This window comes from Urocitellus parryii, chromosome 8 (genome assembly GCF_045843805.1).
Source record: "Urocitellus parryii isolate mUroPar1 chromosome 8, mUroPar1.hap1, whole genome shotgun sequence".
Classification (NCBI taxonomy): Eukaryota; Metazoa; Chordata; class Mammalia; order Rodentia; family Sciuridae; genus Urocitellus; species Urocitellus parryii.
Window position 1 is genome coordinate 98,726,215 of NC_135538.1, and position 144,179 is coordinate 98,870,393.

The 144,179-nt window shown below is 39.3% G+C and overlaps 5 protein-coding genes across 5 annotated transcripts; all 5 read left to right on the forward strand.

Annotated features, from left to right (window-relative positions):
- The first annotated feature begins 2,456 nt into the window (after positions 1 to 2,456).
- Positions 2,457 to 21,889, forward strand: LOC144256649 (uncharacterized). Its single transcript, XM_077802013.1, has 2 exons — positions 2,457 to 2,649; positions 21,747 to 21,889. Exon 2 carries the CDS (start codon positions 21,770 to 21,772, stop codon positions 21,887 to 21,889), a length of 120 nt encoding a protein of 39 aa, XP_077658139.1. The 5' UTR covers positions 2,457 to 2,649; positions 21,747 to 21,769.
- Positions 21,890 to 21,918: 29 nt separating this feature from the next.
- Cilk1 (ciliogenesis associated kinase 1) lies at positions 21,919 to 59,616 on the forward strand. The gene is made up of 13 exons (XM_026411256.2): positions 21,919 to 22,019; positions 25,057 to 25,111; positions 30,778 to 30,899; positions 31,834 to 31,913; positions 40,258 to 40,390; positions 41,187 to 41,358; positions 42,904 to 43,071; positions 47,229 to 47,549; positions 49,225 to 49,415; positions 49,615 to 49,763; positions 52,438 to 52,566; positions 54,935 to 55,057; positions 56,007 to 59,616. The coding sequence occupies exons 1-13, from the start codon at positions 21,919 to 21,921 to the stop codon at positions 56,159 to 56,161; spliced, it is 1,899 nt and encodes a 632-aa protein (XP_026267041.1). The 3' UTR covers positions 56,162 to 59,616.
- A 3,761-nt stretch (positions 59,617 to 63,377) lies between these two features.
- Positions 63,378 to 78,081, forward strand: Gsta4 (glutathione S-transferase alpha 4). The gene is made up of 7 exons (XM_077801847.1): positions 63,378 to 63,465; positions 64,390 to 64,493; positions 70,059 to 70,110; positions 71,828 to 71,960; positions 73,727 to 73,868; positions 75,488 to 75,619; positions 77,496 to 78,081. The coding sequence occupies exons 2-7, from the start codon at positions 64,407 to 64,409 to the stop codon at positions 77,616 to 77,618; spliced, it is 669 nt and encodes a 222-aa protein (XP_077657973.1). The 5' UTR covers positions 63,378 to 63,465; positions 64,390 to 64,406; the 3' UTR covers positions 77,619 to 78,081.
- Positions 78,082 to 101,604: 23,523 nt separating this feature from the next.
- Positions 101,605 to 113,502, forward strand: LOC113186100 (glutathione S-transferase A4). The gene is made up of 6 exons (XM_026393475.2): positions 101,605 to 101,691; positions 102,437 to 102,488; positions 105,416 to 105,548; positions 108,084 to 108,225; positions 111,074 to 111,205; positions 113,380 to 113,502. Exons 1-6 carry the CDS (start codon positions 101,605 to 101,607, stop codon positions 113,500 to 113,502), a joined length of 669 nt encoding a protein of 222 aa, XP_026249260.2.
- Positions 113,503 to 131,140: 17,638 nt separating this feature from the next.
- Positions 131,141 to 144,020, forward strand: LOC144256581 (glutathione S-transferase A1). The gene is made up of 7 exons (XM_077801844.1): positions 131,141 to 131,201; positions 135,238 to 135,346; positions 137,624 to 137,675; positions 138,528 to 138,660; positions 140,543 to 140,684; positions 142,501 to 142,632; positions 143,751 to 144,020. The coding sequence occupies exons 2-7, from the start codon at positions 135,260 to 135,262 to the stop codon at positions 143,871 to 143,873; spliced, it is 669 nt and encodes a 222-aa protein (XP_077657970.1). The 5' UTR covers positions 131,141 to 131,201; positions 135,238 to 135,259; the 3' UTR covers positions 143,874 to 144,020.
- Positions 144,021 to 144,179: the final 159 nt, after the last annotated feature.

The window sequence follows — 144,179 nt, forward strand, 5'->3', positions numbered from 1 at the left end:
GCGACACCGCCCTGGGTACTCTGTGTGTGCGCGCGCCAGAAATGCAGCCGCATTCATAGGCTGTTATGAAAATTAATCTTAAGAGCACAGACTCTTAAGACTGAGGAAAGGATGCGCTTATGTGCGCTGCAGGAGGGTAGGAAAACGGCCAAAGTGAGGAGCATCCCCCTACAGATCCCACAATGCAATGGGGGAGGCGTGCAGCTCTGGCGGAGCTGGAGTCCTGCCGAGTCGGGCTGGCGGTGCACTCTGGGATTTATAGTCCGCTACTGCACGCTGCGCGCCAGGATTTACTCACCGGCTTGCTCCACCTCTTAAAGCTCAAACACCTAATTTCACTTGAAGGGGAGGCCCACTGGTTTAGCACTACAAATCTTTATGGGTGTATGTTTTAAGAAAACATATAGGCGACATAGCCTCTTACCTTCATTTAGCAAATAAGAGTTTCTAAAGTTTCTGTAAGTGCCAGCGATTAATGGTCACCAGGATTCCAAGAACCCATATTTAGCAAGCTCACAGAATTTAAATTTCATTATTTTATTCTGAAGCACCTAGAAATGCATCTACTGCAGAGAACTGGATGCCAAAAAAACAAACAAAAAACGGGCAGGGTTTGATGAGCTACAAATAAGAAAACCCAAATGCTATATTTTAATTTTAGGATACATCTTTTGGTTGGGTGTGCTTTTATTTATACCCCAAACTAACTACCTATAAAAAAAAGTACCCCCATATTTAACAGAGGCCAACAATTTAATAGTTTTAAAAGGAGACTATAAGATTTTAAGTCTTTTAAGGAAAAATTTCCTCCCAATGACCTCTTTAAAATTGAATTTTGAAATTTAAATTGAGGAAAAAGTTTAGGATTTATAGCAGAAGAAAATGATTAAAGGGACTCTTGAATTCTAAATATCAATTTTGCAAATGAAGAATGGGATTTCAAATAGTTTGAGAACTATTGAAAAGTGTTGCATGTTTAAGGTGGTCTGGTCAATTAGCACAGATGGTTTTTGTTATTCTAGCAAGTAATTAAATAATAAAAATAAATATTTATAAAGATAAGTTGAATACCCGTTTTATTAAAATACTGTTATACTTCACAGCTATTAGTTTTCTCATTTAGATCAGTTCCACTGTATCAAATAGCCCTCATTACAGGATTGTATTTTGTCATATTGTATTTACAGGGCTGTAATTTTTCCAGAAAGTTTATTCCATTTGTGAGGTAGATTTGCCTGGACAATTAGACTAAAAACTAATCATTTTAGTTATTTTAAAAATTGTTTTTCATAGGAGTAGTATATGATTCATTAGACTCCTTGTCTCCCTATGTTTTCACTGATGATGATTTGCAATTTTCATTTGCCATATGGTTTGGCAATTGCTAAGTAAACAAAAAGGTAGATAAATGTTATACGTTTGCCCAGTAGGATGACCCTTTACCTCTTGGAAGAGGAAACCTTAGGATTCTTAACCAACTAGTAGGTTTCTTCAACAGGAGAAAGAGGAGGGATATAGTGATGAACTGGGAAATTTAAACTCAGAGAAAATCTTCAATGTGTTGAAGAGTTACTGATTTGTTAGTTAAAATTGTGTTGTTTAAGGAAGTGTGATTCCCCTGACCAGCAACATCAACACTAGAAAGCCAAGTGTAGGTCCCTCAAATTTGTTTTAAATAGCCCTCCAGGTGATTCTGGTTGCTCCTGAAAATGATTGAGAGGCTTGCAACAGTTAGGTAAATTTAAACGAGGGATCTGGAAGCAATTTCTTTTTATAAAGTGCTTCACAGCCAAGCCTTATGATTTAAGGTAAAGTCTATAATATAATTGTGAAAAAGATAATATGTTTAAAAGGCGTATGTGTTAGATGAAACATAACTAGCACAGAAAGAACGAATATTATGTAGAGGACGTGTATTAAGCCTCCCAACCTGGATAAGGAATTCAGTCTTTTAAATTAAAGGTGCTAGTATTGTAGACACTCTTAAAGATTCAAGGGAATGCTACAGTGAATTGGTTGAGTTTTTATTTTAAACATTTTTCTATTATAAAATATATATAACAAAATTTGCTGTTTTAAACATTTGGGAGGGTACAATTCAATGGCACTGGTTGCCCTCACAATGTCGTGTAACCTCAGCTTATGTATTTTAAAACCAGGAACATGTTTCAGCCGGATTACCTTTAATTAGTGGTGCTCAGAGCATGCAGCGACAGTCTCCATTTCTAAATCTTGACAGCCGATCTGTCGGTGGACTTCGGGTTCTGGGCAATCGGTCCCCGAGCTCTCAGCCTCCTCGGCGGGGCCCAGGGCGAACTGGCCGCGCTGCAGGGACGCGCAGGGCCAGCGAGGGGAGCTGCAGGGTAACTTTTCCCAGGGAAAGCGGCCGGTCGTCCTCACTAGCAGCCACCCTGCCTTTTGTTTGTTTTCCTGAAGGAGGCTGGAGAGCAGCCGGGTTCCAGCTGCACTGCCATGCGCCCCGCGGCCCGGGCGACTCGCCGGACCTGCCGGGCGTCCCTGCGCGGAGCCTGCGGCCCATCCTAGCAGGCATCGCCCCGCTTTCCAGTTCCCGGGCCGGCGGCGGCGCCCCACTCGCCGACGAGCTGCGCTCTCCGCAGGGGCGGGCCCCCGCCTGAGTCCGCGGCACCAGTAAGTGGGGCTCGTGGATGGAGGGGCTGCACCCCGCGCCCTGCCAGGCGGGGTGGGGGGTGGGCTGGGGCAGCCGAGGTCCCCTGTCGATGGCCCCGCGAAGCCTGGGGGGCAGGAAGAAGCTAAGCCGCTGTGGTTCCTCGGAAACCGCGGTTGTATGGGTGTCTCTCTCCTGGCATGAAAACTCCCGAGTCTGGAAGATTTTGATGGGTGTGTTTACCTTTACCTCTGAGAGAGGGGGGAAGATCTTGGCCCCCTTGAAGCCTCTCCGGGGATGTTGAGGACTTGGTCTTGCAATTTTCTTAACTAGGCCCTTGGCTGTCCCGCAAGGGGTCTGTCTGAGCAAGAACCCCCACATACTTATTTGCAACCATTTTTCACTGAATTTCTTTCTGCTCTGATTTCTGTTTTACTAACCTGAGTAGATGTTTTGAGAAGGAGACTGAAGGATTTGACTGAATAACTGTTTCTTTTGTAACGTTGGCCTTTTAAACTTTGACAACAACAGTAAGAGCTTGTGTAGAACGCAGTTTAATGCATCATTCTGCTGAGAAGAACATTCATTCCCACTTATAACTAAGTAAAATTTTGCGTTTGCTATAAAGCTGGGCTAGGCTGAGGGAATACCACCCTGAATTTTGCCAGCGGACTGGATTTTTCTAAGGTATTGATGTTCATTATTTATTTATTTATTTTTGGCCTTCAGCACTAGAAGTTTGATAGTTACAGTTTTCATTTCCTAGTGAGTAAGGTTTCAGGGTGTGCCTCAATAGTGAATGGTGCCAATGCTGAATATAAAATTTAAATGAGTTTTAAATTTGTATCAACATATGAATTATTAAGAAGAATTTGTGCCTCAGCCATATGCCTAACTGTGCAAGGAGTTAATATATGCATAAATATGCACATTTGAAATAGTTTCGGAACAAAGCTCTACAATTTGGTAAAGAATCTTTACCAAAAAAAAAAAACCAAAAAACCTCTTCCTATCTATTTGAGGACAAGAATTATAAAACCCTAGGAAGTGGGTGTAGAAATGAGAGAAGTGCTGGGATTTTTTATTTTAAATGACATTCTGTACCATTTCCATCCCAATCCCTAAGGTCTAACCCTACAGTGACCCTGCACATTTTTGGTTTCTCCCTTTCCACTTTGTTTTGTCCACTCTGCCAAGTCAAAATGGTGGCTGGGTGGGAAGGGGACAGCCATGGTTCAGATGGTGGAAGGCCGTGTTGGAGGCTTGATAGAGCTTCCTGGGTAAGCACAACCTGTCTTCCTTGCCAAGGCAAGAACATTTACAGCAGTCACAAAGAAGTGTTTTTCCTCACTGAAGTTTCTTCCCTACAACGTGTACAGGCACTACCAGGATAATGAACAGGCCATTTGGAGTTTTATTTATTGACTTTTCAACATCATCAAAGCCCTTTTCATACTTTCCCTGTTTGCTGTTTGTTTTTATCCTCTTTGCCTTTTGAGGTTCCTAGTAAAGGTGGAAATTATGTCAATCTTGAAACTTTGGAATTTCTTTATGATCTTCTCCTTCATTTCTGACATCCTTTGTATTATCAAGTCATCAAGACCTTTGAAATATGTTTTCTACAGATCATTCCCTCTGTACTCTACTTCTGCCCTCTCACTTCCTCTCCTACAGCACTGGATCCACCTTTTATTCAGCCTCCCAAGACTGACTCTTAGTGAGCCTTCAATAAATGTTTGCCCAATGAATGAATGAACAAATGAACGAGAAGCTTCCTTCTCTGGGCTCTTCAGCCTTCTGTTGCCCATCTAATTTTCTTAAATTATCCTTTTATCATGTCTCTTCTGGCCTTGCAAACTTTAGTTCCTCTCCATGATCTATTATCTCAAGTCAATTCTAGTATGTCTGATTTTTTCAAGATTTTTCATAATGGGCCTCACCCTTCTTTGTGCAAAGGATTCTTTGGTTTTCTTTCTGTCCTGAGAGGCCCAGTCTTGTTTCTACTGAAGTGTCATTTATATTGCTTTCTCTAGAAATTCCTTTCCTCCTCTCCACTCTTCTGTACAACTCCATCCTTTGGGGAGGAGCCCAAGTCCTACTTTTTTATCATATTTTCTCTAAGTATTCATTTCTCTTTCTTTAAAGTCTTGAGATACTTGTTTGTTAGCCCTTCATTACATTGCCTGTATTGATCTCTAATTCGCTTAGGTTATTTTAAGCCTCTTTAGGTCAGGAGCCTTATTTTATGCATGGTAATGTGGTATTGTGGGCTTTGGAGTCAGGCAGAATTGTGGTCAGGGCTTGACTACTCTTTTTTAGTCACGTGGCCATGTGGAATTTTTCTAGCATTACGATTCTCGAGTGTAAAATAGAGGAATGTTTTCCCCAGCCAATTGTGGTGTGAAGGTGGTCTACAGTGCCTACTCAGTAACTGCCATCCACCTGACAAAGTTCTGTTCCTCCCTTGACAATGACTAGTTCTGAATATGTGGCGTATATTTAGTAAATGTTTATGGTCAGATTTGTAATAAATCATAAGTCATGGGTCAGCCAAGAGGCCCAGAGGATCAGGGTAACTATGCTGTGAATCCTTAGTAAGTATTATTCTGCCCTTACTGAATATGACTTGAGCTTAAGTTATTCCTGGCTACAGCTCTGCTTCTGGGATCTGTTGCTATTTTTCCATCTGAACCTTGCCAGGAACACTTCTGCCTTTGGAAAAAAAAAAAAAAAGAAAAAAAAATTTTTTTTTTTTTAACTTCTGCTCTTGCAGGAAGCTCTTCCATTTTCTTTTATAGGATCTTACTGAGTTAAAGATGTACCTAACCCTTCTATTGATGTCTGCCCTTATAAAAGCATTTTTCTGCTTGTGGAGTATATGAGTATGTGATTTATGCAGGACTACTTACCTGTGGTTTTTGGGCAGTTTCTGCGTATTGTGACCTTTATATGTAAGTATATGAATAGTATCTCACTTACTGTTGATTCTTTTATCAACATTCTTTAGCCATGGCATTCTGAGAAGGCCTTATGACTAGAATATCAGCAATCTACTTCCTGTGACCCTCGGTATTTATGGGTGATGTGGGTGACTAGGAGAATATACAGAGGTGTGTCCTGAATGACTTATGTTATCTTGAGGTCAACTGTATGCTAGTGTGTAGCTGTGCTTACCTTTGGATCATAGCCTTAACTTTCTTATAAAAATGCATATGTTCTAGAAAATTACATTGTAAAAAGAATTTGGTGAATCAAGTAATTTTCCAGAACAAATAGCATTAAAATTCTAAGGAAATATTGTGGCAGGGAGAAAATCAGAGATGTTTTTACTGCAGCCAGAGAAGAAAAGTAAAAGAAGCCACTCAGAGTCACCTGAAAATGATAACTGAGGTTGTGTGTGCATTCATGCTCAGACTCTGCTCCTCTTGATCTTCTGACTGATGTTAGGAAATTACCACTGTTCAACAAATTTTTGGGAAATATTTAATACAAGCAGAAGGCTGCCTTCATTCCCGATTTCCTTGCAAGGAAATTGAAGTGTCCTTGTACGTCAAGTGTCTCACTTGCTGTGCCTTGAACATTGAAATCTTCATTGACAAATGCAGATAGTCTCCCTCTCATGAAGAAATTCCTCTCTCGTAGTGGGACTCGCTGTGCAGGCTACAGTCATAGCCTATGTAGATTGACTTATGAAGTTTAGGCTCAGGATTAGCAAAATATTCACATACATTTACCAAAGAAATGAAGAGGCATTGTGATACATCTTTTGTAGAATAAAACATGATATACTCACACATTTAAAAAATATGCTATTTCTGAAGATAACAAAGATTCTTTTGTTATTTGTTGAGTCTCTGAACCTCATCTTTCAAAGTGAGAATGTTGGATGATCATTAAGTTCCCTTACAGGAAGAAAAAAAAAAAGAGTTCTTATTTTATGATCTGAGGGTTTCCTTAACATTATGCTTTGAACTTAGATCATACTGAACTTAGCTTTCAAATCTACCCTAATTAGCATTCAGTTATTTATTATCATACTTTAAAAATTTTCCTAGACTTTAAGTTTGTCATCCTAACTCAATTTTTGAAATGAAATGACCACCGTAGAACCTCACATTTCACTTGGTACTTTCTCCACCATGATAGAGTTCTGTACTGGGCCCTTGATAAAATCTATGACATGATAACTGAGAATTGGGAGAACCACACTTTTTTGAGGAAAGCTCAAAGTCGATTTTTAACCATTCTGTGGGTACAGAATGACCTGTGACGAAGTGCTGTTGATATGTGACTGCCCTTGTGACTGCTTTGAAAGATAAATGCCCCAGAACCACAAGGATAAAGTATTATGGTGTAATGTAATGTCTAACTACTAATTGGACAAGACCATAAATGTTACTAAAGATTGAGCACTCTTAACCCAGAAATTCAAAATCTGAAATTTTTTAAGCACCGACCTAATACTACAGGTGGAAGATTCCACACCTGACTTTATGTGATAAATGGCAGCCAAAATACAGGTGTACTCAAAATATTGTATAAAATTACCTTCAGACTCTGTATATGCAATATATATGAAACATAGAAAAAATTTCATGTTCAGACTTGGGTCCCATCCCCAAGCTATCTCATTTAATATGCACATATTCCAAAATCTGGGAAAAAAATTCCAAACCTGAAACACCTCCGATGGCAAGCATTTTGGATAGGGATATTCAGCCTTAATCTGCATAAACTTGAAGTTCCCAGAATATACCAGTTAATGGTTTTGTCTTTTTGCATATTAACTTTGTTTTAAAAGTGAATTTATCAGAATGATTTAACTAAAACAAAGTTGAATGAGAGGAAAGCAAGATATAAATGTCTTTCTGTTATTTTAACTGTTGAAAAGCCAATGTTTTCCAAATTAATGTTACGTTTTTAGAAGTACTCATGTTTTGGTACCTTAGTCTCACTATCATTATTCAATTTTGAAAAGAAAAAAGAAAAAGGAGGACATTATGGATGGCAATGGGGTGAATTTCATGGTACAGGAAAATCAGCAATAATCAGAATTACTTTCAGAGGGCTATAGTTGCTCATTCATTCATTCACTCATTCATTCAATACATCTTTCTTATGAGAACCTATAAGTACCAACAGTATGCTAGATACTCTTTTAGATATCAGGAATACAGTTGTGAACATAACAAAATTTCTGTTCCCATAGAGCTTATGTTCTGGTGATAAACACACTTTTGTGTAGGTGATCCTGTAACCTGGAAGTAAATAAGCTATATATGAAAAGTGCTGAAGTAAGCAAAAATGTTTTTGCTTATATGTGGGATTCCTATTTCACGGGTTGACAAGCTATGGCCTGTGGACTGTATCCTTCCTGCTGCCTGTTTTTTGTAAATAAAATTGTCTTGGAACACGGTGAAGGCATTTATTGATATATGGTCTATGGCTGCTTCTGCACTACAACAAGAGAGTTCAGTAATTGTGACAGACATGTAGTCTTCAAAGCCCAAAATAGTCACTGGCCCTTCAAAGATAAGTTTGCTGACCCCTGCTCTGTTTTATTCTTATATTAAGTCCCTGTTTCTTCCTTAATAGATTTGTTGATTTATTTGTTATATATGGCAGTGAAGTGCCTTATAATGAGGTCCACTCGTTAGTTAAATGTGTAACATTATGAATGTATGATGTTTTTATTTGTCCCTTCCCCCATCTTTATCTCACCCACCCTGCCCACCTCTAAAATATGGGGAGGCAAACAGTTGGAGTGAGATTATTGCCTCCCTCGCTGCTCTTTGTTAAGCTGGGGAGCTCTCATCCCAGTTTATCCAGTTACAACTCTGGATGAGGTTATTTTTCTCTAACCCTTGAGCATTTTGCTCTTCCTTTAGTTCTTCACATTCCACAAAAGCCACCTATGTCATAGTTGAAAATCATCTGCAGGTGATCGAAGACTTTTCCTTCAGGCGTGGGGCATGAGCACCCTTGGTGGTACAGGAGAAATGATGGGGAGCCATAGGCCCTTCTTAGGAGATTAGGACCTGGCACGTGAGGAATTCTTTTCTCAGAAGCTGGGGTTAGAAGAGTGTGTGTGTGTGGGGGGGAGTATGAAGCAGTTTCTTGGGCATAGAAAGCACACTAGAATAACTGATTGTCTTCTCTTAGCATCTAGTTGAGGCAATAACTGAAAACATCTTGAGTGAAGTCCTCTGTCAAGGTTAAGATAAAGCAAGTTCCACAGAAATAGGTTCATTTGGCCTTGTAGCTAGCTGTTGTTCTCAATGAAGAAAAAAGCACTCCTCCAGGGGGCAAAATGCATAAAAGACTTGTTTGCCAAAATGTGTATGGACAGAAGAATTAGGCCCTACAGTCATAAACAAGCTATACTTACTATTTTTAGTACCCCTTTAAAATAATTTATTCACTCTTATGAAGTTATGGCACACTTGAATCTAGAATGTGAAATGTAGTTATAAGCCTGTAAAGGTAGAATGAATTCAAAAGTATCATGAGAAGGGTCATTTATGAGTTTTGCACATAATCCAGGTTTCTTATTAGGACAGATGAACATAACAGAATCTTTTCAGTGTACAGTGATTAAGACTAGGGAGGCAAACTTCTTCTAAGGGTCTGAAGAGTGTAAATGTGCTTGGTAAATCACAACTCCCAGAGAATCCCAAGTTTGCACATAATTTTATGTCTGTGATCTTTAAAAAAAAAAGTATAATTGTGACATTTATCCCATGACTATTAGGATTTCAAAATAAAAAACAAAATACATTTGTCCTGGCTCCCAGCTTGTTTTCTGGGCTATGAATGATCAGGGCCCCTGATATTAGTCAACTGGTGGTCATGAACAGATGTTCTTTGCCTCCACTGAGGATTGAAGCTGAGGGGAGGGAATTAGGGCAGAGGACGACAGGAAGACTTCCCCAATGTCGCCTAGCAAGGAAAGTCATAACGTGTACTTCAAATTTGCTAGAATCCTTTCTCTGTTTGTGGGATACAGCCTTACCCAAAGGCCAAAGACCTGATCTGGTAGCATGGAGAGGCCTCTCTGTGATTGAGGGCCCCCAGCATTCTATGGTATTTACTATTTTTCCACTTCAGAACTTCAAAACATTTCTGTTCAAGTCAAACAATTTTCTGATCTTTACTTTGGACATGAGGAAATAGAAGCACTGAGAGTTTTGAAGTACTTACATAAGGAGGTACAGAAAATAAATTGCTAAGTTTAAACTTCAAATTTGGGCCAAACAGTCTTTGAGGACCTGCTGTATGCAAACACAAAGCCAAAGGTGGTACAGGTTGCCTTCTGGTGGACATGCAGAGGACTAGCTTGAGAGTCACTCACCACAGGGGCAGGAGTCACTCACCTTCAGTGAGGTGAAGGGTGAGGTTTTGTCATGGGTGAGGACCTTAGCTATTTCTGTCTGTGTGGGTTGAGCAGGAGGCTCTGGAAACTCTATGCGTTAGCTAGACTGATGGAAGAAAAGGAAGCGATTCTTAACTTTGGGGCCTGGCTGAGGCACTGGGGTACCTGTTCCTCTCTTGACTGAGAGACATTGCATAGCATAGAGAGCCCTGTCTTCTTCATTAGCCTTTGTGCATGGGATGAGAAAAGTGGAAATGTTTATCCATCTTAGACAAACTCTAGCTTCCCAAAATCAAAGAACATTCAAGGAGGTAATCACCTCGCATCATTGAGTCCAATGCCTGATTTCACTGAAAAAGTAAACCTGGAGACCAAGAAGTGCCCTAAGAAGTTATAGTTGGCCAGTACTGAGTGAAAACTGGGACCCAGTCCCTCTTCATCTGCATTCACTTTGCATCTACTGAGGCTGGTTAGTGCTACTAGTGAATTTGCTACTTGCAGATTTACTGATTATTATCATTGCATTTTTGGCTTATTTGATGTATGAAGACACTCTGTGTGTATTAGTTATAATGAGTGATTCATTCAGGTTAACTCTGTGACTCAGTGGTATTTAGGAGTATGCTGGTTCTGACATGCTAATTCCCAAGATAATGAATGGGCCCCTGCATTCCATTTTCTTCCTGGCAATGTTAGCTGTCTATACCAGGAGCTGAACTAAACACACTCGGTGGTAGGGAGGAAATAGAAGAGACTCAAGACTCAAGGAAGCTGCGTGTGTGCTTGTCAAATGGTCAGAAATAGTGCTTCTTTTCTGAAAAAGAATTTTTTTCTTCTCTTTCAATTTTTCTTTAAACAAAAACTTTTTTTTGAGTTTTTTTTCTTCATACTTTTACTTTGTCACTTTGGATAGGGGCATAGGAACAGGAATTTATTTATTTATTTTTTTCTAGTAAAACAAGTGGCTGTGAAGACACACACAAGGACAATTGAAAAACAAACAAACAGACAAAAAACAATGGCACCTGACAACAGGGAAGATAGGGTCCTGAAGAACTGCAGAGCATACCCAGCCACAAAGCTAGTAGCATTTCTCTAGCTTTCTATTGCTATGGAGGGCTAAAGACCCTGTGTTGTTAGCTTTTTGGTTTTCCAGGGAAACCCCAAATTTGGATTTATATATGAACTTTGTTATTTTTAAACTCAAAACACACTTCTGGATTCACCACCCAGGCTGCCCATTTGTGGCCCATGTAACACAGTGTGAAAACTCCATATGCTAATGTCACGTATTTGGAGATTTCAGGCTAGAGGTGTGAAGTTGAGTCCACTGTGCAAAGTTAAATAGAAATCCTCTATACTTCAAAAACGAAAGCACTTGTGTTCATTGGGTAAGCATAGATTTCTGATTTCTCTTCTTTCTTTTTCTTTTTTTGTACAGGGATTGTACTAGGGTTCTTAACCCTTTTTATTTTTTATTTTGAGAGAGATTCTCACTAAGTTGCTTAGGCCCTTATTAAGTTGCTAAGGCTGGCTTTGAACTTGTAATCCTCTTACCTCAACCTCCCAATTTTCTAATGTACTCAATTTTGAATGAATGAATATCAGTGCTGTATAATTTAGATAATTGTGTGAAAGTCTTTGGGATGTTGTATTGAAGAATAATAAATAATAGCCCACAAAAACACCAGGTCCTTATCCCTGGAATCTATGAATGTTACCTTATATAATTAAGTACACTTCATAGATATAATTAAATTAAGGAGTTTGAAATGTGAAAATTATTTTGGATTACCTGGGTAGACCTTAACGCAAACACAAGTCCTTTAAAAGGGAGATAGGAAGGGAGAAGAGAGATTTGAAGACAGAAGAGAAGACAACGTGATCATGGAGACAGAGATTAGAGTGATGTGGTCACAAGCCAAGAAGTGCTGGCAGCCCTCAGAAACTGGAAGGGACATTAAATGGATTCCCCTAGAGGCCCTGGAAGAAGTGCTGGTATCTTGATTTTAGCCCAATGATAACTGATTTCAGACTTCTGGCTCCTAGAAATATGAGAGAATAAATTTCTGTTATTTTGAGCTACAAAGATTATGGAAATTTGATAACAGTAGCTGTGGGAAACTAATAGAGTTAGTAAGAAAAACTTTTTAATATTTTTTAAAGTTTATTTTTTGTCAGTGATACATGATTCAGAATATGGACAAGCAACATGTCCTTAAAGAAAGAAATCAGCCATTATTTAGAGACTAGTATTTAGAAACTTCTCCAAGACTCCTTTGTCAGTGATCTCCAAGGTGACTTTTTCCTTACTTGTGCATTGTAGCACTCTTGTCTCTACTCTTCTCAGGAACTCACCCCAAGTGCTACATTTACTAATCACTTGTATGTGTTCTACCTATCAGCTAGATGGGAAGTTCCCAGAAGTCTGATCTACTCCCACAGTTCTTTGGATCTGATATCTCAGTACTGAGCGCAGTTCCTTATGCTTAATTTTTCAGTTCTGCGGTACTTTATTGATACTTTAACTTCTTAAACCTATTTCAGCTATTCCTGTATATGTTAAATAAATAAATAAGTGTATTTGTTTTTTTCCTTTTCTTTTTTTGTTTTCTTGGAATTTAGCCCAGGGTACTTTACCACTAAGACAGGGTTTCTGCTGAGGCTGGCTTCAAACTTGCAATCCTCCTGTCTTAGCTTCCCCAAGTTGCTGGAATTACAGTCATGTGCCACTGTGCTTGGCTTGAAATACATATTCTATAAAAATAAATATTTCACATATGTTTATATCATACAACACAAATGTGGGTAGACCTCACAATCATAGAAAAGATATGTGTTAGTCTTTTAACCAAGTTGTTAAGAACCCAATGGTAGAAACTGCCTTCTACTTTTGGACTGAGGGGTAAGTGGAATGACTTATGGGTAGATGTAGAGAGGAGTAGACAAGATATGCTTGAGTGGAACCAGAGTAGCATGGCGGTGCTTTGTTTCTATACTGAATTGAAACTTGAGTTAGATATAATTGAAGACACAGGTTATATTTGTGGTCATTGTTTTAAAAGAGCACTCCAAACTTTGGAGTTTTTAAGTTGTATTCCTATCCAGGAATACAACTTAAAAAAATAGCTGTTTCACATATGCATTTTACATCTTTGGTATTTTTTTCTTCTTTAAAGAACAGACTCTAGATTTAGATGTCTCCCATTAAATACCAAAGAAGAATTACAATAAAAAATAGTTGTTAATGTGCTAAAGCCTTTTTTTCCTGCTTAAACCTGAGAGTTGTTTTCTCTTGCTGCTTTTGACATAAGCTCTGCTGGTAACTGTGGTAAATTTCATCAGTGACATGCAGAGTGAACCCCACTGGACTCTACTTGTCATGCAAGGTATGATCCATTCATGATTGCCACCTGCCATGTTACAGGGCTAGGGCAGATTCTAGAAGCTCATGCAGCATGGATTGAGGAAGAGGTTCTACTGGAGAAACTTTCAAATCAAGATTAGCAAGAAAGAATGGAGGTTGCAGTTTCTTATCATTTTCATGGAGAGCCATACTGGTCCACCTTCTTTGTTGAACATGCCATGTGGGCATGAGAACAGTCTTGTCTGAGGGGGAATAATCAGAGAATTTGCAGTCTGAGTTTAGATGCCAGCTGTGGATAGCAGTTTTCTGGGAGAGCATCTGCTCATCCTGTGGGGAACTTAAAGTTCCAAAGGAAGTTTGGTTTAGAAACAACCCAGGTAAAAGACAGAAGCCTCAGTTCCAGCTAGCTAGTTGTCCAGGTAACCCTGAATGATACCCAGGGCCTTTTTTTTTTTTTTTAACATTCTTTATTTCATCATAGTATGTTTATGTCATTTTTATATTAGATATTCTTCCAAAATGGAAGCACATAATGGTGGGTTAAAAATGAACCTTAGGCTAATAGAGAATTACTTTTAATTTGTCTCCAGCTACATACCTTTAAAACTATGTTAACTATCAAGGTCTATCACCCCCTGTGTAGAATTTTGTATTGCATTTCCTTTGTGAGTGAAGCCTTAGCTTGCTGTATCTGGAATGCAATCAGCTGTACTTGATAGACTAATAGTGACTGTGGCAACAAAGACCTTTAATTAGGTCATCTAGCAAGAAATCAAAGGCAGTTTTTTTTTTTTTTTCAGAGATCATGCAGCAGCCCACTGATGTCACGGAGGACTATGCCTCTTTGTTCATCCTCAGTGGACAGAATTCTTATCTTTAGTGTTGATTTCTTATAGTCACCAGGCTTTCTAAGCCCTATATAATACAGTTTTACACAACCATACTCATGGTGGAAATGAGGGGCAGCTTCTTTGTCAACTGTCTTTATCAGGGAGTGGATTCCTTCTTAGAAGCCTTCCTCTCCCTCACCAGCACACTTCCTTTTATCCCCATAAGTGAGAGCCATAGTTGTAGTCCTAAACAGTTTTTAGTAGTAAGTACAATTGCTTTGCTTGGCTTAGATTTATCTAGTTCATACCCTGGGGCGGGAGTAGGGGTCTCCTGAGCCTACTACGTTGAATTCTGAATAAAATCAGTTCTATAAACTAAGCAATAAGGGTAATGTGGCTGTTGGGTAGACAAGCAATGGCATCTACCAGAGCTCCCTTCTTTTCCCTAGGGCATTGTCCAATTTCCCTGTTGTTTTCCCAGAGCAACAATGAGTTTTTTTTTTTTTTCCTTTACTTTCTGATTCTGACATGAGTCAACATATTTGGGCCACCACAAAAATGATGAATAACTGAAAAATAGGGATCTCCCATAAACATAACCACTTCTTGCTAGGATATGCTTAGAACCAATTGTGAGCTCATTAGTGCTTCTTGTCTGAAACTAATTTGGCTAATACCATTTCATTTTTTTTTCTTTGTATGAAAACTAATTCACCAGTGAGGATAGAAAACTGTGACAGCGATCATGGTTCTATTTTATGAGTTCATACATAAATGCAGCTAATCTTTCTCTATGTTTTCCCTTTGTATACTTGAAATAATTATTTTGACTCCCCAATTCTCCTTTGCCTCTAGCATCCTGTAGTTTCTTCATCCACTCTTCTTGTGTTTTCATTTAGGCCCTCACTATGTACTTTACTCTCTCTCTTGCAGTTGGCATCTGAAATTGAACAGGAATTCAGTGATGTGATGGGACTATTGCATCCCTAGGTCTGAGCCCAGGGGCTGCCCTGTTGTTTAACTCTGCTGGGAACATTTACATTGTGTTCTGTATGAATGCAGTACTCCACAGTTGTGCAGTCCATTAGCCTTGTCTGAATGCTGTGTTCCTAGTAAGAACTAAATAGAACAGCCTTAGACCTGTTTGCAGTCGCCTTGTGAGAATTTCTGGTGAGAGCTTTTATACATACCTCGAATTCAATACCCCAGAAATCAGAACACACATCTCTTCACATTGCCAAAAACACATGCCCACACATTCCCTATCCCAAAGTGAATGTCCCTAGGTATCTCAGATTCACCCAGTCTAGTGCCTTTGTTCATGTATCACCTGGCCTATTACAGTAGCCCTCTAACTACTCTCTCTGCCTGAATTCTAACATCTATTAATCTCCATAGGGATCCTTCTCTTGCTGTTTCTGTGCTTAAAGACTCTGGAGAACTTTCCTCTGCAAAATAAAGACCAAACTCCTACATGATGCACATATCCTTCATAATTAGTCCCTGCCCTGAGTTTCTAGCTAGTTCCTGCTATTTCTCCACTGTCTTCCATTGATTTGGTGCCCTAACCCCACCTGGAGAGCTTTCAAAGCTACCAAAGTTCTGTGCCCACTCTTGACCTGCCTCTTGGGTAGAAGTGGGCATCAGTAGATGTTAAAAGTTCCCCAGGTGATTCTAATGTTCAGTGAGGGTAAGAACCATTAGGCTTTTGCCCTCCTGTGAGCATGTGAAGCTCTTTTACCTGCCAATCGTTTGCACAGTTTTTTTCCACCTTTCTCTCTTCTAGTGATGAACATTGCTTATTCTTCAGTATCACAGCACTGTCTTTTCTCTAAAGGATTGTCTGATCTCTCCCATCCTTTCAAGAGTTGGTTCCTCTCTCTCATCACTTTCTATTATGTGTCAGATGTGAATTATTTAAAGGAAAGACTCTTATCTTATATCCTTAATGTGTCCCCAAAGCCTTGTATAATGTTTAGCATCTCAGTAAAATTTGACTAGAATTTTATACTGTCAACTTGGCATATAAAGAGACACTAATCTGTTGTACAATTGTTATGTAATTACCTGAAATAACATATTAGAAAGCAACTACTGTGCTGTGATAAGAGTAAGATCTTGCCAGAATAACTAAATTTTGTTCCTTGATAATATGACAAACTGTAGCAAGGAGGAATATTAGGGTAACTGTGTGTTGAATGAATCTCTCTCTCTCTCTCTCTCTCTCTCTGTCTCTCTTTCTCTCTCTCTCTCTCTCTCTCTCTCTCTCTCTCTCTCTCTCTCTCTCTCTTTGGCAATACTGGATATAAAACCCAGGGGTGCTCTACCACTGAGCTACATCCCCAGCCCTTTTTTATTTTGAGACAAGATCTTGCTAAGTTGCCCAAGCTAACCTCAAACTTGGGATCCTCCTGCCTCATCCTCCTGAGTAGCTGGTGTTTTACAGGTGTTTGCCATTGTGTTGGGGGACCCAATCTATCTCCATTTCAGTAAAGTTTTCAAATCATTCAGTTTTCTCCATGATAATCTAGGAAAGTCTTGATCTAATTCTACATCTTAAGTGAGGCATTAGCTGTCACAGAAAGATTTCTATTATTATTTATTAATAATTGGTAGATTATTATTTATTAATAATTGGTAATACCAATGCAAAAAAAGAACTATCACTCTAACATAGATCATTATTATTATTTCTTAAATCTTTATGTGTTTATTTATTTTTGTGGTGCTGGGACTGAACTCAGGGCCTTGTACTTGGTAGGCCAGCGCTGTACCACTGAGCCACATCCTCAGCCCAACATAGATCATTATTAAGTTTTGGTCGCCAGAATTCATCAAGGAAATGGAGAAGTATGTGAGGATTCAGAGATGAATGCCAAAGATAATTAAAGGAGTGGAAAATAGGTCCTATGAGAAAAGGTTGTGCAATTAGGGTAGAAGAAGGCTGAAAGGCACACACTTGATTACTAATTTCACGTGCATACAATTATGATATGGTTTCATTATATACACAAAAAACTAAACATGAAGAAATTAATTTAAATTAGCTTTGCTTGAACATGAATTAAAATTGTCTAACTGAATTATAAAGTGCAATCCTGATTATGTTATACCCTGGTTAAAATACGACAAACAAACTAACAACAACAACAAAATAAAACCTTAATTGACCATGTTATCTCTAGGACAACGGTGCCTTTTTTTTTTTTAAATAAAAGACATAGTTTATTAGATGATTTTTGACAAATCAAATTTCTAGTGATTTATTTTTTAAAGGGAGATGACATGCAATGATGGGTTGGAAGTTTTAATTTGTTAGAGAAACAAATTATTATAAATAAATATGCTACAGAAAACATATGTGCTATGTCAAAAAATAGATGAAGATAAATATAAGAAAAAGAGTAGTAAACAATGCATAGCCATGGTTGCTGATGCTGTGACCCAGATGCCCTTTTTATGTTATGTTGAAGTGTACCTTGAATCTAAAATACTCCACCGTATAGTGACCATAGGCAGAGGAACGCTCTTACAGTGTTGTCTTCTGAACAAGTCAACATTAAATAAGTCTACACTTTTTTTAATATTTATTTTTTAGTTGGACACAATACCTTTATTTTATTTTATTTTTTTTATGTGGTGCTGAGGATTGAACCCAAGGCCTCACCGCTGAGCCACAACCCCAGCCCCTACACTTTTGTTTTTTGAGCTAAAATAAAATGTTTAGTAAGATGTACCTATTATTTTAAAGATTTAATTCCTGAACCATTTTGAGGAGAATTTTTAACACTTTTAATCATTAATAATTTGAAATTTGCAGGAAAGTTACAAGAGCAGCACAAACAGCTTCATATATCCTTGGTTGGCTCAGGCCACCAAAACAAGGTATCATAGATTGGGTGTCTTAAACAACAGAAATTTATTTCCTCATTGTTCCAGAGACTCTGAAGTCTAAGACCAAGGTACTCATAGGATTGCACTTCTGCAGGCAAGGGTTTTCTTCTAGCTTTTAGGTATATGGCTTGCAGAAGGCCCTCATGGCAGGGACTGTGCAACACTCATCCTATCTTATCAGGGTCCTGCCTTTATGACCTATGACCTCATTTAACCTAATTATCTTTTTAGGCTCATTCTCCAAATACAGTCACATTGGGAGTTTGAGCTTTAAATTACAAATTCAAGGGAGGGAGATACAATTCAGAACATAATTTATCCTTTACCAAGATTTACCTACTGTTAACATTTTACCCTGTTTGTTCCCTGAAGCTTTGTGCAGGTGAGCACACACACACAATTTTGTTCCACTCGAGAGGATAAATGATCCTTGACTTTACAATCTTTCGACTTCAGAGTTTTTCAACTTTATGTTAGTGTGAAAGTGACATGTATTATTGCCGCAGGCCTGCTGGCTGCGCAAAATAACCAACTTGTGTACATTGATACAGCAGGAGTGGGAGCCATTTATTGTAGGACAGGAGGGGTATATATACATTCCACACAGCTTATCTTAATTAACATAAACTAGATACAGCAGTCAACCAATAAGGAATCTCCACACTTAATGGCTCGCTGGCGCTGGCGTTACTTCACAAACCACTCCCTCTAGCAAAATGCCAGGCGCCATCCTGATTTGTTTACAGACCTTAACATATTATGTGGAGACCATACTTTGAATTTTGGGTTTTGATCTTTTCTAACCTAGCAATATTTATTACTGTACTCTCTCTCATTGTTGAGAAGCATCAGTGAGCCCCAGGTCCCAGTCGGGCGCACCATCAGAGGAGAAGCAGCTGATAATCTATAGCACTTTTTAGATCTTGTATTTTGTGTTTTCACATCCCATCATGTCTATAACTCCTATCTCTCTGTGTACATAAGGTATGCATAAATTTATCATAAAATAGGCTTTGTAAGTTTCGATGATTTTCCCCAGCTGTAAGCTAATGTAAATGTTTTGAGCACTTTGGAGACAGTTAAGTCAAGCTATGATGTTTGGGATGTTAGGTGTATTAAATGCATTTTCAATTTACAGTGGCTTTTTCAAGAAATAACCACATGGTAAGTCAGGAGACTCTGTCAATTCCTTTACAGATAAATTCCTCTGTTTGTAAATTCTTTAGGGTACGTTTTCCAAAAATAAGGCTGTGTTCTGATGGCACACAGGCATCATCTTCAGTAAATTTAACAGATTCTAGCCTTTTCTAATCTATTGTCCATATTCCAGTTGTTCCCATTGACCAAATAATGTCCTCAATAGCATTTTTTAAAAAATTTTCTAGTACAGAATTCAGTTGAAGTCTCTTTTTGGGGGGAGGGGGATACTAGGAATTAAATCAGGGGTGCTTTACCACTGAGCTGCATCCCTAGACCTTTTTATTTTTTTCTTTTGAGACAGGGTCTTACTAAGTTGTTTAAAGGTCTTTCTAAGTTGCTGAGGTTGGCCTTGAACTTGGGATCCTTCCCCCTCAGCTTTCAGAATCTTTGGGATTGTAAGCATATGCCACCACACCTGCTTTTAAAATGCCATCCGAAGTCCTCCAAAACAAAACTCAGAGATTGTTTCCTTGAAGTTTCATGTTCCCCACCTTCTCCCCAGTTCCAGGTTAAGCCCCTATGCCTTCATTTCTATTCCTTGGAGTATTAGAACCCCTATCTGCCACACACAAAAAAACTACTTTTTCTTTTATGACTTAATTTGGTTTTGACATGGTTTTCTTACTGCCTCCTGAGCTCACATGGGATTTACCCAGTTGGAAGCCAAGGGGACTTTCTCCTTCCCCCTCCCACAGCTGACACCCTAAGCAAACTTGGAATACCTTAATTTGTATTCATAAGGAGTATATGGCCTCCCACTTTTATTTCCTGCTTTGAGATTCTAAGTTCTTTGAAAGAGGGGACCATATTTTTATTGTTCTTTGTATCCCCAGAACTTAAATATAGGATCTGTCACATAGGAGGTGCTTAATAGGTATGTATTAATCAGCAGCAGAGTACACCACTGTAAAGAGCTGCCTAAGGAAATTGTAGAGTCTGATCCTAAAGGGTTTTAAGAGGAAACCTGTAACCACTGGTCTTAAAATGGTTCCAGGGGAAAGAGGAATGAGTAGGTCCTCGCTAGATCTCCAGAGTCCCTTTCAGTTATATGTAGAGTATGGTGAAATCAGTCATGACCTTGTTTTTCTTTAGGCTTCTCAATCTCACACATACCCTTCAGGAGAACATAGTCTAGATTTTTATTTTTTTAAAAAATTTTTAACTAATTTTAAACAGAAAGTTTGCAAAAATAGTACTGCAAGTTCTAGAAACCCTTCAGTCAGCTTCTAATATTAAAATCTTAGATAACCATAGAATGATGATTGAAAACAGGAAATTAATGATGGTCTTGAACTTAATCACTTGAGTGAAGGTTTCTGCTGAATTTCTTCTTGTGAAATTACCATCTTTCTCCTTGAAGTTAATAATTTATCTTAGAGATTCTCCAAGACTATGCAGATATCCTGTTAATCCCATCAATTGGTATTCGTACCCATCAATGCTCCTTGCCTGAAACAAATCTTATTTTATTTATCTAATAGTGAATTTCTTTCCTTCTACATTTATTGATGGGAGCTTGTCTCAAATAAGAAGCTGCATGGACTGTATTTGATGATACAGAATGTCACATCCTTCCAATCATTTCCTATCTTTTCATTCTTCAGATTATTAGTTCGACAGTCATATATATATTTTAAAATATACCTTTATCATTCTTATTTAAGCATTTGCATGTTGTTAATATTGCATAAAGTCAATGAAATTATTTCAGTTTTTTTTAATTACAGGCAGACTGATTGACTATCAATTATATAAGTAAAAAAAATCAGTGACTTATTATTAAAAAAACACAAAACTGAGTTATATTAAAAGGGGCATACTCTATAGATCTTGAATTGTTAGTTCTTTGTTTAGCTTCTAAATGTCTAGTTGTAAAAAAAATACTGTTGATGCTTAGCCACAAAGAGTTTATGGAGCACATGCTGATTCTCTTTTTGGACAACTTAATGTTATCCTTCTGTGGTTTTTTACATGTGTACATGTTAATTGTAGATGAAATGAACCTAACAGTACATGTAGGACTGATTCTCATAAGTCAGCAATTTTCACCAACCATAGTTATTGGGAAGAGTTTGCTCAGAATGGTCAGCAGAAAAGCATTGAATTGGAGCTGATTCATTTCATTGCTTTCTAAGCATGGTATCTCTAGTTTTATAAAGTGTTGGAAAAGAACATTATTTAGACCATGGGTTGACAGTTTTTTTTCTGTAAAGAGACAGACAGTAAATACTTGAGACTTTGGAAGCCATACAGTGTCACAAACATCAACTTTACTGTTGTAGCCACAGACAGTCTGCAAGTGTGTGGGTATGACTCTGTCCCAGTGAAACTTTATTCACAAGACTGGGTGGTGGACTGGGAGTTACAGTTCACTGACCCCTGATTTAGATTATCAAAATATAAAAACTCAAAATGTATATTAGCATTTGTCCTTGTCTCATTTTTTTTTCTCTATAGGCAGAAGACTGATCTTTGAAAATATGTATTTGGGAGATAGTCACGTTCTATTGAATACCTTGTGCTGTTGCTGCCATCGAAAAATCTGGTTACACTCTGGGGAGGCCTGCTACCACTGCAGGACTGAACCGCCTCGGCCCTGAGATGAGTGTCCGGCCTGTCCAGGCACACCATGAATAGATACACAACGATCAAGCAGCTTGGGGATGGAACCTATGGTTCCGTCCTGCTAGGAAGAAGCATCGAGTCTGGGGAACTGATTGCCATTAAGAAGTAAGTTGTATCCTTCACTTTTCTGATGTCATCTTTAGCTACTCGTTGTCAAGATAGTTTCCACTCCACCTTCTCCAGTCCTGGTCTTAGGAACAATCCTAAAGGGGAATGGGGGGAGGGTGTGCAGAAGAACCTTAGCTGATGACTACTATGGATTATACTATGGATTAGATGAGTATATTAATGCTGTAGTACTCTTGTTAGAAGCCTTCAAAATCTCCACTTTAGACTTACTTACCACTTACTGGTTACTACTTACCACTTGGAAAAAGTACTAGTGAAGTACTAGTACTGTCTATATGCACTAGTACTTTTCCACAGTATTTTCTCATCTTGTAAACAGATGAATAAACATCATTTTACAGGAGAGGATACAATTTCTGAGCTTGTGTATTTACATGTGTGGTGGTCTGATGACTTCTGTCTTGTTCCCTTTACCTTCCTGATCTTTGCAGCCAGTGTCCAGACATATTATGTAGTTATCTGTTGCTGTATAATAAGCTACTCCAATACCTAGCAGTTTAAAACAACACATTTATCATCTTTTGGTTTCTGTGGATCAGCACATCTTAGCTGAGTTCTCTAGTGTAGGGATAGTGTTTTAAGAGGGTGCAGTCAAGGTACTAGCCAGGACCAGGGTTTCAATGAAGGCTGGACTGGAGAAGAACCCACTCCCAAACTCACTCATATGATTGCAGGAGCATTGAGTACATAGTGTGTTGGACTGAGGGCCTCAGTTCCCTGTTGGCTGTTGGCTGGAGGCTGGTCTTCAGTTCCTTGACCTGGGGGGGGGCTCTTTAAGAGCAACTCAAAGGATGATAGCTTGCTTTAGAGTCTTCTAAGGTAGTAGTGTTATCTTTTCCTTTTATAAACTAATCACAGAAATGACATCCTCTGAAATTGCTATATTGGTTAGAAGCAAGTCATTGAAGGAGAAGGGGGTCACATGAGGCTCTAATACTGGGAGTGGGAGGTCTTTGAGATCCACATTAGAGTCTGCCTGCTGTACTCATCTGTGGCCAGTTGCCTTCCTGCCAGCTGTGTTTGGATGTCCTGCAGACATTGCAAATGCATCAGACTGAACTCATATTCAACCTACTCTTCCTCTCTCACCCCAGACTTTTTCTCTATCAGTATTCCTCATGTTCATAAATGATACTACCATCTCTTCAAAACCTGAGAATCCTCCTGACTTCCCTCCCCTTATGCCTCACCTTTGGTCACCTAGTCCTGTCAATTCTACCAAACCCTTGTCTGATCCTCCTACTTCTCTATATTCCCACTGAAGGCCTCATTAACCCCTTCACCAACTGACCATTAGATCCTCTGCAGGGCTGCAGGTTTCCATTCATTCCCCTCTTCCTACCAGACTGAAGAGATTATCCTAAGCACATGAATCTAATTGACTAAAACCATTTGCAGCAAGCCTTTTTTGAGTCCTGCTGCCCCATCACAGCCCCTGATCCCTCTTGACTTTCAGTGTCCCCAATAGGCCTGAGCCCCACCTGCCCACCTTGGTACCAGCTCAGTCATGTGCTGCTTATTGAGCTTCCCCTCTCTTCACGGATTCTCTGCTCTTTGCTTTGACTTTCTGGAATCATCTCCCAAATAAACTATCTGTACCCGAGTCCTTGCCTCTGCTTTTGGGGGAGCATACAAACTAGATTGCTTTCAATGTCTTCCTGTCAGTTTTAAGACTAAGAACTACATTTTAAATGTGACCTACAAATTGCTGCATCATTTGACCGCTGCCTATTTGCTTCAGCCTTGTCTCTTGTCACTGATCCCTTGCCTATTTTTTGCTTCGGTCTCTGCTTCTTGAACTCCTCAAATACCTTTCTGCTCAGATCCTTTATTTCAGATGTCCACTTCATTTCTCCTACTAAATTCTTCTCATCCTTCAGGTCTGAGTTGAAATATATTTTCATTAGAGAAGTGTTCCATGATACCTAAGACTAGATTCAAACCCTCTGAGATCCATTCTCATATGCCCTGTGTTTTTTCTTCATAGCACTTAGTACAGAAAATTTTGTTTACCTCCTACTACAACCATTAGTTCCAGGAGAGACATCTTTCTCATCACTTTACCCCTAGTGCCTACAAAGTCCCTACCACATAGAGGGGATAAATAATATTTACCATGAATAAAGGAATTGACCACTCAACCAGGAAACACTGTGACAAGGGAAAATGTGTTGGAGTGAGCTGGAGAGATGGAGGTTGGTCTGTTAGTAACCAGCAGTGGGAAAGCTGTGTACCTTCTCTGTATCTTGCTCTCCTCATTTAGTCCATCTGTTTCACAGGGCAGCATAAAAACAAATGAGTGAGTATGACTGTGTTCCCATAAACTTTCATTTATGGAAACTAAATTTTGATTGCATATAATTTTCACATATTATAAAATATTATTCATCTTTTGAGTTGTTTTCCCCAATTAAATTTAAAATGCAAATACCATTCTTAGCTCATCGACTACATAAAACAAATGTTGGGGTGGATATGTCCTGTGAGTTATCATTTGCCCACCCTGCACTAGAGGGTCTAGAACTGTGCTGTCCAATATATTAGTGAGCTACCATATACAACATTTAAATTTAAATTTAATTGAAATTAAAATTCAGTTCCTACATTGCACTAGCCACATTCCAAGGGTTCAGTAGTCACAGACCTAGTGGCTACTATACCAGACAGCAGAGAACATTTTTATCAACACAGAAAGCTCTGCTGGACAGCTCTGATCCAGACAGAAGCAGCCCGAGAGATTTCCCTCCAGGACAAGTTAGCGCATTAGTAGTAGAGAAAGTCCAGGTTCTTTGCACTGTACCATATCACCACTGCTGGGCAATTTTGTGACTTAGGCTTGATTGTAATGTCAACATTTAACAACACTTTTTAAAATGTTGTTTTGGATGCTATATTATTTGGTAGAAATTGAAACCAACTTCAAGCAGTATTGACTAGGTTCAGAATGAAAATGCTTTTTTTAAAAAAAGTTTATTTTGGGAAATAAGTATGCTATTTCTTTCTTCTCTTCTAGAATGAAAAGAAAGTTTTATTCCTGGGAAGAATGCATGAACCTTCGGGAGGTTAAGGTATTTATTAACATATCAGAAATAATTTTTGTTTGGCCAATTAAAATAGATTTATATTATCATTAGGTTTATAGTTGATATAGTCAGTCTGTTTGTATTTTTTTCACTAATGCTAACAATGTGGGCAAATGATACAGAGTATTTTAGTCAGCTTTTATATTGCTGTGACCAAAATACCCAACAAAAACAACTTAGAAGAGGAAAGTTTATTTGGGGCTCATGATTTCAGAGGTTATTAGTCCAGAGATGGCTGAATCCATTGCTCTGGGCCCAAGGTGAGGGCCCAGCAGAGGAAAACTGCTCAGTTCCTAGTGAGGTCAAAAAATAGAAAGAGAGGAGGGGGAGGGGCTGCAGGACAGATGCACCCTTCCAAGGCACACCCCTATGACCCACCTGCCTGCAGTTACCACCCAGTCAGTCCATTCACTAGGAAGGACTGATTAGGTTACAGCTCTCACAATCCAGTCATTTCATCTCTGAACATTCCTGCATTAACACAGAAGTTTGGGGGGGAACCCTATATCCAAAGCATAATATACAGCTATTAGCTCAACACAGAAGATTACTAGGTTATTGTATTAGTGAATGTACTGTTAATACAAAGTTTTACCTTTACTGGAATACTTATGTCAATATATTTCAATATAAATAAGTTGAGAATATTGATTTAGTGAATTATTGTTGCCTCTAAAGATGATCATTGCTGGGACCTTACCTTGTTTGTGTAGTTTTCTTCCTGGATATAACAGCAATACCAATTTTAGTTTCTTGCTCTAATGATGTGTACTCTATTGTCTGTGGTGGAATTCTTGGATCAAGATGTGAGTTGTGTCAGCATTGTGTAGCATATTTCTTCACATTTACTCAGCCTTCCTGCTGAGGTAATCACTCTTTTCCTTCTTCCTATTCCTTTTTATTTCTATTCTAATTCTCTTCTTTCTATCCAAGTAGATTGACCACTTTGGTTTAGCATGTGTAGTTCTCTTTCTTGTGCACCGGAGTGGTGTTTCATCCACTTAATCTTCTCATTCAGCTCTATTAGAGATGCTAGTAGAGCATTGGAACCAGTTCTGCCTATTCTTCCAGGGGACTCCTGTACATTGAGGAGGTTTCAGGTTTAGAGCAAAGATCTGCCGTCTCTTCCTATAAAGGGTCAGACAGTAGGTCTTTTAGACATCATGGACCAAAAGGTCACATAGGGGATATTATATAAGGATATATGTAACAGGATTAAAAATTTTCACAAAATCTTCATTTATGAAATATAAAGAATAATAATAATAGACATCATTTTCTTATCTCATGATATCATTTTTTGTTTTCATCCAATGAGATGAATAATATTCTTTTGTGAGGAGACATCATATGGAACTTAATTAGGTTCAAAGTTAGTGTTTTCTGCTGTCAAATTCTTAGCTCATGGACCATACAAAAACAGGTGGTGAGCTGGATTTTCCCCATGGTTCAGAGTGTGCCAGCCTCTTGCCTACAGAGTATAAACTCTGGTAGATCCAAAAACATGAGACAGGAAAAAAAGGATGATCCAAGGACATTTTCTCAGTGACATGAAGCTCTGAGAGATATCCTTGGCTTAGAGGCTAAACCTTTCCTTTTTTGTACAACTAACAGTGTGTTAGTTTTCACGGAAGAAGATCACTCACACAAACAGCTTAGAAAACACAGCATCTTGGGAAGCAAGTGACTGCTTGTCAAGATAGTTGAGGGCACTGCTCCTTATCTGGTGACCACCATCATTCCCTACTCTTATCTTGCCTGCACAGATGCTGCATCTCCTGCAAGCACAGTCTTCCTCCCCCCATCTGCCCCTGTTGATCCTCACACAGACTTACCAGCATTGGGCTAGAGCCAGCCATGGAATATGGAGGGGAGGGAAGGGAAGGAAGAAGGAGTAGAAAGGAGGTACCTTTCTTCATGTTCTTCATCCCTTCCTCCTTGCTGAAGTCCTTCTCTTCTGCTTGCTGATGCAGAAGGGGATTGGAAAGGAGTCACTAGAGGACCTTGTTTCCATTTGTCCTGCTTAATTCCAGCAGCAAGAGGAAATGAAGAAAATTCTGCACTTTGGTACTCATTATACAATGGTTCCTTCTTCATCTCTTTTCTTTTGCATTTTCATCTGCCATCTATCCCCACGTGTACCTGTCAAGATTCTGTAGCTGATGACCTAATACGAGGACAGGAATCCTGGCTCTGTGATATCCCAGTGACATTTTTCTTTGAGCATTGTCTTACGAGGTGCTGTGGTGTTCCAGCTGCCATCCTGAGGTAGCAGGGAGCCTGCAGCCTGCCTACTGTGTTCCAGTGCTGTTTGTTTGTTTAACCATCTTAACATCTGATGTGTTAGATCCTTGATCCACCAGTGTTCCCTCCCCATATCTTTAAGTTCTTCTTTTCCAATGACTTCTTCCCTCCAGTCTATAAGTATGCCCACCATTCTCCCCATTCCAAACAAATCTCAACTTTCTTCCTCCTTGGTCTTCCACGTCTTTCCTTTCTTTATCTTACGTTTTAAACTTCTCCCTTCAGTGAGCTTTGTGTACCATTTACTTTTCAACCAAATTAAATCAGTCACCTTCCTCTGCAACTTTACCAAAGCTTCAAGATTCACCAGAACAACTCAACGTTTTTATATCTGGAACAGATATTATATTATAGAACAGTTTGACCCCTGCTCACTTCTCTAACCAGATTCTTCCAGATAAGCCTCCTTCAGAGTCAAAATGGATGAATCTTATCCTTCAAGTCTGCAGCATAGAGCCTACTCCATTCCCATGCCTTACACAGAATAAGCTTTCCTTATGAGGACTCCTTCCCTCCCTATACACTTGTCTGGATGTAACTCTTATTTCAGTCACATCCTGGAGATGCTCTCAATGGCCACCCAGTTTTTGCTAATTACTCCTGTTTGAAATACTTCTAATGTTTCTATCATTCCTGTGATATGATAATTAATATGACTTTCCTTATTCTGTTACGTGGATTTTGAATTTATGCGCTGTCTTCCCAATTACATTGTTTGCCTCTTACGAGCAGACACTGTGTCTTATTTATGCCTAAGAATATTATGGGGTCCAGTACGTTGTAATTTTATTTTATTTTTGGTACCAGGGATTGAACCAATGAACCACATCCCCACTCCTTTTTATTTTTTTATTTTGAGCCAGGATCTCATTAAGTTGCTTAGGACCTTTTCTCAGTTCCTGAGGCTCGCTTTGAACTTGTAATCCTCCTGCTTCAGCCTCCCAGGTACATTATAGTTTTAGATCCATCCCTGTGGATTCATCCCTGAGGAGGACAGATTGATTATATCCAACTGGAATTTTCATCCATGGGGACTGTCCCTACATGGACCACTTACTAGGTTTGCTTTGCTATGTATACTTCTCTGCTCTGATACAGGTGACCTGCCTCTACTGCTTCTTTGAAATCCTTTCATAAGCCAAATAAGGTGCTTCGTTCTAGAAATACATCTGTGTAAAGTTAATCATGTGAAGTCCTCCACACAAAGTTTATTCTTTTTATATTAGACTACTATAGACTTTAACTTGTTCGTAAGCCTCACTTAGAGACAAGAACTCTTGCCAGACACAGTGGTACACATCTATAGTTTCAGCTATTCAGGGAACTGAGGCAAGAGGATTGCAAGTTCTAGACCAGCCTTAGAAAATTAGCAAGACCATATCTCAAAACAAAAAAAATAAGGGCTGCAGATGTAGCTCAATGGTAAAACACCCCTGAATTTAATCCTAGTACCACCAAAAAAAAAAAAAAAAGAAGAAGAAAGAAAGAAAAAGAAAAAAAGAAAAAACAAGCAAGCAAGGAAAAAAAAGAGAGAGAGAGAGCTGTGAGCCACCCTTAGACTTGGACCAGTAATTTGTGCTCAAAACAGACTTCAGGCTGAGAGCTAAAGGTACTGCACTACTTACACAGAAATCTCTTCTAGAAAAGCTCTAAAATTAACTTTGTTTTCTCTAGATGAATTTGCCCTGAGGCTGCTTATCCAAGGACTATCTCCCCTACTGTTTGTGATGCATTTTAAGCAAACAGTCAGAAAAGAAGACTATAGTCAGGAGAGTTAGTGAATGCTTAAAAGTTAAGCAATATTTATGTTTGTTACTCATGGAGAACCAGGAATCCAGCCCAACTAAAAGAAATAATCATCCTAGTTGGGTCATTCTGGAAGGATCTGGCCAAGACAGCTGAGAATCTGTGCCAGATCAATGTCTTGGCATGAACTTGTCTTTGGGGAGAAAGTTCCAGAATAGTCTTATTGTGTCCTCATTCACTGACCATATTCCATCTCTCTTCCCAGCTGCTTGAAGTAACTTGATCATATTACACATTCCCAAACTCTGATCCCTTGAGTACCTTGTTACTGAATGTCCTTCCAGATTTGGATATTCATTTTTTAACATTTCCATCTTTAAACATTTTTTTTCATTTTATAAAAGGGATGTTCTTTTAAATGAAATTCAGAGATAAAGAGGGCGTTATAATTTGTTATTAATGGACTCACTGCTCTATGAGGAAAGGGCTGTTTGAACTAAAAGGTTCATTTTACTGACCAGAGTGAACCTTGGAATCTTCCTTGAAGGAGTCAGACTATCAAATTCTGATCATCCCAGGAGCAAACTGACAGTTGGGTGTCTCTGGATGTTGTGTTTGAACAAGATTGCTGCTCACCAATACAGGTTTATTCACCACTAACAGAACTGATGATGCAAACAGAAAGAAGTGTACACCTGGCTATGCTCACATGAACTCACAAAACGACACACGTGTGAGCATGAGTGACCATGTTGTGCACCATTTTCTGTAACCCCCTCTTAGTCCTCATCTACCGCCTGACTTTTTTATCTTTGCTCTTGGAAGCAGAGGAATTTCTCTCATCTTACTGCAGGTCCTTTCCCATAAGGTATCTCTTTCCTCCTCTGTAATTAAAACTCACATTATAAGAAGGAGCCTTCTAGGTCTCATGGACACACGTGTCAGACAGAAGTCAAGAGAATCAGGCTGTCAGCCTCAGTCTGTTTGAGCAATATCCTATTTAAAGTCTCTGTACACTGTTAGCTGGTGATCTCAGCCCAAAGCAGCTGCATTCTCCAGTGCTAGAAAATTCAAAGCCTCAGCTTTCTTTATTGGTTCCCTTCTGGCTATTTCCACAGCCTGAATGAATTCCATGGTCTGAAGGGGGTGAGCCTAAAATAGCCCTGGCTTATTGCCGGGTGCTGGGTGCAGCCAGGAATACCAGTTACTGATGGAATGGAGACTTATCTTCTAGTCGGTTCATCAAAATAGTTTTTCTGGGGGCTGGGGTTGGGGCTATGGCTCAGTGGCAGAGCACTTGCCTAGCACATGTGAGGTCCTGGGTTTGATCCTCAGCACCACATAAAAATAAACAAATAAAAATAAAGGCATGTTCTCCATTTACAACTACAAAAAATTTTTTAAATATTTTTTCTAGGTAAAGTTACTATTGATTTCAGAGAAAAACTGGTAATTACATTAAGAATAAAATATAACTTATGGCATGTGTGTCTGTGGTTCTAAAATTAGGCGTTTCTTCCTGAGCACACATAGGATTAATTTTCTTTTTCAACAACAGATTTTCTCTAAATTTTTTCATGTTTTTCTTCTTTATGTTTTAGTCACTGAAGAAGCTTAATCATGCCAATGTAGTAAAATTAAAAGAAGTTATCAGGGAAAATGATCATCTTTATTTTATCTTCGAGTACATGAAGGAAAATCTTTATCAGCTCATTAAAGAAAGGTAAAACCCTTTGTCATCATGATCTTAGAAACAAATATTGCAAAGTGGATGTGCTTTCTTTCTCCTTTTGATTATCTCAGTCTCCCAGTTATTTGTCTGGTCATTTAAAGGTCAAGCTACTGGGCCTCTGGGAAGTTGCTCTCAGGGCAACAGTTTTCAGATTTTAAAGATTTAATCCCCCAAAGAAGCTCACAGAGCTTACAGACTGTCTGCAGTTCTGCTTTCCCACAAGGATGTATGGGCAGAGCAACTACAAGTTGGGGTGGACACAGCTTCATTTATTTTGAGACCTCTGTTGAAAGTTCTAGGTTTATTTTGGCTCCTGAGTTGCTACAGTGCTTAGGTGCTTGCATGGTGGGAAAGGGAGTCTAGTAAAAAACTTACCTGCTATGATAATTTTGAACTTTGAAAGTAGACCGTATAGAACCTCTTGGGCACACTTTCTTGGTGGCAAAGTGAATGCCATCCAGAGCATCCCTTTGGGGGCTTTGAGTGAACAAATATCAGCTCGATTGTCAACAACAGCATGGGGGCTGTGAGGTTTGCCTACCAGAGAAAAATGTTAGCATCCATTACAGCTCATAAGGGCTTTATCTAAAAGACCTCAAACTGTTCCCACTAAAATTTTTTAAAGTTTTAATTTATTGCACGAGAAACTTTGGGGTTTTTATATGTTACATTGGAGGGATTTCTGGTATTGTAAGTTTCTTCATAATATAACTGAATATATTTGATGTTTATAAGGTATCTCCCTTGTATGGACAAATGATTGTTTTTCTTTGGTATTTATTATCAAACATTCTGACCAAAAATTAGTATACCAGCAATTTTTTAAAAAATTTCTTACTATGTAATCAAAAGGTTATGAATGCAGGAGTTTCTTTTTAATACATAAATCCAGATTTATAACTTCGTATTCCTCTATCCCATACAGAAACAAGTTGTTTCCTGAGTCTGCTATAAGGAATATCATGTATCAGATATTGCAGGGACTTGCATTTATTCACAAGCACGGTAGGTGATGGATGTGGAGCATTGTGCGTTAAAATAGCAGTGAAATATCATCAAGTAGAAGATGTAGGAAGCACTAGTGTCTTTTGTAACTAACCCCCAGAAAAGGCTGAAGAGTCAAGAGGCTGATAATGAATTTTGAAATATATTATCTTTTGGAACTTTATTTCTGAGTTTTCTTCAATTGTCATGTCCTTGTGTTTTTACTCTTTTTTTTAAAAAATTTATTACTGCATTTTAGTTATAGGTGATAGTGGAATTCATTTTGACATACTCATCTATGCATGTCATGTTTTTGTTCTTCAAGTTTTAACATTATGATTGTTAGTTTAGACCTAAGAATTATCCTGACCAGGTGTATTAATAAGAAACTTCGAATTAGAATTCTGAGACATTTCAGGTGTTATGTTCAACCCACTAACATCCCTCCCTCGTCGCTTCTCATTTTTCTAAGCTATTTGTATTTCAGTTTGTTTTGAAAGGGTTTAAAAGTGAAAGTGGCCTAACATACCATTTGTGTGATACAAGAAAATAAAATAAATTAAAAATTAGCAAAATGAAGAAAGAAGCAAAATCAAAAGAGGGCATAGATAGCCAGGCGTGAGTTTAATCCTTAAGATGCATATTAGCAACTTTTATTCCAGTAGAAGCAGGCCACAGATTTGGTTCTGAGCTTCATTTCATATCAAGCAAAATGTGAAACTTGACCAATTAAAACATATATTATTTCCCTGAGGTAAGAACAGATCAGTTGCACAAGAGAAGCAGAACTACTCTTTTTTTTTTTCTCCTGGGTGCTAGAGATTGAACTCAGGGGCACTCAACCACTGAGCCACATCCCCAACCATATTTTGTATTTTATTTAGAGACAGGCTCTCACTAAGTTGTTTAGCGCCTTGCCCCTGCTAAGGCTGGCTTTGAACTTGCCATCCTTCTGCCCCAGCCTTAGGAGGAGGTGCTGGGATTATAGGCGAGAACTATTCTTGATATCAAGACCAGAGAGAAACTTGACCCTTTAGAGGGATAGTATGTTACATGACTTTGTAAAAAACATAGTGATGGCTGTGTAGGGCAGCTTTGTGTCATATTCCTCAATGTAAGATTAGATCACCTGATTAGAGACAACAGGGATGATCCATTAGTATGGGGAGAGATTTAGACTATTTAGAGGAAAAGACAACTCTGTATGCTTCAGGAAATCTTCTATTTTGATTTTTCTTCTTAGCTGAACTTTTGAAAGTTTTTAAGCAGCAATGAGTTTGAGGCTGTAGTATCTAGCACCTACCTAGGACTTGGCTGGTCTTTGTTACTAACTGAATGCAGAACCCACATGGGGTTAGATCAATAACCATGTGAGCACAGAGCTGCCAGATGGACGTATCTATGGATGGAGCCAGAAGTCCTCTGAGAAGGTCATCTGAGGTCATTTAAACATACAGACAGATGGGCAAGTGACTGATTTTGCACAGGCCGAATACATTCACTGTTAGTCTGAACATGTTGTTGGTGTTGCAAAAACTGCACCAACAAATGAGTTTTGTTACTCAATAAGGTGACTTGAATTGAAACCCTTTGACAACACCATCAGTTTAGGTTTGATGTAAATTGGCAGTGAGGAGAAAAGTCTTGTGTTGCACAGGTGGCACAGTGCATCTGGGATCATTACCAGCTTTCTCTTCACCCCCTAAGTAGCCCCTCACAGAGATTAAATGGAACACAAATGGCTAAACACAGGCTATCCACGCAAATCCCTGTCAGCCTCAGGCAAGTGCAGAGTGGTCAGCATGACCCAAGCAGGACTGAGTTAAATCATGAACCGGTTCTAGTAAAAAGCATCTAGTACAATTCACCTGTGATTCATTCCACTGATATTCATGCACATTCACTTTGGCCTTTGTCCACAAGCAATCAAAGGGGATAGTATGAATTTGCAAAACACTAAAAACTTTTGACATGTTGTCTTAGAGACAAATAGAAGGGTACTTACTAAATTTAAGAGCTCAAGGAAAAGAAATGATGAGACGTCAAAGGGGTTTTTCAAAAGACAAAGGTCAACCAGCTTGCTTTCAGGTGGGTTAATCACAGTGTTTTAGCTCTTCAGACTGTTTGCTCAGTACTAGAAACCAAGTGGACCTAAAAGAAAGTAAATATTCTTCAGCTTTCTTTTCTTTTTTGCTACTTGTCACGAGACTCAGATATTTGTTGCCAAGAAGAACTTGCAGGCTTTCATTCAGGTCTTTACCTAATCAAATGGATATCTATATGTCTGTATACATATATAGAGAGATTGATTCCCCACCCCCCATTTGGGCGATTGAATCTAGGGATGGTCTACCACTGAGCTATATCCCCATTAGTGAGATGGAGTCTCAGTAATTTATTGAAGCTAGCCTGGAACATGTGATCCTCCTGCCTCTGCCTCCTGAGTTGTTGGGATTATAGGTATATGACACCACTACTGGTTAAAATCCGTATCTATAAACAAACACATACACACCACACATATCCCCCCAAATACATGTGTTTGCATATATATATATGCATCCCATCCATATGACCACATAGTTATATGTATCTACATATATACTCATCCCATATATACAAATATACACGCATATACAAACATATATATATTTAAAATAAAATTTAACACCATTTATCAAAACAATCCTTTGGAACTCTGTCCTTGCATGCCTTAGACACTTGCACTGTGTAGAAATGGTTCAAGGGAAGGCTCAGCTATGGAGAAGATCAGACCTCTGCTTTTATAACCTTAGTACCTTTGCCATTACCAAAGATTCTTTTGGACACTTTTCCCTGGCAGTCATGTATACAGTTCTACTTTGTGCTTAATAAAGCTTCATCTGTTACCTTATTTATTTCCTCCCAACTTCTCAGGTAAAGAGAACAGATGGTGTCTTTTCCTATCAAAGAAGTGGAAACTGAAGTTCAGAGAGGCTTAAAAACCAGAGGTTCCATGCAATAGAGTGTTAGAGTTCAGATCATCTGTGCCCATCTGCCATGCCTCACTAGAAAAACCTGTCTGTTCTCAAAGAGAACAAGAGAGTCTGAGATGAAGAAAATAATGATTTTAAGTGGGATTAATACTGATTGTACAGGTCCTGTTTTATGGTCATTGATAAATGATTTTTAGAAATTCATATGGCTTTCAAATGGTATTGACTTGACTTTATCTAAGTTTGCATGTATTTCTGTATTATTTCTTTCCTCCAGTGATGGGAAAAATATCTAAAGCACTTCACAGAGTTGTCTTGTGAGTCTCAGACTCTTCCCTGGTAGCTCGTTCTCACTGTAGGAAGGTACATTCTGTCCCTGGAGAATAGACTCCTCTGAGAGGGAAGAACAGCACTGCAGGTAGTTGCTATGGCCATATTTCATGTCACGGAGTATTCCCCCCGCCCAGTGGGAATGAATACACAGCTCTACTTGGTACTGATTGAACAATGTCAAAGCATACATACTTTAAAGAAATTAAATAACTAAAGCAAACTGGCCATTTCATCCTTGACCTGCCCTTATAAATATCCAGGTCATACTTCCCCATGCAGGTAATAGAAATGCACTAGGTGGTTTGGAGGACAAAGTTTTGCCTCAAGAGGTGGCTCTCTGCTTCTTTGTCTTACTACTATCTGGCTGAGCATGACCTACACACAGTTCTTTACATTTCTGTGCTTGCAGCTCTTATGGTCTTCTAGGGAAAACATTTATTGGCGTAAATTCAGTATTTATCTAAAATTAAAACATCTACAGCAGGAAGGTGGGCTACATAAATTCATAGAGTATAAATATTCTCTGGTCATTTCCGTATGTTTATATCAGATTCATTAATGAATTAGAATCCCTTAATGAATTATAACAGTGTGGTACAGGGAAAAGCCTTGAGTTTTCCTTGCCCATTTGTTATCAACAAAAAAAGTCAGCACAACAGATTTTCTGCCAAGATGAAAGGGAAAATCCCTTTGTTGTTCAACTGACATGTAGCCTCCTGAACTTAAATTGTAGGTCTGTTCCCAGTTTTGAACAAGAAGGCTCTTATAAAAACAGCACTCTGCTGTGGTGTGATCTCTGAATTACCCAGCTATAAGGATTTCCATTGTCAATTAGGAATCCAGAGGAAAAAATGGGCCCATTGTTATGGCCATATTATGCTCATCAGCAGAACACATATCCTGCTAGGAATCAGATCAGAGTTGTACTGCTACCGTACCAATGTTAAGTGGGATGGATACTAATTGTGCAGGGCCTGTCCCATGTTCATTGATAAATGATTTTTTAAAACTTTTATGGATTTTGTTGATTGACTTTGGTTAAGTGCATATGTACCTGCTTATTATTTCTTTCCTTCAGTAATGGAAACAAAATACCTAAAGCCCTTCACAGTTGGAGCACATTAGTAGCCTACAAGCCTTAATTCTTAACTGCAAAAAAAGATGGTTGTATGCTTGTGCATTCTGACAGATTGTTCGGCGGGTAAAATGAAAGAATTTTCTAATGCTAATACTAATAATGACTAGTTCTTCCAAGGTGCTGATGTGCCAAGCACCACACTAAAAGCTTTATAAATATATTTAATACTGTAAAACAACCCCATGATGTATGTGCTATTTTCTGTCCAGGTAGGGAAACTGAGACAAAGTTAAGTGATTTTTTTAGTCAGTTAGTAACAGCATTGGGATTTGAAATGAGGTAACCTGGTAGGTCTGTACACTTAACTCCTAAGCTGTTTTGCTTTTGACATGAAAATAGAAATGTTTTGTTAAAACAGAAAAAAAAATCACTCTGTATGACATAAGGGTCTTATACTTTTAATTCTAAGAGAACTCAGGGGCATAAGGCTAGTAAAAACTAATTGTGATCTTATTCAGTAATTAAGAGGGTTAGATATTCTACAGACATATCCATGAATGTATCATAAAGGCTTATACCTGAAGACTGTATAACAGGTATAACATATGTCAACTGACAGTTTTCAACAGTCTCTTTTAAGAGTCTTTTGCAATTAATGTTTTTCCTTGCCATTTTCCCTCTGATTGTTTTAGAGGGAAACAATTAGGAGTGCAAAAGGGAAGCTGCTTAGAAGGATGTGTGGGGACTTGGGATCCTCATTCTCCTCATTTCACTGGTGCACATGTTCTCTGAGGAAGGAGGATGAGAGGACTCAGTGGGGACAGAGGATAGAGCCTGTCTGTGGGAGGAAGAGGCTGATATTTACAGGAGCACACTCAGGTGGATACAGAGTACCCGGTCAGGAGCATGAGGATGATGCTCCTCCAAGTACAAATCAACGTGATAGGATGAACTGAGCAGAGAGAAGACATGGGTTTGTTGAGGTGGGTGTTATAGATGGAGTTGCCTTGGGGTGGGAGAGGCTGGAGGATAGTGAGTCATTATAAGAGAAATACCACATTATTTTGTAAATAATAATTGCCCCAATTAGAGGAAAACAAAGAAGAAAAAACAGCATTAATCTGGTCTTGAGAGTACCAAAACCATGGACCATGATTTAGCTGTATGGAAAGAGTGGAGCTTGACACTGATAGAGCTGTGACACATTTCTTGGTCAGACTGTGAATAATTCATCTACCCCACCCCCTCCATGACTCAGTTTTCCCATCTGTTCAGTAAGAAAATGGTTTCTGCCATTTCTTTTTCACTGGAATGTTTTTAATGCTCTGAGTTTCTATAAACCCTGACCTCACGGTTCATATCTTTTCAAGGGTCACTGGAATCCTCCTAGGTGTATTCACAAAGGTCATTCTTGAATAACTATTCTTTACACATTCTTCAGCCATGTCTAGGATGGGAGCATCTAGCCAGGCCTTCTGGGAGCTGGAGGGTGCTCTGAAGAACAGAGGGTCCAAACACAATGACTCAGTTAGTTATACTGAAGCTTAGAACAGACATCGCCCACTCTGGGGGATGGGGATAAACTTTATTTAATTAGGCTGATAATAAGTCATTCAAATTTGTCCTTATCAGAAATTCTTTTCTTTCATTTTAAAGGCCATTCCTGACTAATATTGAATTACTCTTTGTACTTGACAAGTTGACAGCCTCAAATTTGGTTCTTAATGTAATTTAGGTTTGATTTGCTATTAATTTGATTAGGATACTTCAAGGAATTGGTATATGGAAGGCTATTAGGTATATTATCAGATGTCAAGATGAAGAGTAAAGCAGTGACCTGTACATATAATTTTATGGTATACATACAAACACACATACACACATACACACACACATACACACCTATGCTATAACAATCACCAACTTTTTGTACCTGTCTCTGTGTAGCCCAGGGCTGTCTCCTTTGATCTCATCAGTGCCTTGGGTTATGAAAAAGCAGCAGCTCTGTGGTGAAAGAAAGAACTTTCACCTCTCATTTGAGTCCATCTTGAATGTATTTGATAAATTCTGTATCTCCATCCTCTTATGTGTGAGCTAGATTATAGGCTCCATAACCATATTCATCTGTCCATTTAAGCTAGCTTTTGCCCTGCAGATCCCTCACTATGCCATAATATTGTCCATGTGGAACTCGACCCAATACTAAGCCCTGTTTTCTTCAGAATGATAAACAGAGAGGAATGTCTTTTCACTATAACACTGTTGCTTCCCATGGTACATTACACATAGTGCATTTTCACATGTGACCACTTCACTATTGCCCTTTCCCTAGGGCTGAGACAGTTTTTGGAAAATGACCTTGACTAACAGATTTAGTCCTGCTGGAACTCCCTCTGTGGCATGCAAATTCAGCTCTGCGCCCTCACTATCTCCACACTGCTTCAGAGCCACTGCTCTTCTTTCTCAGTCATCGGTTCCTGTCTTGTGAGCCTTCTTCCTTGCACTCTGCCCCCAGCTCTGCTCTGCTGTCTATTGACCCTGCCTTCTTGGCCCAAGTAGATATATTCAGCTCCTTCATGTTCCCTACAAGCCCACACAAATCCTTTGTTTAATCAACAAGAATTTATTATGAGACCACCATGCTCCTGACCTTGTGTTAGGCATTCAGTAGAAATATAAATGTGGCCTCTAATGTGATTCTAATTTAAGAATAATGGTTAGCATATCTAAAAATGACAGAGCTCTAAAGAAGTTCAGAGGGAAGGCCTATTGTATGCACAGAGGCATAAAGAGAACTAAGAACCACAGGCATTTGGATTGCTTCTGAATCCACACAGCTGATCTGTGGATTGCCTGGCACAGCCCCTCTGAATATTTCTTGCTAGAATAAAGGAATGAAGAAGGCTAGCATGTTAGAAGGGCTTTGTGGAAGCAAGGAAATTCAAAATAAGTCTTGAAGAATGGCAAAGTTGGGATTGTTGTAGACAAAAAAGGAACAAGAGTACAATAATATAAGGGGTATCAGCTTGCTATGTTATTAGAGAGGAGTAGAGATGGCATATTAGAGATGTAAATTATCAGCACAGAGGAGGTCTAGGAGTAGTGTAGGTCTTCAGTGATGGCTATTAATTTCTCTCATAATGTGCTGGTTAGTCCAGCTCTCACAACATTGCTAATGGTGACATATAATAGTGCATCAATTGAGCTGTATTTCCAGTTTGGGCATCCTGTTGAGATTTAGCATCACACCGAATGCGGTCCATGTTGGTAAGACAGTCAGATAGTGGGTAAAAATTGCTGATCACTAGGTGTTTGAGAAAACCTAGAAGGCTGTCATGGTGAATATCTCCTGCCTGTGCCATCAGAGCACCACTGCAGCTGACATGGCTTTTCATTTGATGAGATTCCTTTGCCTTTCACAATGTGAGCTACAGATACACCTCTGTACTTCATTAGGCAAAGTAATAAGCACTTAACATTTAAGCATGTGTCACAACATGCATTGGAATCTCAGGCATAAGTAGATCATATTCATAAATCCTTTGTCTTTTAGAAAAAAATTATAACTGTGATATAAACTCAATACCCATTAAGACTGTTTTCTTTTGAAATTGTTTTAATCTCAATTTTTTTTTCCTGACTGATTTGGGCAGAGTAGCAATGGTATTTTTCCCTTGAGTGACAGTTTGTTTTACAAAGTTATCTCAGTTCATGGGTTTTGGTATTTTAAGTGAAGTTTTCTCTTATAAAAGAAAAATCTTTTACAAGAAGATGATCAACTTTTAGGTGATTTTGCAAAGGTAAATTATTGAAGTCCTGTGAGAAGACCAAAACTGTGTGTGTTATTGTGGGATGGATGCATAGTCTTTGGTATCCTATCAGAGTGCTAACCCTAAGTTGTAGCTGTTATAGGAAGAGCAGTACGGCTGCAAAGAGTAATGCAGCAGACTTGCATTTGGATTCTTCTTTGTTCCTCTAGGCTTTTTCCATCGGGACTTAAAGCCTGAGAACCTCCTCTGCATGGGACCAGAACTTGTGAAAATCGCAGACTTTGGATTGGCCCGAGAAATCCGATCAAGACCTCCATACACAGACTACGTATCTACCAGATGGTGAATACTGTTTTTTTTTTTTCTCAGAATTACTTAAGAGCACTTATTTTAAAAGATACCGTTCTAGGGAGGGTTGATTGTCAATCAGAAGCAGTAACTTTTCACATGAGGAGGAGTGCAGTCTGAACACTGGTTTGTAGGTGTGTTGTCATTGGACACAGTTAAAAATTTGGATGTAAATAATTTTCAAGGAAACCCATCATGCTCCTCCATAGTATGAATAAGATGCTATATATAGACCTTCCTGAAGACAGTTTCATAAAGGAGTCATAAAAGATTCTCCAGGGGCTGGGGCTGTAGCTCCATGGTTGAGCGCTTGCCTCGCATGTGTGAGGCACTGGGTTCGATCCTTAGCACCACATAAAAATAAATAAGTAAATAAAATAAAGATAAAAAATAAATTTTTTTAGAAAAGAAGATTCTCCAAAGACATATCTGAAAGACCATTTCATTGCTATTACTAAAACTTTCAGACCCTAGGAACTGATACACAGCTTGCCGTGATCAAGAAGTAGCCCCCACATGCTTTATTTTCTCTTTTTCTTTCTCTCCTGTCTCTCTTCCTCTCAAAGATGCTAAAGAGAAGAGTCTTATAGAGAAATGCTCAATAGAAAATAATGTCAACAGAGAAGCACTACTTTTGGACAGCAGCCATGGCAGAAGCCTAGTCCTCTAAAAGTTCATGTACCATACTGAACTAGAAAGAAAGCAAATATATAAATTTTGCTGAGAACTGCTTGCTATTTAATTTCTGGCCAGTGGAAGTGATAGCTATCAGTTAACTTTGTCCCTCCAGGTACAGGGCTCCAGAAGTTCTCCTGAGGTCTACCAACTACAGCTCCCCCATTGACATCTGGGCTGTGGGCTGCATCATGGCAGAGGTGTACACCCTCAGGCCACTCTTCCCTGGGGCCAGTGAAATTGACACGATATTCAAAATTTGCCAACTGTTGGGGACACCAAAAAAGGTAATGATATGAAACAAAGGCCTGTGGGCCAAAGCCAATGACTTCTCATCCCTTCCCATCTTCTCCACTTTGGACTTCCTGGCAATTTTCCCTGAAATTTCTCTATTTCTGTGCCTTGCACATGTACTTTGTCTGAGTGACTGTCTCTGTGTGACCAACTCCCACTTTTCTTCCAAGGCTCCCCATCTCCTTCCCCCCACCACTGTTTCTCCAGTCTCATCTTCATCTTTTGCTGTGTTCTGCATTATTAGTGTAATTATCTGTTTATAGATCTCTCTTGGACCATAAGCTCATTCAGAGCAAAGATTTGTCTTGTGTTTATTTATGTTCCAGCACCATTTCTGGTATGAGCTAGACCCTCAAAATTTTTTTAATCATTTACATGAATCATTATTGCCACTTCTTCAGGAAGGTTTCCAAAGTCCCCTGCTAGCATTTGTCCTTCCTCTGCCCATCTGTAGCTATACCTTTCTTGTGTCTTTTTTTACTCTGTATTATTGTGTTTTTAAATAAATGACCTATTTTCTCTATTAAGAATAGTGATATTCTTCTTCTTTTTTTTTTATTGATCCCAAGGTCACTTAACCAAGGGACAGTGATATTCTTAAGTGTAGGATTTATATTAAATTATTTTTTTTTGATATTCAGTAACATTAAATGTTTACTCAGAAACCATCTAAGTGAATGGATGTTTTAAGATATACATAGTGCCACTTGGCTTTAGGAAAAAAAGGAGTAGGGGGGGGCAATGATATATCAGGATGTGTCTTACAGAACAGTAGTGTTAGAACTAGAAGGAACTTTAAAGACCAGTTTCTCAGCACTTTCTGTTATTTGTTCTAGCATTCAGTGTCCCATAAGTTTGATACATGAAAAAGTGGGGAGCCAGAGATGGGGTGGAGTAGCTCTCTTTACCACTTGTTTCCTCAGCATGTGTATTTCAAATCATCAAGTTGAGATATAATAATATGAAGGGTTTCAAACATTTAACTAGGAGACTGAGGCAGGAGGTTTGCAAGTTCAAAGCCAGCCTCAGCAAAATCGAGGCACTAAGCAACTCAGTGAGACCCTGTCTATAAATAAAATACAAAATAGGGCTAGGGATGTGGCTCAGTGGTCAAGGGCCCCTGAGTTCAATTCCTTGTACCAAAAACAAGAACAAAACAAAACAAAAAGACATTTAACCAGGACAAGGTGTTTTGTTTTATTTTGTCTTTTCCCCACAAATATCTCATTAGCAATTTCTAAAACCTTTGTCTCCTGGCACACAGTTGGGGAAATACTAATTTGGTACAAACCCCAAATTTCAAGAGATGGGTTATCTTACGTAAAGGTCATAAAACAATCTGGTGTGTCTCTTCTGCAATTCCCCAGAATTCGTGTTCTTCAGAGTCTCTTCAATGTGACTGTGTGTCTCATCATATACCCTGCTGCCTGCTGCTTCAATCACTGTGGCAGGGCAGTGGCATGATTGCCTGTCCAGATGGGCACACTTGAGGCACAGCGATTAGGTGAGAAAGACTTTCTGTTTTTTTCTTTTTTCAGACGGACTGGCCTGAAGGCTACCAACTTTCAAATGCTATGAACTTCCACTGGCCCCAGTGCATACCCAATAACCTGAAGACCCTGATTCCGAATGCTAGCAGTGAAGCAATTCAGCTCCTGAGAGACATGCTTCAGTGGGATCCCAAGAAACGGCCAACAGCTAGTCAGGTTTTTCCTCCATTTTCTGCCTTCTGATGCATTTCTTATGAAGTTCATATCTAACTCTGATTTCACATGGGAAATATTTAATATTATGGGTGAAAAATTGTATTGAATACCACTAGTGGTACACACATAAGAACTTTAAATAGCTTGAAAGTTACAGTGTATAATTAAAGAGGTTAAGGTTAAACAATCTAGTTGCTTTGAAAAATGTCATATATTCACAGGATACATCACCATATATGTACAAATTAAAATAAACAGATATACGTATCTGTCTTTGGAAAATGTTTTTAAACATATTCTCTATGAGTCAAGATTAGAGAGTAGTTTAATGGTAACCAGCCAGCACTGGGTGTTGAAAGGTAACCTGATACCTTGAGAGAATGACAGATGGGATGAAGTCAGGCTGAATATCTATAATTCCTATTTTGTAGCACCTTATGGTTTACAAACTCCTGAATATGTTTTATGTGACTTTAACCTGATTAGGACTCCATGAGATAGGCATTTTTATTTTCACCTCTATAAGTGAGAAAACTGAATCTCAGAAAGTTTAAGTGATTTGCCCTGATTGCTCATCCAGTAACTAGTATGGAGAGTGCGGCCAGCTGCAGTCCTGTCGTGCAGATGGCAGGTCTCTGAATGACTTCATGCCTCCTGGCTTCTCACCCACCCTCCCCTAAGCCACTGTGAATTAAATTATGAAGAGCAGCCAAAAGAGATGTGATGCTGTGAGCTCTGACCCCTCACCTGCCTACTGCAAGTCTCCTGTTGACTTAGTTGTACCTGACCTTTTCTCAACTGGTCTCATGACAATTAACGCTGCTCAGAGAATCTAATGAATAACAGATTCTTTTTTTTTTTATTTTGTATTTTTCAATATACATGACAGTAGGGTATATTTTGACATGCTATGCATACGTGGAGGATAACTTTCCATTTTGGACCAGGGATTGAACTCAGAGGCACTTGACCACTAAACCACACCCCTAACCCTATTGTGTATTATATTTAGAGACAGGGTCTCACTGAGTTTCTTAGCGCCTCACTTTTGCTGAGTCTGGCTTTGAACTCACTATCCTCCTGTATCAGCCTCCCAAGCCACAGAAATTACAGGCATGCACCACTGTGCCCAGCAACTTCCCATTCTTGTGGTTGTGCATGATATAGAATTTTACTTGTCATGTATTCATATATGAACATAGGAAAGTTATGTCGGATTTATTTTACTGTCTTTCCTAATCCCATGCTCCCTCCCTTCCTTTCATTCTCCTTTGACTACTCCATTGAATTTCTGTTCTCCTCTCCCCTCATGACTTTAGTCTGTGTTAGCATCCACATATCAGAGAACATTTGGCATTTGGTTTTGGGGGGACTGGCTTATTTCACTTCACATGATAGTCTCCAGTTTCATCCATTTACCAGCATTTCACCCATTTACCATGATTTTATTCTTCTTTAGGGCTAAGTAATACTCCTTTGCGTATGTGTACCACATTTTATTTATCCATTCATCTGTTGAAGGGCACTTAGGTTGGTTCTATAGCTTAGGTATTGTGAATTGAGCTGTGACAAACATTGATGTGGCTGATTTTAAGTCCTTTGGGTATATACCGAGGAGTGGGCTACTGGGTCAAATGGTGGTTCTATTCCTGGTTTTCTGAGAAATCTCCATACTGCTTTTCAGAGTGGTTGCACCAATTTGCAGTCCCACCAGCAATGTATGAGTGTACCTTTGTCTCCATTTCCTCACCAACATTTATTGTTACTTAATAATTGCCATTCTGACTCAAGTGAGATGAACTCTTCAGTGTAGTTTTAAAACATCCCTAGAGATGTTGAACATATTTTCCTATATTTGTTGACCATTCGTATTTCTTCTTCTGTGAAATGTCTGTCCAGTTTCTTAGCCCATTTATTGATTAGGTTATTTGGATTTGGGGTGTTGTTTTCAGTTTTCTTTGCCCATTTATTGATTAGGTTATTTGGGTTTTGGGTGTTGTTTTATCCTGGAGATTAATGTTCTACCTGAGGTGCAGGAAACAAAGATTTTTTCCAATTCTGTGGACTGTCTCTCACATTCTTGATAATTTCCTTTGCTGTGAAGAAGCTTTTTAGTTTGATATGATCCCACTTATTGATTCTTGATTTTACTTCTTACACTTTATAAAGGAATCTTATTGAAAAAGTTGGTTCCTAAGCTGATGTGATGGAGAGTTGGGCCCACATTTTCTTCTAGTAGGCTCAGGGTCTCTGGTAATGCTAGGTCCTTGAGCTACTTTGAGTTGAGTTTTATGCAGGGTGAGAGACAGGGGTTCAATTTCATTCTGCTACATATGGATTTCCAGTTTTCCCATCATCATTTGTTGAAGAGTCTATGTTTTCTTCAATGTATGTGAATGCGCCTCTGTCTAGTTAGAGATAACTATGTTTATGTGGGTTTGTCTCTGTGTCTTCTGTTCTGTTCCATTGGTCTTCAAGTCTGTTTTTGTGCCAATACCATGCTGTTTTTGTTACTATAGCTCTGTAGTACAATTTAAGGTCTGGTATTGTGATGCCTCCTGCTTCATAAGTGAACAATTCTAATCAGAAATGGTTTGGTGGGGATATATAAAGAAAATGATAATGTGATGTTAGAATTGGTGGTAGTTGGAGAGATGATAGTTGTGAGAAAAATGAAGGAGTGTAGAAAAACACTTTCCCAAGGACTCAATGAAGAAATTGCTATAATCTGGTGCCCCAGGACTCTGACTCACTCAAGAGAGTTGGAAAGCTTTCTGAAATGTCCCTCTTGTGGTGACATTCACAAACAGCTTTAGGGCAGAAAGGAAGATTGCTGATGAACCACTTTTAAAATATATATATATATATATATATATATACACACACACACACACACATATGTATACATATATATACACACACACACACCCCAGGGATTGAACCCAGGGGTATTTTATCACTGAGCCACATCCCTAGTCCTTTTTACTTTTAATTTTGAGACAGGATTTCAAGAAGTTGCTTAGAGCCTCACTAAGTTGCTGTGGGTGGCTTTGAACTTGTGATCCTCTTGCCTCAGCTTCCTGAGCCACTGGACTTATAGGCATGCGCCACCATGCCCCGCTGAGCCATTATTTTAAATGATGCAAGAGATGGAAAGAAAAAGATTCTATAACAGGGAATCAAGAGAGGAATGTGTGCTCTTAAGAATAGTGTCAGAAAAGCTAAAAATATCTCGGATCAATCCAGACTTGTTTGAATGCCTAGCACTACAGAGAAGACTTTCCAAGTTAAAAGCCAGAAGAATTCAAGACCTCTATAAGGGTACCCGTATTTTTTTCCTCTGTATCTACATTTATGTATGATTGTTCCTGATGTTTACAACTATGTCCCAGAGTGATGAAGAAATACTGTTGTTTTCAACAACATCTAGACAACCAAAGAAGGGAATACAGGTCATTTTTCAAAAAGATTTATAAGCCCCAGAAATTCAAGATTTATCCCTTGGCTATCCTGAAAACTTGATAATCCAGAACAACTGGCAACTAAACCTTGTCTTGCTGGGGAAGGTTTAATTATGTCATGTGTTATACTATTGGCACTCCTGAGAGAAAAGCAGATGTACATGCTTATTTTGAACCCGATTTTTCAGAGTCCTCCAGGATCATTATATTTGGCTCTTTCTGTTTTAAGTTATTTTTTCTCTTTCTGAAGAATGAAAAAAAATGGGTTTAGAAGCATAACATACCATATTTAACACACATAGCAAGTAAGTTATAAAATCAGGATCTACGTTGAACCAGGATGCTCTTCAAAAATAACAGCGTAGGGCCAGGATTGTGGCTCAGTGGCAGAGTGCTTGCCTTACATGTATGAGGCACTGGGTTCAATCCTCAACATCACATAAATATAAATAAATAATGTATCAGTATAATTGGCTACTTTTTCCAAATAATTTTAAGTGTTGCAAATAGTACATAAATTTTATAGTATCTTAGATAAAGAAAGTCATAAGAGGTTTTACTAATTCAGGATGCTCTTAGAATTGGTTTGAGCTGGAAACCTGTAGTTAACTGATCACATGTGTATTGCCCAGTGACTAAGATGGTGTTTACCCTCCTGACTAGATTTTTTTCCTAATACCTCATTTGTCATTCCAGGCACTTCGATATCCTTACTTTCAGGTTGGACATCCACTAGGCAGCACCACACAAAGCCTTCAGGATTCAGGAAAGTCACAGAAAGATGTCCTGGAAAAGAAAGGCCCACCTCCTCTCATCAAACCAGTCCCTCCAGCCCAGCCTCCAACCAAGCCACATACCAGAATTTCTTCCCGACAGCATCAAGCTGGCCAGCCCCCTCAGCATCTCATCTACCCCTACAAAGCAGAAGCCTCCAGGACAGATCACCCAAGTCATCTTCAGGAGGACAAGCCAACCCCGCTGCTCTTCCCATCCCTCCATAGCAAGAATCCTCAGTCGGTAAGCAGCAAGAGTTTGCTGGGGAGCTTTGTGTCTCCTTTTTCCTCCTTATTTCTCTTCTGACTTACATATTATGTGAAGTATTTTCTTTTTTACTACATAAGGCCCAAATATAATTCATTTATCTTTGCAGTAGCACTTGTGAAGAGAATTTGGTTCAAGGTCTAAATAGGAATTTTGAAGAGACCTTTGGTTCAAGGTCTAAATTCAAGTTCAGGCTCTGCCTCTTGATAGTGGTGCCATTCCTGGAATCAGTTGAGGTAATGGCTGAGAACTGGATTCTGCAGCCAGATCACTAGAATTTCAAATCTTGGCCCTGGTATTTAATATCTCAGTGACTCTGAGCAAGTTACCTAGCTTTTCCACTCTTCATCATCTCATCTGTAAAATATAAATAATAATAGCCTCTTTTGATATAATTGTTGTAAGGACTAAATAAGTTAATACTTGAGAAGAATTTAGAATAGCACCTGGCACATAGTTAGAACTCAGTAAGTTTTAGTAGTCATTGTTATTATTAATCCCTATTTTCTCACCTATAAAAAGAAGATCATAACACATATCTTGTCCTCCAGGCAGTGTGGTTCATGAGGATCAAAGGTCATGAAGCTTGTAAAGATGTTTCAAAAATCACAGCGAGACACAGTGGTGCATGCCTGCAATCTCAGCAACTCAGGAGGCTGAAGCAGTAGTATCACAAGTTCAAGGCCAGCCTAAGCAACTTAATGAGACCCTGTCTCAAAATAAAAAATAAAAAGGATTGAGGATGTAGCTCAGTGACAAAGTGCCCATGGGTTTAATCCCCAATACCAAAACAAAAACAAAAACAAAAACCCATAAGATACCTCCTGGTTGCTATTCGTATTAATGGTATAAATGGATACTGTTAATGCTGAGCTATTAATTGAGCCCAGATCTTTCTTTTCTTGGGCTGGTTTTCAAAAGGAAACAATGAGTGTTAGATTCAGTAGAATGATAACCTGACAAGGGATTGTACTTATCATTAGCTTTGTAATACTATCTGAAGAGTCTAAAACTTTCATGCAAAAGAGGCACCTTTCTGTCAACTAGTAGTCACTGGGTGTGGGCTCCCAACCAGCAAAATGTGGATGCTGCCAGAGGTGGCAGGGTTGGTATGTTGCTCGCTTTACTCCAGCCCATGATTTGGTAGTGGTGCTTATTTGGAAATTTGTTGTGGTAGCTATTTTGTAGTCAAAGATAGTGTCCAGATCTACTGAGAAGGCAAAGCAGGCATTGTTGGCACTATTTTCTATAAAAGAGCAGGATGGCTGACACCTTAGCTATAATCTCTTACGTCTCTATGGTAACAGCAGAAATCATAGTAACTCTCAGGCATGAGGCCCAAATGAGAATCCAGCCATCTTCCAAGTGTGTAAGAAGAATTCTAAGATTCCTTTTTTAAAACCTTGTGTTACATAGCTTAGTGCACTCAATGGATGGCAACCAATGAAATCTGTCAGAGTAGGTGAGAGACAGGAGGTCTGGGAATGTATATTCCACAAGTGTCCTTTCAAATAAGCAGTGAATATTGAAGAATGCTGTGCCTCAGGATCCTGCTTTTCATTACAAAGGAAGTTCACGGTAGGAATTATTCCTGGTTGAACTCCATTAATGCCAGTATTGCTTTTTTCCTCCCCCATCCTTGTATGCACAGAAAATCCTGGCTGGCTTGGATCACAAAAATGGTGAGATCAAGCCAAAGAGTAGGAGAAGATGGGGTCTCATATCCAGGTCAACAAAGGATTCTGATGACTGGGCTGAGTTGGACGACTTGGATTTCAGTCCATCCTTCACCAGGATTGACCTGAAAAACAAGAAAAGACAGAGTGATGATGCTCTTTGCAGGCAAGTGTGCTGCTTATACCTGTGAACAGAGTGAATCTGGGATTTGTGATTCTCTGTACCTGTCAGATGATGTTCTCTCTCTCTCTCTCTCTCTCTCTCTCTCTCTCTCTCTCTCTCACACACACACACACACACACACACACACACACACACACATTCTCTCTATGATTTAAAGCATGTTTTTTTTTTTTTTATTCAGATTTGAGAGTGTTTTGGACCTGAAGCCCTCTGAGCCTGTGGGTACAGGAAATAGTGCCCCCATCCAGACTTCTTATCAGAGGCGAGACACACCAACTCTGAAATCTGCAGCCAAACAGCACTACTTGAAGCACTCTCGATACTTGCCTGGTAACATAAGTGACTTTCCTTTACTTTGATCAGTGACAAGAAATCTTGTCCTTGGAATCACATATTCAGAAAGATTCTGTTTTGGGAAGCAAGTTCTTCCAAATCGGTTCTTGTACCAACTCAGTACACGAATATAAATAATAATATCTTGTTACTTCTCTATTTAAAACCCTTCAACAGCTTCCCATTGCTCATGAAAACTGAAATCCAGTTTTTTTTACCAGGTCAAAAGATGCCTCATGGTACCAACTATAGCCTCATTTTTTGCTATGCCCTGGGCACACTGACCTCTGCCAGAATTGGTAGTAAAATCATAGAAATATTTGCTGAGTCCTGGTTCTCACATTTTTACCTTGTATAGGTAAAAATCTTACCTGAGGTAAGAAATTTGGAAATATTTGGAAGAAATATAGGAAACTAGGTCCAGCCTCAGAGGAGGGAGGAATTGCCAAGAACTAAGAAACACATCTGAAGCTTTCTATCAGGTCAGGTTTAGGAGAAATTGCCAGTCAGGAAGCCGTGAGAGGAGCTTAGTAACACCCTTTGGCAGAGGGCTTAGGTTTGGTGGGTACCTGAACCTCTCTCTAGATTCTTCATGTTCTAAACTAACAAATCATTAAATTAGTAACTATGTATTGAACATCTACTGTATGCTAAGCACTGGGAATATTACCATGAACAAAACAGCCAAGCAGGGCCCCTAGGATGCACAACCCCATGGAGCTCCTTCTCATCAGAGTCTCCACAGTAGCTTCACACAGCAGCCTGCAGACAAAGCCCTCAGGCATGTGCAGCTTGGATCCTAGTGGAGAAGAGAGACTTTGGTGCAGAGACAAGCAATAATCAGATAGTAATAAAGTGGTCAGGAAAGGCCTCTCCGAGCAAGTGGCTCTTAGCTGGGCCCCCAAAGAAGGAGAAAGAACCAAATATACAGAAAGAAAATGCAAGAAAATGTGGGGCAGCAGAAATAGCAGCACAAGGCCTTGATGTGAGAGAAATAGCAGAGGCCAGTGTGCCTGAGCATGGCAAGAGAGGAGGCCATGTAGTGTAGAGTGTGAGACATTTTCAGGGGCCTTGGAAGAAATTTGGGTTCATTTCATCAGCAATGGGAAAGCTTGAAGGGTGTTAACTGGAAGAGTGAATTGGGTTTTTATACATCTGTGCACTGAGTGGGTGAGGGCCTGCAAGCCACAGCTATTATCTAGACAAGGGAAGTGGTAGCCTGAGCTGGAGGTACAGTCATCGGGGAAGAGATGGGGTGGGTACATTGGGTCCCCCTGTACATTCAAGTTTTCACTGTTGGATTAAGAAAAAGGCAAATACTATCAGACTTCATAGGTATTGACATTGTGTTCTAGAGCACTGGCCTGATAGTTCCCAGGATGACCTGGGAGAAGAGATCAGTTGATGGGTGTAGAGGGGTCCAGGCATGAGGGAACCGCAGTAACCACAGGCAAAAAGATCAAGGAGTGAATTGGAGAGTTGTTTATTTTTGGCTGTGGGGCAGCAGGAGAAGGATAAAAGAGGTATTTAGACTTTCAGTTTTGAAATAGTTGCAGTGTATGACATAAGTGGGACCACCTCTAAACTTAGAGGGAGAGGAATGAGTCTTAAGATCAAATTGATCAAGGTCAAAGTCAAGTCAGCTTGTTTTGGGAGGCTTTGGATGTGAGGGACCAGAGTTTATGAGAGTTGGTGGTGCAAACCAACATCATTAGCATGTGACAGTGAGAATGGTCCAGGGCAGGTAAGAAGATGAAACCTCAGAGGACAAAGAAAGAGGAGAGCAGAAGGTTGCAGAGCTGGGGTTTGGGGGTGGGGAAGAGGAAGGAAGAGAACCTGGACAGGTGACAAAAATGAAGTTGTCTGGAAAGGGGGAAGATTAGACTGCCCAGGACCACTGAAGCCAGGACAGTGCCAGAAGGTCAAGACAAGGGACAAGAGATCTTTTTCAGGCTACCCAAAAATCAGACACATACTAACCTCCTTTGCCCTCTGTTAGATGATATCATCAGTCAGATTTTGCTTTGATTTTTGCACCATAGGTAGTTTTTGATCAGTTGGGTTCAGTTTTATTTGTGATGTCCAGTACAAGATTAAATGTGTATTTTGCATTTTAAATAAACTGCCTTGTGTATAAATAAGGCATGTGACATGATATTACGGATAACATGTATCTAGTAAGAAGTGGCAAATTAACACCCAGCATCTCATGTCATTAGCTTTTTTCCCCTAGTGGCAAGAGAAACTAGATTCTACTCATTAGTACAAATCCCGTGTGCTGTACAATTTTATTACCTATGGTCCTCGTGTTGCACGTTAAATCTTTAGACTTGTTCATCCTACATATCTGCTGTATATGACCTACATCATCTCCCTATTTTTTCTCCTTATTCCACCCCTGGAAGCTACCACCCCTGGGAACCACTATGTGTGGTCTCTGCATATTTTTTTTTTTGGTAGATCCCACATATAAGTGAGATCATGCATTATTTTTCTTTCTGGCTTATTGCATTTAGCATAATGTCCTCCAGGCTCATCCATGTTGTGGCAAATGGTAAAATCTCATTCTTTTTTAGGGATGAATAATAGTCCATAGTATAAATGTATTATAGTTACTTTATCCATTTGTCTGTTGTATTTTGCTTTATAAAAACCATTTCTTCTCTATTAGGAATAAATATAAGAAATGGCATGCTCCCAAATCCAGGCAAAGAGTTTATTCCATCTAACCCATGGTCCAGTTCTGGTTTGTCTGGAAAGTCTTCAGGGACAGTATCAGTAATCAGCAAAATAAATTCAGGTGAGTACCGGTTCCTAACCCCTAAATGATAAAAAGCAGATTCTCCGTATGTGGCTAAGTGGGTATAGAGAGAGATGGGACAAGGCCTCTTTTGTATAAGGACATGGACCTTTTTTCCAACCCTTCCCTCTTCTCCCTTTCTTGGCAGCATACCATGGGGCTCAGCCAGTCCCCATGAGGGTCTGCCCTCGAGGATAGCTAGGGAGTAAGGTCTGGTGTACTGTGGGCAGCGGCCTTCTGAGGTAGATGTGGAGCATGGGGCCATTTTCCTTGTTCCCAATGGTACTTTGTTGATGACCCAGCCTTAGGCCTAGGACATCAGCATCCCTGCTGGTTGGAAGGTGGACTGTTTGGAAAGCCGTCCCCATTTTTTTCTGTTAAATGAGTCTTTCAAATTGACTGACCCCATTCTCAGTAGACCTGTTTGCCATGTTGTGTTTCCCCTGCCACGTGCTGTTTCCCCTGCGTATGGCCAAGTAAACATCTGGAGTTCACTTTCCCCACTTTTACCCGTTAGGGTTCCTTTATTTTTAAGGAGCACACACAAAAAAGTAGAAGATAATATATCAATACCCATGTACCCACCACCTGGTTAAAGAAGTCAAATTTTGCATATACATGAAGCTCAGTGGCTAGGTCTTTCCCTCCCCCATTCAGACTGCCTCACACCAGCCTGATTAGGTGTTTATTATTCCTGTACATTAAAAAAAAAAAGTGTGAGATTCATGTTTCACGTGTTTTCAAGTTTAAATGAACACAATCCTGGATCACCACTTCAATCCTTTTAATAAATGTGTGTGTAGCAATTATATATGTACATATATGTGTATATCATTGTAGATTATATGACTGTATAATACTATAACTTATTATACTAGATCATTATTTATTCTTTCTCTTCTTGACAAACATGTAAGTTGTTTACGGTTTTTACTATTAGAAGGAGTGCTGAAATGAACAGTATTGTATCCTATTTTGTGCACGTATGCAAGGGTTTCTCTGCTGGAATAAACTCTTTAGGTTAAAAGGTATACTTATCTTTGGCTTTACAGATATTGCCAAATTGCTCTCCAGCAGGGTAATGGAGTTGCACTTCATCCTTGATGCTACTTGGTACAGTCAAATCTAAAATTTGTGCTAAATCTGATGAATGTGAAATGGTATCTTACTGTGGTTTAAACTTGCATGTCTTGTTTACTGATGGGGTTCATCATCTTTTTTGTGTGTTGATTCTACTTTTTTCCCCTTTTGTTATTTCTTCAAATTCTCTTCTTGGTTTTCTTCATATCTTTCTTATTCACCAGAACCACAAAATATGCTCCAGCTGACAGCATAGTTCCTCACACATGCACTCCAGGCCATTTTCCCACTCTGCCCTAGGCAATGGCTGAGAGCCTTCCATGTTATACAGACAGAGCAACTGCACCACTTATTAACTCCTCCCCAGGGATGGAACTTCTGTTTATGTAATGGCCAGGAATAACATTTTTTATCATTCTTTGTGTACCTTTAAGCCCTAATAATAAACATTATAGATATTCACCCACCCAATAGTAATTGATTACTGCTATATACAAGTTATATCATTAACCTACTGGAACACAGAAATGAGAAGCACACAGTCCCTGCCCTTCACACATTTACATGGAAATGACATCAACGACAAATGTAGTTCATATTTTTATTAAGGAGTAATTTCCTGATTATCAATAAGAGTATTTAGTGTTTAATTATTTATAATACCTAAATAATTAAGATAATCTTTGTGTTGCTCAGGAAGCAAATGGTTAACTTAGTTATGTTAAGCTATAATTTTGAATTTATATACTGACATGGAAAGATACTATATGAGTAGAAAAAGCAAATTTCAGAACAGGCTAAGCTTACTTTTAGAAAAAACAAAGGAATATGTTACGTATCATTTCTTTTTTCTTTTTCTGATACAGGGGATTCAACCCACTTACCACTTAACTACATCCCCAGTCCTTTTTATTTTTTATTCTGAGACAGAGTCTCACTAAGTTACTCATGCTGGCTTCAAACTTTCTATCCCCCTGCCTCAGCCTCCCAAGTATCTGGGATTATAGGTGTGTGTGCCTGGCTTCAAATAATCCTTTTTCATTTAACAAGCAACCCCCAGCTTGGTTGCCAGCTATGGGAGCAGCACTGTCTTTGCCCCTCCTTACCTTCCTGACAGTGTGGCATGGTGGATTGCTCAACTCCAAATTCACTGTTTTCATCATGATTTTTTTTTAACCCCTAAAAGTAAAATTTTAATTCTTTATTGTTCTGCACAGCTGTCCTTTAACTCTATTGGTGTCATGTGAATATGCCTTTGTAGTAACAAGCTTTTGCTTTTGTAAATTAGTTGGTTCCAGCTCTACAAGTTCTAGTGGACTGACTGGAAATTATATCCCTTCCTTCCTGAAAAAAGAAATCGGTTCTGCTATGCAGAGGGTACACCTAGCATCTATTCCAGATCCTTCCCCAGGTAGGTTCTACTTTGAATTATTCATAAATTGATTCAATAATTAACTGAACAATTGCTTTGTACTAGTCCTGTTGTAACCCTGAAATGAACTAGAATGTGCTAGAACTCCTGGCCCTGGGAGAACTTGCAGACAATGAGTGAGTTGAATAAGTACAACATGTAGTAAGTCAGATGCTCATAAGTACTAAGGAAAAAATAAAACAGGCAGGAAGTGTAGGGATGGTGGAGGTGGGAGTGTGGGGTGCAGATTGCAGTTTTAAGCAAAGAAGAGCTTGCTGCAAAGGAGTTATTGAGTAAAGATCTGAAGGAAGCATGAACAAGCATGCAAAATGGGTAAGACTGTTGCAGACATGGAATTCTTGAGTGCACAGGCTTTGAAGCAGAACGTGCCTGGAAAACTCAAGGACTAGCAAGGAGGTCAGAGTGCGAGAGGATCATGAGTGAAAAAGTAGCAAGAGGAGGACAAGGGTGACTGAGAGGCCCAAGGGATGAGGCCCTGGGGCATGCCACTCACTCTCTGTAAGCATGTTTTCACTGACTGAAGGACAAGGGAGCCACCTGAGGCTTTTGAGCAGAGTAACATCTGACCACCATCTTCACAGTCTTGCTCAGGCTTCTGGTTGTCATTTGAATAAGTAAGAGGAGGGTTGGGAACAGGAGTCTTTTCTAGTTATCCAGGCAGGAAATGATGCTAGTTTAGGCCATTGTATCAATAGTTGGTTTGGTAAAAGTGGTAAGTGGGATCTGAGAAAAAGAAAGGAGTCAAGATTGACATCTGTACTTTTGGCTTGACAACTCTACTTAACTGAGAAAGGGAAGACTAGAGAAAAAGACAAATGCTCTTTTTGAATTTCTCATTTTCTGACATTTTTGTTACTGTGAGACATTTATCTGTGCTTTGATTGTTTGTGTCTCTTATCATCAGACCAGCCTTTCTCTTCCATTGCAGGTTATTCTTCCCTGAAGGCTATGAGACCTCATCCTGGGCGACCTTTTTTCCACACCCAGCCTAGAAGCAATCCGGGGTTGATCCCACGGCCTCCAGCCGCCCAACCAGTGCATGGCCGGACAGACTGGGCTTCCAAGTACCCATCTCGGCGATGACTGTCTCAGCAACCAGGCCCTTGGTCAGGGAGAGCAGGACACTTTCCCTTGACTGACTGTGTTCCACCCAACAAGAGACATGTTGATGATACAAAGGCAAACCAACACTTTATGGTTATTCTTCTGAACTAAGACATTTCAATATTCTTTTTTAAAGTTTTTTTTAACATTGATTTGAATGCAGTACCTTTTTTGTATAAAATTATTTTATTCTAAAACTGGGTCCCATTATTTTCTTAAACAACAGCATTTTGTACATATGGGTTATGTTTTAGCATTTTATACAGTTCAACTTTGTAATGACCTTTTTAAAGATTAAGTGTTTTTCCTTTGGGGTTCCAGGTAATATTTTATACAGATTTTGAAAAATGTAATACTATTGATGCAGTATTGCAATAGGGGTGCAATTTTAAGGCTATGACTTAAGGGTTATCTACTCCATACGTGCGAGTATTGTGAAGTGATTACATTTAAATATGGCTTGTTAGGTGCTTCAGGCTTTCTTGGACTGACCTTAGGAAAGTGATCCTCTGCTTTTCTTAATATCCTGTCATCGGTTTGATTTTTTTTTTCATACCACGGTTATAATTCATTTTGTTTTATTTTTGTTCCCCAGAACAAAGAACTCTACATAAATTTTTTTGGAAATTTTTACAACACCCTTAAATGTGATTGCAGATATCCAAATGAATCATACTAAGCCGTCACATTCTATTTTCTTCCATTTTTGAAATCAAATTGTATATATGTATACACACATACACAAATTGTAGATATATAAAAGGGTAGCTTTTGGGGTCAAATGGTTTTCAACATGAAGGGATTCACACAGCACAGTCAATTAAACTTATATGCCCTTGCCAAGATGCATGATCAAAAATACCAAGTTTCAAAGCAACAGAAAAATTTTTATTGTAATAACTGAGATGGAATCTTGCATTCAGCTCAGTTCTCTAGACATGGTTAGGAGCAGCTCATAAATAATCTATCCTAGCCAAATTCTCAGGACAATTTGGGGAAGAGAAAAGATATAGAGCAGGGGTCCCACTGACCTAGGAAACCACGGTTATCCTAATGTTAGTGTCCATAGTGTGCCACATTTGAACTCCTAACCTGCGTAGTTTCTTTCGAGAGTGAGAACTCTATTTGTTGGACAGAGGCTATTCCATTGAGAGGAATGTTTACAGCAGTTTTGCAAATGACAAAGCTAGTTTGGAGACAGAAAAAGACAGAAGATCCACTCCCATCCATCTCTGTATAGTGTAAGTACTTCTGCCTCCCCTCGCAGTTACCTCGGAGGCAAGAGGGAAAGTCATCACCAGTGAATGCGATAGTGACTTCAACAGCATTATCGTTTCACATTCTCCCAGGGCTCAAAGTACTCTTTTGGTTCCAGATTCTAGGATACAGCAAGCTGAACCATATGAAGTGATCTAATTGGTAGGTTAAAATGATTGGTAGGTTAAGTGAATGTAGATACTTTCATATGGTTCAAACTAGTAAGTTGGCAAATGACTGCTTGGTGTATTAGTGATATGTGGCAGCCTGAACACATTATCATGACTTCCAAAGGGCTCTAACCTAAAATCAGGGAGTAATTTATGCTTTGGAGAATCTGACTCAGAAATGTACTTGACCAAGCACTATGATGTTGAAGGCCATGAGAGAAGCACATAATGGATGTGAATTTGACAGATAATATTTTCCTGTTAACAAGCTGGCGGCAAAGCTTCAGAAAATGTATATGCAAGCACAACTTGAAGCTGAATTAATTTCTGTATTATATTAACTTGTTATCTAAAGCAACAGAAAATGTGTTTTCAGAGATGAGTCCTTTACTGTGAGGTTAATATTTATTTTTCTCTTTGTATTATATATAAAAGGTAAATTAATCTGAAACCTTGCCCAGCTTGCTGGAAAGCTGGTTTTAAATTGTAAATACCTACCCCTTAGAAAAACTAATGGATTGTCAATGCCATATTCTCTGTATTCTAGCTTGTGTTAAGGTCAGTACTTTATTTTAAATTGAAAAACCTAGTTACCTGGTTATTACACATTGTAAAATTGTTTTCCTAATACTTTTATAAGGTCCACCTTCAGAGAATACTTCATTTTCTTCCTTTTATCTTTTCCTTCGTTTGCCAGCAAACACCTTCCCCTGGGAAGCTAAACATGTTTAGCAAGTCAAAAACCTGATGTGCAGTTGAGAAAACTAGATTATTGAAAAAATAAACTTTAAAGAGCTAGCAAAATCCCATATAGTATTCTTTGCTATCCCCCAAATAGGTAAAGGACAAATTGTATATACAGGCTATATAGTATAAAAGGAAATAGGGACCATTTTTTGTTAAGTGAAAATAAAATGTTACCTGTTGCATATATTTTTATTTGCTATAGAATTATAAAAAGAAAGCAAGACATCAACAGGAGTGATGAGTTCTTATGTACCTATCCAATGACTATACCTCATTTACAGTCAGAAAGCTTTCGGGATGTCAGATATGGTACAGGGTGGCTCTCGTTCCATGTCCAAAGGTTTGGTGACAGTGGTGTGCTGAGGGGCACAGCAAGCACAACAGGGAAACTGCATTTCCATAAAAGCTACTCTACTCTTGGCATGATTATTCATTTTATATTAAAATTCCTTTCATTACCAAGCCCTCACCCAGCTCAAGTATGGTAGGATTTACATAGGCAGAAAATTGAGCTTGAAACAATTCTTTTGGACACATTGCTTGCCTAAAAGACCACATAGATCTAAAAAAGTGACACTGTGTCATCTTCTGAAATTATATGAAATTGAATACAATCAAGGCAACGTGAGGTCAAACAAAATCATTGTTTCATTTTTAAGTGCAAATACAGGTACTGTTGAAATTAATGTGTACCTGGTTTTCGTATGAAGTAGCACTTTCTTTCATCATCAAGCCATTCAGTTGTGCCATGTAGAAGAGGGAGAGGAAAGAAAGGCAGACTGTGCTTCAGCTCGGTGTATGGCCAAAAGCAATATGTTTATAATAAAATGTTTGACATACTAATTGTTTTATATCATTTTAAGCATACTGTAGCAACTTGTTTGTTTACTATATGTGCTTAGTTTTTAGAATTATTTTTACAATTTCCAACCAAATGTACTGTACATTTATATAATTTATTGTGAGGACCTTCTCATGGAAACCATCAAGGAGACAAACTGGGGGCAAATATCACATTAATCGGTATTATCGATTTCTTAAAGACACTGTGCTAATGTGAATTTAAAATGACCTGAATAAATATATCTGTTATCTCAATACAGATAGCAGTTTGGTCACCTGAGTTGATTACAATGGAGTAACTGAGAATATATTTATTTATAAAGCAAACATTCATAATAATGAGAAGATTGGAGGGCAGAAACCACTGAAGCAAGATCATTCTGAAATAAAATGTCATTTTTTGAATAGTTTGTCCTAAGGTGTTTAATAATGTTAACTTTATGTAAGGAAAATTCTCCTGCTCCAAATAAAGTTACAGTTTAACAAAAAACTGATTTGAGTATTTTGTTCCTGTTCTTATATTCTTCATCAAAAAAACTTTGAGGATGAGGCTGGTATAGTGCTTACTTAGCATATGCAAGGCAATGGGTTTTATTCTCAGGGCTACGATAAATAAATAAATAAGAATAAAAATGTAACTGTAGTAGTTCCTAATTTTCATATTTTAGTTAGTTCATTTGGAACTTTGATATTTATAACTTCTTAATCCTAGTATAGTGTTACTGCTGTGAAGTTGAAAGCATACACTTGGAGTAGCAATATGAATATTTATTTTGCAATTAAAGGATTTTTCAAAATTTTGATTCATTATATATAATAGTGGAATGCATTATAATATTACACATAGAGCACAATTTTTCATATCTCTGGTTGTGTTCATACCATTCGTGTCTTCATACATGTACTTAGGGTAATGATGTCCATCTCATTCCACAGTCTTTCCTACCAACATTCTCCCTTCCTTCCCCTCCCACACCTTTGCCCTATCTAGAGTTCATCTCATCCTCCCATGCCCTCCCCCCCATTATGAATCAGCATCCTTAAATCAGGGAAAACATTCAGCATTTGTTTTTTGGGGGGATTAGCTAACTTCACTTAGCATTATATTCTTCAACTCTATCCATTTACCTGCAAAGGGATTTTTTTTTTTTTTTTTTTTTTTTTTAGGCTTTAGCTAGTTAGGTGAATGGGGACATTTTTTAAAAAGTTGATCAAAGCAATTTTTGTTGCTGATTTCATCATGCTTGTTTTTTTTTTCACCTTTTCACTGCAAATTTATATATAACTGAAACCTTCAAAAGAAATTCATAATTCATGAACCATATACAGAATGCTACAGGAAATTCATTTTCTAAACATTCTTTGAATCCTTGAGAGATTTTGTAGGAACATAATCTACCAATTAAACATAATGATGAAGCCCTAAATGTGTCCCTCACATTGGAACGTGGCTGATCCCTACGGTACCTCAATGAGCATTTGTCTAAACTTTTGGCAATCCTGACCCTTCAAAAGTCTGGCACCTTTCAGGATCTCAGGCATCCTTTCATTCAGGATGAAAACCTACTATTAGAATGGGTCTGATATCAGGCAGTTATAGCTAAGGTTGAATTTAAGCCAATAATTTCCCTCTTCCTGGTATATTTACCTAGAAAGCTTCCCTCAAACAAATTTAAATCTCTCAATTTTTGTTGAAGCCATTTTATATGCTACTGAGTGAGCAGGTGAAGGATTAAGGCTGAGAAGACTTGCCAAAAGTACATCAGATAAGCGGGTAGAGACTCAGATTGTCTCAGATCCAGAGCAACTCCCAAGGTCTCCAAAAATAGTATGAATTCATGGGCTTCCATGAATAAAAGACAATGGTAGAATTATTATAACAGGATTTTTCATTTCTCTATACATCTGTATAATTATAGGGGCTTATGGTACTGCCTTACGTAATGGTGAGAAGATTGGTAGGATGATGTTACCCATATTTTATGAGATTAGACATATGGAATTAGCATTTTTTTTAAGATTAAGAACAATAGTCAAATATCAGCAATTTGATAAGATTAAAACAGGTAGAACTAAGCAAAGTCGAATAATGACACTGTGCATCTAGCTCAATTAAGTAAATCCCTGTATAAAGATTCATTGGAAAAAATTAATAAAGAATGATCACTTTCAGTAGGGTGGAAAATGCAATTTCTTACCCATGTTAACCTGAATAATCTCTGTATCAGGTAAGAATTTGGAAGACGAAATTGGACACATGCTGTCAGTGTTATTTTAAAGTGACTCTTCAGACTCCTGGGGTACATAATTGTCCTAGAAGTGCTTTATCTTTTACTGACCTGTCCTGCTGCCAGTTTGATCCATCATTAATCCTCTCTTCCAAGTCATAACTGGGTATTCAATTGTCTAGTGGACATTTCCAGGTGGATGGCTGATTGGAACAAAAGATATGTAATGTCTCCAAAACTTTGTCTTCCTCCCCTGGGATTAACTGAGGTAAAAAAGAAAGCATTATTCATTCATTCATTCATTCATGAAACAAGTTTTCTCTGAATGTGTACCCCATAGTAAGCAGGGTACAATAAAGGAAACAAACAAAAAAAATAAAAGACAAAAATCTTTAACCTCTTGGAATTTACATTTTAGTAAATCTATAGATAAATAAATAATATGATAGATGACAATTAATGTTATGAAAAATAGGGTATAAAAGGAAGTGTGTATGTGCGTGTGTGTGTGTGTGTGTGTGTGTGTGTGTGTGTATACACCCAATCACTTGTGAATGGGAGAAAAAGGAAAAATTGGTAGGGAGGCATTATTCTAGACATTTCCTCTTTCTTCCTTCCCTCATTAGTCTATCTTCTGCCTTCTATCTATATCTTGTCTTTTCTTACCCATCTTCTTCAAACTCACAATACTACCTGAGTTCACACACTTAACAGAGCTCCATTTCTATACTGGCACATTTCTAAATCATTCTCCACACTCCTGTCAGAGCAATCTACTAAAAATAAAATCTCATAAGGTTAAGGTACTGTCAAGAGCCCTTCATGGGTGAAGACAATAATCAACAACATGCTATAGCCAAGAAATCACAGAAGCTGTCTCTAAAAAACAGCAAAAAAATTGTTTCTATATGTATAAACAATATATATTGCTGGATATCAAACATACCAGGCAAGTGCTCTGCTGCTGAGCCACATCTTTATGCCACAGGTATATATTTTTTAACTTTAAAAATCTACGTGAATTTTGCATTTTTTCCGTTTACATAAGCTTAACTTTTCATTAAAATTTAAATTATATAATTTAAAGTTTTAACTTATTAATTTATTCATAAGCCAAGTTTCTTTTTTACCACCATGTCCACTAATACCCTAATGTCCTCTGTTGAGTGGGTGCTGTGTTTGGCCCTGTGGCTCAGAGGACTGGTCTCTAAAACATACGAATTGAAGGAATTGCTTAAGATGATCCATTGGAATAAAGGAAGAAAGAAGGGGGAAAAAAATGTTTGTGCAAACTAGGAAAAACAGATCTATGAAGAACAAAGGTGGAAAAGAAAGGCAGACTGCCACGTGCAGCGCCTCATTTGGATGTGTCTGGAGTCTTGGAAGCTTGACTACCCTACGTTCTCCTACAAATGGACCTTGAGAGCTTGTTTGGAGGTTCTAGCAGGGGAGCGCAGCTACTCGTATACCCTTGACCGAAGACCGGTCCTCCTCTATCGGGGAAGGTCGTCCTCTTCGACCGAGCGCGCAGCTTCGGGAGGGACGCACATGGAGCGGTGAGGGAGGAAGGGGACACCCGCCTAGCCAGCCAGATCAGCCGAATCAACCCTGGCGATCAATGGGGTGACAGATGTCGCAGCCAGATCGCCCTCACATCCGAGAGAGTAGGCTGGGCTACAGGCTATATAAACCCAAAGAGATTTACAACTTTACACATAGGCTGAGTTTCTAATTTACGTTTTGTTCATAACATGACTTTATAATTAAAACAAAACTTGCTCTCATAACTATAAAGGTAATTTAAACCTCAAAAATGCTAAAATCGAAATGAAAGTGTCTTAAATTTGGGATTTTTTCACATTATCCAGAATCCCTTGCAGCTGGGTGGGGCATGCTAAATATTGTGTTCTTGATTGGTGAAGTCCTCCCCTAGCCTCGCCCATGTGGAGCCGCCTCCTCGTCTGGCGCTCCGCCCGCCTCGCTGCAGACAGCTGGCCGAGCGCTTTGTGCAGTTCGTGGCGCTCCGAGTGGACCCCAGGTCTGTCTTCCTCCCGCCCTTTCCCCTCTTGTTGTTTCTCCTCCCGGCTATTCTCCGAGCCCCTTGCTGCCCCTCACCCCTTCACTATTCAGCCTTTTTTTTTTTTTTTTTTGTCTTTCTCCCTCTTGTCTTTTGCACCTCCGCCCCCATCTGGGCAGACGCGGGCCCCTAGGTTGGGATTGGGTCATTCTTGGCTCTGGGTGCATTTTTATTACCCTCCTTTGCGAAGGTAGGCTCAGATCGCCCCAGGCGACCAGGCAACGGCTGCAGCCCTTGGTGGATTGAGCTAGGAGTCTCGTTTTCAGAGAGCCAAGTGTGGCCTGGGGGGAATTTCTCAAGCCAGGGAATCATCTTCTAGCAGGGGGTGGGCACGTGCGGGGCCGGGAGGGCCACAGCAGATTCACTTCTTGCGGACAATAGCAATATTTGCCCTGTCCACCTCCCAGTTGCTGTGATAACATATGACGATGCATGTAAAACATGAAGATTCCAGTGGGCGTGCATTTCGCCCCCGCGGCCCTCTGTGACTTGCCCCTCCAAGCTGAATTTGGAAAAAAAATCCTAAGATTCTCAAGGTCGAAAAAAACATCATAACGGTATGATGAATCTGTGACATACTGTACTGCTAGCACAAATGTCTTTACAACAAATCGCCCCCAGGTTCCCAAGATCCAGAACAAGAAATCATAAATAGAAACAATATGAAAGCCAAAGCTGTTGTTTTTTCTTTTTTTTTCTCCATGTTTTAAAATGGTGGTATGTTTTTATTGAGTGGAAGGAAAATGCAGCAATAAAAGAAACCAATTTCCTGTTCCAAAATCCCGAATATTCATGTAGCCCCTGAGCACTGGCAAAGGACACGACATTAAAAACGTGGGTTGTTGGTTCGTGTGCGAGGAGCTGCCTGCTGCATTTGTTTTTCAGAAGCCTGAAAAGCCATCATGGCAGCGAGGCCCAAGCTCCACTACCCCAACGGAAGAGGCCGCATGGAATCCGTAAGATGGGTTTTAGCAGCCGCTGGAGTCGAGGTATCTCTCTGCTGTTTCTTCACAGATTTGCCATACAACTTTGAGACTTTTGAGGAGACAATAAGTTTCAGAGAACCTATTCATCCTTTACCAAAATCACAGCTGTGCTTTGGGTCAGAAGATTCCTTCCTGTCAAGGGACTTTTCTTTATAAATGGAATGTAATCTATGGATTTCTGTTTCTCCTTTGACTTTTACTTAATCGTTGGCCTCTGATCTAACACCAGTGAATAATAAGGAGAAAGGGAATTAATCAGAAAATTTCCAATTTCACCCTGAACATTTACTAATTATGCCATCTCTGGGTAAATTTCCTGTTGATAGCTTCCAAATGGCAAACCTTGGCATTTTGCCAGCATACTCTTGAGCAATGGTCCACATAGCATTTCTGTTCCTTTGGTTTTTTTATTATAAAAAGTTTCAAATACAAACCACATGAGCATTGCCATAAATTCTATGCATTACCCATCTTCCAGCTCAAAAGATGGTTAGCTTTATGCTAATCCTGTTTGATCAAGCTCCTCCCTCCACTTGTTTTGTTGGAAGCATTTTTAAAGCAAAATTCAAACATCATATCATTTCATCTGGGAGGACTGTACTTCCACATTGCTCTTGAAAGGATTGGGAATTTAAAACTTAACAACAGTGTTATCACACCCAACATTTATCACATTTCTTGTTATCATCTAACACTCAGTCTAATTGTCTCCGATTTTTTAGTAGTTTGTTCCAGTCCTGATCTAAACAAGGTCAACATATTGCATTTAATTTTGTGTCTTCCAGTATTTTAAAATTCTCCAACATTTTCCTCCACATTAAAAAAAAACTATACTTAGCAATAATTCCAGATTTATAGAAAGTTGTAAAATTGTGCCATGTAACCCTAAATCCCCCCTAATGATCACATTTTACATGCCAAACTAAGAAATATGTGACTAACTACATAGCATACTTTATTTGCTTTCACGATTTTTTTTCTACTAACATCCTTTTATTATTCCATGGTTCAACACTATATTTGTATGTTTCTCTACTTGCCCTCAGTCTGTGATAGTTACTCAGCCTTTTCTTTATTTCACCTCCTTGAAGTATCTTTGTAGGATTCTCCATGTCTGATGTTCTCCCATGATTAGATGGCTTTATGAGTTTGAGGGCAGGAAGTGCCAAACTGATGTTCTCTTCTCTTTGCATCTTATCCTGGGTTAGATGATATCAACATGAATCATCACTGGAGCTGGTAACCTTGGTCGTTTGGTTAAGGTCTGTCACATTTCTCCATTGTTGTGTTATTGTTTTTCCCTGTATTCTTTGGAAGCAAATCATTAAGTCCAGCCCACAAGCAAAAGGATGGGAACTAAAGCTCCACCTCCTGGAGGAGGGAGTATTTACATTTGGAATTTTTATGTAAGGAAGATTTCTCTGCACACACACACACACACACACACACACACATACATCATTTAGTTATTGCTTAGGTTGTTCCAGCTTTGGCCATTAGTACTCTTTCCTTTTTTTTTTTTCCTTTCTTTTTCTTTTTCTTAGCCCTTCATTACTTTCTGACACTGTAAGATGCTCTAATGCTCATCTTGTATTTTCGCTGCTCTATTACAATTAGGTATTTCTCTAAGGAGCCCTAGTCCCTTGTAGTAGGAAATTATATTAGAAGCCAAGATCTGGGTGCTAGTTATCTGCGTTTGTTTCTTAGTCATTTTTTTTTTTTTTTGTGAAAAAAAACCTGCCTTGTCGAATGTCACCCATTCTGGATTTGACTTGTTTACCATCTGGGAGTTATTTTGAGTAACATGGTGAAATGAGGCTATCCTCTCTTCTCTATATTTCCTATAAGCTGCTCATTGACCCCAGAGGTGTGATTAGATCCAGGCTTCTTTTTGTCTTAGATTTTATTTTGCCTCGCCAGACTATATCAGGAGAACAACTTGGAAAGCACTTCTATTGTACCACATCAGGGGCTGCAATGTACCACACCAGTGACGCTGAGCTTGATATTGTAGTTTACCCGTACAACTAGTGGTTTTAGTAGCTACTAATCATTGTCATCATTGCTAGGGATTACAAAATAACAATTTTTCTATCATTTCACCTGAATTTATTAATTTATTAATGATTATTTCCTTATAATGAATAATTTTCACTCTTTATTTAATTTCCTTGAAATATGGCTCATATAGAAAGTCTTGATTAATGTTTGGTTCTATTTATCCATTTTCAGAATAAATGGTTGTTGCCCTAGCAACTTCTAAAGATAACAAATATTGATTTGGGTTTTATTTATATGTTTTTGCATGTTGTTATAACTTTCCACACAGTATTTTACAGTTTTCCAAACTGGTTGACATCATTTTTATAAACAAATCCTGTTTCTGACTTCTGTTAAGAAATTGGAAGAGGGCTGGGGGTGTGGCTCAAGCGGTAGCGCTCTTGCCTGGCATGCGTTCGGCCCAGGTTGGATCCTCAGCACCACATACAAACAAAGATGGTGTGTCCGCTGAATACTAAAAAATAAATAATAAAAAATTCTCTCTCTCCCCCTCTCTCTTAAAAAAAAAAAATTTCAAAAAAAAAAAAAAAGAAATTGGAAGATCTGATGATACTGGGCCCTAATTTGTACAGAGCAGCAATTGCTGGATCTAAATAAGAACTTCCCCACCATTCCCTGTTGTCTCACCTGAACCTGGTTGACTTCCCTTGTTTGTCACTTGTCTAATTCTGGCAGGCTTTTGATTTGTTTCATAGGTTTTGAATAGATACATGTAGGTCATATACACGTATGTCATATCATCCTTTGTCAAAGTCTCTTTTTCCCTGCCTTCATTCTACCCTGCCCCTCCTACTCTCTTATGAGTCAAGCATCTTCCTTACAAAAGTTAACAAAATCTTAAAAAAGTTAACAAAAAGAACATGGGTCATATAATCACCTACCAAAGACCAATCGTATTGGACAAGCCGATGGGGTGGAATAATAAGCCCAGCAGGGTCTCCAGGGTGAAGAGAACTAAAACTGTCCTCCTTGCCAGGGCCAACCACATGGTGTATAGTAGCAGTTTCCAAAAGATGGTGTTAGGGGAGGTCACTTCCTATCTCTTTACCAAAAGATGATTTTAGCTAAATTTATTCTCATGAAGCCAGCAGACAAGTTTGTGTTTTCCAGTAACCCAGCACTGGGTGTTTGGTCCTCTTATGGAAAGCACACAGACCTAAATAATGAGGTGCCTAGAAGTGTCTAGAACCTGCTGAAAATCAGCTGTCCTGATTCAGGGAATCAGCATCCTCTTCTCAGTCACTTGGTTTGAGCCCTCGCTGACATTGCTCTGAGCTGGTTGTTGGTCTTTGTTGTGCTTGTCTTTGATGCTTTGATGCTTTGGACTTCATTTGTCTGAAGACCCCCTCAGAAACCCAGCAAAAACCCATATTAAGAGGAAGAGTAACACATATGAAAGAGAAGACTTAAAGGCCAGGAACTCCTGATTCAGGACTTCTAAGTAACTCACTTAGAAGAAAGAGTGTTTGGTGTGGAAGGGGACAGTTCTCTATAGGATCCTACATGGGGAACTGTATCCTGGACTAGGGAGAAAAGGCAAGTGACTGGGTGGATAGAAGTTGAGCTGCTGTCTCCATCCCTGCAGCCATAGACTGTTACTTAGGATTTTTCCTTCCTTCTTTCTCCCTGTCCCCATGCCAGTGCCAATTTCTCTTATTTACCAATGGTTTATAAAGCTAGATACAAAGCAGTCTTAGTGAGAGATAGCATTTATTTAGCACACGTGTTCTCAGAAGTAAAATACCAGAATCATTCTTGTTTTTTAAAAAAATTCTGTAATTCTGGGCCCTCCCAAGTACTGAATATGAGTCTCCCGAGCATATGTCTGTCTCCTGCTTTCCCATATGTTTTAAGTGATCATGGCCATAAAGCTTGAGAAACAGTAGCATGGAGAGAAAGTTACTTGCACCACCTCTGTCCTAATCATTGTTGCCTTGAGGCTACTGTCCCCGTGGGCCTCAGATGGGGATCCTCTGGGGAGTTAGGACTCCTCTCCTTGCATTTTGAAGACCCTGATGAGTAACAGAAGCCACATCTACACCCCATCACTCTGGTTCATCCACATCAGCCAGCTCAGATGGATGAGCAGAGGCCTGTGGGTACTGCTACCCTGTTTAGCAGCTCCACCCTCCTTAGAATGACCTGGGTGTGTAGTGCAGGGTCCTAGCTGCTGGGGACTCCTCCTGGGATTCTTGACACAAAGAGCATTGGTATGGAGCATTTAGAATGTGTTTCATGCTGTCGCCAGAAGAGGGCCTTGTTTTCATTCCTTCTTCTCACCTCAACTTTTAAATTTGAAAACTCAAACCTACGGAAAAGATGTGATAGCATGTCTTTCAACTCAACTCACCAGTTGTTCACATTTTGCTACATTTACATTTTCCCTTCCTCTCTGTATTTTTTTGAATCATTTGAAAGAAGAAAGAATAAATAATTATTTTGATAAAGAACAATTAAGAAAATTAGCACTAAGACCCTAACATCTAATATGTAGTCCATATTCAGATTTTTCATATTGTCCAGTGTCTCTGTTACATGTTACTTAGCAATTATAACAATTTCCCCTCATCTAATCTAGAGTTAGGCATTTGGTGGTTTTGTCTCTTTAGTCTCATTTTATTGAGAATAATACCTACTTCTTTCTTCTTTTTTTTTTTCCCATGCTGTTCTTAGAGTTCAGGTCATTATGTCACTGAATGTGCCACATCCTGGATATGCCTGATTTCTACCTTGAGATTAAATTCAGGTTAAATGTTTTTGGAGATGTTTTTACAGGTGATACTTTGCCTTTCTTCATTGGTCACAACAGAAAGCACAGGATGTCTGAGTCTCCCCTTTCCCGAGCCCAGTTTGATCATTAGATAGACGGTGAGATCTCCAGACCCTTCTATTGTAAGGACACATTTTCCTTTTATCACAGTTAAGTAACTTTGGAATGACACTTGGAGAGTGAGTGAATGTTCTCTATCCCAGTGATTTTAGTGGCCATTATGATCCTTGTCAGAATTAGTTATTACAATAGAGGATGCAAAGTGAGGATTTTCTAATTTTATCATTCATTAGCATTAAAGCTTCATCAGTTAGCACTACTTCTTTTTCAAAACAGAGCTTTTGCCCCCTCCCACCATTTTTTTAGTATCATCATTTATGGGCATAGAGATTTTGTTGTGTGTTATAATCCACACCTGACATCATTCTTTTTGATGCTTGATTTGTCTCACATTTGGTTAGGGAATCCATCTAAAATAGTGTCCTCCATGCCTTTTCCTGTGCCATGTATCATTCATCTGTGAGCACCTCCTTACTCTGACATAAAAGTATAAGCCTTTTCTTGTAAGAGCCCTGGATCATTTTGGTGGGCAGTGATATTTAGGAACCAAGATATGGATGCAAAGTATGCACTTGGTCTCTGCTTCTTGAAGCGATTTAAATTGATGTTTTCACTCTTGTACCTCTAATGATATTTACCTTCTGTGGCGGGGGTATCTTTTTTTTTTTTTTATTTAGTTTGATGAAGAATTTCTGGAAACGAAAGAACAGTTGCACAAATTGCAGGATGGTGAGTATGAACATGAAACTATTGTCTACAGTACTGCTGAGTTTTTTTGTTTCGTTTTTTGGTACCAGGGATTGAATTCAGGGGCACTCAACCACTGAGCCACATCCCCAGTCCTATTTTGTATTTTATTTAGAGACAGGGTCTCACTGAGGTGTTTAGCGCCTCACTTTGCTGAGGCTGGCTTTGAACTTGTGATCCTCCCATCTCTGTCTCCTGAGCTGTTGGAACTATAGGCATAGGCCATCGCATCTGGTTGTACTGCTGTTTTTAAAGAACATATTTATGTGGAAGGGTAAAGATGCAGAAAACATTAAGAACAGTATCCTAAACCCAGAAAACTAAAAGAGAATATACAGCTGAAATTGCCAGGAAGTCACTTCTTTTTTTGGTGATGGTGGTGGGGGGGGGGGTGGGGGTTGGTAATTCAGAGGCACTTGGCCACTGAGCCACATCCCCAGCCCTATTTTGTATTTCATTTAGAGACAGGGGTCTCACTGAGTTGCTTAGCACCTCACTTTTGCTGAGGCTGGCTTTGAACTTATGATCCTCCTGCCTCAGCCTCCCAAGGTGCTGGGTTTACAGGCATGTGCCACTGCACCTAGCAGGAAGTCACTTTTTGCTCAGGAGTTCTAATAAAAGCTCACTGAAAGGCAGGAACAGTTCCTTCCCCATCCAAGTGAACAACCCTTCTCCATCCCTGTCTCCTCCCCTGGCCCCTTTCAACCTTTCTTCCCTTTTCCCTCTCCCTTTTGCTCTTCCCCTCCTTCTCATCCTTCTCCATCTTCTCTACCTAGTTACCAAATGGAAGTGAAATCCATAAAAGGCTTCTCTTTAGCTCCTTGGCCAGCCCTGCTCCCTCTGTGCCCATCCTCTGCATGGGAACCATCAGCATGCCCTTAAGGAATCCTACTAACTCTCTGAGCAATTTCCCACCCAGCTATCAGGTCCCAGGCCCAAGTCAAGGCTCCCTTTAGGGCCAGGTCTACAGGGCTGTAATGCCAGCTTTTGTGTGTGACACTGGTCTGAAGTTAGTGCCCCAGCCCAAGGGCTGAATCTTTTCTCTGCATCTCTTCCCAAGGTTGGGTATGTGGAGTGTGTTTGATATAGGTTTGTTGGAGAAGGTTCTGGGTTCAGTGATAGCAAACTTGGTAGTAAGTGGCCCGCGACTGTAGAAGAGGAGAAGCCGGCAGGAATACCTGAGAATCCGCAGTGCCTTAGGTTTCAGGATCAGATTCTCTCAGTGCTGTTCAGTGCACTCTGAAGTGACAGAAAGGTCCTGTTCTACACTGTCCAATGCAGCCACCCCCAGCCATCTCTGACCACTGAATACTTGAAATGTGTCTAATGTGACTGAGGAACTGTATTGTAATTTTTAGTATTTTAATTATTCTAATATAGGTATAAATATTGACTGGTGCAGCTCTGAACACGTATCTCCAGTATGTGGCCTCCCCAATCCCTTGTCTCAGTGGTAGGTATTTTTGATGGGGAAATAAGAAGGGGAGATTTACAACAGTGTTAGTTTTCAGGCTTCTTTCATGGTTAAAATCTGCTCCCCTGGATGAAGTTGGAAGTTGAAATTAACTTTCATCTGAGAGCTTTCTGGTATTTCCTAAGACCGTGACTCCACTGCCCCTTTTCATTCAATAGAGCCCTTTTTTAGGGATTGGAGAATGGGAAGAAGAGGTCAGTTCTAACTCTGGGTTTCTGTTTTCAGGTAACCACTTGCTGTTCCAACAAGTGCCCATGGTTGAAATTGATGGAATGAAGTTGGTCCAGACCCGATGCATTCTCCACTACATAGCAGAAAAGCACCATCTATTTGGCAAGGACCTCAAGGAAAGAACCCTGTACGGTAGCTCCTCTGACACCCTCTCTAGTGCCTTAGCTGATTAGCAATCCTCTGTAGCACACCCCATTCCTTTATGTCCTGAATCATTAGTGTGAACAGGAAACATACCTCAGAAAGGCCATGAAGACTGTTTGGAAATTCAGTATAGAAAATCTGAGTAAAATAAGTTTGGGCCATAATTCCTAAAGACACAGTCCTAAACATCAAAATCCCAAAAGGTCTAAAATTTCTAAGGTCTAAAATCCCAAAAGAAAAAAAATCCTAAAAATATATTATTCTGTCTAGACAAACTAATTCTTAAAAATTCTTTTAGAAGACATTTATTTACATTTTTAAAGGGGTTTTTGTTTGAGAAACATAAAAACATGGCAGAACTACCATAGCCTACTTTGCACAATAAAAAAAAAAAATCTGTTACCAGATATTTTTGCAAACATAAACATTCAGGTAAACTAACAACAGTCACATGGATATAATATTTATGAGAAGAAAAACAGTATTCACTAAAAAAATAGGCCAAAAAACAAAGCATAGAAATTCATGTCACTGTGGTTGGTAGTTGTGTGTATCTAGCTTCTCAACTGCAGTCATCTGGAATATTGTGAGAGACAAGCTAAGACCTTTGGCAAACTGGTCACATGCTACAGTGAGGCCCCACAGAGTCAGTCATCCAGAGAGCTGAGATGCTGAGAAATTTTATCTTTCACAAATGTAGAAGTACAAAAAGGCCATCTCTTCATTTACTGGGGAAAGTTCAACATTTTTATGTACATGCACAATGCTTAGACACAAAACCAACCTTGGGATAATGCACCTTTAGGGAGTCAAAGTTGCAAAACATACATAAAATGAATTAGAATTTTCTAAAATTCTTCACATAATGTATACCTCCTATATTGGAAGTGATGCAAAAATGAAATACATGGAGAGTGAATTATAAAAAGTAATGCTGGCAACTTAAAATAGTGTGTGGGGAGGGTGTCTGTAAAAAGATGGCCTGTCAAAAAAAAAAATACTAAAAAGAAAATTTGACTTCCAGGATTTAATATTTAGAATTTTAATCTTTCAAGATTGTGTCTTTTGGGTCTATAATCAGATTCAAATTAAATGATAGAAAGGAATTGAATTCTGATATATCTATTTAAGATGTCATAATTTCATAATGTCACAAATATTTTAGCATCTTTAAATACTTCAATACTACTTTTTAACTTCTTTGAGTATTAGGATTGAGAAACAGACATTCAAGGTCTGGGATAGCATGCATTGATTATAGTTTGAACTGAGTCTGGTTCTTGCACTTCCTGGATACACGATCCTGGGCAAAGGGTTAGGCCTCAGTTTTCCATACATCAGATATAATAATAGCACATCTACGTGGTGTCATGGGATTCAGTGAGATAATGGATGCAGAATGTTTAGCACCATGACTGGTGTGCTCCAAGCATTCTGTAAATGATATTCATTATTTTTATAAATGTAAAATTCACACCAGGAGCACTTGGTGTGAATGCTGGGGTGAGGGTGGAGGAGTAGGAGCTGGGGAGAGAGGGCAGCTGTGACTGTCAAAGTTCTGATTTGTGAAGGATGTTTTTGAACCGTAACTAGAATGGACTCTCTACCTTTGCTTTTCAGATAGTTTTAGGCAAATGTTCCTTGGTACTTAGGTTAGCATAGCCTGAAGAAAAAGCACTCTATATTCTTAGATGTGAAAACCGTTAACTTCAAGGGGGAGAACTGAGATACCTGCTTTTCTGTTTGAAGCATTGACATGTATGTGGAGGGGACACTGGATCTGCTGGAACTGCTCATCATGCATCCTTTCTTAAAACCGGAAGATCAACAAAAGGAAGTGGTTAACATGGCCCAGAAGGCTATAATTAGATACTTTCCTGTGTTTGAAAAGGTAGGTGGCAGAGAAGCCTATGAGCCCGCATAATCCCATGGGGCATCACAGATGACCTTTTCTGTTCAGGGCAGTGTAAAGCTGAGCCCAGTTGAGCTTTTCTAACCTAAGAGTTAACAGACTCCTAAGAACTAGCTAACTATGGCCATCAATACAGAGCTGAAGCCTTGGAGCCTCTCAGACTCTCTCAGGGCTACATTATTAAGAAATCTAGCAAAAGTTTGTGCATTCTTATTTGTACTTCACCCAGCACTTACTTTGTATAAGAGAGAAAAGCAGGAACTACCTCATTCATTCAGTCAGCAAACACTCATTAGACAGGTCTCATGATCAGACATCCCCCTTGATAATTTGATGTGAAGAAACCCATTTCCGTTCTCTTCCCTTTGCTCTTACCTTGTTTTTTGTTTTGCAATTTTTCTCCTGGGTATTACCATACTTATTTCCCTGAGCTTTAAATTATTTTCCCCCCTGAATTAGAAGGAATTTTTAAAAGTGTTTTTATTAAAAATAAAACAAGAGTATATAAAATTATGGAAAGACCTATTTGGCCAACTCCCTCTGACCATCTTCATGGTATTAGAGTAAAGAAAAAAAGTGGCATTGGGCTGGGGTGGAGGGGTATTCTGTAGTCTAGTTTCATGGTATTTTTCCCATAAGCCCTTCATGAAGTAGGAGAGTCACTGGTGAGTCTAGTGGCACAGTGGCCCATGGGAGGGCTCCTTGTAACATGAAGTTATGAAGTAAAAATTATTATCCTTCTTGCACATAATGAAAAGGAGTCAGCAATCCATCAACTTGTCCAAGGTACGTGGTTAGGAAATGGACAGCCAGGACAGACGCTGGCCTCTGTGTATACATTCTGGATTCACTGTGCTTAATCACTCTGGCTCTAGTAGCTGTGTTTGATTCAGAATCAATTTCAGGGCCCCTATCAGACACCCCCACACATGTATGTGCACACACAGGTATTCTAGTGCACATAAAAGTTCACTGAGAAAGGAAGAACACTTTGTTGCCACTGTTCTTTGCCTCTCCTTGATCAGAATTTGTTCTTACAAATCCTCATACCTAGGTGTTACCCTCAAAATGGAGTCAGGATGAACTTAAGCATTTACTTTTCTCTGTTTGGGAAGTTGTGAGGTTTATTTTCATGGTCAGGTTTGGTTTACTACTACAAGTCCCAAGGCTCACAGAACTGGGAAGAGAATGGACCCCTTGGAGACAATGTATCATTTAGGCTCCTGATATCACTCCACCCCTCCCTGACCTGCAGGGACTCATCATGGGCAGCTGTTTGCTATAGGTACATTTCTGGAATGGCTTTATTCTTTTCTGAATGCAAAGTTCAGAAACTGAGGTTTTTCTTTTCCCCTTTTAGTGTCTCATTCTGATCTACAGCAGATATTTAAGGCTGCTTTAATTTCCATACCTGTTTGTGCTTTCTCTTCCTCTCCTGCTTAGATATAGAGGTGTCTTCTTCATTGCCATTGTTATAAAAGGATAAAAGGACAAGGCCACAATTTCAACCCCTTCTTAGATACTACACTGATAAAATAGTTTCTTCAGTTTTTTCACATGGAATATCATAACCAATGTAAACCATTTATATCCTGCAGGTTTTAAGGAATCATGGACAAAACTTTCTTGTTGGTAATCAGCTGAGCCTTGCTGATGTGATTCTACTCCAGACCATTTTGGCTCTTGAAGAGAAAATTCCTAATATCCTGTCTGCATTTCCTTTCCTCCAGGTAAATAGAATAGTGTATTGGAAAACTGGCCCAGAATTCTTGGGCCTGTCTTCAGTTTCTGGTGAGAGAGAGTGTGTGTGTGTGTGTGTGTGTGTGTGTGTGTGTGCGCGCGCGCGCGCGCGCGCGCGCGCGCGCAAGTGAGAGATAGAAAGAGATTAAGTTTTAGATTCTATTTAGTAGCCTGGTGTGGTGGTACACACCTGTCACCTGTAATCCCAGTGGCTCGAGAGGCTGAAGCAGGGGGATTACAAGTTCAAAGCCAGTCTCAGCAACTTAATGAGGCCCTAAGCAACTTAGTGAGACCCTGTCTCTCTCTAAATAAAATATTTTTTAAAAGAGCTGAGGATGTGGCTCAAAGGTTCAGTGGGTTAAATTCCTGATGCCAAAAGAAAAAGATTCTATTTGGTAAAATGAAATTAAGTTATAGACTTGAAATTGTTTTTCTGCTTCTCAAATCCTTACAGGTGAAAGATAATTGACATGAAAGAAGTTTTTGTTTTTTTTTTACGTAACTAATAGGCAGTGAAATACTATACTTTGAATATACATGAAAGATCTAAAGAGTCTAGGGTAAATGATAAACATCTAGCTTTTTGGTTAAACTGTGGCACCAGGACCTTGATATTTTATATCCATAAAGCTGACAACTTCCTTTTAAAACCCAAGGCGAGTATATGGAAACACAACTTTAATCTCTGAGCAGATTAAGTGTCAACATTAAAGGACTTCAGAATCTGATAGCAGATCTGGATTGGATTAAACAGTATTCCTGTATTGACTGAAGGGAAGGTAAAAGTCATACAAGTTTTATTTACATAAATAGGAACTTCAAGTAAGTCTTGAAATGACAAATCATTTGGACTAAGCCTTCAAATATTGATATAATATTCAAAATTAGATAATACAAATAGATCTTAAGTAAATAATAAAAAGAAGATTGTCATATTTGTGTATTAATTGACATTAGGGTTTTTGTTAATAGTGAATGTATTTGTTTTTCATGTGTATACTTAATTAAGCTGTGTCTTACACATAATAGGCATTTAATAGTAGCTTAAAAATAAATGGCCTTATTTTAAAATAAATCTTATTTTAAGTAAGATAATTTAATAAGATAATTTTTAAAGATTTGTTTTAAACATTAAAAATATTTTTAATAAATAATTTAAAAAGATTTAAAAAACATATCTGAGTGTACATAGCTTCATATATATATAGTTCAAAATTTTCATTAGACAAATGAACTTCTCAGTTACTGAAAATTTTAAGATTTGACTCTGAGTGAAAAACACATTTTTTTTTTCTTTCTTTACAGTTTATATAAATATCTGGTGTCTGAGTGCCCGGCTCTGAAGCATGCCGCTGGCCATCTCCCACACATAGCCAAAATGAGAACTCATTTGCTAATAGGAGTAAAAAGAACAAGGAAGCAGAATCAAAATAGAAATTGTACCATCTGATGACTTTTGAAGCACTCTTATGTAAATGGATCATACATGTCCTCTGAGCACATCAATGCCCTTAAAGCATTTCCTGTGTCCTTTTTTTTTTCTTTTTCCCTCTTTAAGCCAAGTATTACAATCGTTCTCTAAGTATGTTTTTTTTTTTTTTAATTTTGCTGTCTCTGAAGAGAATTCACATCCTTGTGTGAAGCATGAGTTTTGCATAAACCCTGGTCTTACCATTGGAGACAAGGATTGCAAATAATCATTACACAAGATCAGCCTTAGAGAGATGTTGGATTGCAGTTCTGGTAGGGTCCCTTCAACAGATAGTGGTGGAACAAATTTTAATGAGACACTTAATACAACCATATTTTTGTAGTTACTAATTCTTTTGCTCTTAACTTTGAACTTGTATGCTTTCCTTTTTTTAGGAATACACAGTGAAATTAAGTAATTTCCCTACAATTAAGAGATTCCTTGAGCCTGGAAGCAAGAAGAAGCCCCCTCCTGATGAAATCTATGTGAGAACCGTCTACAACATCTTTATGCCATAATGTGACCATCTCTAAACGGGAGCCTGTCCCCAGAGATGGCTGTGTCTGCAGTGCTATCTTAATTGCTCTCAGCTCTGTTGTAGTGCTGTGTGTTGCATTGGGTCTTTCATGTTGAGGAGATCTTCTCTTTGAAACATGTCAACCTTTTTTTTTTTTAGTCCAGTGAATAATTGTTACGAGACACTTTTTGGAAAACCTTTTTTTTTGGAAAATCTGGCATTTGACTTAGATCTGGTGAAGTTACTCATGTCCTGTTTTATTCCATCCTGATAATTGGCAGGATCTCATGTTCTCCTCTGAGTTCCTTTATCTCTCTTTATATCTAAACCCCTTCTCCAGTCTCATCCCTATTTTTAATGTCTATTACAACTCAACTTCTAGTGAGTGAGTCTGCTCTGAGCTAAAGTCAAATGGTAGTAATGAATGCAGTTGATATTAGCCAAAATAAAGAATTTACCAATTATTGTCCTATTGCTAGAATCTTTTCATTAATTATTATGGAATCTAGAAAATATTCACATGGCTTAAAAATCAAGCGAGCCTTGAAAGTCTTCTTTCTAACTCTGCCTTCTAGAAACTGAGTTCCTCTCACAAGCATACAGTTACTCCAGTTATTTTTGACACATGTATAAGAAAATGCCAATATATTTTATCATCTCACTACCCAAATGTTATTCCTAGGCTTCTAATATTTTTCGCATTTCAGAACTAAGTACAGTCTATTAATACTGCCTTTAAACGTGTGTTGCCTCTCAAATCCTAATTGAATACCTATGGTAAGCGAGGCAGAATGTCAGGAGGCAGAATCATAGAATGGAGCCTCTGCTCTAGAAAAATTTACCACAGGGTGGAGGAGATACACATATAAACAACAGAAAGGAATTTTGGAAAAGGAAGAAATGCCACTTTTCAAATATCCACTACTCAGATATTAAAAATCCCAGGAAAAGCAGGTTTTCAATGAGGGTTTCATAGCCAAGCTTTTGATGAGGGTCTAGTAGAGGGGATATACATCCTTCACTATAGGAGGGATCATTTGCTCAGAAAGAATAAAAAGGAAAAAAAAAAAGACACTTGCAGGGTGGTTGATAATGTCTGTCATGAATGGTAATGTCACTGAGCACAAAGGCCTCAGTGTTTCTGTTAGAGGGAATCCAGCACAAACACTTGTCACTACTTGTCTTTTGTGAGCATTCATCACTGTGATATTTAAAATCTCTGAAAGACCAAAGTCAGTGGCAGGTGCAGCACCCGGGCAGTTGGAGGAACAAATATCTCCTCCTGGGCTGCATCTGAGAGCTGGCCCAGTTCAGTCAGGCCCCTAAATGTAGTAGCCAACACAAGAAAAAGTGGAAATGAGTAGGATTTCACCTTGGTCTGAGAGAGACTGGTCTTTGCCTCTGGGAAACTGTTTAAACCCATGCAGTTCGTGGCTGACCCCAACACAGTGGTGTGGTTTAGGGGAAGCACCTTGAGCCATACCTGCAGTGTGACACAGGGTTGAGGCTTGGAGTCAGGTCATATCATCTCAACTCTGGAGGGGGTGAACACAGACCAGCTTGGGTGCTCACTTGCCCATATCACAGACCCACAATGAAAATCCTGGGCACCAGGGGTCAGGTGGGCTTCCCCAGTTAATGGTACTCCATATGTTCTGTTACACATTATTGCCAGGAGAAATTCACTGCCTTTGACTACAGAAAGAGGACTTTAGAAACCCTAAATTGAAACCTCCTGGACTCTGTCCTATGTATCTCTTTCCTTGGCTACTTTTCATCTGGATCCTGTATCACAGGTTCCTCATTCTGTCAGCACAAAAATCCCACATGAGGGAATCCTTGGACACTGAGATCTACAGAACTATAGCTGTGAGTATAACAGCTTTCTGTGAGTCTGTCTAGTGAATTAGTGAACCTGAGGATGGTTTGGGGAAGCCCTTGAACTTGCAGTTGGTGTCAGAAGTGAGGGCAGTCTTGCACCACTCTCTTTGAACTCTTCTGGAAGGAGAAACATTTTACTCTCATTCGGAGATTGATTTACATATGGGGACAGGACATTGACTTGATCACTCTCAAGAGATTGTATTGCTAAGTTGTATGGAATGACAGTGGAATTGGGCTACTTTATACTATTATCTTGGTGTGTTTTTACAATCTAATACCTCTAATGCCTGATTTTAATTGACAGCTTACTATGTAGTCATTTTGCAAACAGTGCTTTGGGGTTTTAATTCATTTAGACACAAGGGGGCTCTCGACACCAGCCCTTTGAGGAAACAACTAGAGGGTAAGGTTGGTTTCTGCACTTAATTAGAGGATGAGGGAAATGAAAACAAGAGGCAAGGATGTCTCCAGTGAAAACAGATTCCCATGTCTTTCCTGGTCATGATTCCAGGAACTTAAGGTGTCATTCACTTTCCAAAGTAGAAACCAGTCTCCTCCCCTGTCCTGCCTCAGGACACACACATCATTTTTGGTGTATAATCCTACTGGTTAGTCTCAAACCTCCCATTGCCACTACCACCGTCTCATGGCCATGAGTCACCAAACTTTGATAATACAGTAGAAGTTCAGAGATAGGATCATTTATTCTCAAATATAACATGCTAGAATGTTCATGGATGAACCCAATTTAGCTCCTCTGCATACTCCCAATATAATACAGGGCACAAGAAAGAGCAGGGACAAAGACCAACCCATGACAGGTGAACCAAGGGCGTTAAAGTGCACAACATGTATAAATGGGATTGTTGCAGAGGCTCTGGAATTTAGGATGATGAAGGATGATGGACTGCACATGGCACTGGTGTCTAGGTACAGCATGTAATGAGCCAGGTGACACAGTATAAAGTCTCTGAGAGACTTTGGCTGGTGTGCCTTTAGAAAGCTAATTCTCTCTTGCCTCTGCCTGGCTGGAGCAGTTGTTAGGGACCAAATTCTGGAGGATGGTACAGAGCAGAAAGTGAACCCCAGAGGGCAAGGTCTGCACATGGGCCTTTATTTTTGCTGTGTTACAGAATTCTTGAATGTAATTTTTATTACTTTAGCTCAAATTACCTGGCCCAGAACCCTGTACCACAGGTTCCTCATTCTGTCAGCACAAACATCCCACATGAGGGAATCCTCTGACCCTGAGATCTACAGAACTTTTCATAGGGAAAACACTCTAACTTCTCTTGCTTTTAGTTGACTTTAATAATGACTAATTTTGGAAGTCACATATTTGAGCAATATATTAGTAGTCTCCCACTAGTGTTGCTGTAGATGATACCTTTGACTTGTTGGCCATGATGACAAAGTTAGCCTAGGTTGGTTTTCAGGGACTTAATGGATACTTTGGCTGAAAACACTGACTCTTTTCTTGGGCCTGCATTTATCTGACAGGTGACTGAAAGTAGCATAGAAAACCTCTCTCTGCCTTAGTATCGCATCTGTCTCCTTTGCTACCTTAAGCTTTGAGTCAGATTTCTGCTCAACTCTGCACATCAACATGTTAATTACTTATGCACACATCCTTATATCCATATATGTATCATATATAATATATAAACATATATTAGCAGTTGTCTTATAGTTTGCAGTATATAGTTACAACTAATCTTAGACCATTTTATTTTTTTATTTACTTAATTTGTTATACATGATGCCAGAATGCAATTCATTTCATATTACACATAGAGAGCACAAATTTTCAAGACACTGATGGTACATAAAGTATTTTCACACCATTCATGTCTTATACATGTACTAAGGGTAATGATGTCTAACTCATTCCACCATCATTCCTACTCTCTTGCCCCCTCCTTTCCCCCTCCCTCCCCATTGCCCTATCTGAAGTTCCTCCATTCCTTCCATGCCCCCCCCCCCATCCAATCGCCATTATGAGTCAAGATCCTCATGTCAAAGAAAACATTTTGCCTTTGTTTTTTGGGGATTGGCTTCCTTCACTTAGCAATATATTCTCCAACTTTGTCTATTTACCTGCAAATGCCATGATTTTATTCTCTTTTAATGCTGAGTTATGTTCCATTGTGTGTATACACCAAAGTTTCCCTATCCATTCATCTACTGAAGGGCATCTAGGTTGGTTCCATAATTTAGCTATTGTGATTTGTGCTGCTATAAACATTGATATGGCTGTGTCCCTGTAGTATGCTGTTTTTAAGTCCTTTGGGTATAAACTGAGGAGTGGGATAACTGGGTCAAATGGTGGTTCCATTCACAGTTTTCTAAGGAATCTCCATACTCCTTTCCATATTGGCTGTTCCAATTTGCAGTCCCACCAGCAATGTATGAGTGTGCCTTTTTCCCCACATCCTCACCAACACTTATTGTTGTTTGTATTCTTGATAGCTGCCATTCTGACTGGAGTGAGATGAAATCTTGAGAAGTTTTGATTTGCGTTTCTCTAATTGCTAGATATGTTGAACATTTTTTCATGTTTGTTGATTGATTGTATATTCCTCTTCTTCGAAGTGTCTCTTCAGTTCTTTGGCCCATTTATTGATTGGGTTATTTGTTTTTTGTTGATTTTTTTTTTTTTGGTGTTTAGCTTTTTGAGTTCTTTATATAGTCTAGTAATTAGTCCTCTATCTGATGTCCTGTGGTAAAGATCTGCTCCCATTCTGTAGGTTCTTTTTTTTATTATTTAATTGATTTTATTTTTTTAAATACACAACAGAAGAATGCATTACAATTCTTATTACACATATATGCCACATTTTTTCATATCTCTGTTTATATATAAAGTATGTTGACACTCAATTCATGTCTTCATACATGTACTTTGGATAATGATGTCCATCACATTCCACCATCCTTGCTAATCCCCTTCCCCCTCACTTTCCCTCCCACCCCTCTGCCCTATCTAGAATTCATCTAATCCTCCCATGTTCTCCCTTCCTATCCCACTATGAGTCAGCCTCCTTATATCAGAGAAAACATTCAGCATTTGTTTCTTTGGGATTGGCTAACTTCACTTAGCACTATCTTCTCCAACGCCATCCATTTACCTGTAAATGCTATGATTTTATTCTCTTTTATTGCTGAGTAAAATTCCATTATGTATATATGCCACATTTTTTATCCATTCATCCACTGAAGAGCATCTAGGTTGGCTCCACAGTGTAGCTATAGTGAATTTTGCTGCTATAAACATTGATGTAGCTGTGTCCCTATAGTATGCTGTTTTTACATCCTTTGGGTATAGTCCAAGGAGAGGGATAGCTGGGTCAAATGGTGGGTCCACTCGCCATTTTCCAAGGAATCTCCATACTGCTTTCCATATTGGCTGCACCAATTTGCAGTCCCACCAGCAATGTATGAGTGTACCTTTATCCCCCCATCCTCGCCAACACTTATTGTTGTTTGTCTTCAAAATAGCTGTCATTCTGACTGGAGTGAGATGATATGTTAGAGTTCACCTCACTGATTGTTTCTTTTGCTGAGAAGAAGATTTTTAGTTTGAATCCATCCCATCCCATTTATTGATTCTTGGTTTTAATTCTTGAGCTACAGGAGTTTTATTAGGAAAGTTGGGGCCTAATCTGACAAGATAGAGATTTGGGCCTATCTGTTTTAATTCCTAGGTCCTTAATCTACTTTGAGTTGAGTTTTGTGCATGGTGAGAGATAGGGGTTAATTTCATTTTGATACATATGGATTTCCAGTTTCCCAGCACCATTCATTGAAGAAGCTATCTTTCCCCAATGTACAGTTTAGAGCCTTTGTCTAATATAATATAACTGAAGTTATGTGGGTTAGACTCTGTGTCCTCTATTCTGTACCATTGGTCTACCAGTCTATTTTAGTGCCAATACCATGCTGTTTTTGTTACTATTGCTCTGTAGTATAGTTTTAGGTCTGGAATAGTAATGCCACTAGCTTCACTCTTCTTGCTAAGGATTGCTTTGGCTATTCTGGGTCTCTTATTTTTCCAGATGAATTTCATGATTTCTTTATCTATTTCTATAAGGAAGGCCATTGGGATTTTGATTGGTATTTCATTGAAACTGTCTAGTGCTTTTGGTAGTACGGATATTTTGACAATATTAATTCTGCCTCTTCAAGAACAGGTAGATCTTTCCATCTTCTAAGGTCTTCTTTTATTTTCTTTCTTTAGCATGTTGTAGTTTTCATTTTAGAGGTCTTTCACCTCTTTCCTTAAATTTATTCCCAAGTATTTTATGTTTTTTTTTTTGAGACCATTTTCAAAGAATACTACATGACTTCACAGGTAATTCATGACACCTGCTGTAGTGTGAATATGTGTCCAAATCTGTGTGTTGAAAACCTAATCCCCAGTGCAACCCTTAAGGGGTGAGACCTCTAAGAGGTGACTAGATCATGAAGGCTCTGCCTTTATGAGTGGACTAATGCCATTATTTGAGGAGTGGGTTACTTTTCTCAACAGAGGGTGCCTAATAAAAGAATGAAGCTAGGCAATGCCTTTAATTCTAGCAGCTCAGGAGGCTAAGACAGGAGGATTGCAAGATCAAAGCCAGGCTCAGCAACTTAGCAAGGCCTTGAGCAACTTAATGAGATCCTGTCTCAAAATTTAAAAACAAACAAACAAAAAAGGACTGGCTCAGTGGTTAAGCATCCCTGATACAAAAAGAAGAAGAAGAAGAAGAAGAAGAAGAAGAAGGCCCCCTTCCCTACTTTCTTTCTTTCTCACTCTTCTGTGCAAGTGATTCTCTTCATTTTACCTTCTACCATTGGATAAGGCAACAAGATGCTGGCCTCTTCACCTTGGATTTGCCAGCCTCCAGGACTGTAATAAATAAAATACAAATTTCTGTTTTTTTTTTCTAAATTTCCCAGTCTCAGGTATTCTGTTATAGCTTCACAAAACAGACTAAAACACAGTGCTCCTATTCTTCCTCCCCCTCCAGACCCTATAACTCTTGTACAATTCACTATGCACAAGCCATAATCATCCATCATATGATGTTGTTATTATTAATTTTTAAAAAACAGAAATTTTAAATATATGCTTATATTGCCTGTCTTCCGTGACTAGAATGTGAGCCCCCCAGGTAGAGGAACTGGATGGATCATGTACACCTTTGTTTCACCAACACCTGCAATACTGCCTGGCACAAAATTGTACTCAGTAAATACTTGTTGAATGAGCAGGAGTAAAACTTGTTGAGTGAGTAAATTTTTCCTCTTTGGGTAACTTGATATGCTAGGAAATACAGAAACAAAGAATGTAAAGTGAAGCCTCAGAGGTATTGAACAAACTGGAATGCTCATTGGCTAATTCTTAGAGTGGGTGGAGCTTTCGATAGAAAAGGAGAGTGTTATAAACCCTCCTTTAATCCCTCCTCCAGCCGCTGGGAAGGAACAGGAGCCTAGAAGAGATAAGGTTAGTGATGTAGTTCTTATGTAAGCTTCTTGAATTGCTTCGGTAATTATATTTTACTGCCAAGTGTGCAATTTATAGTCAGCAATTGTTTACTTTATGTTCAATTTATTGCTTATTATTTCAAAGCTTGACCATATCAAATAAAAGGAACAGTTCTGGATGTTTTGTTTGTTTGTTTGCTTGTTTGTTTGTTTTGCAGAGCAGATACATAAATGAAAAGGAGCTAGTAAATGTATACATAGATAAGGCCCTTTTGAAGTATTCCATTGCCTGTGCATAATATAGTATCAGACATTAAAATGTTCCCACACCCCTATCATATATTAAACGTAATTTCAAAAATAAATACACAATAGAGAATTAGAAGCTTCTCTGCTAAAAGCACTGACTCTTTGCTTAGGCCTGCAAGTGGGTGACTAAAAACAGGTTAAAGCCTGGCATCTCTGCCTTCTCTTTGTGTCTGACTCCTTTGTTACTTCAAACTCTGAGTCAGCTTTGCATGTAGGCATGCTAATACAGGATTTTTTAGCCATAAATTTACCTAATGTAACTTATTTCATCTCCCTTCAAGACTGAGGACACCAAGATAAAAATAAAAAAGATATTTCCAGGGACATTCAACTGCCTGCTTTTACCATGTCCTGTTCTAGACCCCTGGAATGGCACCTAGAAGTCCATAGTCATTGTTTTAAAGCTTCCAGGAATTGTGGGACCTTCCACACAGTTTATCTCATGAGACTGCCCCCCCTAAGCAGGAGCATTCATCTCATGGCAACTGAATCTCCCCCTTTCAGGAACACAGGTCTAATTGATAAACATCCTGAGCAGTACATGCACTTTGTTCCCTCAGCTATGAACCTCTCTGAAGCCACCCTGCAGAACCAGAATTGAGATAATGATCAACCAGATCAATTTGACCCAGACTCTTAATTATGCGTACCTCTCACCCCCTGCCCTAATTCTTCCTCTATTTAAACTTAAAGCTTATATCAGCTCCCCATGAGACCATAGAACTCACTTTGCCTTCTCAATATGGCCTTATTGATTAATGTTCCTTTTCTGCTTTTCATTATTTGGTTTTGGGGGCCAGCAGCTAGACCTAATTTGTTGGGAGCCCCAGGCCTCTGGCCTGGGACTCTAGTAGCAGGTATGTATGAGTTTAATGGTATTTCAGATTATTGATTGACATAATATGCTGCTTAGTAGAATTTGAAAGTATGTATTAATTTTTGAGTCATTATGGTTTTTTTCCCTCCCTAACCAAATCTCAAATATTTTTATACCCAGTGGAAAAGAATATAGGTACCAGCCACACTGTGTCATAGGGTCTAATGGGTAAATAAGTTTTCCTACATCTAAGCATCTACTCCAAGTATGATTAGAAGATTTAATCCAGATGAGCTGACACCGGGTCTTCTTCCAGTGTCCTGAACTCTATGCCAAGTTGAGAAGCAGTTTGAGTCGAACTCTGACACAAATTTTCTCAGACTTGTCCCAATCTTTAAACAGTAATGGGTCATATGGTGGTACACTTTATTTAGGCAGTGTTAAGAAGCTGGGTAGATAAAAGTCTCTTCTTGACTCATTTAAATAAATTTGTAAGCCTTGGAGGAAAAAGTCCATCCCTTGGGAATTTGGAGACTGTAAATCAATCCATTAGACCCTAATTAATAGGAAATTTATTTTCTGAAAATTAAATATATATTAAATATAAGTAGATGAGCTTGGGATGAATCTATCTCCTCAATCACTGTACTACAAAAATAACAACCCTCTCCCCACAGTAATATTGCATGGTTGGTTGTGAAGTAACTATGTCATATCAATACTTGAGTTTCATGTAGCAGACTATATTGACTGGTAACTTTAGAAACGGCAATCTCTCAAGTTGACACCTTATAAGTTTTATTATCCAGCCTATTTTTACTTATTCATATAATTGAGAAAAACATCTTTGTCTAAATTATCCAGAATAATTGTTAACAATGTCAGTAAAATTTCACCCCAAGAGATTATCTGCCTTCTCAGGATGTTTGTTCTGCAGATAAGAACATAGGACACAGAATGAGGGAAAGAAAAAACGAGATCAGAAAGCTTTTTAAAACTGGAAGAAACTAAGGAGATGATCTAATTCCAGACCAACTCCTCATTTTATAGTTGAGGAAACTGACATCTCTTTCTGACCTTGCCCAGGTCTGAGTCCCAGCAGCTGGTACCTTGTCGAATCTGGGAATTGAATGGGAACTTTGAATTCCAGGAATTCCATTCTTGAAAGAAGGCCAATGAATTGACATGGGGAATTTACTTAGAATTTTCCAAAATTCCTTTTCCTCTGAATGTGCTCTCTCCTCAGCCACTCAAAACTCTAGCACTTCACCATTTTTCACTATACTTTTACAGCATCAGGTCCTTCCACATTTACCTTCCTAGCATTCCTGAAGAACAGTCTAGGCCCCTCAGGACAGATCAGTTGATTTTTTACCGTAGGCTCAGTTTCTCGAACTTTGCTTTCATACGCCTGTTGGTGACCTTGTTCAACATGCAGACTCTGATTCACTGGCCTGGACCAGGGACTGAGATCCTGCATTTCTAACAGGTTCCCAGAAGTTGCCACTGCTAGTCCAAAATCATACTTCTAGCGAATGTTGTCCACTTCTAACAGAAGCAATTTGGACTTCTTTTCTCACATGTGAATGTTGCCATAATCTGTGGATGTGGGGCCACATTTTAGGTCCTTACTATGTTCTGCAGTAAGTACATGTTATTGCATTTCAGCTTCATAACCAACCAAACAAATTAGACTTGCTGCACAAATGAGAAAAACTGAGGCTCACAGAGGTTAAAATAATTGTTCAACACATAGGTATAGCTGCGATTTGAACTGGTACCCGGGGCCTTAGTCAGGTGATTGTGTTTCTAAAAGCTTTTGGTCCCATTTTTTTTAAATCAAAGTATCATACTCCACCCAGCCAAAGATTGCCATGTCACCATCACTACTTTCTTCTCAGCCCACCTGAGATGTGTACCTGGGGCTCTAGGGGTGGCAAAGTGCTTCCTACTGCACCTCAGGTGAAGCTACATGCAGTTGGAGTTTTGAGCCCTGAAGGATGGGGCTGACTTCCAATGTCATAAGACCCATGTAAGAAGCCTACTTGGTAATCCCATTTTTCTTTGTTTATTTGTTTTTGGTACCAGGAATTGAACCCAGGTGTGTTTAACCACTGGGCAACATCCCCAGCCCTTTTTTGTATTTTAGGGTCTCACTGAGTTGCAAGTGCCTCACCACAGTTGCTGAATTCTCCTGCTTCAACCTCCTGAGTCTCTGAGATTATAGGTGTGCGCCACTGTCCCGGCTCCAGTTTTGTTTAATTCAGGACACATCTTTTGGCCAAAAGCAGAGGCAAAAACGTCAGAGTTGAAGAAATAGGAATGGGTTGATGCCTAGTTGGAATACTCAGATTCTGTGTTCTCCAGCAGCAGAGTTTTCGGGGTATTGGCATTTGGGCAAAATCCAGAAAGTACTGCTTCTTTGTTTCTTTCATTTCCCAGAGATGGAATTAATATTTTCATTGCACCTGTTTTTTTTTCATGTTCTGACTGTGGACTTTGAGATCATTAGATCTATTTTTTGAAGCATAAGGAATCTTGATCTTCTGCCTTATCAACAATTAGCAACCTGTGATTTTTCTTAATCTTTGTTTAGTAAAAAAAAAAAAATGATTAGAGAATCTATGCTTTAAAACAGGAAGGGTGGAGGCCAGACTAATGGATACTTACACTCACTCTGTGAGACTCTGTTTAATTCCTATAATACCATCCTGTATTGTCACCACCTGCTCTTTGGCTGGAGATTGAGCACAAAGCCTTCTCATGCTAGGCAAGTGCTCTACCTACCACTGAGCTACACCTCCAGCCCCGTGTTGCGTTTTCACTAAACATTTATTTCATTTTGACTTGCCTCATAGTAGGCTGGATGTTTTCGATGGCAGGAAATACACTTTATTAATCTTTGTGTGCCTAGAGTTCCTTGACTAGCGTTTTATTCAGCTATTTTGCTGGTCTGACTAAAGGACAAACTAGAATAATTTTAGAGGAAAAAAAGTTTATTTGCGGAATCATAGTTTCAGAGGTCTCAGTCCACAGACAGCTGGTTCGAGGTGAAGCTGAACTTCATGGCAGAAGATTGTGGCAGAGGGAAGCAGCTCACATGATGATCAGAAAGCAGAGAGAGAGAGAGACTCCTTACCAGATACAAAATACCCCAAAGCCATGCACTGCCCACCTCCTCCAGCCACACCCTACCAGCCTTCAGTTACCACTCAGTTAATCCCCATTAGGGGACTAATTCACTGATTGGGTTAAGGACCTTATAGCCCAATAGTTTCTCCTCTAAACCTTCTTGCATTGTCTCACATCCAAACCATAACACCTCGTAAGGAAACATAGTAAGAGTTCAATACGTATTTGAGGTTGAAAGAAAAAAATGAAATATTGAAGAAAGGAATCTCATTAGGTTTAGAAACTGGTAATGCCAAATGGCACATTGACAGTACCAACAGTATATGTTACACATTCACAGTGTCTGGGATAATGCTGGGCTGGTTTTATAGGGGATGAAATATAATATGACCCCTGCGTCCTAAGAGCTTGTCACTTCCATATAATTTTACAACGTAGAATCCAGGGAGAACAATTGGATCTTGGCTGGGTATGAGAGTATAAGAGGTAAGGGCCCTTCTCTGGGCTTAGCATTGTTTTAGAAGGAACAGCTCCTCCTGGGAGGGTTTCAGATGGGGACTGGTGTCCTGAAAATGCTTTTTTGCTTATCCATCCATCCTCCACCCTGCAAGACTAATGTAGAACACTGTTAGTCCCAGGCTGAGAGGCCAGTAACAGGGACTGGCCAGAGCCAGCTAATTATGGAGCAACAAATATTTTCTGGGACTTTCACAATAGTGGTGATACTTATCATTTGAGTTGCTGGTTATTAACATCTTGTCCTCTAATGCTACATCCCTGAATCTGTGCCTGAAAAATGGAAGGTACAGGCAGAAATGAAGTGGGAGAAACCATGCTGGCACAAAACCATTGAATGAAATTCCAAAACAAACTCCCATAGACCAGCAGACCACAACAATGCTCTAATCAAGCTTAAAACATCACAGCATGAAGATAAAAACCACATTGGATTTTACTTTTTAAATATTTTATATTGTAATGTGGGGTCAAATTTCCAAGTTTTCCGCGCCCCCTTTTATGACTTAGCCATTGCATTTTCAATGAACCTTTATAAATGACATCTAAAACAGACAATCCAGTCTTTACAAAAGAAATGTTAGACAGCACTAAATTGGTTTGTAATTCATTCAAAAAAGCATGGGGACTATACCTGAAATGATATTGGGGTATGATTTTATCTTTTACTTTATTCAACCCTCAGTCCTCATGAAAACCTTCCAAGGAGAGCAGTATAACTGCCACCCTCATTTAAAGATTCAGAGATTGAGGTTTGGAGAGGTGGGGAAAGTTTGCCTAGCAACAGTGAGGACTCATAACTCAAGAGCCCAGAGACTCTTCATGCCTTTGAACGGAGGGATAGAATGATATTGTGTGCATGTAACGAATCCTACCATTATGTACAACTATAATGAAACAATAAAAATTGGACAAAAAGAAAGGATGGCCTATTAACACCCACTTATATTCATTGGATATAATATGGATGCTGTTGCCATGGGAGCCAGAGAAGGATCAGATTCACACCTGGGCCCTCTCTTTCTCACTCTGCCTTCCCTTGTCGAGCCAGAGAGATGGCTATTAATTCACACCCAGATTATATCTCAACAAGCAGAAGTTTCCCTTCTTGTCTGGTGACTATGTCTCTCTCAAAAGAGAACAATAGACCCATGAATGGTACCCAGACTCACAATCCCCTCATGGGCCGGCTTCCCACTAGTGTATTCCTTCACCTCTGAGGGTCGATATTTCTGCATCCCTTTGAGTGTTGATGCTGGAATGTCAGCAAGAAGCCGGCTCCATTCTGGATCAATTCAGGGTGCATTATGCTGCCTCTCCTTTTGTCTGAGATTTCATCCACTGATACCCTACACAGTCATTAAAGTCTCACTCTTGACCAAGTCTCTGGGACAAATATGCTCTCTGGAGTCTACAAGTCATGACACCCAGTGGTTCATTAGGTACCAGTCTTCCCAGGGCAAGCAAGAGAGGAGAGTTTAATCTTTCTAGGTTTTAAATCACTAAGAGAATGATGAATCACTAGGAGAATAGCCAGCCACCCTGCATTTTAAGTGACCCACTGCTTAAAAACAGCTTTCTGGAGACTACCAGAAATGCCATTGTCTAGATCCACAGGGTTAACCAAAGGATAACTGGGAGAGCAGAACAGAATCACTGAAAAAAAAAAAGGAGGTTTCAATTTCAGCAGTCTTTCCTGTGCCTTTCACTTTTTTTTTTTTTTTTAAATCTAGGATTTATTTCAAACACAATTTGGTCTAGTTAAGGGTTTCAGGGAGATAGGACCAAAGAAATAACCAGACCCACCCCCAGCCAAATTTACAGCTCTATCTCCACCTCTCAGAGTAGGTGCAGTTTAAGTAGTCTGAGCTCTATGCACCCAAAGGACAATAGACAGATGGCACTTCCCAAGTGAAACCCCAACATGAACTTCACCAAGATTGCTTTATTTTTTTGTTTGAAGGCAGCAGGATGGAGACCTGCAGGGGGTCCTCTGAATAAGACTTGTTAATTTGCCCCATTGTTTCTTTTGTGTTGCTGACTTCCTATGAACTGGTCAGTGCCTGGCTAATTAATTTTTCCCAGTGGGTGTTTGAAATGTCCTTAGCAGGTTTGTGAATTCCTGTGCCCTCCTCTTTGTTTTTATTCCAAAATTTCTAAAATTTATTTTAATTGGCAAATAATAATATGTATATTAATTGAATAAATATGATGTTTCAAACTGGTGAAGGTTGCTCCTTCACCATTCCACGTGGGACACTGGGGGAGATCAGAGGATTCAGAAGTTCTTAGATTGAGGAGAGGATCAGGAGAGAGCATGCTCTCCCTTCTTTCCTCTTCTCATCTGCTCTCCACAGTCACTGTATTTTAAGGTTCATTTCCTGGTTCATTAGCAAGTCACTGAACCTAAACATGGTTTCTCTAATCAGGGAATTCTGGTTAACAAAGTGACTTTTTTCCTTTAGTGTCTCCGAAGACATTCAATGGTTGATTCTGTTTTTTTAAGAAGCTCCTGAAATATTCAATATGCTGTAGCTAAAGAGGCAGTTTAAAAGGACTGAATCTTGACAGCAACCCAATATAGATAGTTCCCTGAGATAAGAAAGGAATCAAACTTCTCAAAGAGTTAAGCTGTAAGTAGATCTAAAACGAACGAAACGGGACAGCCGTGAGGAAGAATGGCTTCCATGCACCTAAACGATTTTGTGAACCTTGTGGACTTTGCTGTCACACGATTGTGGGTTTAATAATTAACTTTCATATCATTAATGAAGTTACTGATATTCCAGATTTTTAATGTCTTGAGTCCTATTTGTGCAGGTAACTTCCTCAAATTGGATTTTAGTGAGGGTATGATATTTGGTGGTTTGGCCTCTTTCTGGTTTGGGGACCATGGGAAATGCTCTCTTTTTTTTTTTTTTATTTTATAATATCTTTATTTTTATTTACATTTGATTATACAAGGAAGATAAGATTGTATTTATTAGGTGTGTGTCTTTAGGATGAGATACATAACAAATGAAACATGATATTACAAAATAAATCAAAAACATTTTAGAAAATAAATTATCAGACACAATTTGACTTTTATATATCCAAACAGAATGAATTCTGACTCAGGACATCAATGTTATTTTTTAAGTATTTTAAAAACATTTTCTATGAAATTGACTATACCTTGACATCTGTGAGGAATGTATGAATCTGAATGAATTTTTAAATGAGATTTATACATATAATTTGAATATATATATATATATATATATATATATATATATATATAATTAAAAATTTATTCAGAGTCTTACAGATAATAAGACCTGAAATGTTTGAGTGTGTGCAGTTTCAGATTTGTATGGAACCAGCACAGGTATTGGAAGCAAATAAATCAGGGTATAAATTCCAGTTCCACTGCTTATTAATACTAATCTGTTTTGTCACTTACTAACTGTGAGACAAGTTACATAATGTCTCTGAGCCTGCATTTCCTAATTCTTTTTTTTTTTTTTTTTTCAGGGCTTAGATGTGGACATCTTCATATTTTATTTATTTATTTTTTTTATTGTTCTTTCTTTTTTTTTTTTTTATTGGTCGTTCATAACATTACATAGTTCTTAATACATCATATTACACGGTTTGATTCACGTGGATTATGAACTCCCCCTTTTACCCCGTATACAAATTGCTGTATCACATCAGTTTCCCTTCCATTGATTGACATATTGCCTTTCTAGTGTCTGATGTATTCTGATGTCTGTCCTATTCTCTACTATCCCCCCTCCCCTCCCCTCCCCTCCCCTCCCCTTTTCTCTCTCTACCCCTTCTACTGTAAATCATTTCTTCCATTTGTATTATCTTGTCTTACCCCTCCTTTCCTCTTGTATGACATTTTGTATATCCCTGAGGATCGCCTTCCATTTCCATGCAATTTCCCTTCTCACTCCCTTTCCCTCCCACCTCTCATCCCTGTTTAATGTAAATCTTCTTCTCAAGCTCTTCGTCCCTACCCTGTCCTTGTTTACTCCCCTTATATCAAAGGAGTCATTTGGTATTTGTTTTTTAAAGATTGACTAGCTTCACTTAGCATAATCTGCTCTAATGCCATCCATTTCCCTCCAAATTCTATGATTTTGTCATTTTTTAATGCAGAATAATACTCCATAGTATATAAATGCCACATTTTTTTTATCCATTCATCTATTGAAGGGCATCTAGGCTGGTTCCACAGTCTTGCTATCGTGAATTGAGCTGCTATGAACATCGATGTAGCAGTGTCCCTGTAGCATGCTCTTGTTAGGGCTTTAGGGAATAGACCGAGAAGGGGAATAGCTGGGTCGAATGGTGGTTCCATTCCCAGCTTTCCGAGAAATCTCCATACTGCTTTCCAAATTGGCTGCACCAATTTGCAGTCCCACCAGCAATGAACAAGAGTGCCCTTTCCCCGCATCCTCTCCAGCACTTATTGTTGTTTGACTTCCTAATGGCTGCCAGTCTTACTGGAGTGAGATGGTATCTTAGGGTAGTTTTGATTTGCATTTCTCTGACTGCTAGCGATGGTGAGCATTTTTTCATGTACGTGTTGATTGATTGTATGTCCTCCTCTGAGAAGTGTCTGTTCAGGTCCTTGGCCCATTTATTGATTGGGTTATTTGTTATCTTATTGTCTAATTTTTTGAGTTCTTTGTATATTCTGGTTATTAGGGCTCTATCTGAAGTGTGTGGAGTAAAGATTTGTTCCCAGGATGTAGGCTCCCTGTTTATCTCTCTTATTGTTTCTTTTGCTGAGAAAAAACTTTTTAGTTTGAGTAAGTCCCATTTGTTGATTCTAGTTGTTAACTCTAGCGCTATGGGTGTCCTATTGAGGAATTTGGAGCCCGATCCCACAGCGTGTAGATCATAACCAACTTTTTCTTCTAACAGATGCCATGTCTCTGATTTAATATCAAGCTCCTTGATCCATTTTGAGTTAACATTTGTGCACGGCGAGAGATAGGGATTCAGATTCATTTTGGTGCAAATGGATTTCCAGTTTTCCCAGCACCATTTGTTGAAGATGCTATCCTTCCTCCATTGCATGCTTTTAGCCCCTTTATCAAAAATAAGATAGTTGTAGTTTTGTGGATTGGTTACTGTGTCCTCTATTCTGTACCATTGGTCCACCCGCCTGTTTTGGTACCAGTACCATGCTGTTTTTGTTACTATTGCTCTGTAGTATAGTTTGAAGTCTGGTATCGCTATACCGCCTGATTCACACTTCCTGCTTAGTATTGTTTTTGCTATTCTGGGTCTTTTATTATTCCATATGAATTTCATGATTCTTTTATCTATTTCTACAAGATATGCTGTTGGGATTTTGATTGGCATTGCATTGAACTTATATAGGACTTTTGGTAATATCGCCATTTTGATGATGTTAGTTCTGCCTATCCATGAGCAGGGTATATTTTTCCATCTTCTAAGGTCTTCTTCTATGTCTTTCTTTAGGGTTCTGTAATTTTCATTGTATAAATCTTTCACCTCTTTTGTTAGGTTGATTCCCAAGTATTTTATTTTTTGGGGGGATATTGTGAATGGAGTAGTTGTCCTCATTTCCATTTCAGAGGATTTGTCGCTCATATACAGGAATGCCTTTGATTTATGCGTGTTGATCTTATATCCTGCCACTTTGCTGAATTCATTTATTAGCTCTAATAGCTTCTTTGTGGACCCTTTTGGGTCTGCTAGGTATAGAATCATATCATCTGCAAATAGTGATAATTTAAGTTCTTCTTTTCCTATTTTTATGCCTTTAATTTCTTTCGTCTGCCTAATTGCTCTGGCCAGTGTTTCGAGGACTATGTTGAACAGAAGTGGCGAGAGAGGGCATCCCTGTCTTGTACCAGATCTTAGAGGGAATGCCTTCAATTTTTCTCCATTCAGAATGATGCTGGCCTGTGGCTTATCCTAGATTGCTTTTACAATGTTGAGGTATGATCCAGTTATCCCTAATTTTTCTAGCGTTTTGAACATAAAGGGATGCTGTACTTTGTCGAAAGCTTTTTCTGCATCTATCGAGATGATCATATGGTTCTTGTTTTTAAGTCTATTGATGTGGTGGATAACATTTATTGATTTCCGTATATTGAACCAACCTTGCATACCAGGGATGAATCCTACTTGATCATGGTGTATAATTTTTTTGATATGTATTTGAATCCGATTCGCCAGAATTTTATTGAGGATTTTTGCATCAAGGTTCATTAGAGATATTGGTCTGTAGTTTTCTTTCTTTGAAGTGTCTTTGTCTGGTTTCGGAATCAGGGTGATGTTGGCCTCGTAGAATGAATTTGGAAGTTCTCCCTCTTTTTCTATTTCCTGAAATAGCTTGAAAAGTATTGGTGTTAGTTCCTCTTTAAAGGTTTTGTAAAACTCTGCAGTATACCCATCCGGTCCTGGGCTTTTCTTAGTTGGTAGTCTTTTGATGGTTTCTTCTATTTCCTCTATTATTATTGGTCTGTTTAGGTTGTCTATATCCTCCTGGCTCAATCTGGGCAGATCATAAGACTCAAGGAATTTATCTATGCCTTCACTATCTTCTATTTTATTGGAGTATAAGGATTCAAAGTACTTTCTTATTATCTTCTGTATTTCTGAAGTGTCTGTTGTGATATTGCCTTTTTCATCCCGTATGCTAGTAATTTGGGTTCTCTCTCTTCTTCTCTTCGTTAGCATGGCTAAGGGTCTGTCAATTTTATTTATTTTTTCAAAGAACCAGCTTTTAGTTTTGTCAATTTTTTCAATTGTTTCTTTTGTTTCAATTTCATTAATTTCAGCTCTGATTTTAATTATTTCTTGCCTTCTACTTCTTTTGCTGTTGTTTTGCTCTTCTTTTTCTAGAATTTTGAGATGAAGTATGAGATCATTTATTTGTTGGTTTTTTCTTTTTTTGAGGAATGAACTCCAAGCAATGAATTTTCCTCTTAGAACTGCTTTCAATGTGTCCCATAGATTCCGATATGTTGTGTCTGTGTTTTCATTTAACTCTAGGAATTTTTTAATTTCCTCCTTGATGTCTTCTAAAACCCATTGATCACTCAGCAACCTATTGTTCATTCTCCAGGTGATGCTTGATTTTTCCTTTCTTCTTTTATCATTGATTTTCAGTTTCATTCCATTATGATCAGACAAGATGCATGGTATTATCTCTACCTCTTTGTATTGTCTAAGAGTTGCCCTGTGACATAGTATATGGTCTATTTTTGAGAAGGTTCCATGTGCTGCTGAGAAAAAAGTGTAGCAACTTGATGTTGGGTGGTATAGTCTATATATGTCAATTAAGTCTAGGTTGTTAATTGTGTTATTGAGTTCTATAGTTTCCTTATTTAACTTTTGTTTGGAAGATCTGTCCAGTGGTGAGAGAGGTGTGTTGAAGTCTCCCATGATTATTGTATGGTGGTCTATTAGACTCTTGAACTTGAGAAGAGTTTGCTTGATAAACACGGCTGCACCATTATTTGGGGCATATATATTTATGATTGTTATGTCTTGTTGGTGTATGGTTCCCTTGAGCAGTATGAAGTGTCCTTCTTTATCCCTTTTGATTAGCTTTGGCTTGAAATCTATTTTATTAGATATGAGTATGGACACTCCTGCTTGTTTCCGTGGTCCATATGAGTGATATGATTTTTCCCAACCTTTCACCTTCAGTCTATGTACATCTTTTCCTATCAAATGCGTCTCCTGTAGACAGCATATTGTTGGGTCTTGTTTTGTGATCCATTCTACTAGCCTGTGTCTCGTAATTGGTGAGTTTAAGTCATTAACATTTAGGCTTATTATTGAGATATGGTTTATTCTTCTATCCATATTTGTTTATTGATGTTACTATACCTGATTTGTTATCCTCTTTGACTACTTTCCCCCCTTTACTGTCCTACCTCCCATTGTTGGTTATCAATGTTATTTTCCATTTCCTCTTCCTGTAATGTTTTGCCAAGGATTTTTTGAAGAGATGGTTTTCTAGCTGCGAATTCTTTTAACTTTTGTTTATCGTGGAAGGTTTTCATTTCATCTTCTAATCTGAAGCTTAATTTCGCCGGATACACGATTCTTGGTTGGAATCCATTTTCTTTAAGCGTTTGAAATATGTTATTCCAGGATCTTCTAGCTTTTAGAGTCTGTGTTGAGAGATCAGCTGTTATCCTGATTGGTTTACCCCTAAATGTAATCTGCTTCCTTTCCCTTGTAGCTTTTAAAATTCTCTCCTTATTCTGTATGTTGGACATCTTCATTATAATGTGTCTAGGTGTGGATCTCTTATGATTTTGCACATTCGGCGTCCTGTAGGCTTCTAGGATTTGGGATTCTGTCTCATTCTTCAAGTCTGGGAAGTTTTCTTGTATTATTTCACTGAATAGATTGCTTAATCCTTTGGATTGGAGCTCTGTGCCTTCCTGTATCCTAATGACTCTTAAGTTTGGTCTTTTGATATTATCCCATAGCTCTTGAATGTTCTGCTCATGGTTTCTTAGTAGACTTGCTGAGCTATCTATGTTCTTTTCAAGTTGAAATATTCTGTCTTCATTGTCTGATGTTCTATCTTCTAAGTGATCAACTCTGCTGGTAGTATTCTCAATTGAGTTTTTAAGTTGGTTTATTGATTCCTGCATCTCTAGTATTTCTATTTGTTTGTTTTTTATTACCTCTATCTCCCTGTGAAATTGATCTTTTATTTCCTGGATTTGCTTGTCAATATGATCTTTCATTGTCTGATTTTGCTGTCTCATGTCTTCCTTGAGACTCCAGATCATCTGAAGCATGTATGTCCTGTGCTCTCTATCTGACATTCCATCTGTTGCAGCTATTACCTCTTCTAAAGTTGAGTTGACCTGCATTGCCTGTGGTCCTTTCTTTCCTTGTCGTTTCATACTGCTGGCGTTTCTTTCTGCTTGGTGAAATTGTTGTGTCTTTGATATTTTCCCCCTCTATTTAATTATATTGCTCTTGTATAGTTGAAAAATCACCCTTTCAGGGCAGGTAGTGGCTGTGATCCTCCTCCAATTAGTGTGATACTGGGGAGGAGAGATATTAGAAGGGGAGGGAAGAAGTCACTAAAGAGAATGAGTGTAGGCAGGTAGAATTCAAGGAAGGTGGAATAGGAAAATTGAAAGAAGTGAGAAGACAAAAGAAAAAAAAAGTGAAAAGAAAGAAAGAAGAAACGAAAAAAAATAAAAATTTAAAACCAACAAAAAAAAAAGAAAAAAAGAAAAAAATTTATAATGATAGTAAAAAAATGGAAATTAAAGTTTAAAAAATAATAGTAATACTAATAAAATAAAAAGAATTTAAAAAAATTGAAACCATTAATAGGAACGTTAAAGAACAACAACTACATCAACAACAAAAAGTGAAAATAAAAAAAAATACTAATAATAATCATTAAAAAAAAATAATAATAAATGCAGTCATATAGCTCGATTAACTTCTCATCCAGTTGGTGGAGCTATGCCCACTGGGCCAGGCTTCTCTTCTTGATAGGTGGGAACCAATCACTGTGCCTCAGCTCTTCTTCCCAGACTGTGTGGGTCTCTAATCCTGAGTGCCTAGGGCCTTCTCTTGTGGTTCCTCAAGCCAGGCCCCGCTCACCTGTGACACTCACCACAATACTGACTACACGCCAGGTCTGCTGCTCCTGGGAGCCCTGTTTTCATGGGTGCCTGGGCACACCCTTTCTGTTTGCCTCCCTAAGTTTGTAGGGCTTGGGGCTGAGGGCCCCCAGCGAATTTGTTTGCCCTCAGGTAGCAGCAACTCCCCTGATAGCTGGTGCAAGGGACCTGTTGTCAGCACTGGTGATAGCAATAGCTGGGAGTCCTGCGCCGCTAGTCCTGCGTCACTCCTGATTCCCTGGGTCTGGCTGTGGTGCTTAGTTGGCTTTTACCTCTTTGAGTTCAGGCGGGCCGACTAGTTATTTCAGTGGGATCATTAGTGTTGAGTCCATGAGGCAGGCGAACCTGAGCTAGAATGCAGCCAATTCGGGCTCGGTGTGTTCTGAGAAGGCTAGACCGTTCGCCCGGGGTCCACTTCAGCTCAACCGTGCCTAGTGGTCCTGAGCGAACAGTATTTTGACAGTTTACTTCTCCCTATGCCCGTGCAGCTGAAGGGGTTAGAGACTTGATCTCTCCGCGTCCGCCGCCATGTTGGATCATTTAGATTTTAAATTGTCACTCATCTTATCAGCTGTTCCATTTTACTCGGTTAAGAGTCTGTTCTAAGGTGCTCCGCGGAAAGCGGTGGCGGCAGCGGCGGTGGCTACAGCGGCGGCGGTGGTGGCGGCAAAGCTGTGGCCTTCGGGACCCCCGTGGAGGGGGTGCGGGCTGGGGGAGGGGAGGCAGCGCCTCGGGGCCCGCGCGGGCCGGGTACTGGGCACGCGAGAGAGCGGGTGGGGTGGGGGAAAGAGATTGAGATCTAGATTTAGGGAGTGAGCGTGGGAGGAGAGATGGCGGGGGAGAAGCGAAGCGGAGAGGCGGAGAGGGGAGTGAGAAGGGGCCCAGGGAGCCCGGCAGCTCGGGGGCTGCAGCCTTACTGCTCGAGCTGAAGTCGTGGCGGATTCACTCCATCTAGGCCCTTTTCTTGACACGGTGCTGAATCCTTGTCGACAGATGTCCTTTGATGATCTTTACTTCTTCTTTTAAGAAGCAGCAACATACGCTGCGGCGGCGGTGGCGCGGAGCACAGAGCGGCTCACTCATTCCCAGCCGCCATCTTCCTCAACATTCCCGGAAATGCTCTCTTGGCAGCCAGGGCAGCATAGCGTCTCCATGGATGTGCTCCTCAGTGCCTCCTGAGCACCTTCTGAGCCAAGTACCACAGGCACTGTGCCAGAAGTTGGTATCTTTTGCTGTTCCTTTAAATGAGTGTGCATTGTTGTATATAGAGTAGGAGGGGCAAAGGTGAAAAAAGGAGACCAAAGAGTTATAGTACCTTCAAAGCTCCTTATTTTATCTCATATGATCACTGCAATAATCCTGTGAAACAGGTACAATCACTAACAACAGCCATGTTGGGCTCTGGCAACAGTGAGGTAGAAATGCTATTAGGTACAAGGGCTTTATGGACTCTCTTTGAAGGCTGCAGATGGTGCTGGGAGATTCTTCCCAGTTGCAGGTAAGGACCTGTAGGCAGACAGAGGTTAAGCGAATGAGATCTAAGGTTACCCAGCTTGTTGATGACCAGGAAAGAACCTGAATTCAGATCCTGTCTAGGCTTGCATTTGTACTTGTATCAGTGCTCCAGGAAATCTTGTGACAGCAGCCAAACCATCCCCGTTCCCACAGAATGCTTCAATCCAAATGCCTCCTTGTTGCTGTTAGAAAAGGTTTTCTTTTACAGTAATTCATGAAACCATTATATTAACTTCTGATATCTTTCAGCAAATATCAGAGAATGTCTTTCAAATCTACAGAAATATCTTGATGCCTTGATATGTATAGTTTGTTCTTTTTAAAATTTTGACCTAGTCCATTTATAGAGTATTTTTTTTGCACAATTTAATGACAAATTATAAAGGCTACTAATTCTGCTCATGAAATAGAACATCGCTGCATCATAGAATCTCAAATGTCCCTCCTCAGTTGCAACCCCCTTCTCCTCCCAAGCGGTAACTTCTATCCTGTTTCTGTGATATTTATTTCTTACTTTTCCTCATAGTTTTACCTCCTGTGTTTGAGTCTCTACAGAGTAGGTTTGTTTTATGTGCTTTAACATTGCTATAAATGAAGACATAACATATGGTGTGTGTTAGTTAGTTTTAACTAGTTAGTTAGTTCTTTAAAAGTAATTTTCTTTTTAAAAATTTTCCCCTTTAGGAAACTCTGAGCCAAGAGTCATGGCAGCCAAACCCAAGCTCTACTACTTTAATGGCCGAGGCAGGATGGAGTCCATTCGCTGGCTGCTGGCTGCAGCTGGAGTGCAGGTTGGTTCCTGATTGGGAAGAGGAAGTACGGTATCTGGGTATCTGGGTGGGTGTGCAGTCCCCCTTCCCCCTTCAAAATCCAGGATTGTGCCTTCAAGTTGTATCTACTCTTTCCCTTTCCAACTGTTTTCCTTTTAAGAGATGGGGGGGGGGAGGAAAGGAGTTGGGGATCTGGAAGTGATCTGGAAGCTTTGTAGGAATGAAAGGATCTTAGTGGATCTCAAGATTAAGGAGAGAGAGGAGACCCACATCTGACTCTCATCTTCTCCACTGGGACCAGCTGATGTTGGGGGGTCATTTCTGTCCGACTACAGCACCTCAGTCATGTAATACTCATGGCCACCAGCTGGAACCTTACACCCAGCTAAGTTCATCCCTTAACATTGAATTCCCTCTCCACTGACTTCTCTTAAGTGTCTCAAAATTGTTTTTTGTCGTGCAAGTATAGACTTATGAAGGATCAGGCTGAGGGTCAGGCGAGTGAAGCACCTACAGTGCAGAATTTAGGGAGGCACGGCTTCTCAGACCTTAGCTCTTATGCCCTAGGTGTCTCACTAGTTAGTCCCAGCCTTAATCACATGTCCCCAAACTGCCCTGCTCCTCTTTGAGTCAATATTTACATTCCATCAAGGACCTTGCCTTAAAGACAGTGATCTTAGAATCCTTGCTTCATGAGTGGTGGAGTTGCTGTAGATAGGGAAGTTTGTCATAAAGTTACAATAATGTCTCTCTGTTCTTTATCTAGTTTGAAGAAGAATTTATTGAAACAAGAGAACATTATGAGAAGTTAAAGAAAGGTGAGTCTAGGTTAATTCAATGTTATTAGAAAAAATAGAAACTTGTTTCTGGAAACATTCATTCTGATATAGAACACGGGGCTGGAGAATGTCAGCTATGAGAAAAGGCAAGCACACAGCATGCTGGCTAACATTGATTGATTGGTTCCTCTGTCCCTGGCGTACAGCTAGATGCCTTCTCTGCATCAGCAATTCGGCCTTCACAAATACTCATCAAGGAGGTTATGGTGGGAAACTCAGTTAAGCATGGACTCAGCAGTGCTGAATGCTTAGTGATCCCCTCCCACTGAAGAACACTTTGAGAATTCTTAAATGCTCACCCAGGGGATTTGAGGGGAGGAAGCTTGAGGGAGTATTCTCTACTTCTCATAGTTCACTTTTAATTTTTTTCTCAGATTATCAGAAACCATTTTTATCAAATCATAATAGATAATCCACAATGTAGAACTCAGACGGTGGAAAATATTTGATTTTTTTTTCACTAAATATTGACCAAAGAAAAAGACCTTAATTATTACAATTCCCTAGGAAAATTTCCCACACTGGGAGAAAAGTCTAGCATTTTAATAGTATTTCTTAAGTTTCTAACAGACACAATGTTATTGTCCTTATCAAAGAAAACACAAGCGAGCATCCCCACTGTTGTTGATGAACAATCATGACGTTTGTACAAATTATTTTTAAGAAGGCCGTTCAGCCAGTCGTTAGCAGACTGTCACTGATAAACTGTTTGATTTTGGACAAGACTTTTAACTTCTCTGCCTCTCTGTCTCTTCTCCATAAAATAAAAATAATCTCAGTAGTGGTAGATTACAGTGTACCAGTAGATCTTAGTGACGTGGGGGAAGGTCTGGTTATCCTTTCCCTGATTCTTGTTCAGGAACCTTATTATCGGTTATTCTTCTTTATTTCTGCCTTATTCCACTCCAAGCAAGGAGAGCCCCTGATACAAGTATGGGCTAAATATATACAAATTGAGTAAGTGACTAGCTCCCTATGCCATTCCATGAACATTCTGGCAGGAAGTGCTCCCTAACAGTCTCTGACATACCCAGTCCTTCCTGGGCCTGTGGGGCAGCTATTGCACTGGGAACATTCTCCTGGGCCTTACCGTTGTTTGTGAACAGGAAGCAGGGAGGCACAGCAGAGAGCGCCAGATGAGTCAGAAGGCCCACTTCTGTTGGCCTCGCCATCCCTGAACTGTATGAATTTGGGCAAATCACATTCACATCCCTTGGCCTCGGCAGTGTCTTCTATAAAATGAGGGAATTAAACTAAGCGATATCAAAGACCCTTTCCTGCCCTCTAAATCTGAGATTTAAAAAATCGGCCTAAGATCATCAACTCCTAGAAGTGGGCATCAGTAGTAATTTAATGTTTGTGCCACTCACAAGCAGTAGCACATGCCCAGCTGTTAGGGGTTCATTCAATATTGAACAAATGTGAAAATACCTTCAGAGAATGGAGGCTTTGTATCCTCCCCATTAACAATAGTACTGATATTTCCAAAGCTTTAACTTATTCTTATTCAAAGAAACTGGGTAAGACGGCAGGACAGATACTTACAGATTGGAAAATAGGCTCAGAGAAGTCAAAGACTTGCCTAATTCATCTAAGTAGAAAGAGACACTGGTTCTCAGCAGCTGTCACTGGTTTGGAGGGTATTCTTCCCACAATCTTCTACTGCCTCCCATTGAATCTAATAGGAACACCATTAGAAGTTGGGGGAATCAACCCAGATCTTTGCCAATGCACTAGTGAAGTCTGATTCCTATTCTAGATAACATTTCTTACAACAATGTGCAGATATTGTAGAAATTCAATAGCTATTCATTTCTTCAAGACTCCATGAAAAGAGCACCATTTAGAATCTATCTCAAATGCACTGTAGTCATATGCTGCTCAATGATGTTTTGGTTGACAATGGACCACATATATAATGGTAGTCCCCTACGATTATATCGCCTAATGAGATCATAGTCATCTTAGGTTGTACAGGTATACTCTATGATGTTCATACCATGATAAACCTGCTTCACAGTGCAGTTCTCAGACTATATTCCCATCATTGAGCAGTGCTTGACTTATGTATGTAGGCAATTAGTTACAAAAAAAAAAGAGAATTTAATTTTTATTTCACTGGATATTATTGGCAGTGTTTGTCTTTTACATATCTCATTTTTATCTTCTCAAAATCCTCCTAGATAGACACTACTGCTATTTTAGAGACAGGAATCTCAAGTTTAGATAAGTAATTTGTCCAAAGTCACATGGCTGAAGGGGGCTGAAGCTGATATTGAACCCAAGTGTGCCTGGGTTCTTGCTGTCATGTCCATTATGCAGCTGTGGATGCTTTGCATGAGACCAGATGTACTTTGGGAAGAATGCAGAATCCCAGACTCCTTCCCTGAGGAATGGGGAGGGCATTTTTTAACAACCCTCACCACAGATTTATTCAGCCTAAATGTTGAGAACCAGAAACACTTATACTCTAATACAGTTAATGTGGAAAGTCTTTAAAAATCAAGATTGATCAACACACAAAAATACAATAAAATGCATTTAAAATTTTGTCTTTTAAAGATCTCATTTTATCTTTCCAAAATATTGCTGGAGGGCTGGGGTTGTGGCTCAGAGGTAAAGCACTTCCCTACCATGCATGAGGCACTGGGTTCCATCCTCAGCACCACATAAAAATAAAATAAAGATATCGTGTCCACTTATAACTAAAAAATGGCTCCCTACCTAAAATGGTGAATCTGATGCCAAAATATTGCTAGATAGACACTATTGCTACTGCAGCAAACAGTAGGCATTTCCTCAATTACTGGGATCTGTAACTCATCACTTTGGCTGAAAACCAAAAATCACTCAGTGGACTATCCTTCGTCAAAGAATGTCTTACCCTTTCTTTGTTCAAACTACAGACGGATGCCTGCTTTTTGGCCAAGTGCCTTTGGTTGAAATTGATGGAATGATGCTGACACAGACTAGAGCTATCCTCAGCTATCTTGCTGCCAAGTACAACTTGTATGGAAAGGACCTGAAGGAGAGAGTCAGGTACCATACTGTTCATTCCTGTACTTGAGTTTTGTTCAAGCTTCTTTTAGTGCTGCATCAACTGAGACCTAGTTCAAGTGTACCTCTCAGCCTGGACTGAAAGGAGAAAGCTAGGGGGACAATGGGGACATGCTGTGCTAGACCTGGTATGTCTTATGTAGAATTTTGAACAAATATTCCACATCTCCCCTTGTTTGTGCGTGTACTTCATAGTGGTCTGCATGTAGCATTCTCATATTCTCTACTAGCAACATATGTTTTCAGAAGATGACTTGGTAAATGATTCTACATAAAGGTGGAAATAGCTGGTTTGGCAAATAAATAATGAGCATTTTATCAATGATCTATTTATCATAAGCAACACTGTATAACATATCATCTTGATACAGTGATTTGGGGCTGGGGTATAACTCAGTGGTTATAGCATGCCCTACATTTAATCTCTGGTGCTTCAATATAAAGAAAGAAGGTGAAACAGAACAACTTAAAGCAATAAGCATTTATTATTGCTCACTTGTCTATGGGTCATCTTAGTGGTTGGTTTTTCTGGGCCACACTTGACTTACCCCAACAGGCCTCAGTCATATGATGTGGTCAGCCAAACAGTAGCCATGTGTCTCTCGCTTTGGGTGTTGGCTGACTTTTGGGGGGAGAAAAGGGCCATGTGTCTCTCATTCTTTCATCTTGAGCTTGTCCTCCTCATGGTAGGTAGGCAGGGTTCTGAGAGGAAGAGTGAAAGTACACAGACTTCTTAATTTCTGGGCTCAGAACTGGTTCCTCACCATTTTCACCTCATTTTATTAGTCAGAGAAGGTCACAGGGTCAGCCTGGGAAATAGGCCTCACCTCGGATGGGAGGAGCTGCCAAGACTCCTCATATATCTATTGGAGGGTGAAGGATTGCCGCCATCCCCCACCTCCCATCTATGTAACATAAGCATCTTCTCTGCGGTCCACCTTGCTAGCCCTAACAGAGGATGATTGGATTATTAGCCCCAAAGAATAGTTTCATGGTGAATAAGTAGACTTAAGACAAAACAAAGACTTGCAACTATAAAACTTTATCTGGATTTTGGGTCAAGTGGCCTTTTCTTTGGTTCCTAAAATCTTATTACCATAAATGTGGAATGGTAGGATGGTTAGTATACATAGAAGACAAGCTAGAACAAAGCCAAGTTCAGTGTTTAGAAAAAGGAGAGCAAGTGCATAAAGTAGAAATGTACAAAGTCCATAAAAAGGAAAAGCCCACCCAGCTTTCCCACCTCTCCATCTTTAAGACAGGTTTGTCATTACAGCCTGCAATCCCAAACATACATGGCCTAGGGAGCAATGTCAAACTGTGTGAATGAAGCCCTCTGTAATCATGTAGATAAGTATTTATATGCAAAAGCAGTCTCTTTCTCATTGTTTTGATGTGTATTTTTCATTGTTTTCTTTCCTTTAAGATGTGTGCGCTTAGCTACAGACAAAATCATTGATATTATTTCTTTAGATTAGGCATAGACTATAATAGACAAGTGGGTCAGATGGCAATCTAACATGGAAGAAAAATGATTTGTAATCCAAATTCATTATTCTTTTGTGTGCTGTTAAAAGCAAAGATAGACTACAGAAAATCATTAAACTAAATTTTTTGAATACTTGACACATAATGGGGGATACAAGGACCATCAGTAGAGCAAACTGCCACAGCAACCCAATGCACTAGTTGGCCAGTAAATAATTGTGATGCATCTACTTTTATTGGTTTTTTAAAAAATGTCTTTTAGGGCTGGGGATGTGGCTCAAGCGGTAGCGTGCTCGCCTGGCATGCGTGCCGCCCGGGTTCGATCCTAAGCACCACATACCAACAAAGATGTTGTGTCCGCTGAGAACTAAAAAATAAAAAATATTAAAAATTCTCTCTCTCTCTCTCCTCTCTCACTCTCTCTTTAAAAAAAAAAAACCAAGTGTTTGTTTGTTCGTTCTTTCTTTCTTAAAAAAAAAAAGTCTTTTAAAAGAGTGCTTTTCAATGAAAAAAAAAATTAAAGGGAATGAAAACCAAACTGTTTATGTGACCTGCCTAGCTTTCTTAGTTTCCAGGTCTATGGAAGACCTGTTAAATAATTTATCTCCTCTAAATTGATGAGAAAGTTCTAGTATTAAAAGTTTTGTACTTTTGATAAACTTATGAGTTCAGTTTTTAAAACCATTATAATCCAAGCATTTGCTTATGGCAGATTTCAACTTAAAGGCATCCATCAATTCTGTTTTTTAAATTGGTGCATTTAATTGGTGCATTATTTATCAGGATAGTGGATTTTATTGTGGTAATATTTATGTGTACATACAACTGTGATTTCATCAATTTTTTTCATACATCCTTATATTCAATAAACATTTCCAGAGACCCTACTACATTACTTGGCTGGATCTGGTACCCAAAGTTACTGATGAGAATGGAAGCTTAAGGGAAGAATCAAAAATTGTTTGTTCCAATGATTATTTAATATACCATGGAGTGTTAGACCAGGAAACCATGTATCTGTTTTGTCAGGATTGACATGTACACTGATGGCACCCTGGACCTGATGATAATGATTGCGCGAGCTGCATTCCAACCCCCCAAGGAGAAAGAGGAAAATTATGCTGAAATTATGAAGAAAGCTAAAACCCGTTACTTCCCCACCTTTGAAAAGGTAAGCTGTAGGAACCCAGAGCTTTTGTTTCTCCTGTCACAAAGAATACTTAAAGAGTCAGCATCTGAAAAGCCAAGAGGATCAAAACTTTAGTGAGGATTCTAGAACAAACAACAGGTGAAAAACAGAATTGGAATAAGGCAAGTGCAATTTTCTCTTCTGATTTTTAAAAATAAGCCATCAGCCCAAAGAGTCACCACTTGAATTTGCTGTCAAGGTGCATTTTTAGGCCTAGTAGCGGACAGTAATTGTGCCTCAATCAAAAGACAAAAATCTGTTAAACTTAAAACTTTTCTGAAGCCATTCTGTCATGAGTGTGCAGCTGGTAAAGGTCCAAACCTCCAGGGCAGCCTGGGCAACAAGAAAAACTTGACAGTGTAACTTCCATTGTTATGCCAGATTCGTGGGACCCTAATAGACCTCCAGGAGCTGAATCTGATGCAAGCAAACAAGAGTCTTTATTGCAAGCTGGAGCCTGGACTCACAACCGTTCCCATTCCTGATGCAGAGGTCCCAGGGATCTTTGTTCAGTGAGATTTTTTAGGTTTTGGGGGATACTCTATACATCCCAACATCACAGCAAATCATTCCATACTTCGGGAAAATCAAACAACAACTCTTAAACATCGATTAGCATATTCAATGCCGGGAACAAGTTGGGTAGGGGTGATTGGTTAGTACAATAGGGGGATTCATTTGAACTAATTGGTTTCTGCCATGAGGGGTGTACGTGTTAAACTACATGGTTTCCTAACATGTTATCAACCACCATAAACTACTTGGGGGTCATCTTGCATTCCAGGTATTTTCCCTGTCTTATGCTGGTTGGAGGTTGCTAGGAGGGTTGCTATGGGTCCTCACCTAGCCTAACTGAGTCAGGGACACCTGGCGCCTCAGACCTCTCCTGATATTTACAGACAAACAACTCAGCAGGGTGGGTATGTGCTTAGAGTGCTCTGTGGGTTTTTCCAATGGCAAGGGTCACACCCTTCCTTGGACAGGCTTTGCTCTGAGGTAGAGGCTGGTTTCTCAAAAATGGAGTCACATTAGTTTCTCACCATAAATAAAGGTTTTGTTGGACAATAGAGTTTTGCGGCATATATTCTCAGCCTTAGTCTTAGGAGAGATTGACTTAAAAATGAGTAAACTATAGTGAAGAATTCTGTTAGCACCGCAGAGTTCTAGGTAAGCAAATTCTGGTAATCTAGGGACAAAGTATAGCACGGTTGAAATACCTTCCATTTAAAATGAGTAAATGATCATTTGAGTTGTAGTATTCAGTGGGCTATGCCTTACTACAGATTTTGAAATCAGCAAATGGCTTACTTCCCAAAACATTTAAAAATTGTTCATTCAAATCAGGGTTGAATTTAACTCCATTTCTTGCAATTAGTACATTTCTTAAGTTTCCTAATATAATGATCACTTGCCTGCTTTTATTCTTCCTTTTCTCTCTTTTTTTTTTTCCCCTATTACATTTGTCCTGGAGTTTCTTTCAGGCTGGATTTTAGTCCTAAATATCTTGTAAATTGGAAGTTAGGATTAGAAGGTCGATCACGTTCAGATTTAATTATTGTGGCTAGAATACTTCCTAGGTGGTGTTGTGTAGGTCATCGGAAAGCACAAGCTACCTGATTGCTGTTCTTATGATGTTAACATGATTAATAATAAATGCCTAGATACATTGATTTATTAGTGGATACAAAAAAATGTTCAAACCTCCATCCTATTAGTCTCTCTTCATTTATTAGCTGGAATATTTTGTATAAAAAGAATCTCTGTCTCATAATACATTTGGTTACTCTGGGATGTGGTTTATGTAGGCAAGGAAGATAAATGCTTAATTCTTTTTATTTTCCACTTGAAAGAAATTAACTACTGGGGCTGGGGATGTGGCTCAAGCGGTAGCGCGCTCGTCTGGCATGCATTCGGCCTGGGTTTGATGTTGTGTCCACCGAAAACTAAAAAATAAATAAATAAATATTAAAATTCTCTCTCTAAAAAAAAAGAAGGGAAAAACTCATTGATGAGTTTATTGAAAAAAATAAATTAACTACTTAGCATTTTCTAAACAGAACAATGAGTTTATTATTATTTTGTTCCTGCTTTTGTCCATTATAGTATCATATACCATTATGATACTATTTATCATCATAAGTTATTTATTTAATTACCAAGCCATCTTGATCTTCTGATCAAGAATACATATTCTAGAGGCTGCTGGTAGGCAAGTTATTCTTTCTGGGGCTTTGAAGAGATCTTTTTTTCTGTGAAGACAATGGTCCTGAGCAGAAAACGAACCCTGCTTCTCTGATGCACTGAGATAACCAAAATACCTTTGACAAAATCTAAAAATATTGTGGAGTAACCCATATTTTATGCATCTTCCGTTCAAAGATTCCCCATAGAGATTATTTATATTCATTTTTCTAGTAAAAAAAAAATGAGCTTTTTTTGTGGCTGAGGTTTGGGCTGCTGCTATCCCATTGGTGACTTCTTTCCACCTGTGGTACAGCAGTCAGGTGCTAGCTATGTGGCTTTTGTGATTCCCTGTACTGGTGGGTATAGTTTTACATAACCACCTACCTCCAAGCTTGTAACAGGAGCCCAGTGTTGGCACTTCACCATCTAAGGGACCTTGACAATCACTGACCAATTTCCAAAAAGATTGTGCCAATTTTCAACTTGTAAAAGGGTGTTGGTTACAACCTATTCTTGCCAGCATTGAAGATTATCAGTAAATCTGATCAGTGTGAAGATTTTATGCTTTTTAAGGTGTTTAGCCAGGCAAAATAGTCTTTCTAATTCCATTTGGTAATCTTTTTCTTTCCTTTCTTTCTTTCTGTAGATTCTGAAAGACCATGGAGAGGATTTTCTCGTTGGCAACAAATTCAGCTGGGCAGATATACAGCTGTTAGAAGCTATTTTAATGGTGGAAGAACTTGATGCTCCTGTCCTCTCTGACTTCCCACTGCTAAAGGTACTACATTAACATCCCCAAGAAGCCCAGGAAAACATGAGCAGAAACAATGACAACAAAATGTGTCTCCAGGTCAATCTCAATACTATTTCAAAATTATTATTTTTTTCAGTCTGGTCATTTTCTCTTGCTTACTCTATAGGGTCTGTTAGGAGATAAAACCTTATGATGGGAAAAATAGATGTTTTGATTTCTAGCATAAAAATTAGTACTTTCTTCTTGTTTTCTTTTTATGCTTTGAGCATTTTTTTTTTTTCCTGATGAAACAAGACTAACAAGCCTGCCTTTGTAGCTTTCCTCTCCAGCTCCTACCAGACAGTCCTGCCCACTTTTAGTCCCGCTGAGCCTGAGCCCTACACAGTCCCTCCATTGCTCAGAGTGAAGTGTGTATGTGGCACTGCTGTCCCTATCGCATTGTCTGACCCTCAGACAGAAGCCTGTCACTGAGGCCCTGACCCAGACTCTGCTCGATTCCTTAGAAACATCTTGTCTCATGGGTGACTGTGGGTTTTATAATTTAAGAATAGAATTTTTACTTTTTTTTTTGAGAGAGAGAAAGAGAGAGAGAGAGAGAGAGAGAGAGAGAGAGAGAGAGAGAGAGAGAGAATTTTTTTTTAATATTTATTTTTTTTTAGTTTTCGGCAGACACAACATCTTTGTTGGTATGTGGTGCTGAGGATCGAACCCGGGCCGCACGCATGCCAGGCGAGCACGCTACCACTTGAGCCACATCCCCAGCCCTCTTTTTTTTTTTTTTTTTTTTTTTTTTTTTTTTTTAAGAGAGAGAGAGAGAGAGAGAGAGAGAGAATTTTTAATATTTATTTTTTAGTTTTCGGCGGACACAACATCTTTGTTTGTATGTGGTGTTGAGGATCGAACCCAGGCCGCACGCATGCCAGGCGAGCACGCTACCACTTGAGCCACATCCCCAGCCCCAATTTTTTCTTATTATAAAAGAAATGCAAGTTCATGTAGCTATGATATACATTTGCCTTAATCAAAAGAAGAAAAGGGGAAAAAAAGATTTATAATCCCTCCAGCCAAATGTTACTGGCATGAGGGCATGAGACTTCCTGATCTATTGTTATTATTTTTCTTAAAATAGGATTATGCCAAATATTGCTTTGTGGCTTGCTTTTAAAATTCTTTTCAATTATAAACAAATTTTCTTCTGCAATACTTTTATTTTCACTGGGCAATGGAATAATTTTTTTTTTGGAAGAATGAAAGCTATATAAAAAGGGCATAAATTGAGAAGTCTCATTTCCACCACTGCCATCCCATTTTCCTGTCTCCGTAATCATTTTTACAGAATTTTGCATATCCTTTCAGTGCTCCTATTTATGCAGATATCAGCAAATATGAAAATATATTTTTGTTTCATCCTCCACTTTCGTATACTCTATATAAAGTACTATATATTCTGTTCTGCTCCAGTTTTTTTTTTTTTAACTAAAAAATACATTCCAGAGATGTTCCCCATCAACACAGGGAACTTCTGTTTCTGTTTCTTGTTATATAATATAATTTTAAATTGCTGACTTATATTCCTTGTAGAAATATAATTTATATACATATCACAATTTGTTTATGTAAACAATTCCCCTTCCTGAATATAGATTATTTTCTGTTAAAATTCTGATAACTATTTTCCTTGCTCACAACCCTACTTATTCTCGTATAATAAATTCCTACAACAAGAATTGATAGGTAAAAAGTATGAATATGTTATAGTTTTTTTTTTTTTTTTTAAAGAGAGAGTGAGAGAGGAGAGACAGAGAGAGAGAGAGAGAGAGAGAATTTTTAATATTTATTTTTCAGTTCTCGGCGGACACAACATCTTTGTTGGTATGTGGTGCTGAGGATCGAACCCGGGCCGCACGCATGCCAGGCGAGCGCTACCGCTGAGCCACATCTCCAGCCCCTGTTATAGTTTTTGATATGCACTGCCTGAGTGTGACAATGTCTTTTTATTAAGATAACTCATGCTCAGTACACTGCAATGGCATCGCTCTCCCAGGAACATCCAGAAATGCATTGAAGGATTGACCCTGTTTCAATACACCAGGCTCTGCATACTAAAGTCTAAGCATCGTCCTCTTGTGACAAAGTTCTGATTTTTCTTAAAGGTCATGAGATCTATGGAGGCCCTGATTTTACTATTTCTTGTTCAGGCATTTAAAACAAGAATCAGCAACATTCCTACAATTAAGAAGTTTCTCCAGCATGGGAGTCAGAGGAAGCCGCCCCCAGACGGCCACTATGTTGAAGTCGTCAAGACGGTTCTTCAGTTCTAATGGCAGCAGGTCTCGGGTGGCTTCAGATCCACTTGCAGCATCAGTGCATGCCAGCTATGGGCACACCAGAAACATACTGTAAATTCTATGAGTGAAACATCTAAAAAGAACAAACTATGCTGCCATCAACAAATGCTAATTAAATGCAGAATAAAACCATTCTGTATGTGAGGTTTTTCTTCAGTTTGTCAATTGTGGATGGAGGTCTAGAATTTTTATGAAGTCAATGTTCTGCATAAATAAATAGGAGGCAGACATATTCAAGGCAGGGAACTACATGCAGCACTCTTCATGCTGTCTGCATCAAGATTCTGACCACTGGGGGAAGAGTGACCACACATTTAGGGGAACAGGATCTCTCTAACACCCACACTGATTTCTGAAAAAAAAAAAAAGTGCCAAAGGGTGAAGTGGGATTAGCTGGTTCTACTTAGTAAGTCCTAGGGGGAAGTAAGGAGGAATGGGAATGTCCAGGCAACCCTATTTTGAAACTTTGAAGAAAAAAAAAAAAAACTTGAATAACTAGATGACACTTTTCCACCAAAGACTGGGTTTTGCTTTGATAAAAAACAAACAAACAAACAAACAAACAAACAAACAAAAAACCCAGATAGCACTGAGATTAAGATATAACCAATGAATATTCCCTTATACAACTTGACCATAATATTCCTCAGCCTTGATATATTTTCTTTCAGGACTATTGTGTTCCCAAGTTGTATGATTTGGAATTCAGCCCCACATAGGGCTCATTTGATTGGGGGGATAGAAGAGCTGGTTTAGCGATGGAGCTTCTCTTAAGGACAACGATACAGGCACAATTGTGGTTCTTGGTGGTGTCTGGTCTGGAACAAATCTCCTGCCAGTGGTTTAGAGTACATGACTCTATCTGCTCCAAATCTCGCTGGGACATTCTGTCAATTTCTGATCGTGTATCTGGGTACATATCCTTACTTGTAAAATGATCTGATGACACCAGATTGCATGGCATTTCCTCAGGGCATGACCTAGTACATGAGATCCTGCCCCATTCATTATTCTTTTCCTTTCTTCCGACAATGGATTGATCAACAGAATTATGACAAACCTGGGCATTCACCATTCCCTTTGTTCCAGTCCACATGAACCTAAGTTCCTGCTCCCATCCTGTTTTCTGTATTAGTTGTGTCATTATAATGAGGTACCCAAGACAATTAATTTATAAAGAGAAAAATATTAATTTTGGCTCACAGTTCTGGGTGTTCTAGTGCAAGACCAAGTGGCTTCATTGCTTTGTTGAGGATGGTATATCATGGTGGAAATGTGTGGTGGAGCAAAGAGAGGAAGGATTGGGATTCTACAATCCCCTTTGGGAGCACACCCTCAGTGACCCAAGGGCTTCCCACTAGGTCCCTCCTCCTAAGGGTCCACAACAGCACCACCTTGGAGATCAGGCCTTTAACACAAGAACTTTTGAAGACTACCTCATCCAATCCACAGCAGCAGATGATTGGTATTTAGCTAATGACCCAACCTCATCCCCCAATTAGAGAAAGCCATTGTTGATCAGCAGCTACTTAATTAAAAAGATACAGAGCAAGACAGAAAGAGACAAGACTACCCAGAAGACTCCCTCTCTGTGGAACAACTTTCCTCTGACCTCTACCAAAGACAAGTGTCTAATCTTACAGACATTAAGTAAGTAGGAAAAGAAGAAGAAATAATTTTCTAATGACTCAAAACTGTACAATATATTTTTTTTGGAAATTTCTTGAATTTTCTTTTTATAATGATCTAGCTAAATAATCCAAAGAGTTTATAAGGCTATGCAGAGAAAAATAAAATCCTCCCTTCTTCCTGGGCCCTTACTGTTTGGGGCAGACTTAGCTAAGTCTGTGTGGTTGAGCTCCCCAAACTGCCAGGCAATTTTCCAGGGTTCTTGATTTGTCAGCCCTTAGCCCTGACCTCAATCTGGCATACTGACATGTTCCCAAAGAACACCCCAAAAGCACCAGACCACAAACATAGCCAGCCAGCCATCGCCAGAGCTTGTTGCACTGTCGCATGATCTCACAGATGCCACTTGATGTTTTTGCAGTTGCTTCTTGACTAAGGATGGATTTGTACTCTGGCAAACCCGTCGTTAGTTGAAATATTGTTAAGACAGAAATGCAAAAGGTCCTAGCTCAGCAGCACAGCACACTGTAGGGCATGATGGTTTCCTCTCATGATCTGGAGCTGTGGCTTCCTGCTGCCACTGCCCAGCCTCACAAGAGAGTTATCTCACTACATACTGCTAGCTTGGGAAAAGATCAAAATTCAAAATTTGAAGTATGGTTTATCCTGAATTTTGTATCACTTTCACACTATCATAAAGTCAAGAATTGTAAGTCAAACCATTGTAAGTCAGGGACCATCTGCACATCCTAACCCTTCCTTTGTGGTTCTCTTTGGCTCCACCACCCAACTAGTAGAAGTAACTATGGTTGCCCAAAGAAAAGTGAACCTCAGAAAAAATAATATCATAAAGGAGTACTCAAGACCCTACTTCCACTCTCCCATCACGGAGTGTCTTGGTTTTGGACGGAGAGAAGGTCAAGTTTAGGTGTCCAGCTCAATAGACTCCTAGGAATGAAGGGGTGGGGTTAGGGGGGGTTTGATCCTATAACCTAGAAGACACTATTATGGAGACACTGTTACTAGCCTTGGTTCACCACTTAGTGGTCTGGCAAGTGACAATCTCTTTTCTTGGGTGGCTATAAATCTGTCCTTGCTTCAGTTAAGGTCATCTTTTCAAAAATTGCCATTTGGACCTCAGAGAACTGTTTTGGACAATGGCACACATAATGACCCTTCCTAACTTGACCTTGGTAGTTCCTTTATTCTCCCTTTGGGCTCCTCTCCAAACTTTAAGACGTGATTTTAGAATCAAGTCAGAGATGGTTTACTCTCCCTGGAACACCAGTCCTTAGTGGAATTGAGAGAAAGGATTTTGTTTTTGATTTTGGTCTTTAATTTTGTTTGGGGGTGGTTTAGGGTTGTCGTTGATGTTTTTAAGCAAAGAAGGGGACTTTTTCATATGTATTCTTGAAAGAAAGAGAAATTCTAGAGTGTCAGGATTTTCCATATCTCGTGACAAGATCTGGTACCTTCCCAGATATATGGCATTGACTCACATCTTATTCTGATGTCTGGGTGGCCTTAGGTCCTTTCAAGATTCTGTCATTAGTTTTCCCCTGGCTAGGTGTCCCTGCCATTACTACAGTGGTAATGATACTTCCAAACTGGAACCACATGGAGGAGGAAGGAGACATTTCTTAAATAATGGGAATGTTATTACCAGGAGATGGGGGGAATAGAGACTGTGCGGACAGAACAAGAAAGGTCTACTATCTCCTCAGTTTACAGATAAGAAAAGTGAGGTTCAGCATCCCTCCCCACAAGAGCCAGCTTCTACTGTGTGTGTTGCCAGAAGAATTACATCCTGGTTTTTAGGGATGGGGAAAATTAGACACATAAAGTGGAGGCAAATTGTTCTAAGATCACAAGCTAATGGGTGATAAAACCGGAACCTGGATCCAGAAGTTAGGACCCATAGTATTTTAAATATATTTGGCAAGTTACCTGGCATTCACTGGGAAATTGAATCTATTTGAAAAATAGGTCTTTTCCATTTGCTCAGGGGTAGAAAATTTGTACATGGTGTTCTTAACTGAAGCTCTTAGCAGAAATGTTGATATTTTAAGTTTATTTATTTATAACCAGTTCATTTCTATTCAATGTCTATTGGACCCTTCCAGAAACCTTGCAAGGAATGGGACTTTTTCTTTCTTATAGCACCTTTGGGACTGGGTGTGCAGTATTTTTTTTTTTTTTTTTTTGCAGAAATCTTTTTACCAAAGTGAAACAGACATATAGCAAAGAGCATATATCTTAAGTTTGTAGCTCAGTGTTGTTTTAACAAATGTCATTATTTAATTTTTTAAAAGTATCATTGAGGTACATTTATTACAAAATGCTTAGGGTAGAATGGCCAGCCTCCCTCAGTGCTGGGCAGATAAGACCCCTAGGAAAGGGTTCCGGGGGACTAGCATGCAGCTCATCAAGAACTGGAGAACTTAGCTACAGGTGCAGTTTTTATGTTTGGAAACTTCTGGTCCTAAGCGTTTAACAAACAAATGAGTGAAAGGGAAACATGGTTAAGGTTATTATTTGTATCTTTTTGATATCAGAGGTTGCTGAGGATGCATTCTCCTGGCTCTGAAAGGTTATGGACATCCAGTAGGTTAGTATTCTTCATATGAATACTAACACTGAGACTGAACTTCTATTCTGTCTCCAGGACTGAAAAACAAAATACACTGAATAGTGGGGGGAACTGACAAAGCTTTGCTCTTTGTTCAAGGCCATTCTAGGAATAATTGACTATAAGTTACATGGTATATAACCTCTATAATCCTGTGTAGGCCTTGAGCAGATCACTTCTCAGGATGGAGGAGAGATCCTGGATTTCACTGATCTGTGAGAAGCAAATGAAGCAATGTGTGAGCCCCTCCAAAAAGATACATACTCCTCCATGGGACAGGAACTCAGAAAGATATGGAAACTTTGTGAGAAGGGAAATTAGCTGCTTCTCCCCTAGAAAGCATCCACTATGGAGGAGGCACAAGGTGACCAAGTAGATAGAATGACCTGGTCCATCAATGTCAGGCAGCTCATCAATCAGCCACTCCGCCTAGTGGTGGCACATTGCTATCAGGAACTGAGTGACTATGGTAACAGCAAAGGAAGCTACACATGGGCCCCACACCATGGGTTTCCACTTACTAAGGCCAAAATCTAATGTATTAGCCAGAGAGACCCAAGGTGAGTTCCCTACAGCATTGTCCCTCAAGAAGACCAGTCAGACACTCTGCAAGTTGATTTATCTTTTATGGAATCAAATCTGTTTGGGGGCATATATCTACTTTCTCACCTCAGGGCCTCAGTCAGCACCGGTATCTGACCTTCAAATAATCAATTCAGAATTTATGCATCCTTTCAGAAGAAGATACTAGGTCACTGGACTTCTCATAAGCCATACCCTCCAGAAGCTGCTGACCCAAGAGAATAACACAGTGGCCTTTTGCAGGAGAAGCTATGTGTCAGCTTGCACATGATATTCTATAAAGAGGAATCTTCACATTCCAGGACACAGTGTGCACCCTAGATTAGTGATCAGATATGCTGTTGTGTTCCTGCAGATCAACTACGTGAGGCAATGAATCCTGGTCTCTGCCTTTGCCACATAGACTGGTCTCTGCCTTTGCCACATAGACTCACTTGTCCCCACAGTGATAGCCTGTGTGTCTGGAGGTTTTGACTCTCAAAGGAGACTCAAAGCTTCTAGGAGAAGGATTATTATCAGCCCCATTAAAAGTCCAGCTACAGGTATTTTCCAGTTACTTAGGCCTCCTTTTGTTAAAAGAGTAGTAGAGAACAAAAGAATCAGCATACTGGGGAGTAATGGAACTTACTCATTCTGAGAAAATAGCATTTATTTTTCATAACTGGGGAAGGAAACAGTAAGTTTTACACCCAAGAGATCCACAGAGGCATTTCTTATTACTTTTGATAAAGAGTCTTTGCTTAGCCAAATTTTGATCTGTTTCCTGAAATCTTCCTAGACCCATCTTGACATTTCCTTAGAAAATCAAGTTTTAACAAAGAATCCTCCAAACTCAATTTAGCAAGAACCCCTCTCCATCAGTATCTGGTCATCCTGTGTCTCTGGTCTGGTCCCTTAACCCTATCATCTCCAAGCTGTCTGTCTAATCAATCTGGCCTGTCTTCATCAAGAATCTCATTAGGTCAGTTTAGCCAGAATTCCTCCTTTAGACTGATGTTCCTTCTTAGTAATTTTTTTCCATCCACTGACCCCTACCCTGATCCTTAGCTATAAATTCCCACTTGCCCAGATGGTATTGGGAGTTGAGCACAATCTCTCTGCAAGGTTACAAATTTCTTTTACTTATCATGATAGTCCAGAATAAAGTCAGCTTTATCATGCTGTAAAAATAAATAAAATAAAATGTTTAGTGATTTTTAGTAAGTATTTATAGATGTCCAACCATCATCTCACTCCAGGGGTGAGCAGTCCCCTCATCCCTACAAGTTTCCTCATTCTAGTTGATCGCTGCTCCCAACCCAGCCCCTGGTTATCATCTGGCTGCCTTCTGTCACAGTATGTTGACTGATGCAAAATAACTCTGGCTTTGAACCCACAGTGCCAAGAAAATCATCCTGGCTTGCCTTCTTGTGGCTTTCTCTTCCTGAAGGAAGGCCCACTAGAACGTTCCTTCCCAAGTGAGGAGCTGTTCTAAGCCTATGGCTCCATCTCTCACCAGAGAATGAGACAAGGCATCAGAGATACCACCAGCATTTCCAGGTCCTGAGGAGGTTTCTGAAGTCCTTCATCAAAGACTTTGAGCTGTAATCTCCAGAAAATAGGATTTCATGTTAAAGTATGCGATAATCCCATTAGCAGCTTCAGGTGGCCGTGTGCAAAGAATCTAAGGGGGCAAGGATTTGCAGATCATTCTAGCACTTGAACAGGAATATTCTGGGCTCCTGACACAGAGCTTCCCAATCTGTGTGTCCCAGATGGGTTGCAGGAGGACAAGATTCTGAATATCAAAGCCTTTTAGATGGCTGGAGGAGACTCCTAGTTTCCCCCCAGAGCTTACAACTATTACCATTTTTTCTTTCTACCGATTCCTGAAATGTTGGGAAATTGCTCTGGGAAGGCCAGAGATGGGCCCTGAGTTTATGATTTCTTGAGACAAACCAATTCTCAACATCAACCCACTTTCCTAATTCAGGGTCTGTGCTCACCCCAGCCTCTTGTAGACGTTCCTTCTACTTTGTGTTGGCCAGTCTCAAGGTACGTTCTGATCCTCCTAGTGACTGTTCTTTTTGTAAAACAACATACATCTCTGGCTTATGTATGTTTCGTGTGTATGTGTGCGTGTGTGTGTGTGGTGTGTGTTTATGGAAATAAAATTTATTATTTTAACCATTTTCGAATATACAATTCAGGGGCATTAGGAACATTCATATTACTGTGCAAACACCACCACAATCCTTCTCCTGCACTTTTTCATCATTCCAAACTCAAACTCTATACCCATTCAACAATAACTCCCCATTCTTTATCCCCAAGCCTCTGAAGACCACCATTCTACTATCTGTCTCTATGAATTTGCCTCATCTAGATACCTCATAGGAGCAGGATCATACAATACTTTTCCTGTGTGTCTCGCTTATTTTATATATAAGTGCTATAGTGCTTTCAAGATTCGTTCATGTTGTAGCATGTCGAACTTTAATTTGCTTTTAGGCCTGTTTTTTTTTTGTGTGTGTGTGTGTGTGTTTATATGCAAATAGTTTCCTCTTGTGTGACATGGAGGGCACTGTACTCATCATGTTTCAGGACCCACAGAGCAGATGCATGACCTTGGATTCGGTGACCTCACAAGATACTGCCACCTTTGTCTGAGAAGCCAACCACAACCCTCTTCCCCTCCACAATTAGTTCTCAGATTTATATAACTTCTCTCTGTGCAATTTCTATTTTACACCTAGTATTTGCGGTAAAGGGCTTTGTCCCTTCTAGAAGGGAAGGAATTTCAGCTACCAGGAAATAGGTATGGCTATATAAAAAAAAAATCAAGTTCATACTGAAATTGCACCACATGAAGATTGGTTTAGATAAAGGTCATGAGGGCAAAATAACAGTTGTTGGGCACTGTCTATGGACCAGGCGCTTGTCCAGCTATTCAACGCTCATTACATGACTTAATCCTTTCAGCAACCCTCCAAGAGACATATGATCATTTAGGTTTGTACAGGTGAGAAATTGAGGCCCTGAGAAACTGAGGTACTTAGGTTCCCAGAGGTGAGACCAGGATCAGGGCAAGAAGCCAGGCCTACTCATGACAGACCTTGGCCACCTTCTTCTGCCAGATTCAAGAGCAAATATTTATAAAACATGAGACGTTTGAAAGATCTAATTGCTGGCCGAGAATACTTCATCTTGTTTCCCAGTGTGTCCTGTGATAACATGAGGAATTCAGGACTGCAGGGACCCTCTGCTTGGCCCAGCTTCAGGTGAGGGCATTCTATCAGTGCAGGTTCACCAGACTGGCAGCCCAGAAAGGGGGCAGGGGGCAGCTTGCTGTCCTGGTGGTGGTGGTCGATAACTGCAAGGGTCCTCAGGTGGTGGATTCGTGTGGCTTCCTTCTCCCTCACAGTACCCTGCCTGCTGGGCTTGGGTAGGCCAGACTTCTAACCACCTGAGTCAGTAGACATTCCAGGGGATATGGAGGCCACTGACTTAACCGCTTTCATCAATACCTTCTATTTTCACTCTTTGGTACTCTTAAATTCTCTTTTCATACCTTCTTCTGTAGTGAATGAAATAATGGACCTAATAGCTGCTATTTTTTGAGCACATGCTTTATACATAGATTTGTGATGAGTAATTTATACCTCTTACTTAAACTTCACAGCCACCTTATAAAGTAGGTTCTAGGGGAATTTAAAGAACTTTCCACACTCATGGAAGCTAGTAAATTCCTTTTTAAATTTTTTATGGTGAAGAATTTTTTTTCCATTTATAAAAATCCTAAAAACGATAAGCTATCTTTAAAAATAAATATATTTTAAAAGATAAATATTTTAAAAAGACAAATATCAGAGTAACTCCATTCCACATAGAATTGTAAAACCATTCTATGCAGATTTAAAAAAATGTTATTGGTTCTTTTTTTCTTTTGGTGTCAAGGATTGAACCCAGGGCATTGTGCATGCAAGGCAAGCACTCTACCAACTGAGCTAGTTCCCCAGCCCTGGTTCTTTTCAGTTACACATGACATTAGAATTTATTTTGATATAATTGTTAGTGTATGCCATTTGCCATATTCTAGTTAGGATTCCATTCTTATGGACATATGTGATCGTGGGATTTGCTAGGTGTATTCATATAGGTACATAGGAAAATGATTTTGTATTCATTCCATTGCCTTTCCTTTTCTCATTCCTCTCCATTCCCTTTTGTCTATTCTATTGAATATCTGTTCTTTCTATCTTCCTCTTTATTGTGGGTTAGCTTTCATATATCACAAAAACATTCAACTGTTGGTTTTGGGGGACTGGCTTATTTCACTTAGCATGATAATCTCCAGTTCCATCCATTTACTTGCAAACATCATAAAGTCATACTTGTTTATGACTTTTATAATATGCAACAATTTCTTTTTCCATTCATTTGTTGAAGGGCATCTAGTTTGGTTCTAGAGCTTAGCTATTATGAATTGAGCTGCTGTAAATATTGATGTGGCTGTGTCTCTGTAGTATGCTGATTTAAAATCTTTTGGATATAAACTGAGGAGTGGGATAGTTGGGTCAAATGTTGGTTCCATTCCTAGTTTTTTGAGGAATTTCCATACTGCTTTCCAGAGTGGTTGCACCAATTTGCAGTGCCATCAGCATTGTATGAGTGCACCCTTTTCCCCCACATCCTTGCCAATGTTTATTGTTACTTGTATTCTTTTTTGTCAATTAAATATTTTTCTTTCTTTTTCATGTATCTTTTTCATATTCTAATTTGTTTTGTATGACAGCAGAATGCATTACAATTCATATTACACAGAGCACATTTTTTTATATCTCTGGTTGTACATAAAGTAGAGTCACACCATTCATGTCTTCATACATGTACTTAGGGTAATGATGTCTATCTCATTCCATAATCTTTCCTACTCCTATGTCCCCTCCCTTCTCTTTCCTGCGCTTTGCTCTATCTAGCTCCCCCTACCTACACCATTATGAATCAGCATCCTTATATCAGAAAAAATATTTGTCATTTGGTTTATTGGGATTGGTTAACTTCACTTAGCCTTATATTCTCCAACTCCATCCATTTACCTGCAAATACCATGATTTTATTCTTTTTTAATGCTGAATAGTATTCCATTGTGTATATATACCACATTTTTAATCCATTCATCTACTGAAGGACATCAAGGTTGGTTACACAGTTTAGCTATTGTGAATTGTGCTGCTATAAACATTGATGTAGCTGTGTCCCTATAGTATGCTGTTTTTAACTCCTTTGGGTATAGTCCTAGGAGAGGGATAGCTGGGTCAATGGTGGTTTCATTCCCAATTTTCCAAGAAATCTCTGTACTGCTTTCCATATTGGCTGCACCAATTTGCAGTCCCACCAGCAGTGTATGAGTGTGCATTTTCCCCCACATCCTTGCCAAAATTTACTATTGTTTGTATTCATAATAGCTGCCATTCTGACTGGAGTGAGATGAAATCTTAGAGTAGTTTTGATTTGCATTTCTCTAATTGCTAGAGATATTGAACATTTTTTCATATATTTGTTGATTGATTTATATCATCTTCTGAGAAGTGTCTGTTCAGTTTGTTGGCCCATTTATTGATTGGGTTATTTGTTTTCTTGGTGTTAAAATATTTGAGTTCTTTATATATCCTAGAGATTAGTGCTCTATCTGATATGCTTGTGGTAAAGATTTGCTCCCATTCTGTAGGTTCTCTATTCACCTCACTGATTGTTTCTTTTGCTGAGAAGAAGCTTTTTAGTTTGAATCCATCCCATTTATTGATTCTTGGTTTTAATTCTTATACCATAGGAAGTTGGGGCCTAATCTGACATGATGGAGATTTGGACCTACTTCTTCTGTTAGGTGCAAGGTCTCTGGTTTTATTCCCGGGTCCTTGATCCACTTTGAGTTGAGTTTTGTCCATGGTGAGAGATAGGGATTTAATTTCATTTTACTACATATAGATTTCCAGTTTTCCCATCACCTTTGTTGAAGAGGCTATCTTTTCTTCAATGCATGTTTTTGGTGCGTTTACCAAGTGTGAGGTAACTGTATTTTTGTGGGTTTATCTCTGTGTCTTCTGTTCCATTGGTCTTTGTGTCTGTTTTGTGCCAATATCATGTTGTTTTTGTTACTATAGCTCTGTAATATAATTTAAGTTCTGGTATTGTGGTGCCTCCTGCTTTATTTTTCTCTATAAAGATTGTTTTGGTTATTCTGAGCCTCTTATTTTTCCAGATGAATTTCATGACTGCTTTTCCTATTTCTATGAAGAAGGTCATTAGAATGCTGATGGAAATTCCACTAAATTCTTATAGCACTTTTGGTAGTATGGCCATGTTGACATCAAGAGCATGAGAGAGCTTTCCATCTTCTAAGGTCTTCTTCAACTTCTTTCTTTAGTGTCCTATAATTTTCATTGCAGAGGTATTTCACCTCTTTTGTTAGATTGATTCCAAGTTTTTTTTTTGTTGTTGTTGCTGTTTGTTTGAGACTTTTGTTAATGGGATAGTTTTCTTAATTTCTCTTTCAGCTGATTTGTCATTGGAGTATAGAAATGCAATTGATTTATGGGTGTTAATTTTGTATCCTGCTACTTTGCTGAATTTGTTTATGAGTTCTGGAAGTTTTCTGGTGGAGTTTTTTTTTTTTTGGGGGGGGGTCTTCTAAGTATAAGATCATGTTGTTGGCCAGCAAATTTTGAGCTCTTCTTTTCCTATTCATATTCCTTTAATTTCTTTCTTTTGCCTAATTAGAGCAAGTAAATTGTTGACAGGAGATTTGAGCAAAGGTCTGGCTTGGTCTTGCTGTGCCTGTTAAAAAATAGCAGAGAAAGGTCAAGGGGGCAGAAGGACCTGCATTGATTTAAATCATGCATGACAAGGACGCAAGTACAGTGGAAAGGGGATGTGGATAACTCTCAAGTTCTGCTTTAAGCTGTGCCACCTTTTCAGAGGGCTGTAACAGATAGGTAAAAGTAGCTGTTGTGTCCCAGTATTCTTTAAGCCCCCATATTCCCTGTAAAAATGCAAAAGAATCCTGTAATCGTCTTGTTATTTCAACTCCTTTTCTTTTTAAGTCTTTGTGATCAAATCTAAAACTATAGTTGCATTTATTATTCCCAGATGGCATCATAGGGAACAGCTTTATGTAGTGACAAAGCATCCTGCCAAGTGTGAAACAAGAGACAGAAAAACCCCAGGCCTAGAAGAGATGCCACAGTTAGAATAACGTGGCTTTCCAGAGACACTTCCACTACAGGGAAGAGCCATCCCTTCTAGGGAATGGGATTGCAAAGGATTTTCAACGTTGAAGATTGTATCATTCCCTAAAGCAAAGGGGAACAGTAAAACACCATGTACTGAATGCTTCCTTTCTGTTACAAAAATCCTAGCCAAGTTAAGGGAACAATGAGAGCAAGCCTGGATCAGAAAGCCCGGATATATATTATCTTGAAGAACACTGTCTCATGCACACTGGGACCTAGGGAAAGTCCATGTTATCTGTAGAAAGCTACTTTCTTACATGTATGCTGGGAGAATTGCTCCTTGGAATGCTGGTCAGACAAGCAAACTAAGCCCACTGATGCTGACGATGTCACGGCTTCTGCAGCCTAACATATAAAAACCCCTCTCTGAGTGGAGATGGGCACAGAGCTGAGGGCACCGTGGAAAGGGTACATGTCATCCATCCAGTCTGCTGCCATTGGCCAAAACACCAGGAGAGAAGGAATGTGTTTCTTGGCAAAGCACCCTGGGGGACAGAGGTGCTGTCACTCTGTCACAGCTAAATTCTTCTTGGAATAGTCAGGGATCTCTTGTAAGCTTCCACCAGAAAATCATATGTCTCCAATGCTTCCTTTGGGCACTTTCTTTGTCCTATCTGCAACCTACCCAACTGCCAGGGCACAACTGGGTTGTGGATGAAACAAAGCTTATATCTTCCCAGACAGTTTCTAAAATCCATCTTCTATTTAATTAGGGCCTCCACTTTGAGAAAAAACAAAAGACAAAGATACCCTCAAAATGTCTAGCTTATCTATAGATAGAAAAGGTAGACATTCATCTCTAAGTGAAATGAGTTTAAGCATTTTTTAAAAATCACAAGTTGCTTCCTTACTCTAGAATCAAGATGGACGTGCGTGTGCACACAGATGAACCACATGATAGGTTTAGGCATGATGCCTGGCACATAGTGGACCTTCAGGAGAGCTCAATTTTCTTTTTTCTCAACATAGAAAAGAAGAACAGAGATTTTGTGGGTGGTTTTGAAGATAACATCTGTTTCTGAGTTGGCTAAATAAGATGTCCAGAGGCTTTGAAATTCGGAAGAGAGGTGTGTTCAATAGGAGCCTCATGGCTGGTCCTCTGGAATGTTTGTTCAGACTTGCTACACTGCGGGCAGGTGGGGGGGGGTTGCTCCTTATGGCCCTCATGGGTCTGATCCTTCCATTTGGTTCTGTTCATTGTCATTTAAAAGAATTATGCTTTGAAAAGTGGAATTGTGGGAAAAGAGTTCTTTTCCTGTGGAGAAGGAAAGATCCTCGCCATGCTCAAACACAAATGTCTGTAAGAGAAGAAAGCTCTGCAGCCCACGTGCAGTCCAACCACTCTGGGAATGGAAAGGAAAGTGACCACAACACTCAGAGTGACCAAAAGATCTTTATTGCAGCAGTGCAACAAAGAGAAAAGAAGGAAGGAAAGAGAGAGAAAAGAGAAGAGATGAACAGGGAGAGAGCAAGAGCAAGAGAGAGACAGAGAGCGCACGCAAGAAAGATAAAGAGCAAGAGAGAGAGAGAGAGGAGAGCAAGAGAGAAAGAGAGCAAGAGAGAAGGGGGCCTGGCAGGAGGGAGTTTTTATAGCCCAAATCTAATGGGGCCTCTGGGTCTGCAAGCTGCCTTGTTGGCCCAAGGGGGTTGAGTGCTCAGCCTTGAGCGGGACTTGACAAAAACAGGTGATAAAGGACCAGATAGAGGGGGGTTTGAGTGCGTGGGCTATCTTGCAGCCAACATCTGTTCAGCCTGCCCTGCAGACAACACAGTTCAGCCTGCTCTGCACCCAACAGGAATTAACAAACATTTCTGCTAAGAGAAAAGCCCACTTCCAGGTCAACAGCTCTGGCCCAATATATCTGTGTATTTTGCCAAAAGTAAATAATTCAGACTCACAGCTGAACTCTGCAGCAGCAGCAGATGACCGACATTCCTTGCTTCTAAGGCGAGGATACTTGTGACCCCTCACTTGTTGTCCACCAGTGCCTCTGTCCCCGACCTTAGGAGTGGGCGGCTTCATCTAGAGCACACAATCTTCTGTTGGTTCGGCTTCCGAGGCTTATACCCATAATCTACAGTGCAGCCCTGGACAGGACCATGGGCTGCCCCTGGGAACTTACTAGAAGTGCAGTCTCAGGACTCAGCCTATCCCTACCCATCAGAATCTTCATTTTAAAAGACATCCAAGGGCTGGGGATGTGGCTCAAGCGGTAGCGCACTCGCCTGGCATGCGTGTGGCCCGGGTTCAATCCTCAGCACCACACACAAACAAAGATGTTGTGTCTGCCGAAAAACTAAAAAATAAATAAAAAATTCTCTCTCTCTCTCTCTCTCTCTCTTTCCCTCTCTCTCTGTCCCTCTCTCTCTCTTTAAAAAAAAAAAAAGACATCCAGGTTACTTGTGTGCACCTTCAAGTTTGCAACTCCATTTCCCCAAACACACAGGTGAACTTGGCTCTCTGAATAGATCATCATTGTCTCTAGATGGGTAAATGTTCTGTCACCTCCCATCCCCACTTGCCATCCTCTCTATGGGAGGGCCTCCTCAGTCTCTGCCTGCTTTGGTTTGAGACCCTCACTTGCTTCCAGGGGTGGTGTTTTTATTCAAATTCTCAAGCACTAGATCATGGCTTCCTTCTTCCCCTTTGAGTGAGAGGTCTGTGAAGAAAGCATGGACTTTAGCCACGTGAAAACCTGAGATCTGGCCGGTATAAGCTGGATGATTCAGCAAGTCCTTATTTTTCTGAGGTTCTGACATCTTATCTGTAAAATGAAAACATGACCTCTCTTGACATCATGTAGATAGTACCTGACACATATTTCATCTGCTTGCTCAACTTTCCTGGATGTCCCTTGGTAATTAGGTCCTTGGGAACCCTGACAGGCAAGGCTCTGATGTCCTTGGGCCCATACCCTCCTTTTATAGTGGCACCAGAGAATTGGATATAGACAGCCCTTGTGATGCAAATGGTGCCTTTTTCAGATAGTCTCATTCCACTAGATAATATTATAGTGGAATAGTGTGGTTATATCTAGAGGAAAAAAGTACTTAATTTTGAAGGAGCATATATTTTAGTAAAATGTACCTCCAACAATACAAAAATACATATGTGTAATGATATTCATTAAAGTATTGTTTGTAAGTCCTCAACAATGGAAAAATCCTAAATGTCCCCACACAGGTGAGAGATGGCATAAAAATATGATGCATGCAAACAATGAGATACTTACTTTGAAGTTGTAAAATAAACAAACAAATAAATGACTAAATAAGAAAGTGCTTTGTGAACTAAGATGGAGAAGAGTTCTGAGACCTGTTATTAAATGAACATAAACAACAACAAAACAACAAAGTGCAAAAATATAGCCGTGATGTGCCGTCTTTCAGGTCAGAAAGAAGAGGAGCATTGAAACCCCTCCAAGCAATGAGTGCACACAAGGTCCCCAGTAAAGAGATAAGGAATTTTTGAGAAATGACTGAGTTCAGGGCTGGGGCAGAAGAAAGAAAGATAAGCCTAGAACATTTTTTTGCTACAAAAAGTAGCTGGAGAAGCTCACAAAAAGAGAAAGCTTGTCATAAAAGACCCAGAAGCCAAGATGAAGGAGCTCTAAAGGCCAAAGCTGGAATGATTTGAGCAACACCATATATGTTGGTTATACATATATCCAAATAATATATTTACTTGATTGTATAAATAACTGAGCAAAGGAGAAGGAACAGCTCTGCTTTACAGAAGAATCCTAGTTATTAATTTTAGAATAAACAAGGGAAATAAAAATCATTGTTAGAGGGCTGTCAATGTAGCTCAGTTGGTAGAGTGCTTGCCTTGCACACACAAGGCCCTGGGTTCAGTCCTCAGGACCAGCAAAAAAAAAAAGAAAAAAGAAAAGAAAAAAGAAAAAAAATCATTGATAAACACTCTGGTAATATTTGCTGTAGACAAGATCTACAATGAATGCTATGTAGTCAGTAGATAAAAGCTTATTCAGAAGCAGAATATTTACCTAGTAACAAAGTCTCTCCATATTTATTCATTCTGAAGGAATAGCTTGTAACTACAATGGAAGACATGCCTTTAATCAAGGGATCAAGGTAAACATCGACAAGTATGAGACAGGTTATGTCTGGAAAATGATGTCTAGAAACCAAGCACTGAGAAGGTAATGGAGTAACTTCCATGATATTTTGCATAAAATATATTATCTCAGCCAAACCACAAGAAAACATCAGGCAGATGCAAACTTAGGCACAGCCCACAAAGTAATTGACCATTTCTCTTTAAAAATACCAAGATGATAAAGGAGAAGGATAGCCTGTCAGTCACAGATAGAGGTGGCTAAGTAGACATGACAACTAAATATAGTGTGGGGTATCAGATGACATCCTTGACTAGAAAAAAAAATCCCAATTGAAAAAGTGATGGAATCCAAGCAAGTCTGCAGTTTAATAAATAGCATTACCTATTGCTGAATTCCTGATTTAGATCATTGTACTATGGTATTGTAAGATGTTTATATTAGAGGACCCACGAGGTAAATGATATCTTGGAACTCTATACCAGTTTTATAATTTTTTTCCATAATCGAAATAATTTCAAAAAAATTAAAAGATACACCTTAAATGATATGTTGATGAAATAAAATGAAATTAAATCTGAGATTCTTTTCAAATTTTGTTGAAAATCATTGAAGCAAAGTGAAGGGTACATCTAAGCCTATCATCCTGTTCTTGCTGCATTTATACATATTAGTGAATTTCTATTATAAAAGGGAAGTTATGAATATTCATTAAGCTCCCTCTATGTGCTGGGCACTTTGGTCAGCCATGATTGGCAGTCATGCCCCCAGGAACTCACAGTTGACAGGGCGGAAACAGGTATTAAACGTGGCAAGTCCAAGAGTGATATGATAGAGGGGGCACAGGACCCCAGGGCAGGGGACAGGAGTGTTCCAAACAGAGTAAACAGTGTGTGCAAAGGCTCAGGCACAAGGAGCTAGAGTGCAGCCAATAAGATAATGACCCCAACCAGGCAGCCAAAGTCTTACCATCTGGGGCTTGGACAACTCAGCCAGATTCCTTGGGCCTATGGAATTATGCAACAGAATCCACAGTTTAGCCCCTGCTACAAAAGTACATTGTTCCCTCCCACTCTTATCAAATTCCTTTCCTGATAGCACTTTCTTACATTGAGGTTTTTCTTCCCCCATGAATTTTTTTATTCTTTTTTTTTAATCTGCCCTAAACTTTACAGTCTATTTAATGAAATCTTTTGAAAGTAGTGTCCTAAGAAAACTGATGTCCAGTGACCATGACCTTCTAGGACAGACTTAAAATCCTTTGTTAACACATACATTGATAATTCTAAAGGACAAAATTTGCCATTTTCTTTCTAATCTAGCATAAAATTCTGGAAACATGAAAGCCAGGGGAGTGGCTGTTCCCCATTGGACCCCACCCCTGTTCAGAGGGCAACGGTTGTTAATATTAAAGCTGCTAACACACCCACTCAGAGCTTGCCTAGAGGAGCACAGCAGCCAGGCAGCCTGCACTTGAATCAGGTTGGTACTCCCTTTTTAAAATCTTCCTGAATGTTCTCGTGCCTGCTTCACTAGGAAAACATTTTTAAATGTGGTACTTTGTGTGAGCATTTTATGTTCTTATATTGCTTTCTTTGTATACTCAGGGGAAAAGAAATGTTGTCTATTAGTTCTTTAAGGAAAAATAATATCCAAGAATTCAGAAGAAAAGGACAGAGAATTTGATGCTAGGAGAAAAGTGCAAATGGTGTCATTATCAGTGATCTGAAAGTGCTTGCTTCCTAGCGCCTGCCGGCATGTAGGAGCTGACACTAAAGTTGTGTTCTCCATTTAAAGAATGTATTAGTGTGACTCATATAGGAGTTGATACACAATTATGATGGGAGCACAACTTGAACAATGAAAAGAAAATATATCTAGGTGGTTGTATGGCTCTTGAAGTAGAATATCCAGTTTGGAAACCAGAAATCAGTGACTGCCAATGAGAATCTGAATGGCAATCTCCTAACTGACTTCACGAGTTTGTTGTTCATATATTGCATTGTAATTGGGCACCAAGTATCAACTTTTTTTTCCTGCCTCACCATCACCTGCTCCCTCTCCTCTTCCTTCTTCCTTTTCTTCTCTTTGTCTTTGTCCTTTCTCCTCCTCTTCCTCTCCATCAATGCTACTGAAACCAAAGGGTGGGCCGAGCTTAAATTCTCAAAATCACAGTTGAATCTAAATGTATCAGACTTTAGGGGGCAGTAAGGCAAGTGGACCTGGCTTTATTTCTTAGGGGAACTAAAGAACAACGCTCAACTTTTGAACTGTCATGTTCCCAGTCCAAAAGAGAATTTGGAAATACCTTTTATTTGCCAAGTTAAATATGCCCCTGGGCTATGCTACCAAAGAACTTAACCTCTTTGTTTCTACTAGGTAGGAAACTTCCATCACTTTAATTATTCTGTTTAAACGTCAGAATGGCAGTTTTTATAACCAGAATTGGTTATTTTATTACAATGATCCTAGCTTATTATATTTTTGCTCTATACTAAGTGTATTCTTAAATAATGATTCCTCTAAAGGAAATGCTATAAAGCAGAATAACAGCTACAGATTTTGGACCGAACATGGCACAATGTACAGTGCTAAAAGACTGTGACAATTTCTCTGCTTCATGGGCTCACAATTTAGTGTGTGTTCTTGGAAGGAAGAAAATGGTAACCTTTGCAGGCTGGGAAAATTCAAAAATAAGCTATAGCAGAAGGAAACTACTCTGAATATCAGAACTAGGTTAAAATCCAGACTTTATCTTAACTAGCTAAGTGGAAAATCACACACCCTTTCTAGAGTTCAAAGTATTCATTGCCAGTTTGGAGGAAGGGCTAACTGACGTCTCAGATCGCACCCAAGTCTATAACTTGGAAATTCTTAAAGGGAGAGCTTGATGTATCTGTGAAGCTATAATTGGTTTTCATGAGGCACATACAGTCACTAAGTAACAAGTGACAGTCACTAGTGCCCCCAAATAATTGTCAACATAAAAAGAATAAAATGAATTTTTTTATATAAGAAAGCCTCAGAATCTCAGACCTTGTGAAAAGCCACATGCATGTTGGGGCCTGTGCAGGGCAAACCAGAATTCATGGAGGAAAAAAAAAAACCAACCCCAAATACCCAGAATCTTCTGTGGGAGAAGAGATTAAAATGTAATGAAGGGGATGTACTCTATAGTATTGCTACCAGCAGCTTTTTTATATACCCATGAGGAACAACCCTAATCTAAGGGTAGGAAGGCAGACACACAGGGAGTTTGGTACTGCTTCGGCTGGATGGTACTAACCTAGGCAGAAAGGGCAGACTCTTCATCTCAGCCTGGCATCCTTGTACCCTAGCTCTGGCTTGCTTGAGTGATGAGTCTTAGGTCCAATTCTCAGGAATCCATAAAGGACAGCCACACATTTTGCAGGGTGCATTCTGCTGCGTCAGGTGTCTTCAAGCCTGTGGTCCTGACTAGATGGGGCAGGGACCAATGCAGACTAGTATCTTGCTCCCTCCAACCATTGTCACTGCTTAACATGCTTGATATGTGGAAACTGTTCCGTGAATGTTCGAAAGTTTGAACGAAATTTTTAAAGAAGAGCAATATATTTACATGGAAAGCAGAAAGAAGGCAATAAAAAAAAATAAAGAAGGAAAGAAAAAGATTACACTAAATTTCCCCTGGCACATTTAAATGATTTTGACATACAGAAAAATCAAATTTCACACATGATAGCTCAGTGGTAGAGCACTTGCCTGACATGGGTGAGGCACTGGGTTTGATCCTCAGAACCTCATACAAAATAAATAAATAAAATAAAGTTTTGAAAAATATATTTTTAAAAAATAACTACTGCGTAGAGATAAATATATATGTGCTAAAAACTGAACAACCACAAAATCTCGCAAAACACATTTTACAGTGTTTTCTGACCAAAGGTCTAGCAATTAAAAATAGATTTGAAATTGTCTCCCGCTAACCCAAGGCAATTGAATCTTTGCTTTTTAATGAACTCTGGGCTTTTGTATTCACAGTCCTGATGAAACTTGCCTCACCCCATGGCTGAACTTGCCTGGCCACTGTGGGACCTGCTCTTTCTGGCTCCCTTCTCTGAGCTATTCTCCCAAGCAGCTTGGGATACAGCAGTGTTTCTCAGCCAGGGGTGATTTTGCAGCCCTGGAGGAGAAATGGTAAAGCCTAGAGATGTTTGGGGTTGTCATGATTGGACAGTGGAGGGAAGTACAGAACTATGTTTTTGGATACTGCTTAGTAAATAAATTCCAATGCACAGGATAGTTTCCTGCAACAAAGAATTTTCCAGCCTAAAATGTCTACAGTGCAGAAAAGCTGGGGATAGGCAAAAAATATCTTTGGCTAGTCCCAGCCAAGTGTATCTTTTACATTTACACCAACACAGAGCACAGTTACATATACAACCTCATAAGATAACTGGAAATAAAATCAAGGTTTCACCATAAAACATTGACCGTTGCCATATATGGCTCACACCCTGATATTTTCTATGATGATGAAACTTTAAAACACTATCTGAAAAACCATGGTATTGATTTTACAACCCACAAAGAAGTCATGATCCAAAGTTTGCAAAATGCTGATCTAGAGAAGTTCCAAGGTTTGGGGGACCAATAAAAGTGTACTTGACGAATAAAAGTATATATATACTTTTTTTTTTTTGGTACTGGGGTTTTGGCAATTGAACCCAGATGCACTTTACCACTGAGCCACCTCCTTAGCCCTTTTTTATTTTGAGACAGACTCTCACTAATTTGCTGAGGCTGGCCTCAAATTGCCATCCTCTTGCCTTAGCCTCTCAGGTCACTAGGATTACAGTTATAGGCCAGCGTACCTGGCATAAAAGTGTATTTGAATGCCAGGTTTACCATATCAGTAACCTGTATAGATATAAATATCTTCTTTTGCAAACTTAGAATAATAAAAATCTATATGAAATAATTTTATGAGGACTAAATGAAGATAAAAATGAGAAACAAAACGTGTTCCCCATGATATAAATACTCCTTTCTTGGATTGTAAAAGAAAGTTCAGTAGTGGAAAAACAGAATTTCAGTATAAAAAAGAAATAAGCACCTTTTCCTGTGGGGAGAATTTAGGTTTGGGCTGCAGTCAGGGAAGACTGAACCTCATTTTAATGCTTTTGAATAAATGCAGCACAGGAGCCAAAGAGCTGGCGAGTAACTTTGCTCCTGTCCCCTTCTTCCTGCCAGCCACTATGTCCTGTGTCCTGTGGTTTTTGAGGTCTCCTTCCGGGCTGTCAGGTCCTTCAGGTGTAGGATCCAACCTGCTCTGTTCATATCCTCAAAATGAGGGCAAATAGCAATATGAGAGTGGCTTGGTGCAATTTCAGGAGTGGACCAAGGAAGATCTTCCTGGGACTCCAGCAACCCTTCCATGTAGAAGGCAGATTTTTTTTTTTGTATTGTTGGATTATTAGCCATAAATTAAAGTACCTCTTTCTTCTGTGTACTCACTCATTCATTCATTCATATTCAGTGAAACAAGAGAGACTGCTAATATGGCGGGGAAGCCTGTGCTTCATTACTTCAATGCCCGGGGCAGAATGGAATCCATTCGGTGGCTCTTGGCAGCAGCTGGAGTGGAGGTAGGTTCTAAGTTAGGTTACCTTATGTTGGATCTAAAATTGACCATATCAACATACTTTTCTAAGCCAGGAGAGTTCCATACTAGATAACCTGTGAATGGTCTGCCTTAAATAAAAAAAGTCCCATTATTATGAAAGAAATTGACTGACTGACCAAAGGGAAATGACAAAAATCTGCCTGGCAAAGGGCCACATGAACAATTAAAGTATATTCTGTCAATGTATTTTAATTATATAGAATAATGTAAATAATGTACTCTGATCGTATTAAAAGATATTTTTAAAAGAAATCAGAGACATCAAATAATCACAGTGTGTGAAATTCATTTGCATTTAAAAGAACTTTAAAATATAGTTTGTGACAGACGCAATTAGAAACTGGAATATTGAATAGGTATCAAGTGAAATTTTAAAATCGTTAATTTTTAGTGAGTTTTTTTGTGTGATTTTAGGTATGATATTGTTATTTTTTTTTAAATAGTTCTTAGTTTTAGAGACACCCTGAAGTATTTAGGATGAGATCACATGATACCTGACTTATTTCACATGACCAAAGTGAGAGAGAGGATGGACACGGGGAGGAAATAGGATCAGCGTGAGTCGGTAATTACTGGAACTGGTGACTGATATGAGGAAGACGCTTGTGTTTTATGTGTATTTTTATATGTACCAAAACCTCACACAATATAAAGGTAAGATGTGTAAGAAACTAAAAGTAATTAAACTAAAAATAAAAGCACAGATGAGAGGTGGGAGGGAGTAGAGAGTAACAACCTGCCTTTAACAGTGGAACACATCTGTTTAGTAATTATTTTGTTGAGCACCCATGAAATGCCAGGTTCTGTGCTGGGTCCTGAGGACACAGGGTGAACAAGGCAGACAGAGTTCCTGTCTTCAGGCAGCCTGCATATATGTGAGGATGCAGACAAATTGGGACTTGAATGAAGGGTGGGAACAAGTATTTTACTTGTTTTTAAAAGGCCATTGCTGGAATGGAACCACCATTTGATCCAGTTATCCCACTCCTCAGCATACATACCCAAAGGACTTAAAAAAGCATACTATAGTGCTGCAACCACATCAATGTTTATAGCAGCTCAATTCACAGTGGCTAAGCTATGGAACCAACCTAGGTGACCTTCAACAGATGAATGGATAAAGACATTGTGGTATATATACACAATGGAATATTACTCAGCCATAAAGAAAAATGAAATTATGGCATTTGCCGGTAAATGGATAGAACTAGAGACTATCATGCTATGTGAAATAAGCTAGTCCCCCCGAAATCAAAGGCCAATGTTCTCTCTGATATGTGGATCTAACACACAATAAAGTGGGAGGAGGGAAGAATAGAAGTTCACTGGATTAGACAAAGGGGAATGAAGGGAAAGGAGGGGAATGGGGATAGGAAAGACAGTACAATGAGTCAGGCATAACTTTCCTATGTTCATATATGAATACATGACCAGTGTTAACTGCACATCAAGTTCAACCACAAGAATGGGAAGTTGTACTCTGTATATATAATATGTCAGATACAGTCTACTGTCCTGTATATCTAAAAATAACAAATAAAAAAAGAAAGAAAGAAAAAAGGCCATTCCTTCTAACTTTTGAATAGGAAAAACTGGTAAGGCTCTGTGTTGACTGCTTCCCCCTAGTGGCATCACTAGGAAAAACAATTTTTAGTCCCATCAGAGGAACCCAGCAACTGCAGAGGGGGTTTCCTGGGAGGGAAGTGAACACTCTCAGGGAGAGATTTTGTTCTGTGAGTGGGAGCGGAAGAGGATGGTTAAAGGGTGTGGTCACATTCTGTGAAGGGAATTTTTAGTGTGCTCCCTTGCCGTCCTAGGGGATTACACGTTCTCAATTCCTTCATAAATGCCTGAGACTTTTTAGCTTGATCCTTTCTTAATTTCATAAAGAAGCAAGTGCACAAAACCTCAAAATACTGTAGTGCCATTCTAGGCAGATATAGATATAGACATAGATCTTCAGTACCATATCTATCTTTTTATATGGTTCTAGGGATTGAATTTGGTGGTGTTTTAGCACTGGGCTACATTTCTATCCCTTTTTAAAAATCATGCCCTTTACTTGGTAGAGCTAATCTGAAGTTCCAAGTGGTCCTGATCAGACTCTTCTGTGTGTACTGCCAAACTCAAGAAATTTTAACCTCTCCATATTAATTACTGGACAGGGACTAATTAAGTTTTAAAGGCTATGAAGTTATTCAGTGAACTATAAGAACTTCTTGATCTTTTCTGTTTCCAGTTTGAAGAGAAGCTTATAGAATCTCCAGAAGATTTGGATAAGTTAAAAAATGGTAAGACCATCTGAATGTTCTTGATGAGGGTGTCCAGCAAAAGGTTGAAATACCAGGCAATGATATGATGTATGCTGGGGTGGTAGCTAGGGATGGTAGAGAGGTAGAGTCGGGGTAAAATGTAAGGGTGGGACTCCTTGAAAAGATCTGGCAACTCTCACAGGGTTAAAAAGGGCTGAATCTCTCTGAGAATTGCTAAGGAATCATTCCCGGGCCTTGTGTGTACCCTCTCCTTGCTTTCTCATCCTTTGTACACCAGAATGAGCTCAGGATCCTACTGTGTCCTCTTATCCAAGCACACACAGGGATATGCATTAGATGGCAGGAGGGGAAATAGATAAGGCAATTACCTTATGTTTTTTAATTTATGACTTGTCACAATATCCCAGCAAAACTGAAGACTTGAAAGAGCCTAGAAAGGAACCTCAGCATAAAAAATTCTCAGAACCTAACTTAAATGTCAAGAACACCGTGAAACTTAATTTGGAAGCTTCCCACTTAAAATGACATCTGGCTGGCAGCCCTGCCACAGCCCCTCCTAACCTTCCTAAAATATCCATGAAAATGTATTAAACACACACACACACACACACACACACACACACAGGCACTTAGTTTGTATTTAGATGGGAATAAAAGACAAATAAAATAAGCTAAAAAGTAAAAGGATAGGTGAGGAAAAAGGACTATAGGAAGCTGAAAATAAAATGCTATTTTACTTGAAAAGTTACCAGGCAATATGTTTTTTTTTTTTCATTTGTATTTTCAGTGATTTCAAGGAACATTTTCTCATCATGAATGAATGGGACCCATAGACATTTCATTCTCTTTTTCCTTTTCTCCTTCCACAAGATGGGAGTTTGATGTTCCAGCAGGTGCCCATGGTGGAGATTGACGGGATGAAGCTGGTGCAGTCCAGAGCCATTCTCAACTACATTGCCACCAAACACAACCTCTATGGGAAGGACATGAAGGAGAGACTCCTGTATGGCGTATTTTCTGTTCTCACACCAAGAGATAGCAAGGGAAAGATTTAGGCTCTTTCTCAGGTGAACAGGACCATGACAGCCGGATCATGACTGGCATCAGGCTGGGCTGGGCAAATACAATATGGCAGAGTCCTATGGATATGAGGGAAGAGGAATCTTGGAGAAGGTTCAATGAGTGTCATTATAGCAGAGGATGATGTTCTCAGACTCAGCACAGGGGCAGAGTTTTAAACACTGATAAGCCATGAAGTCATGAGGATAGTAGAATCATGATTCTAGGTGCTCAGTCCTAGAGGTTAGACTCCAGCTAACAGCATAGGACAAAGACTATCATGTTTGATGGTGTCAAGAGGAGTCCTGGGGAGGGAAGGATCCAAAGGACTGATTCCTAATTTCCAGAAATTATAATAACGATGACCAGGAACCTAAATTACCAGCTTATGTTATGGATGGGTCAGCTCCATGGAAAGTGAGTAGAGGCTGGTACCTAAGATAACAGGGTTTCCTCAAGTGTTTCATGAAGAACTAATGCAGCTAGGCTGATTCTGCACCATTAAAGCTGGGGTGAGATTTTCCTCCCTGTTGTGATATAGCTGCTTGATTAAAAACAAAATTGTTTATGAAACTGTGGGGTCCTCCAAAGAATTACAGAATTATCAATGACCCAGCCATTCTAGTATGAGGTGTATATCCATAAGAAATGGAAATACATTTTTTACTAATATTCATATACAAATGTTCTTGCAGCATTATTCATAAAATTTAAAAAGTTATAACATCTCAAATATCTAACAAAGGATGAATGGGGAATAAAATGTGCTATAGCTATACAATGGAATAGTATTTGACCATGAGAAGAGATGAATTCCTGTTGCATCTACAACATGGGTAAACTCTGAAAACATTATGTAAAAGAAACCACACCCCAAAGAGGCCTTATATTCTGTGATCCATTTATATAAAATATTCACATTAAAATCCATAGAGGCAGAAAATAGATTGGCAGTTGCCTGGGGCTGTAAGGAGTGGGGGAGGGGACTCACTACCAAAGCACAGGATTGCGAGGAGGGGGAGTTGGAGTGATTGAAATGTTCTGCAATTAGAGAATGTTAATGTTTCCAGAATTCTATGAATATACTAAAATCTGCTAAATACTATGCTTTAAAGGGGCAACAATTATAGTGTGTGAATGTGACAAGAAAGCCATTACTTCAAAAGAATTGTAAAAAGTCCAGTTTGAAATAGCAGAAATAAAGGTCTCCTAGGATATGTATTAGTTGCAACTGAATAAAATATTGCACCAAATAAATAAAGGGATATTTTAGGTGGAGTCCTGGGGAATGGAAAGAAGCCCAGGGTGGGGAAACAGCATGTGAAAAAATTGTGGAAAAGTGTTTCATGAGAAATAAATGGGAGAACTTCTAACCTTGAACAGGAAAATGAGCTTAGGCTATGTAACAGGATGAGAGAGGAGCAGGAGTGTATTTGAGAAGCTGAGTAAGGGCCCCTGCCTTGACTTACTCAAAGGTGGGACATTAGCCATTTTTTCATGGAACAAACCACAACAGAGAAAGTAAACCCTATGTGTATTATCTGCAGTTAAATGTAGGATTCCACTATGTTGTCTCTGATTAGTGATCCTGGTCAAGCCACTGATGCTTTGATGAATAGAACAAAAATTTAGATATGTAGGTACCCCAATAGATTGTTCTAAGAAATAAATGTTGACACATAGTAAAATCATCACATAATGACTAGCACATAAAAAGCACCCACAGGACGGGAATTATTTGGCAACAGTCTGAAGCTCTACACTCTGAAGTTTTTAAACATTAACATCTAAAGAAACGTTGACTGTTGGATGTTTTTGTCTTTCAGGATTGATATGTATACAGAGGGTATGGCAGATTTGAATGAAATGATCACACATCTGCCATTGTGTCCTGCCGATCAAAAAGATGCCAAGATAGCCTTGATCAAAGACAGAACAAAGAATCGTTACCTCCCTGCCTTTGAAAAAGTGAGTGAATCTGATCAGTTTGGGGCACTGGGTTCAGTGGACAAGAGAAAAACAGAACTGGGCATTTATAGACATTGATTTTCACTTCCAGAGAGGCTTCTTGAACACCAGAGCAATGCCCTGACTTGCAAGGCATTTTATGAAAAATGGACTGTGAAGATGCCTTGTGTAGTTACACCAAAGTTATTATTTTTTCAGCAAGAGTTTAATATATTAGGCCCCAATCTAGAATTCAATATTTGATGGAATGTCATGGTCGCAGCAATTGGGCTGTAGAAGATTCTGAACCACAGTAGAGGTTGACTAGATGCTGCAGAACACCTGGGGCTTTAATTCCAGAGCAACCTGGTGAAAAGGATGCATTGCAGAATACTCTGGCACCCCGTGTGAATAGGGAGACGTGATACTGGCTCATCAGAGGAATTTGGGAGAGTTTCAAGGACGGATGAGAAGTCTCTAAACAAGGATAGTGGCAGAAGATGGACAGTAAGAGACAGATGAAGAGATGGTATAAAAAATCATTTTATAGGATTTGGGGACCTGGCTTTCAGGCTTGAGGGGAAAGCCATGCAAAGTAAGGAAATGAAGGTCCATCATTACATAGTGCCTAGCTGGATTAAGATTTCTCTCTGAAGGTAAATTGAGGACATTTCAAGGACAAAACTAGTGTAACTGATGCTTGGTAACAATTAAGAACAAAAAATGATTACAAATGATATAGTTATCAAACAAATGAATTGTAGAACTAGCATTTACACACACACACACACACACACACACACACACACACACACACACAGAGTCTGGAGGGCATTTACCAAAACTTTTAACAGTGGTTCATATTTAAGTGGTGATGGCAAGTGTGTGTTTCCTTTTTATACTCTATGATTTTCACATTGATAGAATGTTTCAATAAATACCACATATTTCTGATACATTTTGTTATGCCAATTTCATACATCCAGAGAAGTTGAAATAAGTGTCAAATGAATGCATAGTTCCACCTAGATAGCAGAATTAACGTCCTATGATGTTGACTTCATCATATGTGTCCATCTCCCTACAACTCTCTCCATCAGTTAAACATATTATTTTTCATGCATTACAAAGGAATTTGCAGATATCAGTACAGTTCACCCCTAGGGAATTCCTCATGTAGATTTTTACCATAGTGTATGTTAGGAGTTACAACTGATTTTGCAAAGGAGGTAATGAATTCAAGTTCATCCAGGTTTACTTCAGATCCCAGAGAGAGAACAAAAAAGTGATGAGAGCAGACAAGAGGAAAAACACAAACTCTAAGATTGTCTTTCCCTGGGGGAGGGTGCTTCCATGAAGGTAGAGCCAGTACCATAGGACACGGGAGAGAGAGAGTAGAAGGTCAGATACATCCTGAGACTTCAGGGCTGCATCCTTTTCAAGTGTGGAGCAGATAGAAACATGTTAAGCCCGTGGCATGTATGGAAGATCCAGGCAGGGGAGGGACACTCTCAGATCTCAGGGCTTCACCCTGTGGGGTGTGGGGCAGACATGACATGGTCAGCCCTTGGTGGATGCAGAAGATGCAGGTCCTATTGGGAGGTATGAATGACACAGGGATGTGGGGATGAGCATGAAGGTCCCCTGGGCTTTAACAGAGGAGGGAACAGAGCCCCACTTTGCACTGTCTCTCATGAGTCAGGGGGCCTGAAGAAAGATCTACAGCTCCACACCTGTCCAGGAGGTAGGAGGGGGAGAGTTGGGCTGAGAAGCTTGGGACAACTCGAGGTACCAGCTAGCCGTGCGTGTTCACAATGTCACTCCTTGTATTCTGCAGGTATTGAAGAGCCATGGACAAGACTACCTTGTTGGCAACAAGCTGAGCAGGGCTGACATTCACCTCACTGAACTGCTCTACTATGTGGAAGAGGTGGACCCCAGCCTTCTGGCCAACTTCCCTCTGCTGAAGGTGATCTACCTCAAGTCCTCAGAGAGGCAGCCCTACATCTCCTTTCTCAAATCTCATTATTTGAACCTTTGAGTTGGTGAGGTTCCAACCTCCAGCCTTCTCAAGGCCTTCCACCCCTCCCCCTGGCCTCCAGAGTGAACTTCTAAACCCTGGATTTGAAGCATGAAAAACATCTTGTCAGATGGGTTTGGTGGTACCTACTTGTATCCCAGCTACTCAGGAGACTGAGGCAGTTCTAGGCCAGCCTGTGCAACTTATGGAGATCCTGTCTCAAACTAAAATAAAACAGGATGGGGGTGTAGCTTAGTGGTAGAGTGTCCTTGAGTTCAATCTCCAGTGCCTCAAAGGAAAAAAAAAGAGAGAGAGAATTTTGGAATATATCTCAGGAAATCTGAGAGGTGAATGCTACCCAAGAAAAATATTTTGCCTTTTATTGTGAGAACCCAGGGCCCAATGCACTCGCTCCCTCCCTCTCCCCCTCTCCCACTCTGTCTTTCTCTGGTCTCCTGTTCCTTGTGGGGTCTGTTCCTGATTCCTCTGGGATTCCTTTATCCCAGGTGTGCCCTTGTCTTTGCATAGTGAGTCCATCTGAGCAGGTGTCTTTCACGATCTCCTGCCTTTGGTTCTGACTCTTAGACACTGTGTTTCTCACGCCACAGTTTCCCACCTCATCTAGTTTCCCATTTCTTAACAATCCTAACTTTTGTCTCTCAGTGTGAAAATTGGTTGACACTTGCCCCAGGTTAAACTTTAATATTTTCTCTTCACTTCCAACTCAATTTCCCCATGTCTTAATTGTTTTGGATACTTGTCTCTGTTGATATCTGAGCGACATGTTGCTCTTCTTTGAGAAAGAAAAATGAATCTAAAGGATTCAGGTCTAAGAAGGCAGTGGAGACTGTAAACTGAATAAAGTCTTAAAACATACCTTTCAAAAATATGCCATTGAGCTGTTTCCTCTCTCTAATCTTCTTTATTATTAGATATCTGTTTCTAATGTTGCTGATGGAGGGACTTGGTTTGTCTTTGTCTAGAAGAGGTGCAGATTCCCCGGGGTTGTGCTAATAGTTGGTTTAGACTTTGGACCCCTCCCTAAGACTATGATTTTTGTGTTGCAGGCCCTGAAAACCAGAATCAGTAACCTCCCCAGTGTGAAGAAATTCCTGCAGCCTGGCAGCCAGAGGAAGCCTCCCACTGATGAGAAAAAGTTAGAAGAAGCGAGGAAGATTTTCAAATTTTAAGAAAGCTGGCATTGACCAAGACCAGCATACCAAATTTCTAAAGTTTTGCAATAATGAAGTGCTTCACCTAAATGTTGATCTTGGCTTCTATTAAGAATATAATGATGTTTTCAAATTATGTATGATAATCAAATAATAAAACTCCTTGGAGAAGACTTAATTTAAACTTATTCCCTTCATCAGGATCTAATATGAAATCAGATTTCTAATCTTCTTCTAACATGTCTCTTTCTTGGAGCTGTCAAAATCACATTGTAAGTCGGTACTGAGAGTGAGATTTTCTCAAAGATAAGATGAAATCCTAAT

Coding starts and splice junctions, on each gene's coding strand:
- LOC144256649 (XM_077802013.1), top strand. CDS start 21,770: ATGTATTTGGGAGATAGTCACGTTCTATTGAATACCTTGTGCTGTTGC.
- LOC144256581 (XM_077801844.1), top strand. CDS start 135,260: ATGGCGGGGAAGCCTGTGCTTCATTACTTCAATGCCCGGGGCAGAATG. Junction 137,676..138,527: donor TTTGGATAAGTTAAAAAATG/GTAAGACCATCT, acceptor TCCTTCCACAAG/ATGGGAGTTTGATGTTCCAG. Junction 140,685..142,500: donor ACCTCCCTGCCTTTGAAAAA/GTGAGTGAATCT, acceptor TGTATTCTGCAG/GTATTGAAGAGCCATGGACA.
- LOC113186100 (XM_026393475.2), top strand. CDS start 101,605: ATGGCAGCCAAACCCAAGCTCTACTACTTTAATGGCCGAGGCAGGATG. Junction 101,692..102,436: donor TGGCTGCAGCTGGAGTGCAG/GTTGGTTCCTGA, acceptor TTCTTTATCTAG/TTTGAAGAAGAATTTATTGA. Junction 111,206..113,379: donor CTGACTTCCCACTGCTAAAG/GTACTACATTAA, acceptor TTTCTTGTTCAG/GCATTTAAAACAAGAATCAG.
- Gsta4 (XM_077801847.1), top strand. CDS start 64,407: ATGGCAGCGAGGCCCAAGCTCCACTACCCCAACGGAAGAGGCCGCATG. Junction 64,494..70,058: donor TAGCAGCCGCTGGAGTCGAG/GTATCTCTCTGC, acceptor TTTTTTATTTAG/TTTGATGAAGAATTTCTGGA. Junction 71,961..73,726: donor GACCTCAAGGAAAGAACCCT/GTACGGTAGCTC, acceptor TTCTGTTTGAAG/CATTGACATGTATGTGGAGG.
- Cilk1 (XM_026411256.2), top strand. CDS start 21,919: ATGAATAGATACACAACGATCAAGCAGCTTGGGGATGGAACCTATGGT. Junction 22,020..25,056: donor GAACTGATTGCCATTAAGAA/GTAAGTTGTATC, acceptor CTTCTCTTCTAG/AATGAAAAGAAAGTTTTATT. Junction 25,112..30,777: donor TGAACCTTCGGGAGGTTAAG/GTATTTATTAAC, acceptor TTTATGTTTTAG/TCACTGAAGAAGCTTAATCA.